This window comes from Lithobates pipiens, unplaced genomic scaffold (assembly GCF_037356315.1).
Source record: "Lithobates pipiens isolate NorthernLeopardFrog02 unplaced genomic scaffold, aLitPip1_a1.2 Scaffold_13, whole genome shotgun sequence".
Lineage (NCBI taxonomy): Eukaryota > Metazoa > Chordata > Amphibia > Anura > Ranidae > Lithobates > Lithobates pipiens.
This window is the reverse complement of record NW_027507718.1, coordinates 53,320,534-53,464,712: the sequence shown is the minus strand read 5'-3', so window position 1 is coordinate 53,464,712 and position 144,179 is coordinate 53,320,534. Positions and strand designations below refer to the sequence as shown.

Below are 144,179 nucleotides of genomic sequence, written 5' to 3'. Positions count from 1 at the left end.
ATTGTCTGGCATATCAATGGCCCCCCTACCCACAAAGTAGTCCATGTATTGTGTTCTAACCTCACGGGCGCTTTGGGGGGGCAAGCCAGGATGAGCATGTTCAAGGCCCGTGAGGTTATCTTCATTTTCCAGCAAGTCTGCTTCTTGTTGGCCAACTGAGACCGCATAGTTCACAGAAACTTTTTTCATAAAATTGTGCAGAACACAGCACGCCAGCACTATGTGATTGAGTTTGTATTCTGCCATGTGAATAGGCGTAAGAAAAAGGCAGAACCGGCTGGCCAGTATACCAAAAGTGTTCTCCACCACTCTTCGGGCTCTGGACAGGCGGTCTGGGGGGAGGGTCCTCATGGGGAAAGGCCGCATCAGATGGTTCGCCAGGGCAAACGCCTCATCCGCGACAAAGACGAACGGGAGTCCTTCCTGATTCTCCTCTGGGGTGGCAAGCCCAGACTGCCACTCTGGTGATGCCACTCTGGAGATGCCAGTAGAACTCCGTCTGTGCGAAGACTCCACCATCCGACATCCGTCCATTTTGCTCCACGTCCACATACAAAAAGTCATATGTCGCAGACACCACCGCCAACATCACGATACTATGAAACCCCTTATAATTATAATAGTACGACCCTGAGTTGGGTGGTGGGATGATGCGGACGTGCTTCCCATCTATTGCTTCTCCACAATTGGGAAAGTCCCAACGACTGGCAAAGTGGGAGGCCACAGTCTGCCATTCCTGTGGCGTTGAAGGACACTGTGGAGTGAAACAAGAACAAAAATTAGTAATTTGACAAATCAACATTGCAAGCAGATTAGACACCAACATTTTTGGTCAAAATTAGTATAACATTTTGGGAACTGAGTATTTAAAGCCTAAAGTCTAATGTCCCCTTATGAGAGTCATCACCCCCCATCCCCCATATCCCCCATCTGATGGGCCCTTGCTCAAAAATGAGGGGGGGGGGGGTGTTTAGGACAGGTAACCCTCTCCACTTGATTGAGAGCTGAATAGCTAAATAATGTGTGCTACTTTGGGAAGCCCCTCCTTAGTTACACTATTGGCAGCCCACCGGACAGGTAAGAAGTGTCATAATAACAAAAAGAAACCAAAATGTAAGCACTTTTTGACATTCTGCTATTACATATCCAGATAATTAATAGGTTAAAAACATTTGAAAGTATTGAGGCAGGCCCTTGCACTACATGCTTTGGTGAATTCATCCATAAATGTGAGCATCAAAAAGGTAGGTAGAGTGTGTATTGGGTTTGGTAAAGTCAGCAGAGGATTGCTATCAGCTGAGCTAGCAGTTGGGGGGAGGGGGGTTCTTAATGAGTTTGGCCCCCAAAAAAAATGTCACTCTGCATGAATTGAAGCATACATATCACATTTGTAGACATTATAGGGGGTGTTTAGGGGAAAGCAATACTATGAAGCGGACAAAAGACATTGGTAAGTGACTAGACTATAGTTTTATGGGCTAAGAAGAGCATGGTGGGGAAGTTAGTGAGGCAAATATGCCTGAGGACAAAGGGTCAGAGTATATGAATTTGAGCATTTGAGCAATGATGGTAATTAGGGAATGAGGCAAGAAATACAAGACATTAGCAATCATGAAATACATAGAATGTGATGTTAAAGGATAAAACTTACCTTCATATAGTCCTTCTGCAGGACCTGAATGATGGCAGAACAGGTCTCTGGAATAATGATCCCCAGAGCCTGGGGGGAGATGCCTGTAGAGAACTTGAGGTCCTGAAGGCTTCTCCCAGTCGCCAAGTAGCGCAACGTGGCGATGAGCCTCTGCTCCGGAGTGATGGCTTGCCGCATGCAGGTATCCTGCCTGGTAATATAAGGGGTCAGCAAAGCCAGCAGACGGTGAAAAACGGGGTCCGTCACCTGGAGATAATTCCTGAAATCATCAGGATTATTCTCGCGGATCTCACAGAGCAAAGGCATGTGCGAGAACTGGTCACGCTGTTGCAACCAATTCTTGGTCCACAAACGCCTCCCCTCCCTGTTCATGGACTGGGCTTGTGTCAAAGTAAGAACCCCAACACGAAGCCCCTGCACAGCACAAACTCTACGATGAGTACATAGACGAAACATGGTTTGAAAACGGTCGGCTCGTCAGAACGGACACCAGAAAGCACCAATAAACAGCAAGGCCTGAAAGAACGACCTGAATATCAGAAGCAAGCAGACAATAAAAAATGCCTTTCAAAGCGTACTATACCAAGATATAGTCCACAATGATCAACAAATACTTACTGACTGCACGCACTGATTATCAGATATGCAAAGACAAGCACAAACCGAAGAGCAGTAGCGATCTCAATCACAAATCTAAAAAGCACGAATCGTCTCTCACCAAACTTCTACTAACACGAGATCAGCAGAAGGAGCCCAAAGGGTGCCGGACATGGTGCTGAACTTCCCTTTTCTAGTCCCGCCGTACATGGCTTACGTCACCGCGTTCTTGGCAACCGCAAAATCCAACAACTTGGTCCGATCGCGTGTATTCAACAGTTTCGGACACAATCCGTCGGACAAAACCCGACGGATTTGGTTGGCAGAATGTCCGACCGTGTGTACAAGGGCTAAAAGTGATCAAGCAGCTGTAAGGACACCCAGGTCACTTTATTTTTTTTATTTTTTTTATTTGGTTTTACATAGAAAAGGTTACAGAAGATAGCTGTACAGTATATAAGCATACAGATACAAACACTGGTGTAGCAAGTAGAAAAGAACCGATGGCAGTAAAGCCCCAGGTTTGGTATGAACGGACCCAAGTGGGTCCCAATAGCCTATATAATCCGAATATACCAGACATATGGGTAAAATCAGTAGCCTTAGGGTCACAATCTCTAGAACGGAGAAAAGACGATGGAACGCTCAGTCTTGATGAGAAATGTACATCTTAGGGTCAGAATGTCAAGGTGGCCTAAAGGCCGCAGGATCTCTCCGGGTAGACAGTTTGAGCCTACCCAAAGAGCCAGCAAGATTTCTTTGGAGATACCAAGCCGTAAATCGGAATGGATGCATTGCCGCCTGAATGTCGGAGTGAGTTAACGTGACCTCCATATAGTTGCGCCATCTCACGAAGAAACGGTGTGTAGGACGAGGAGTCCTGGTGATGGCATCCAACCTTTCCATATAGAAAAGTGATTCGATAGCCTTTTGCACCGCCAGCAATGTAGGGGGATGCTTGGATATCCAAGATTGCAGAATCGTCCTACGAGCAACAAGAAGTGCCAATTGTGCCCAGTGAGAAACAGACGTCAGATGCCCGTCTCTCGTTGGGGGAGTTTGAGGTGCCCATCCAAATATACAAAGCAGAACATCCTTCGGAATCCGCTGTTTGGAAATAGATTCAACATAGGTAGTTACTGCGTCCCAGTAGCTTGTTATGGCAGGGCAGTCCCACAGACGATGGAGTAAAGTGGGGCGAGGTGTAGAGCACCATGGACATATTTTCGAGTCCATATTACTTTTATCATTGTAAATGGGGTAGTAGGCTCTGTGAATTATCCTAAATTGTGTTTCACGCCACGTTTCGGAGAGTGTGAGTTTACGTATTTGCCGGTTTCCATCCATAATTTTAGTAGGGAGAGTTTCATCCCCTAGGAGGGTTGCCCATTTCTGGAAAGGTGTGAGATGGTATTTATCCGATTGGTATTGAATGAGGTAAGAGTAAAGGTTGGTAATTGAGTAGTCCCCCGAGTTCAACACAGTGTCGATGAAGGACTGCTGGAAAGGATTCGTCTGGGGCCCATATTGCGAGCTCAAGTAGTCGATTAGCTGGCTATAGTAAAAAACATGGGTCGGAGGTAGTGAGAATTCCTGAGACAAGGTCTCAAACGACTTAAACTTACGATGGTCTGCTTGATATAAAGCTTTCGTGGAGGCGAGACCCTTGAGTTTCCATTGTGAGTATGTGGCGTGTAAGGTGGAAGGGAGGAACATAGGGTTTCCTTGAATGGGCAGAAAACTCGAGATGGTTGTTGGTAGTCCCAATAATTTGCGTATTTCTCTCCATGCAATGTTGGTGTCTCTGATAAGCAAATTAGATTTGAGATGAGGTGGCAGAGCATACAGGTTGGAGTGAAGGACTGCTGCCAACGTGTAAGGAGAAGCCATAGCCCCTTCCAGATGTACATTACAATATCTAGAATTCCCCGAAAGCCAGTCCAGACCCTGCCTTAACAAACATGCAAGGTTATAAAAATGGACATTGGGTAAACCCGCACCCCCCTCAGTCTTCGGGAGGCATAATTTAGGTAAAGCTATGCGCGCTCTCTTACCCGACCATATAAAGGTAGACAGTGCCCTGTACAGTTTCTGGATATCTGCGTGTTTTAGCAGGAGGGGTATCTTCTGCAAGGGGTACAATAGTCTGGCAAAAGATATCATTTTAAACAAATGGCATCTCCCGAAGAGTGAGATAGGCAGGGTCGCCCATAGGTCCAATTCCTTAATAATCCTAGACAAAAGTGGGGGGTAGTTAAGCCCATACAATGAGGCCGGTTCACGACCTATGTGTATCCCTAGATACGTGATATGGCGTTTGGCCAATGTAAATGGAGATCGGTGTATCCATTTGGGAACCATTCTAGGATTCAAAGACAGAATCTCACTTTTGTCAAAGTTTATCCGGAAGCCCGAGCAGCCGTGAAAGGTATTAAAAATTTCCTGCAACCTGGTAAAGTCGGACATGGGGTCAGTGGTAAACAACAAAAAGTCGTCTGCAAATAACGCTGACCGTAGAGTCTGCGGTCCTATCGGTAAGCCACTGATCCCATCTTGTGAATTAAGCAGCCTGGAGAGGGGTTCGATCGCCAGGTTGAATAATAAGGGCGAGAGCGGGCATCCCTGTCTAGTCCCTTTAGATAGGGGTATCGATTCTGATATAAAATCAGGGGTGACCAAGCGAGCTGTGGGAGATAGGTACATCTGTTTGAGAAATTGTAGAAAGGAGCCTTGAAAGCCAAACTGTGCTAATACTCTAAACAACCAAGGTAAATTCACATTATCGAAGGCTTTTTCCTGCGTCTAAGGAAATTATTGCTACATCCTGAGCGGGGTGGGTTTTGGCGTAGTGAAGGGCTAGGAGTACTTTACGTATATTAAGTGTAGCTGAGCGCCCAGTGACAAAGCCTGATTGTGCGGGGTGGAGTAGGGAGGGGAGTATAGTGGCCAATCTAGAAGCAATTATTTTAGATAAAATTTTAGAGTCCACATTTATTAGGGAGATAGGGCGATAGGAACCCGGCATAGTGGGGTCCTTACCTTTCTTTGAAATGAGTTTTATGAAGGCCTGTGAACCTGTGGGCATATAAGGTCCCCCCTGCCACATGTCTGCATAAACTAGTTGAAGAGTGTCAGGTATATAATCTATGGTGGATTTATAGAATTCCGCAGTATAGCCATTCGGCCCTGGCGCTTTGGAGGTGGACAACATTGAAATAGTACGTTTAACATCTTCTAGGGTAATGGGGGCATTAAGCATTGCAAGTTGTTCCTCCCGTAGCGTAGGTAGTTTCATTCTGGACAAGAAAGTGTCCGCCTTAGTCATGTCAGTGGGGTCAGCGTCGTATAGAGTCGTATAATAAGTGGTTAGAATGGCATTGATTTTGTCTTTGTCAGAAGTCACGGATCCATCCGAGTCTCTCATGGTAAGAATGCGAGTGGGTCGTCTAGGCCCAGCGCATAGTTTAGCCAATAGTTTGCCCGCTTTATTCCCGAACCTATGGAAATATAACTTAGAATGAGCCAGTTGTGCCGTTTCTTGTTGCTCTGCCCAGAGGTCAAATGCCCTCTTTGCTTGAGTCCAGCTTCGGATGTTCTCGGGTGTACGACGCACAAGCAGACGCTCGTGGGCCATACGAAGCGTATTGCTAGCATTATTATATTGGCTCCTATGGTGTTTTTTCAGTTGTGTAGTATAGGAAATAATCTTTCCCCTCAGAAAGGCTTTACCCGTTTCCCAAAACAAGGAAGGGTTAGAGATATGTGCATTATTCGTGATGGCGTAGTCAGTCCAGGCAGTTCGCAGCATGTCTTGAAAGTCAGGGTTGTCAGCTAGGTAAGAAGGAAATCTCCATGTCTTTGGTACAGACGGGGACGTTGTCCGCGATAGATGTATCACTATGGGGCTGTGATCCGAGATCCTAGCGTCTAGAATTTCTGAGTCTTGCAGGGAGGGTATCAGGGAGGGGGAAGCAAAAAAGTAATCTATACGTGAAAATGATTGATGTGGCGGGGAGAAAAAGGTGTATTCCTGGCATGTCGGGTGTTGTAATCTCCACACATCAGTAAAATGAATAGATGACATGGCTTGAGCCAGTTGGGTGGGTTTGGGGGTTGTGTTATCGAGGGGGGATGTGCGGTGGGAACTAGTCTTCGAACGATCAGTCACGGTGGACATTACAGAGTTAAAGTCCCCCCCGACCAGGTGTCCAGTTTCAGGGGCTGCGAGTATCCAACGGACTACATCTTGGAAGAAGGGGGTACCCGGTGGATTGGGGGCATAAACGTTAGTGATGGCCATGGGGTTAGAGTCTACCAACCTTCTGTATAGTCACCATACGGCCCTCAGTGTCAGCTTTTACCGCTGTAACTTCATGGTGTAAGGTTTTATGTAATAATATGGCAACTCCAGCCTTGCGCCCAACTGCTGGGGAGCCATATACCGCACCCACCCATAATTTACGCAGTCTTAGCAGATCATCCGCTGTAAGGTGTGTCTCCTGCAACAGAGCTACATCTGCTCGGAGGCGTTTCAGGTGTCTCAGGACAGCCATACGTTTACACGGCGATCCAAGCCCCTTGACATTCCAGGAGATAACGTTTAGGTGACGCCCACTACCTGCAGATGCCATGTAAGAATTAGACATATGAAAACCATCGTGGGTGTGTCAGGGGTGATCCTGCTGTAAAGCGGGGTTCCCATGTATCGATGCCCCTTAATAGAGACTGCAATCCCCAAGAGTGTTACAACTACTATACTTAATAATAACAGTAACAGGCATATGGTCATATAGGCTAAAAATCTGAACATGAATAAAAAGCAAATCATAAGAAACAATATGTCCACAGATAGGGACTTCCCTTTTTTCCACATGAGGCACAGACTTCAGTCTCGGCTATCAGCCTTGTCCCGCTCCTCCCCTGATGGCTGATGGAGGGCCAGAGGGGGAGGTATATAAAAAAGAAAAAGAGAATATGTGTGGACCGGTAAAACCAGGTATCCCATCGAGGAGATAGTAATGGAACCAATAGGGGGATGATTGATAGCATCCCCGGCTCCAGACAGGTCCTATGTAATTGTGGTTGACGTCTACAATGGTAGGAAAACATATAGGGTATGAAAGCCGAGTTGAAGGCCGAAGCCAATATAGTTTTAACCTCAAATAACAGACAACAAAGAACTAATGTGAAAACCGTTTGGAACAGGAAAGAGCTACAGAGATTGCCAGAAGGGTAGGCCCAACATTCTATAACAGGACATGTAGGGTCAATCTATCAGCAATCAGCAGTACCCATGTTAGGCCATCCGACCCCAGGAGAGCTTCAGGGAGAAGGAGGAAAAACCAAAAGAACATGAAAACCTCCGTTCCTCACTCCCTGACAAACTATAAAAAGGCATGTGCACCATGACGTGTCAGCGGTGTCCTGAACAATCATCCTTAGGCGTAACTCTGATGCGTTTAGATGGAGGGTTAGTGGGGCTGCGTTGATGTTTAGGAGGCACAGCAGCTCTGTTTGCAGACTGAGGAGATGTGCTGTCAGCCGTGGCAGAGTGTTCCATGTCAGTGCCCATGGAATCAACAAATCTTTCTGCTTCCTCTGGTGTAGTAAATGTAAGTTGTTCCCCCGCCGGTGTTTGGAGTCGCAGTGTGGCCGGATAGGACAAGGAGAATTTGATGTGATGATTGTAGAGCGCTGTACAAACTGGAGAGAAGGCTTTGCATCGGTTCATTACCTCCACCGAGTAGCCAGCAAATAGCAGTAACTTTGCCCCGTCCACTGTCAGGGAGCGAGAGCTGCGGTATTTCTGCATAATGGCTGTTTTGTCAGCATAGTTTAAGTATTTAACTATGACATGGCGAGGCTTAGCACGTGTATCAGACGGTTGGCCGATACGATGAGCCCTTTCGATCGTGCATGGGATGCGAAGGCCTAATTGTTCAGGGATTAGTTTGGCACAGATAGTGGGGAGTTGGGCGGAATGAACCGATTCCGGGAGACCAATGATACGAACATTGTTCCTTCTCGACTGATTTTCCAAATCGTCGATCTTTTCCCACATCTCTTTATGTGTGTGGAGAATCCTAGCAATCATTGCCGAAGCACCGGCCGCTTCAACCTCAAGCGCTGAGATACATTCTTCTGTATGTTGCAGCCTTTGTCCCTGGGCTCGCACTTCTAAATGAAGCTGTTCCAGCCCTCTGTGTACCGCTGCATCTACAGTAGCTGTGAGCGTGGGTCCCAACAAGAGAACCACGGCTTGTGCTATCCCCTCCGGGGATGTAGGGTCAGCTTGGGTAGGCGCCGGCTGAGTCAGGGAGCCCTGAAGCTGCGAGGCCTGCTCGTGTGAGGGCGGCCCGGCCGCCATGTTGGCCGCGTGTGTCTCTCCCACGGGAGGGATGCCCGCCGAAGCCGCCTTTGCGTACGATCGCTCCACGTAGCGATCCATAATGGCTCACCCGTCCGCCGAGGTTGTGCTGAGTCTCCCCGAGGCCAGAGCCGGTGTTCTAGGCAGATTTGGCGAGGAAGGACGCGGGAGCTAATGGCGATCACCTCCTCCTCATGTGGCGCCGGAACCGGAAGTCCACCCAGGTCACTTTAACTAACATCTGATTTCTAGCTGGAAAGAACAGCACCAGGATACTGGTATAACCACTTGATGTGCAGGACATTTATATACCGGTACATACACTGGATGGCAAGTAGTTAAGGACACCGTAATTCATAGGGTGCTTTTTGGGAAAAGTAAGTAAAAGTGAACTAATCCTTTACCATATTCGTTTCTGAATTTACAAAATACAAGTTTGAATGTAAACTGATCTGAAACATCACTAGAGATTAAGGGACGCAAAGATTTATTTGTTTGATACTGTTTATTTGAATGTATTTTTGAGTAAGGGTTTCAGCTGGACGTCCCTAAATCGGAACCCTACAGATTATGCCAAAAAAGAACACTTGAATATGAAAGAGCATTCAGAGATAGGATGATCAGTCTTATCCAGATTTGCAATAGGGGTGACCAAAACAACAAAGGCCCTTTAATCACCCTAAAAGCAAATATTATCTTGCTTTGAAAGGTTAATTTGCCTCTTATAACGTTTCCAAGACAAGTTTATTCTTTAAGAGGTGGGAATGAAAAAAACGGTGACAAACCCTGTGATGGTAATTTGCAATGTAAAAGGCTCCACCAGCAAGAGGTAGGAATTGAGATTTAAATATCTGCATGTACAATGAGAGATACACAGCCTGCAAATCTGTGTCCCGTGTCACAATAGTAAGTGGCACTTGGTTGAGCCAAATTAGCAGGTAATAAAAATGAATCCCTTTAAAGTAAGATCCAAATAATGACAAACGTATTTAGCTCAGATCAACATGACAATAATTAGCAGTAATCATCACACTGTTTTGAAGCAAATGGCTGCCAACCTAATTGTTGATTGAAATTTCCAATTGAATCAAGCGGTGTGTGGATTACAAATCCTGGCACTGAGCTAGCAATTATTGTCAAAGGCAGCCTCAGAAATAGGTGTTTCTTTTTATCTTGCTGACAGCATTTGTGAGGCTATAGTTAAAGCTTCAAGTCTTTTCTTCACATAAACAAGATATTTAAAATGTTGTCAGCCAGGATTTTTAGGATAAAAAGGTTTAGCTTGTAAAATGTTTTTTCAACTTCTCAGGGTGTTGTCTTCTATTGTTATTTCTTTTGTGAAACCTTTTTTTTCTTGTGGTCCCAGATTAAAAAAACAAACAAAAAAAAAACGTATTTCCCTGGGCCTGTTACCTGCGGTTGCCTCACATAATGTATATCATTGCTTCGTAATGCACTGGAACAGAAAATGCTTATTACTAAAACTGCCAATAGAATGGACATTTATTAGTGATCTGATTTTTATACAAATGCAGGAACTTGCCTGAATGACAGTGATTAGTATTTTGAAATCCATAACTGGTGTTTAGTCTTATCACACTGCTAAAGTGTTGCAGGATGTAACTAAGAGTGAATCTAAACAGGCCTATTACTGTAAGTAATGCTCCTGAATCCAGCGTCAACTTGCTGACAATCTGGCTAGAAGCTGCAGCAAACAGGATTTCTTAAAAACATAGCACATCGAAATACATAAATGCAGGGCTTTTTTCTCAGAGAACAGGTGCAGGAACTCAACTATGGCCTCCCCAAAACAACCCCCCTCCCCTCAACATGCACACCTGCCAAGCGACATCAAAGAGTAGATGTGGGCACATTTTATTAACAGTCGGAGGTTCTTAAAGGTACATTAAATACCAGGAGTGTATCATGTCCAGAGTGAAGAGTTCAGGGTTGCACTACACACAGAGTACAGAATTCAGGAGTGGACTACACACAGAGTGCAGAGTTCAGGGTTGCACTACACAGAGTACAGAATTCAGGAGTGGACTACACACAGAATGCAGAGTTCAGGGTTGCACTACACACAGAGTACAGAATTCAGGAGTGGACTACACACAGAGTGCAGAGTTCAGGGGTGCAATACACACAGAGGGCAAAGTTCACGGGTGCCCTACACGCAGAGTGCAGAATTCAGGAGTGGACTACACACAGAGTGCAGAGTTCAGGGGTGCAATACACACAGAGGGCAAAGTTCACGGGTGCCCTACACGCAGAGTGCAGAATTCAGGGGTGCACTACATGCAGAGTGCACAATTCAGAGGTGTGCTATGCACAGAGTACAGCATTCAGGGGTGTGCTAAGTACAGAGTGCAGAGTTTAGGACTGCATTACAAATAGAGTGCAGAGCTTAGGGGCGCACTATGTACAGAGTGCAGAGTTCATGGGTTCGCTACACACATAGTCTAGAGTTCATGGGTGCTCTACATACAGAGTGTAGAGTTCAAAACTCTTCCACAGCTGCTTACTTCTGCATCCACATTAACATCTCACTTTTTATGCCTCTTCAGCTCTGACCTCTGCACAGAACCCCCCCCCCCCCCCCCTCCATTGGCCTCATCTTTTCTCCAACTCCTTAAAAGCTCCACCATCTTTCACGTATCTTATTTTTGTTGCCGTATTAAGCAGAAGCACCCAGTTGGCTCTAGTAGCTCCCCACACACTGTAGGTGGCTCACTTTCAGAGAGATCATCCAGTTGGGGTATCAGCATCTGGCACCAGGGGGAAAAAAAGGAGATCACAGAGGGTGCAGCCTACCATGCTATGCCTCCTGCCTATGATTGCACTGCACCCTGGGCACCTACATCTCCCTTGTTCCTGTCCTGCACTCAGGGGGATCTTCTCAGGAGATCCAATCTGTGGGATAGTGGTGAGCAGGGAGCAGAGGGTCTGAACCAGAGGTGGAGGAACTGAGTCCAGCTCGCCCGCAGGTCCAGCAGACTCGATGTCCACCGGCCACCTGAGATCGTGGTAAAGAGAGGCAGAACGGGGTTTTGCCTATGTAAACAAGGCGGGTCCCTGTTCTGACAGGGGAGGAGAGAGAGATCAGATGTTCCTAGTGATCAGGAACAGCAATCTCTCTCTACTCCTAGTAAGCCCATCCACCTGACAGTTAGAGGGAACACTTAACCCTTTTATCACCACTAGTGTTAACCCGTTCCCTGACAGTGCCATTTATACAGTGATCAGTGCATTTTTTTAGCACTGATCACTGTATTGGTGTCAATGGTCATCAAAAAGTGTCACTTAGTTTCAGATTTGTCTGCCGCAATGCTGCAGTCCTGCTAAAAATTGCAGATCGCTGCCATTATTAGTAAAAACAATAAAAATAAATTCCCTAAATTTTTCCCCTATTTTTTAGACGCTATAACTTTTGCACAAACCAATCAATATAGGCCTTTTGAGATGTTTTTACCAAAAATATGTAGCAGAATACATATTGGTCTAAACTGATGAATACATTTTTTTTATTTTTGTTTTATTTTTTTGGCTATGTATTATAGCAGAAAGTAAAAAAAATATATATTTTTTTCAAAATTGTCAGTCTTTTTTTTGTTTATAGCGCAAAAAATAAAAAACGCAGAAGTTATCAAATACCACCAAAAGAAAACTCTATTTGTTGGAAAACAAATCACATCAATTTTGTTTGGGTACAACGTGGCATGACTGCGCAATTGCCAGTTAAAGCTATGCAGTGCCGTATCGCAAAAAATGGCCTGGTCATTAATGGGGTAAATCCTACTGGGGCTGAAGTGGTTAAATTCTGGAGGCTTGTAAACACGCATAACTTGTTTAGGCGCATCGATTGTTTGGCCGTTAATTCATTTAATTGGTCAGTAATGATTTATTCAAGCCATTGAAATGAATTGTCTCTTAATTGCTAAAAGCACCTATCGTAAACGCATTTTTACATGAATTTACATGCATTTACACATGTCATGTTTCTTTTTTGTGCCAAAATGCAGCTGCTCCTGAATGCGCTGGCAGTGGGGTTTTTTTCTGCTTCTAAACGCCTCTTTCTCTAAACTCCACTAACCGCTTGTGTGCATGAGCACATAGGCTAACATGCAGGGGCACCAGATTCCCCTAGGAGCAACATTATAAACATCCACTGTGCATGAGGCCTAATAGTTCATGTTTTATATTTTTTGTACTGTCTAAATTGTTTCTTCATTTAAAACCTCCAATGAATTGAGTCCAATCAAGTGGACATGTGAAGAACTCCTTGGAAAATTTATAAAAAACATAAAACTAAAGTTAAAAAATCCTTACTGTGACTTTTTATAATTCATGCATGAAATGGTTAAGGAAACAGAAGTCTGCCATGGTGAATATTAAAAGCTAACCACCATTGTTTTATCCAGTGCAAGGCCAATGCATGGGACTGTACAACCCACAAACAACCACCCTAATTCCACCCACCCCATAACTATCTGACCAATCATGATAATAAATAAAACCAGGAAACCGAAGTGTGGAAACTTATGGCAGAGGCCCTTTTATTTGGGTTTTAAAACAGAATATGAATGATAACCTTGAACCTTTCATTTTACCAGACCGTTAACACTAAACACACACAGACCAATACCACAGTTTCACCAAACCTCTTATGCAGGCCATACACGGTCGAATTTCGAACAAATTTTCTTTTCAAAATCAGAAAATTCTTTTTTTTTGTGATCCGATGATGCCACCATTGATTTTCGAAATTCGGCCGACCAAGCCTTCAATTTCACCTCATGTTGCTACAGAAAATAATTTTCTTGGCCGGGAATCTTCTTTTCTCTCCGTAAATTTTCTTTTATCTCCGTACATTTTCTTTTCTTATGACATTTCTCGCACGATTCTCCCATCATTGATTAGAATATCGTTCGTTTTCAAAAAATTTCCAACATGTCCGATTCCTCAAATTTTATTTCCGCACGAAATTCGGCTGTTGCTGTAGCCCACTAATGGTGCGAAATTCATACGAAAATTCTTAGATACGATTTTCGAAAGAAAATTCTTTCGAAATTCGAACCATGTATGGCCGGCATTAGTCTTTCAGGACTTGAGCACCCCTCATATTCTTTACGAACAACCAGGTACCACCATAAACATTGTCCACCCTTCTCCTGTGGGGTGACATTACCCCGCTCAGTCTTTTAGCCCTTGTACACACGGTCGGACATTCCGACAACAAAATCCGTCTGATTTTTTCAGACGGATTTTGTCCGAAACTGGTGTTGCATAGACACGGTCGGACAAGGTTGTCAGAAAATCTGATCGTTCGGAACGTAATGACGTTCGTTCGTTAGGACGGGACTATGTTCAGGCTAGTAGCCAATAGCTTTGGTCTCGTAATTTGATCAGAGCATGCGTGACACTTTGTCCGATCGGATCATGTTGTCGGAAAATTTTATATCCAGCTCTCAAACTTTGTTGGTTGGACATTCCGACGGAAAAAGTCCGATGGAGCCCACACACGGTTGGATTATCCGACAACACGGTCCGATCGGACATTTTCCGTCGGAATTTCTGACTGTGTGTACAAGGGCAAAGAGCTCAAGCACCAAATAACCACCACCAGAAACTGTATCTGTCCACACCTGTGGGACGACAGTACCCCAATATAGTTAGAGCTGCGACAAGGGGAGGGAGGGGAGATGACAGTTTGGAGATTCAGACTGTTGTACCAGACCACAAATGTTGGCGCCTATAAAAGGAACAAACTTTGTCCGCATTGGTTGCTTGCTTTACTTTCAAATTTCAATGTAAGGAATTTTTTTTTAAGGATCAAAGCAGAGATGATCTTTTGGCAATAGCTGTCTTCTGTGTCTTCTTATCAGTGACCAGGATGTGAGGTTGGGGGAAAGGAAAAGAAGAAATGGTTGTAGGGAATGACAAGTCCCTTGGGGACACTTGGTTAACCCCATGTCCCTAGCAGGAGATGTTTTACAGTTGTGCTCCCACCTTCCTCTGGGAACAAACATGAATGGATGGATAATCTGTCAAAAAATAAATAAAGATATCAGCATTTTCAACCATCCAATATCTAAAGCTAGCTTTAACCACTTAAGGACCAGGCCTCTTTTTCAGACTCAGTGTTTACATGTTTAAAACATTTTTTTTTGCTAGAAAATTACTTAGAACCCCCAAACATTTTATATTGTTTTTTTCTAACACCCTAGAGAATAAAATGGAGGTCATTGCAATACTTTTTTTCACAACATATTTGCACAGCGGTCTTACAAGTGCACTTTTTTTTGGAAAAAATTACTTTTTTGAATAAAAAAATAAGACAACAGTAAAATTAGCCCAATTTTTTTTTATATTGTGAAAGATAATGTTACGCCGAGTAAATTGATACCCAACATGTCACGCTTCAAAATGGAAATGCTCGTGGAATGGAGTCAAACTTTCAGCCTCAAAAATCTCCATAAGCGACATTAAAAAAATTCTATAGGTTGCATTTTTTGGGTTAAAGAGGAGGTCTAGGGCTAGAATTATTGCTCTCGCTCTACCGATCGTGGTGATACCTCACATGTGTGGTTTGACTACCATTTTCATATGCGGGCGCTACTCACGTATATACGCTCGCTTCTGTGCACGAGCTCGTCGTGATGGGGTGTTTTTAAAAAACTTTTTTTTTATTTTTTCTTATTTATTTTAATTTATTTTATTTATTTTTACACTGTTTTAAAAAAAATAAAAAATGGATTACTTTTATTCCTATTACAAGGAATGCACACACCCCTTGTAATAGAAAAAAGCATAACAGGTCCTCGTAAATATGAGATCTGGGGTCAAAAAGTCCTCAGATCTCATATTTGGACTTAAATGCAATTAAAAAAAAATGTCACTTGTACACACGGTCGGACATTCCGACGGAAAATGTCTGATTGGACAGTGTTGTCGGATAATCCGACTGTGTGTGGGCTCCATCGGACTGTTTCCATCGGAATATCCGATGGACAAAGTTTTAGAGCTGGGCTCTAAAACTTTCCGACAACATGATCCGATCGGACGATCAGACAAAGTGCCACACATGCTCAGATCAAATTCCTAGACCAAAGTTATTGGCTACTAGCCTGAACGTAGTCCAGTCGTAACGAAATAACGTCATCAGGTTACGAACGATCAGATTTTCCGACAACTTTGTCAGACCGTGTGTATGCAACACAAGTTTCGGACAAAATCCGACGGATTTTGGTGTCGAAATGTCCGACCGTTTGTACAAGGACTAAGAGGTATGGGCGAAAGTGAAGTTTTGATGTCGCTTCCTCCCTCTTATGGTATAGAGACGAGTGGGGGCCATCTTAGCCTCACTCGTCTCTATACCCAGCCATCAATAGGACCCAATCGCCTCCGCCGCTACCGACAGGTCCGGTAAGCGGCGGAGGGTGCGGGAGAGCAGCAGGAGGGGGGGTGGCACCTCTCCTGGCGCCAATAGCGGTGATCTCGTGGCGAACCCGCCACAGAGACCACCGTTATTGCACGACCGGCGCCTGAAGAGATGGATATCTCGGTTGTGGCAGCAGCTACTAAGAGATATCCCTCTTCGAAAATAGGACGTATATCGGCGTGCGCTGGTCGTTAAGTGGTTAAAAGACAACTGAAGTTTAACCCTTTCATGACTAAGCCTATTTTTGGCATTTGGTGTTTACAAGTTAAAATCCATATTTTTTGCTAGAAAATTACTTGGAACCCCCAAACATTATATATATTTTTTTAGCAGAGACTCTAGAGAATAAAATGGCGATTGTTGCAATATTTTATGTCACACGGTATTTGCGCAGCGGTGTTTTAAACGCAACTTTTTGGGAAAAGGGACACTTTCATGAATTAAAAAAAAAAAACGGTAAAATTAGCCCAATTTTTTTTATTTATTTTATTTATTTTAAAATGACCAAATTGTTTTTAAAAAAAAATAAAAAATTTGATCACTTTTATTGCTGTCACAAGGAATGTAAACATCCCTTGTGACAGTAATAGGTGGTGACAGGTACTCTTTATGGAGGGATCGGGGGTCTAAAAGACCCCCCACCCCTCCTTTACACTTCAATGTATTCAGATCGCCGAAAACGGCGATTCTGAATACCATATATTTTTTTTAAACCGGCGCCATTGGCAGCCGAGTAAACGGGAAGTGATGTCTTGACATCGCTTCCACGTTTACTATGAGGAGACTGGAACGAAGCCGATTACGGCTTCGTTCCAGTTCCTCCCCAGTGGCCGGAGGCAGCGGACACGGAATCGGTGCTCCCGATCGAGCGGGAGCACCGGTAACAGCGGCGGGAGGCGGCGGGAGGGGGGGACGTCCCCTCCCACTCCTCCGGCATAACAGCCGAGCGGCTTTTAGCCGCATCGGTTGTTATGCCTGGATAGCCAATCGCCTGCTGAAGAAAACGGTACCGGGATGATGCCTGCAGGTGCGGGCATCATCCCGGTATACCTCCCGGAAGCCGAGTACGCAGATCTGCGTACGCTCGGCGGGAAGGGGTTAAATTATTCTGCTGCAATATAGCTCAACTTTCTCATTAATAAAAATATAAAACCTAGGATGCCAGTCGCAGGGCATGTAGCACTTCCTGCCTTTTTTGTGCTTGGGACCCCTTCAAGCTGGCACTATGCAGACCCTAGCAACTGCGACAGCCTGAATGTTGAATCTGCTACATACTAGTTTTCTACTTCCCACTTGATGAGGAGGGCAATGTAGATCATATAGAAGTAGCCTAATAAAAATAACTACAATTATCCTTAACCTATTCATTGATCTAAACATTTAGACCTAGCCCTAATACGCATCAAGATTTCCTAGACTTGTCAGTAAATAGTAAAACATTTGCCATTAAAGGACAGGCTTCAAGACAAATATCTACTAAGATCATTTTCACACATTTCCATTAACATAGAAAAGGATTGAATTAACATAAATATATCAAAGGGCCAAGATTTTAGCACTAATATCAAAGGCCTGAGATTGTAGCACTAAAATAATCAGTGGTGTGATAACTAGATCATGTGCTCTAGATCTTTAAAACTAGACAGCCCATCACAAATTGCTTGTGATACTTGCATTCCAACATGTGGCTCCAGATTTTCCGTCTCATCATTATATTCTGCACTACAGTTAAAGCTGTAGGAAAAGAACTGAATGCTGATCAAAGAGCTAAAAATAACTCTGTTCCTACTCATCATCACTCCACAAAAAATATAGAAGGTCGTCTGAATTTTGTAATTCATGATTTCTTTGCAAATAAGGAACATGTCAATTTAGAAGCAAGGGAAAGAAATCAAGAAGAAAACAGAGTGGCTAAATTTAATATTTTACCAAGAGAAGCTCAAGAAGAAAAAACCCATAGCCAGGTGGGACTTGGAAATTTCAACCGGAGAGGCAAAAAAAAGAACTTTATTCCTCAAAGATTCACTGAAAAAAAGGCGAAAATACCCGAAGAGCAGAATGCCAAGAAATTCTGGAATTACTTTGTATATAAACTTAATGCAGCCCCAGTGGGTTTCCCTCGTCCTGTTAAAACACAAGAAATACAGCAGGAAGTCTGCAAGACTATTCCATTTTCTCAGGTGAGTAACTGTCTACTGATCTCTTTTATATTTTGACCTTCAACCTAAAATATGTTATTGGATATCATTAAGATTCAAGTGACAAGTATTGGGCTTTATTTAAAACTGGAGAGTGAAGAATCTGGTGCACTTTGCAAAGAAACCAATCAGATTCAGGTTTTTTTTTTCGTCAAAGCTTAATTGAACAAGCTGAAGTTAGAAGCAGATCGGCTGCACAGCTTCAACAGATTTTGCACGCTCCAGTTTTAGTAAATCAAGCACAATGCTTGTCACTTGAATCCTAATGATATTAAATAACATATTTTAGGTTGAAGAACAATATAATAGAATAGCCACTAATTAGCTTGTATACTAAGGGAAAACTATGTTCAATTCCATAATGTGTGCTGTAAAATTGATAAAGCTATTATAAGGTCTTAGAACACTCTATGTGAGACTGAGATTGTGCTATTCTAAACTTCACAGCGCACAGGTTCTGTTTAGGTAAGAATGTGTAACTTTTGTGAAATGGAGAACAGCTAGGGCTTAGTTCTATTTCAACTCTTAAACTACCAAGGGCAACAAAGAAGAAGCAAGCTACATACTACCCAAAAATGTAACATGCCTGATCTATATCATCTAAAGTATAATGCATGCTTTAGAATAATGTTTTTCATAGATTCATATTATATGCAGTGAAATGATAAATGTTTTTTACTTTTAAAATATAGATTTTGTTACAATACATCATTCACTAAAATAGTTTGCCAGATTATTAGGAGAATGCTGCCTTTCTAAATGGGGTAAAAGTTGGCATTGCTCTATAGTAATATTCAGGAGACCCATACACTTTAGAGGGTAATCTACCATGTGGGTGCATTCCAACTGTCCAAACAGTAAACTGTTGAGCCATCCAAAAAGCTGTACACCTGGCATTGCTAAGAGTACAAGTTTATGTTAATGGAGAGAGTAACAGTAAAACTGTCAAGTGATCCATAAAGCTGTACACATGGCATTGCGAAGAGTACATGTTTATGCCAATGGAGAGAGCATCAGTAAACTATTGAGCGATCCATAAAGCTGTACACCTGGAATTGCTAAGAGTAAACCTTTATGCCAATGGAGAGAGTATCAGTAAACTATTAAGAGATCCATAAAGCTGTACACCTGGCATTGCTAAGAGTACATTTTTATGCCAATGGAGAGAGTATCAGTAAACTATTGAGCGATCCATAAAGCTGTACACCTGGCATTAATAAGAGTACAGGTTTATGTCAATGGAGAGAGTAACAGTAAACTGTTGAGCAATCCAAAAAACTGTACACCTATCATTACTAAGAACACAGGTTTATGTCAATGTAGAGAGTAGAGGGTAGAAGGAGGAAAGAGAGGGCATGAATACTAGCCAATGCAATGAACTCTTAACCTAGAAAGTTAGCCAGTGTTGTCTCCACAGTCACTCATACACACAAGTAGGGATGAGCCGAACACCCCCCTGTTCGGTTCGCACCAGAACCTGCGAACAGACCTAAACTTTGTGTGAACTTTAGAACCCTATTAAAGTCTATGGGACTCGAACGTTCACAATCTAAAGTGCTCATTTTAAAGGGTAATATGCAAGTTACTGTCCTAAAAAGTGTTTGGGGACCCGGGTCCTGCCCCAGGGGACATGGATCAATGCAAAAAAAAGTTTTAAAAACGGCCGTTTTTTCAGGAGCAGTGATTTTAATAATGATTAAAGTGAAACAATAAAAGTGTAATATTCCTTTAAATTTCGTATCTGGGGGGTATCTATAGTATGCCTGTGAAGGGGCGCATATTTCTGGTGCTTAGAACTGTCCCTGCACAAAGTGTCATTTGTGCAGAAAAAAAAGTCTTTTAACCACTTGAGATCCACGCTATAGCCAAATGGCGGCTACAGCGCGGATCTCCTTTTCCGGGACGACGTCAATAGACGCCCCCATGAGACTCGCCTGATCGCCGATCCGTGCAAGGGGTCGATCCCGACCCCTTATCACGTGATCAGCTGTCAGCCAATGACAGCTGATCATGTGATATAACGGAGCCGGTAATCGGCTATTATTCCTCCTCGCGCTGATAGCGCGAGGAGAAAAAAAAAAAGCCGATCACCGGCGGCCGTGATCGGGACATCAGTCCCGATCACGGCCAGCAATGCAAGCGCCCACCTGCCCCCTGCCAGTGCCCACCTGCCCCCTGCAGTGCCACACTTATTAAAAGTAAGTGCCCCCCGTCAGTGCCACCCAGCAGTGCCCATAGTGCCACCCAGCAGTGCCCACAGTGCCACCCAGCAGTGCCCAGTGCCACCCAGCAGTGCCACCCACAGTGCCACCCAGCAGTGCCCACAATCTGCCTCAAAGGTGCTGCACCCCAGTGCCACATATCCGTGCCCAGCAGTGCTGCCCAGCAATGCCGCCCATCAGTGCCCAGCAGTGCCACCTATCAGAGCCACCTATCAGTGCCACCTATCAGTGCCATCTATCAGTGGTACCTATCAGTGCCCATCCGTGCCACCCATCCGTGCCACCCATCCGTTCCATCTTATCTGTGCCCATCTTTGCCCATCAGTGCCGCCTTATCTGTGCCCATCGGTGCCGCCTTATCTGTGCCTATTAGTGCCGCCTTAACTATGCCTATCAGTGCCCACCAGTGCAGCCTATCAGTGCCCACCAATGCAGCCTATCAGTGCCCACCAATGCAGCCCATCAGTGCCCACCAATGCAGCCTATCAGTGCCGCCTAATCAGCGCACTTCAATGAAGGAGAAAAATGACCCGTTTTCAAAATTTTATAACAAACTATTAAAACATTATTTTTTTTTTTTTTGCATCTTTTTTTGTTTGTTTAGCAAAAAATAAAACTCCGAGCTGTAACTAAATACCACCAAAAGAAAGCTCTATTTGTGGGAAAAAAATGATAAAAATTTCATTTGGGTACAGTGTTGTATGCCCGCGCAATTGTCATTCAAAGTGCATCAGCGCTGAAAGCTGAAAATTGGTCTGGGACTGAGGGGGGTTTAAGTGCCCAGTAAGCAAGTGGTTAAAATCACTTGCGGCTATATTGTCGGCTCCCCGTAATACAGAGAACACTCAATGAGTATTCTCTGTATTAGCCGACAATTCATTCATTCATTGATAAAAAAAAAAAAAAAAAAGCGTGGGGTTCCCCTAAATTCAATTACCAGGCCCTTCAGGTCTGACATGGATATTAAGGGGAACCCCGTGTCAAATTAAAAAAAAAGTTGACGTGGGGGTCCCCCTAAAAATCCATACCAGACCCTTTATCCGAGCACGCAACCTGGCAGGCCGCAGAAAAAGAGGGGGGATGAGAGAGCGGCCCCCCCTCCCTCCTGAACCGTACCAGGCCACATACCCTCAACATTGGGAGGATGCTTTGGGGGTCTGTGACCCCTCAAAGCACCTTGTCCCCATGTTGATGAGGACAAGGGCCTCATCCTCACAACCCTGGCCGGTGGTTGTGAGGGTCTGCAGGCGGGGGGCTTATCAGAATCTGGAAGCCCCCTTTAACAAGGGGACCCCCAGATCTCGGCCCCCCCTGTTTGAAATGGTAAGGGGTTACAAAAGTACCCCTACCATTTCACAAAGAAAGTGTAAAAATGGTTAAATAAGACAAACACACTTTTGAAAAATTCCTTTATTAAAAATAAAAAAAAATAAAAAAAAGATTCCAGCGGTGCTAATCCACTCTTGCTATCCAGCGACGAATCTCCGGGGTCCAGCGATGGATGATCATATCCAGCGACGGGGGATCTCTCAGTCCAGCGCTGTCCATACATCCGTCTTCTGTCTCCACTGCGGAGACACTGCGGAGATCCCAGCGCTGACGTTTCTTATATTAGGAGGGCGAGGCCACCCGTCACCTGACCCCACCCCCTCTGACGCTGGTGAAGGGAGCCAGGGGTTCCCCAGTGACGTATGGGTGACCCCGCCCCCTCTGATGTAATGGAAACCTGCGTTACATCAGAGGGGGCGGGGTCACCCATACGTCACTGGGGAACCCTTGGCTTCCTTCTCCAGCGTCAGAGGGGCGGGGTCAGGTGACGGGTGGCCTCGCCCTCCTAATATAAGAAACGTCAGCGCTGGGATCTCCGCAGTGTCTCCGCAGTGGAGACAGAAGACGGATGTATGGACAGCGCTGGACTGAGAGATCCCCCGTCGCTGGATATGATCATCCATCGCTGGACCCCGGAGATTCGTCGCTGGATAGCAAGAGTGGATTAGCACCGCTAGAATCTTTTTTTTATTTTTTTTTATTTTTAATAAAGGAATTTTTCAAAAGTGTGTTTGTCTTATTTAACCATTTTTATACTTTCTTTGTGAAATGGTAGGGTACCCCCTTACCATTTCAAACAGGGGGGGGGCGGGATCTGGGGGTCCCCTTGTTAAAGGGGGCTTCCAGATTCTGATAAGCCCCCCGCCCGCAGACCCTCACAACCACCGGCCAGGGTTGTGAGGATGAGGCCCTTGTCCTCATCAACATGTGGACAAGGTGCTTTGTGGGGTCACAGACCCCCAAAGCATCCTCCCAATGTTGAGGGTATGTGGCCTGGTACGGTTCAGGAGGGAGGGGGGGCGCTCTCTCATCCCCCCCTCTTTTCCTGCGGCCTGCCAGGTTGCGTGCTCGGATAAAGGGTCTGGTATGGATTTTTAGGGGGACCCCCACGTCAATTTTTTTTTTTATTTGATGCGGCGTTCCCCTTAATATCCATATCAGACCTGAAGGGTTTGGTATGGATATTTAGGGGGACCCCCACGTCAATTTTTTTTTACATTTTACACGGGGTTCACCTTAATATCCATGTCAGACCTGAAGGGCCTGGTAATTGAATTTAGGGGAACCCCCACGCTTTTTTTTATTTTTTATCAATGAATGAATGAATTGTCGGCTAATACAGAGAACACTCATTGAGTGTTCTCTGTATTACGGGGAGCCGGCAATATAACCGCAAGTGATTTTAAAAGACTTTTTTTCCTGCACAAATGACACTTTGTGCAGGGACAGTTCTAAGCACCAGAAACATGCACCCCTTCACAGGCATACTATAGATACCCCCCAGCCACGAAATTTAAAGGAATATTACACTTTTATTGTTTCACTTTAATCATTATTAAAATCACTGTTCCTCAAAAAATGTCAGTTTTTAAAACTTTTTTTTGCATTGATCCATGTCCCCTGGGGCAGGACCCGGGTCCCCAAACACTTTTTAGGACAGTAACCTGCATATTACCCTTTAAAATTAGCACTTTAGATTTCTCCCATAGACTTGTATAGGGTGTTCCGGCTTTCCGAATTTGCTGCGAACAGCCCAAATTGTTCACTGTTCGCTGAACAGGCGAACAGGCAATGTTCGAGTCGAACATGAGTTCGACTCGAACTCGAAGCTCATCCCTACACACAAGGCTATAGTCCAACCTGGCGGATAACAGCCAGATAAGGCAACTGCCATCTCATATCTCTGGAACCCATAAGGTACCAATGTAGAGGCATTTTTGGAAGCTTATCAATGACCTTTCCATCAGAAAATATTTATTTTCGCCTAACACATTCAAACACTGTAAAGCACATATACATAACTCTTCAGTGAAGTAGTAAAAAGTCGAGTAATAATGTATAAAGTAAAATAACCTATAGTACCCTTCTAAACTAAACTGATTTGAGTACTGTAAACCTAAATATATTTGGATACTATGGGTTATCTTTATTAACCTTTGCACTATCCTATTAAACAACAACTTGAACAAACTTGTCTTTTAAATCATTCATGAAACTCCCATACAGCAAGACAGGTTTTGACACTATAATTTTCTGACTCATGGCTACAAAAGTACTGGGGAAGTAAAGCTAAAGCTTTTCAGCTGTATTGCGAGTGATAGCACTGCCCCAGAAAGGTATGTAAATGGTGGCATTAGGTAATGGCAGCTTCAATCACAGGTTTCTCATACAGGTATTTTGCATTGTTATGAATTTTCTTTAAAATAAGTAAAATGCTATTGCGTAAGGCTGAACATATATTGCCAATGTAACAAACTATGGAATTTCTGTTTGATATGTACATATATCTTTTTCTTCACAGAATATAACGCATGAGAATTGCGACGAGGTGATGATACAAAATAATCTGTGCTTTGGCAAATGCAACTCTCTACATGTACCGAACCAAACAGAAGAACTCAACATATGTTCTCTTTGTCGACCATTTAAATTCAGGATGAACACCTTTAGGCTGAACTGCATGGGATCCAGCAGTGTACTAAAAGTTGTTATGATGGTTGAAGAATGCAAGTGCACGGTTCATAGACACAACAACCATGGAATGAGGAGCTCTTATGAACATTAATAAAACATAATGACAAGCTTGAAATCCTCATCTGCTAATGTAACTTGGTCTAATGACCAAACCTATTTACTCAAAGAGCTGATAGGCCATTTCCTTTATTGCAATATGGTCCTTAGGTAATTAGAGGGGAGGAGAATGTGTCTAAAGAAAACTTGTACTTGCAGAAACACACAGGTTGCCATTGCTGATCTCCTTCTGGAAATGTTGGCTCCCTCGCTGTGTCTGGCTTCAATACTTTTTAGTCAATGAGACTTCACAAGCATCTAGCCAGTGACGTAACAACTCCTGATCTACATACTTCATGTAAGGAATTGAATCAACTCACATTTCCAGAAGGGTCAGAATGGTGTATTTCTCTCAGTTCAGGGTGCCTCCATAGGAGGCATCCATATGTGGTTCTCCTTGGGTCTATAGTTGATAGATTTTTTTTATTTTTTATTTTTTTTTTACCTTAGTGTCAGTGTGTCAGATTATGTTAGAACATGGGGGGGGGGGGGGGGGGGGGGCACTCATACAAGAGGTTAAATAGAGAAAGATGTTTTAATTTGGTATGTCCTAATTAAAGACAATCTCAATTTTCTTACAAAAACAATAAAACATGTAATTACTGCATATTCCATTTTGTTGTTTAATATTATTAAAAATTATATTTGCATTTAATTTTGTAGTCAGCCATGTTTTTTATTCCAGGAAAAGAACAAATATTGTCGTGTTAAGCTGCCAGCTCCTGATTCCTACCCTCACATTTACAACATGGGGAGGGGGGGTTTGTAGTTCATAAAGGTGAGATGGTCAGGGCTGATAACACTACGTGGGATTTCAGTACAACTCAAATTGGGAATTTACAAGCTCACAAGGTTTATGACAGGATTTTTTCATAATTGCAATATGTTTAAACTGTCCTTTCTTCTGTATCATTCCCTTATATAAATTAGAAATCCAGGCAAACAACTAAACACACATATGAAACAGAACGGGGGTCAGTAACCCATAGATCACAGCCTACCTGTTGACCGCGGTCCTCCTCTCTCGATCCCCTACTGCCTACTGCCTGTCATTAGTGAACAGCAGAGAGTGAGAGGTAGCACAGGACAGAGGTCAGGTGGAGGAGCTGGCCAAGTTAACTTTTCTAGTTAACCCACTCCTTAACCCTGCATTCCGAGGGTAACGCACTCCTGATCCCTGCATTCTGAGCACAACACATTCCTGATCCCTGCATTCTGAGCGCAACACACTTCTGAACCCTACATTGTGAGCGTAACGCACTCTTGAACCCTGCATTCTGAGCATAGCGCTCTCCTAAAACCTAAAACCTGCACTCTCTTGTAATACTTTTTTTTATGTCCACTACATTTGTGATCTACATTTAGGTTACCAATCACCCACAGTAAGATCACAAAGGCAGTTCATTGTGAACACGGTGCAGGAAACATACATGTAACATGCCTTTCTGGCATTGCATTCTGGTGTGAACCAGCCCTAACAACAGGACATTGTGCCCGGTGGTCTTTGACTTCACCAGTGTTGTTTAAAGAGGAGCTGCACAAAAAAAAAAAAAATATTAAAAGCCAGCAGCTACTAATATTGCAGCTGCTGACTTTTAATAATATCACACTTACCTGTCCCAGGTTCCAGCGATGTCGGCGGCAGATGACGAGCGATCGCTCGTCTCGCTGCAGCCATCGCCGCCATCCTCTGTCAGGGAATCGGGAAGTGAAGCAAGAGGGCTTCACTGCCCGGTTCCCTACTGCGCATGCGCGAGTCGCGCTGCGCTGGTTCCCCGCTGTGTCTCTGGGAACTGTGTGTTTCCCAGAACACAACGGGGGGGGGGGGGCGGAGCCATGCGGCGGTGGGCGGAGCCATGCGGCGGTCTGGCCGGAAGTGGGTGCAGTTACCTGGATTATCCAGGTAACTGCACCCCCCTCCCCCCCGAAAGGTGCCGATTGTGGCACCGGAGGGGGGGAGGGATAATACTAGCGGAACTTCCCCTTTAGGGTGAAGAACCGCTTTAAGTAGATCTCCATCTCTCTAAGATTGCCTACCCTTGAAATACATACTGTATATGAGAGCTGTTGTAACTTGCAAAGTATTTGTGTTTCTGTTCATCCAGTTCTAAGATTTACACACCCCTCTAGACAGCTTAGCTAGGCAGACATCAGCACTTTCTCTGCAATAGGTATAGGCAACAGAAAGAATAAAGTGATATTCGATTCCTCCCCCAGTGAAAGAGCAGTAGCAGACTGATGAGGTCATATGTCTACTCATTCAGCTCTCTCCTAATAGCATGTTACGTCAGAACCTTTGTATGCAGTGTATCAGACTAGTTTCATTTAAAATATACCTTTAATAATTAATTAATACCTAGCTGCCTTAATTTGTGCCTTTTATATCTGCATGAAGTTCAGATTTCAAAGACAGTAAACTCCTGTACTTTCTGTAGACTACAAAGATTGTCGGGTCTTCAACCTTCTGTAGCATTTCTTTAGGTTTTAGTTAGGAAACTAAATTAGATGAGATTAGGAAACTAAATTTCTTCACTGTCTGTATCTTTCCTTTACAGACTAATAGACTATAAAATCCTAAAGTGACATTAAAGGATCGGATTAGAAAAAAAAGAAAGAACAAACTTTTTATACTCGCCTGCTTGTGTAATGGTTTTGCACAGAGCAGACCGATCCTCCTTTTCTCGGGTCCCCTGCTGGCGCTTCTATCTTCACCCTTTTGACCAGAGCTCCCATAGCAAGCAGCTTGCTATGGGGGCACTGATGTGAGCTTGCTGCCGAGCCTGGCTCAGCCCTGCCTCCTGCACTTTCCTCATTGGCTCACCGGCTGTGATTGACAGCAGTGGATGCCAATGGTGCCCACTGCTGCGTCAGCCAATGAGGAGAGGGAGTCCCGGGACAGCCGAGTCTCTCATGCACATCACTGGATCGAGAGGGGACTTAGGTGAGTATTAGGGGGCTGTGGGGGGCAGCACACAGAAAGTTGTTTGGCTTCATGCATAGAATGCATGAAGGTGAAAAACCTCACTTTAAGGCAGCCATACATGGATCAAAGTTCAGCTGGTTCAGCAGGGACTGGCCGAATTTTAACCACTTCAATACCAAGCACTTTTACCCCCTTTCTGCCAAAGGTCAATTTTCAGCTTTCAGGGCTGTCACATTTTGAATGACAATTGTGCGGTAAAGAAATGCTGTACCCATAAGACATTTTTATAATTTTTTTTCACACAAATAGAGTTTTCTTTTGGTGGTATTTAATCACCACAAGGTTTTTAATGTTTTGGTAAATGAAACTTGTTTTTCTTTGCTGCTGTTATAAAATTTTGCAAATAAATGATCTGTCTTCATAAATTTAGGTCGAATGTATTCTGCTACACTTCCTTGGTGAAAATAACCCAAATCAGTGTTTATTATTGTCTGTAGGAAAGTTAGAGAGTCCACAAACAATGGTATATATATATATATATATATATATATATATATAAATATATATATATATATATATATATATATATACACATACACACACACACACACACACACACACAGTATCTCACAAATGTGAGAACACCTCTCCCATTTTTGTAATTTTTTTATTATATCTTTTCATGTGACAACACTGAAGAAATTACACAATTACACTTTGCTACAATGTAAAGTAGTGAGTGAAGAGCTTATATAACAGTGTAAATTCACTGTTATATAAGCAACAACAACTCAACACACAGCCATTAATGTCTAAACTGCTGGCAAAAAAAATGAGGACACCCCTAAGTGAAAATGTCCAAATTTGGCACAATTAGCCATTTTCCCTCTCCGGTGTCATGTGATTCGTTAGTGTTACAAGGTCTCAGGTGTGAATGGGGAGCAGGTGTTGTTAAATTTGGTGTTATCGCTCTCACTCTCTCATACTGATCACTGGAAGTTCAACATGGCACCTCATGGCAAATAACTCTCAGAAGATCAGAAACATTTATTTTTGCTCTACATAAAGATGGCCTAGGCTATAAGAAGATTGACAAGACCTTGAAACTGAACTGAAGTACGGTGGCCAAGACCATACAGCAGTTTAACAAGACAAGTTCCACTCAGAACAGGTATCACCATGGTCGACCAAAGTTGTTAAGTGCACATGCTCAATGTCATATCCAGAAGTTATCTTTGGGAAAAAATATATGTATGAGTGCTGCCAGCATTGCTACAGAGGTTAAAGAGGTGGGGGGGTCAGCCTGTCAGTGCTCAGACCATATGTCGCACACTGCAACAAATTCGTCTGCATGGCTGTCATCCCAGAAGGAAGACTCTTCTAAAGATGATGCACAAGAAAGCCCGCAAACAGTTTGCTGAAGACAAGCAGACTAAGGACATGGATTACTGGAATCATGTCCTGTGGTCTGATGAGACCAAGATAAACATATTGGGTTCAGATGGTGTCAGGCGTGTGTGGCGGCAACCAGGGGAGGAGTACAAAGACAAGTGTGTCTTGCCTACAGTCAAGCATGGAGGTGGGAGGGAGTGTCATGGTCTGGGGCTGCCAGCACTGGAGAGCTACAGTGTCAGGTCACCTTGAGGCGAGGTGACAGATGCACACCGTAGGGATCAGGAGTGCACCGCAAGGTTGTGGACCCTATGGCTGACTGCTGCAGACGGGGGACAGATCTCACTGGGGTTAGAGCATAATATTCCCTGGGGCGCGGAGTCTAAGAGCCAGCAGGTGTTCACCAGAGCCTCGAGTGGTGAGGATGGACTTGGCTGCAACTGGCTCCGGGTCGCGACCCCCAGGGTCCCCCAGCTCACACCCACAGTAGGCAACAGGAGGATAGGGATGGTGAGGGACAAAGCCAAGGTCGGGGCCACAAGCAGACAAGAATAGTCGGGGACACGCCAAAAGGTCAGGATCACAGGCAAACAGGGATAGTCAAGACACGCCAAAGTCGGTAACGGAAAACAGTAGAAGAGCACACGGCAGGTAACAGGAAGCTAACACACAAAGGAATACACAATGGTTGATCAGCACTGATGGCCTGCAGTGCACAGGTTAATATAGGGCTCCCTGATAGGGCCTGGGGTGGAGCCATGCTTAGAGGAGAGGTTATAAAAACCACCAGGTGGTAGTGGCTGGCCTCTTAGTCTGAACACATGAGGGGAGGTAAGCAAACACAGGAAGATCACTGCATAACCATGACAGTACCCTCCCTCTTACAAGGCCTCCCCCTCCCCTGCCTGGGTTCAAGCTTAAAGGGGAACTCCAGATGGAACCTCCTTAACAGACAGGGAGCAAAGACCTCAGATGCAGTGATCCAAGACCTCTCCTCAGGATCCAACCCTTTCCAAAGTATGAGGTACTGAAGAATGCCTTTACAGAGCCGGGAATCCAAAACTTGACTAACCTCATATTTTAGATTATCCTCAGAGACCGAAACAGAGGTAGGGAGAGGACGAGAGGACTTGAGGACTAAAGGCTTTTTAGGAATGGGTAAGGGCATGAGAAGATTAGGAGTCTGAGCAGGGTCCCCCACACCCTTAAAGATGAGCTGGGCATCCATAACAGGACCACCAGACTGGGCAGAGGTCAGTGGATCCCTGAGGTCAGGTTGGTTAGAAAGTGACATGTCACAAGAGTCACGCTGGATAGCTGCAACACAAACAGAATGCAGAGAACCCTGAGAAAAAGATTGAAAACCCCTCCTGGCCGAATGAGGTATTCTATCCAAAGGATGGATTGAGCCTCTTAAACGGGTTTGAACGGACATAGTAGCAGTAGGGCGAGGCCAGGTCACCGAAGGTGCTGAACAAGAAGCAGCTGGCTCATTGGGCATGGGCTGGACTGGCATAACTGGTGCAGAGGTCGACTGAATAGTATTGTCAGGTGTAGCGACCATCTTAATCGCATCACAGGGCATAGCAACTGTAGAACTTGCAGACAAGTTAGCCTGGCTGTGCATCCAAGGGAGATTAGGGACAGACAAAGGTAAATGGTTATGCGAACTGGAATGAATGATCGACTCAGGTTCATAGGTGGGCCCCTCATCCAGAGTACCACATGACCTAGAGAGTGCATCAATCTGACTATTGCAGGACACATGGCAGAGATCGCTATATACAGCGGGAAGAGCAGAAGATACTGGGATGGTGGTAACAGGAAGTTTCTCCTTTGGGGTACCCTTGAGTAGGCAGGAAGAGGAACAGGAGGAACCCCAAGCCAGGATCTGTCCAGCAGACCACTCAACGTGTGGAGAATGGAGCCGTAACCAAGGAAGACCTAATATGATAGGAGATGAAGCCTTAGGTAAGACAAGGAAGGATATCCACTCCTGGTGAAGTTTCCCTACTGACATCTTAACAGGAAGAGTCTGAAAGCGGATAGGGCCCCCTGGGAGAACCGTGCCATCAATCGCCAAGACCACCAATGGTGTTGTAAGGGGCAAAAGGGCAAGTCTCATGGAGGATGCAGTTTCCCAATCCATGAAATTGGCAGCGGCTCCGGAATCCAGATGTGCTGAGACCGAACGAGAGGAAGCACCGACATGAAGCAACACAGAAAGGAGAAGACGAGAAGGTGAAGGTGATATTTCAGGGTCTAATACTCCACCTTCCAGATGTATTAGCCCTGAGCGTTTTTCCGGACGAAGAGAACAAGTGTCAAGGAAATGACCTTTGGCCCCACAATAGAGGCATAGGTCCAGAGTTCTGCGCCTAGCACGTTCTTCGGGAGATAATTTAGTCCAGCCCAACTGCATAGGTTCCTCAGTAGGCAGGGGGTGTTCCTCGGATCGAAGAGAAGGGACTGGGGGCTCAGGCTGCCTAAAGAACGGGGAGTGATGGCGTCTTTTTTCCAGGGCCCTCTCCTGAAAGCGAATATCGATCTGGTTACACAAGGTGATGACACTGTCCAGATCAGCAGGAAGGGATCTTCCTACTAATTCATCCTTCACTCTATCAGAGAGGCCATGTAAAAAGGTTGCAACTAGGGCCTCATTATTCCAGCTCAATTCAGCTGTGAGGATACGGAACTGAAGAGCATACTGTCCCACAGACGCAGGCTCTTGACGGAGACGTAAAAGAGCGCTAGCCGCTGAGGAGACACGACCCGGTTCCTCGAAGATATTCCGAAAAAGTTTCAAGAAATCAGACAGGCTAGAAACCACTGGATCATTCAGTTCCCCCAGAGGGGCGGCCCAAGCTATCGCCTCGCCGGACAGGAGGGATATGATATATGCGACTTTTGCCCGATCGGACAGGAAGTTTTGGGGCTGAAGTTCAAAATGAATTGTGCACTGGCTAAGGAACCCCCTGCAAGCCTTGGAGTCCCCAGAGAAACGGACCAGAGCTGGTAGTTGTAATGAATGTGTGGCTGCGACTGATGCAATAGGTGCAGCGGCAGATAGCGGTTGAGGTTGTTGAACCGGGGGTCCTAATGAGGCCTGAACCTGTTCAACACGCGATGCCAAATCCTGAAGGAATCACATCACCTGGGTCTGATGCGATTCTTGGGTCTCAAGTCTGCGAACTAAGCTCTGCACTGGATCATCTGCAGGAAGCGGCACGTCAGCCGGGTCCATGGCTGATCAAACTGTCAGGTCACCTTGAGGCGAGGTGACAGATGCACACCGTAGGGATCAGGAGTGCACCGCAAGGTTATGGTCCCTACGGCTGACTGCTGCAGATGGGGGACAGATCCCACTGGGGTTAGAGCGTAAGATTCCCTGGGGCGCAGAGTCTAAGAGCTAGCAGGTGTTCACCAGAGCCTCGAGTGGTGAGGATGGACTTGGCTGCAACTGGCTCCGGGTCGCGACCCCCAGGGTCCCCCAGCTCACACCCACAGTAGGCAACAGGAGGATAGGGATGGTGAGGGACAAAGCCAAGGTCGGGGCCACAAGCAGACAAGAATAGTCGGGGACACGCCAAAAGGTCAGGATCACAGGCAAACAGGGATAGTCAAGACACGCCAAAGTCGGTAACGGAAAACAGTAGAAGAGCACACGGCAGGTAACAGGAAGCTAACACACAAAGGAATACACAATGGTTGATCAGCACTGATGGCCTGCAGTGCACAGGTTAATATAGGGCTCCCTGATAGGGCCTGGGGTGTAGCCATGCTTAGAGGAGAGGTTATAAAAACCACCAGGTGGTAGTGGCTGGCCTCTTAGTCTGAACACATGAGGGGAGGTAAGCAAACAGAGGAAGATCACTGCATAACCATGACATACAGTTCATTAAGGGAACCATGAATGTGACATACTGAAGCAGAGCATGATCCCCTCCCTCCGGAAACTGGGCCACAGGGCAGTATTCCAACATGATAATGACCCCAAACACACCTACAAGATGACCACTGCCTTGCTAAAGATGCTGAGGGTAAAGGTGATGGACCGGCTAAGCATGTCTCCAGACCTAAACCCTATTGAGCATCTGTGGGGGGATCCTCAAACGGAGGGTGGAGGAGCGCGAGGTCTCTAACATCCACCAGCTCTGTGATGTCGTCATGGAGGAGTGGAAGAGGACTCCAGTGGCAACCTGTGAAGCTCTGGTGAATTCCATGCCCAAGAGGGTAAAGGCAGTGCTGGAAAATAATGGTGGCCACACAAAATATTGACACTTTGGGTCAAGCGATGTCGGCGGCAGATGACGAGCAATCGCTCGTCTCTCCGCTGCCCCCGCCGCCATCCTCTGTCAGAGAATCAGGAAATGAAGCATTGCGGCTTCACTGCCCGGTTCCCTACTGCGCATGCGCTAGTCGCCGCTGCGTGTCTCCACTGGTCCCCGCTGTGTCCTGGGAACTGTGTGTTTCCCAGAACACAACAGGGGGGGCAGGGCATCTGCGGCTAGCTTGTCCCGGAAGTGGGTGAAGATACCTGGATTATCCAGGTATCTGCACCCCCCTTCCCCCTGAAAGGTGCCAATTGTGGCACCGGAGGGGAGGAGGGATCAGATGAGCGGAACTTCCACTTCAGGGTGGAGGTCCGCTTTAATATCACTTTAACTTGTTGGGCACCAAGTTATTGGTCACATGTGAGGCCTACCTCACGTGGGTTATTCTGGGCTATGTTGAGCACATTGTCACAGGGTCACTTTAAACACACACACCGGTTACCTTTATTTGTGCCGTCTTCACCAATGCCTAAGGACAAGGCCAAGACTGTTGTGGGGGAAGACTTGAACTTAAGGCTGGCCTCTACTCTTAGAGAGGAACATACACCATGCACAATGGCACCACAACTGTTCTCCAGTTTACTTCCAGTTGCCCATGATAATGTACACCTTCACAGTAACTTGAATTTTGGAGGGACATTGAGGGGATTGAGCCTTGTCCACAACCACCTGTCCAGCATTTTTTACTACTCCTCTCAAGTAGGGTAGTGGGCCTGGCCATGCACTCATTTAACTCCACTTCCTTACTTCGGTACAGGATGAGGAACTTCTGTGGTGCAATCTGCTCCTGTTGTTTTGGGAGACCAACCAAGTGCGAAAGGAGTACCAACAACATCTGCCTTGATACTAGAGGCCCTGTAACAGGTACACGCTATTGACAGGCTGCTTGTTACACGTCAGTTACTGTTGGTAAGCACTTTTATCTTCACATTACTCTACTCCATACTAATGTCTTCATAGTCAATGTGTTTGAAATGGGAAAAAGACACTCTTATTTTGATTTTGGGATATTGAAGGCAACCAAAAAATGTATAACCATTTATATATAAAAACACTTTTTATTACAAACTCTAAAAATACATAGCCTTGTTGAAAACATGCATGGCCATATTTAGGCCAAGATCCATTGTACAGTTGATACTTTGGCAATGTTACTTATCTCTTTGGAGGGTTTGATTAGCAGATAGTTTTCTTGGGCATCATACTTCCCAAGTGTTTCTAGATTTATTAATTGATCTCTTCCTTGGGGATGATTGGATGCCTTTCAATTTATCATAAAATATTACCACTTGTCATGATAATTGCCCATATCAACCTTTACTTGCTTGTAAGCAGGGGTGAATTCATTCAATGATCATAAAGATTCCCATACTATGGAAAAGGGACTTGTAAAAATTTCACAAGGCCCAATTTTCACTGCTGTTCACCCAAACCAAGTTGTACAGGTCTGCTCCTTAGCACATCTCATATGATTGTGTCCAATGTAGCCAATGTGTTAAGCCCCACTTGGTGAACTATGTGTGTGCCAGTTATTTGCGTACAGCTTTTTAGTAACTTTGGACCAGGCAAGGACAACGTTTCAATACTTTACTAGGCAAAAGTTCAAAAATACACATTTCACAGTCCAACAGGCAAGACATTATATTCCTACATCCCTACTCCTAACTACATGCTTGTGTGCTGTCCCGGCATACCTGCTTTAATCTATAGTCTGTCAGAGACATTTCTCCAGCACTGGTCTTCAGGACAAACCCCAAGTTAAAAGTCTCTGTTGCAGGCCATGACAAGACACCTTCCCCTACTCCCACAGATCTCTTCTTCCGTCTCCAACCCCTACGGTTCTCACAACCCAAGGCTGTGGGGTGCTCACTGGTTTTCTCACATGGATTCACACAGAACAGGACCACTGTCCCAATTTATATTCACAGGGCAAGTAGGCCAGCCCCAGACAGGAACCCGCCAAAAAAAAGAGAGAGTGTCCAAAAGATTAACCCCAACTCTCCCAGATGGGACAGCATCTACTGACTGCATTAGCTTGCTTACAATTCCTGGCACACGCAGCCTTTAATTACAGCCCCCTGCTGTACAGGCTCACCCACTCCTGGCCTGATATGTGTTCTCTTAACACCCCAGGCTCTTTCACTCCTCTTAGACTTACAGATTCCCTCAGTCCCCTGGACTTGCCTACTTCTGCTGACTTTCTCAGTCTCCCAGACTCACGTACCTGCCTCAATTAGACATGGGATCTTACCAATGTGCTGTCTCTTGAGTAGAGCACCTGTCTCCTGACCTGTCTTTAAACAGGAGCATACCTCCCTCTTGGCTGGAGTCCTAAACTTTACCCCAGCCTTGTTTATATTGACTTTGTACATATGTACACTCACACAGCCTCCAGGTCTCCAATAAGATCTAGACATAGGATTGAAGGCTTTGTCCCACCCAGGACACTTTGAAGCTTCAGATTTCAATGTGGGATTACAAAACCCAGAGAAAACTTTATACCCTATTTTCTCCACTCAGAGACACTACTCCAGAGCCCTGCATTCTGCAGTAGTGTAAACCCTGTTTTGCTTTTCCCTACAGTCACACAGAAGCAGGGCATAGCACTGACACAATATGAGTATGTAGTAATTATGTGTATAAAGTACATACTATGTATGTTACCCACCCGGACCCCTGCACTATGTATGTTACCCATCTTGTACCTCTGGACCATGTCATTACCTACCCTGGACCCCTGCACTAAGTATGTGGCCCACCTTAGACCCTTGCACTATGTACGTTACCCACCTTGTACCCCATGTACATTACTGTATGTTCTCCTGGCCCCTGCACTCTGTGCGCACTCAAGTTTTTTAGCCCCTTCTACTGTGAGTACATTTCGTCACACCGACCATATTTGTTCTGCCCACCACTCAGTCCCCATTCTCAGGATTTACAAATGTTCCTAGGTATGACAGAAATGCGCTATGATGCTACAAACATTCAACATATGATCTAACAACACCACTTTGCTACCTTTTAACCCCCTGAGGAAGGATTTGGATATGCCACCGATTTTGTCTTGTGGTTGTATTCTCCAAAACATGTCAGGATTTGTTGTGACTATCACTCACATCTGACTTGATGTCGGATAGATTTGTGTACCCTAACACTTTGGTAGCTACTAGATTTTTGTGTTTTACTGCATGTTCTATGATTTTGGATGTGTATGTAATTATTTTTCTCCTATGTGTTATTTAATATTTCAATAAAAAAAATCATTATTTTTTATATATTGCATATAAACTATTACTTTTTTGGAAGCCTACAATTTTCTACCTGTAAAATCCCTGGGGTAGACTCTTTTTGGGATGTGGTAGAAGCTGCTAGGATTCCTCATGGGTTTGTATTCTCTTTTCTTCTCTAATTTTTTTCAAATGCGATATGATGCGTTGCCGTGCATGTGCGTTGCCTTAGCATATTGGGGCTGTTTAAAATGAATGGAATTGCAATGTTTCAGCAAGTCATCTTCACCTAGGGTTGCCACCTGTCCAGGATTCACCCGGACAGTTCGGGTTTGGAATCATGCGTCCGGGTTTCAGACTGCCTGAAACCCGGACACATTATTTAGACTGGACTATGGCTTCCCAGCAGGGTTGCTGGCTGCAGTTGTCTAAGCTGAGAGTGTCTGTTACACTTTTTCACACTGCCCAAAGTCAGCACTAACAGTTCCTCCAGCCACACACACAGAGACGAGAGAGAGGAGAGAGGACTCGATCTACACTTCTTTCCCCCACCCCTCTGTGTCTGCCCACACTCCAATCTCCAAGTCCTCTCCATACATCAGAGTTCTCAGTGTTCCCACTTAAATCAGGGTTCCCAGAGTTCTCCCTTACATCAGAGTCTGCAGAGTCCCCCTTTACAGTGAAAGGGAACTCTGCGAGTTCAGATTTAAAAGGGGAACTCTGTGGACTCTGATGTAAAGGGGGACTCTTGTTATTAACTTCTTATGATTAAAAATGTTATTTAACCACTTCCCGACCGCGATGTACGTCGACAGAATGGCACGGGCAGGCATATTGGCGTACATGTACGTCCCTGCCTTCCCGCGGGTCGGGGGCCCGATCGGGCCCCCGCCCGGTGCCTGCGGCGGTCGGTATTCGTTCGGGAGCGATCCCGGACGAGGGGGCGGCCATTCATTCATGGCCACCCCCTCACGATCGCTCCCGACGAATAGAAATCCTTCGTGACATCACTTCCTCTCCTGTAATGTAAACACAGGGGAGGAAGTGATGTATTCTCTCCTCCGTGTCGGTATTTTTCGTTCCGACACCGAGGAGAGAGGATCGGTGAGTTGCACCAACACTCTACACACACAGTAGAACATGCCAGGCACACTCACACCCCCCCGATCACCCCCCCAATTACCCCTGCCCCCCCCCCCCAGTCACAGTGACACCAATGTCATTTTTATTTTTTTTTGCATTGGTGTCATTTGTGACTGTAATAACTGTTAGGGCAGTTAGGGTTAGCCCCCTTTAGTTCTAATGTACCCCCCTAACCCCCCCAATAAAGGTTTAACCCCGTGATCACCCCCCCCGTCGCCAGTGTCACTAAGGCTGGGTTCACATTGCAGCGGTTTATGAGAACGAATGTGATTCGCACCGCACTGCAGTGCAAATCACATCCGCTCTCTGTGCGATTCGAGTTCAGCCATACAGATAGTATGGCTGAATTCGCATCGCACCTGCCGCACCCGCCGCAAATTCGCATGGGACCCTTTTTTTGGCCCGCAGCAGAATCGGATCGCATGGGTGTTCACACCATGCGATCCGAGTTTGCAGATCGCACTGCGATATACGAACTGATCTGGGGGTGTCATTAACATTTCACTGACACTCCCAGCAGTTCGCATAGGGCAGTGTGAACTGCCGCCGGGAGGCATGCGATGCGGGAACCCGCCGCGGATTCGTGGCGTTCCCGCATCGCTCCAGTGTGAACCCAGCCTAATAAGCGATCATTTTTCTGATCGCTGTATTAGTGTCACAGGTGACGCTAGTTAGGCAGGTAGGTATTTAGGTTCGCCGCAGCTTTTTATAGCGCCAGGGACCCCCATATACTACCGCATAAAGCCTCCTGATTGCCCCCTAGTTAACCCTTTCACCAGTGATCACCATATAACTGTTACAGGTGACGCTGGTTGGTTAGTTATTTTTTTATAGTTTCAGGGCACCCGCCATTTATTACCTAGTCTCACTAGTGTACCCCTAAATTTAGGGGTGTCTACTTTCCAAAATGGGGTCATTTGGGGGGGGGGTTTGTGCCATCTTGGCATTTTATGGCCTTCAAAACTGTAACGCCCTTAGAAAGCCTGAAGGCGGTGCTTGGTTTTCGGGGCCCCGTACGCGGCTAGGCTCCCAAAAAGTCCCACATATGTGGTATCCCCGTACTCAGGAGAAGCAGCAGAATTTATTTTGGGGTGTCATTTCACATATGCCCATGGCATGCGTGAGCAATATATCATTTAGTGACAACTTTGTGAAAAAAAAAAAAAAAAAAAGTTTGTAATTTTCCCGCAACTTGTGGCAAAATATAAAATATTCCATGGACTCAACATGCCTCTCAGCAAATAGCTTGGGGTGTCTACTTTCTAAAATGGGGTCATTTGTGGGGGTTTTGTGCCATCTTGGCATTTTATGGCCTTCAAAACTGTAATAGGTAGTGAGAAGTGAACTCAAAAATTTACGCCCTTAGAAAGCCTGAAGGCGGTGCTTGGTTTTCGGGGCCCCGTACGCGGCTAGGCTCCCAAAAAGTCCCACATATGTGGTATCCCCGTACTCAGGAGAAGCAGCAGAATTTATTTTGGGGTGTCATTTCACATATGCCCATGGCATGCGTGAGCAATATATCATTTAGTGACAACTTTGTGAAAAAAAAAAAAAAAAAAGTTTGTAATTTTCCCGCAACTTGTGGCAAAATATAAAATATTCCATGGACTCAACATGCCTCTCAGCAAATAGCTTGGGGTGTCTAGTTTCTAAAATGGGGTCATTTGTGGGGGTTTTGTGCCATCTTGGCATTTTATGGCCTTCAAAACTGTAATAGGTAGTGAGAAGTGAACTCAAAAATTTACGCCCTTAGAAAGCCTGAAGGCGGTGCTTGGTTTTCGGGGCCCCGTACGCGGCTAGGCTCCCAAAAAGTCCCACATATGTGGTATCCCCGTACTCAGGAGAAGCAGCAGAATTTATTTTGGGGTGTCATTTCACATATGCCCATGGCATGCGTGAGCAATATATCATTTAGTGACAACTTTGTGAAAAAAAAAAAAAAAAAGTTTGTAATTTTCCCGCAACTTGTGGCAAAATATAAAATATTCCATGGACTCAACATGCCTCTCAGCAAATAGCTTGGGGTGTCTACTTTCTAAAATGGGGTCATTTGTGGGGGTTTTGTGCCATCTTGGCATTTTATGGCCTTCAAAACTGTAATAGGTAGTGAGAAGTGAACTCAAAAATTTACGCCCTTAGAAAGCCTGAAGGCGGTGCTTGGTTTTCGGGGCCCCGTACGCGGCTAGGCTCCCAAAAAGTCCCACATATGTGGTATCCCCGTACTCAGGAGAAGCAGCAGAATTTATTTTGGGGTGTCATTTCACATATGCCCATGGCATGCGTGAGCAATATATCATTTAGTGACAACTTTGTGAAAAAAAAAAAAAAAAAAGTTTGTAATTTTCCCGCAACTTGTGGCAAAATATAAAATATTCCATGGACTCAACATGCCTCTCAGCAAATAGCTTGGGGTGTCTAGTTTCTAAAATGGGGTCATTTGTGGGGGTTTTGTGCCATCTTGGCATTTTATGGCCTTCAAAACTGTAATAGGTAGTGAGAAGTGAACTCAAAAATTTACGCCCTTAGAAAGCCTGAAGGCGGTGCTTGGCTTTCGGGGCCCCGTACGCGGCTAGGCTCCCAAAAAATCCCACATATGTGGTATCCCCGTACTCAGGAGAAGCAGCAGAATTTATTTTGGGGTGTCATTTCACATATGCCCATGGCATGCGTGAGCAATATATCATTTAGTGACAACTTTGTGAAAAAAAAAAAAAAAAAAGTTTGTAATTTTCCCGCAACTTGTGGCAAAATATAAAATATTCCATGGACTCAACATGCCTCTCAGCAAATAGCTTGGGGTGTCTACTTTCTAAAATGGGGTCATTTGTGGGGGTTTTGTGCCATCTTGGCATTTTATGGCCTTCAAAACTGTAATAGGTAGTGAGAAGTGAACTCAAAAATTTACGCCCTTAGAAAGCCTGAAGGCGGTGCTTGGTTTTCGGGGCCCCGTACGCGGCTAGGCTCCCAAAAAGTCCCACATATGTGGTATCCCCGTACTCAGGAGAAGCAGCAGAATTTATTTTGGGGTGTCATTTCACATATGCCCATGGCATGCGTGAGCAATATATCATTTAGTGACAACTTTGTGAAAAAAAAAAAAAAAAAAGTTTGTAATTTTCCCGCAACTTGTGGCAAAATATAAAATATTCCATGGACTCAACATGCCTCTCAGCAAATAGCTTGGGGTGTCTACTTTCTAAAATGGGGTCATTTGTGGGGGTTTTGTGCCATCTTGGCATTTTATGGCCTTCAAAACTGTAATAGGTAGTGAGAAGTGAACTCAAAAATTTACGCCCTTAGAAAGCCTGAAGGCGGTGCTTGGTTTTCGGGGCCCCGTACGCGGCTAGGCTCCCAAAAAGTCCCACATATGTGGTATCCCCGTACTCAGGAGAAGCAGCAGAATTTATTTTGGGGTGTCATTTCACATATGCCCATGGCATGCGTGAGCAATATATCATTTAGTGACAACTTTGTGAAAAAAAAAAAAAAAAAAGTTTGTAATTTTCCCGCAACTTGTGGCAAAATATAAAATATTCCATGGACTCAACATGCCTCTCAGCAAATAGCTTGGGGTGTCTAGTTTCTAAAATGGGGTCATTTGTGGGGGTTTTGTGCCATCTTGGCATTTTATGGCCTTCAAAACTGTAATAGGTAGTGAGAAGTGAACTCAAAAATTTACGCCCTTAGAAAGCCTGAAGGCGGTGCTTGGCTTTCGGGGCCCCGTACGCGGCTAGGCTCCCAAAAAATCCCACATATGTGGTATCCCCGTACTCAGGAGAAGCAGCAGAATTTATTTTGGGGTGTCATTTCACATATGCCCATGGCATGCGTGAGCAATATATCATTTAGTGACAACTTTGTGAAAAAAAAAAAAAAAAAGTTTGTAATTTTCCCGCAACTTGTGGCAAAATATAAAATATTCCATGGACTCAACATGCCTCTCAGCAAATAGCTTGGGGTGTCTAGTTTCTAAAATGGGGTCATTTGTGGGGGTTTTGTGCCATCTTGGCATTTTATGGCCTTCAAAACTGTAATAGGTAGTGAGAAGTGAACTCAAAAATTTACGCCCTTAGAAAGCCTGAAGGCGGTGCTTGGTTTTCGGGGCCCCGTACGCGGCTAGGCTCCCAAAAAGTCCCACATATGTGGTATCCCCGTACTCAGGAGAAGCAGCAGAATTTATTTTGGGGTGTCATTTCACATATGCCCATGGCATGCGTGAGCAATATATCATTTAGTGACAACTTTGTGAAAAAAAAAAAAAAAAAAGTTTGTAATTTTCCCGCAACTTGTGGCAAAATATAAAATATTCCATGGACTCAACATGCCTCTCAGCAAATAGCTTGGGGTGTCTAGTTTCTAAAATGGGGTCATTTGTGGGGGTTTTGTGCCATCTTGGCATTTTATGGCCTTCAAAACTGTAATAGGTAGTGAGAAGTGAACTCAAAAATTTACGCCCTTAGAAAGCCTGAAGGCGGTGCTTGGCTTTCGGGGCCCCGTACGCGGCTAGGCTCCCAAAAAATCCCACATATGTGGTATCCCCGTACTCAGGAGAAGCAGCAGAATTAATTTTGGGGTGTCATTTCACATATGCCCATGGCATGCGTGAGCAATATATCATTTAGTGACAACTTTGTGAAAAAAAAAAAAAAAAGTTTGTAATTTTCCCGCAACTTGTGGCAAAATATAAAATATTCCATGGACTCAACATGCCTCTCAGCAAATAGCTTGGGGTGTCTAGTTTCTAAAATGGGGTCATTTGTGGGGGTTTTGTGCCATCTTGGCATTTTATGGCCTTCAAAACTGTAATAGGTAGTGAGAAGTGAACTCAAAAATTTACGCCCTTAGAAAGCCTGAAGGCGGTGCTTGGTTTTCGGGGCCCCGTACGCGGCTAGGCTCCCAAAAAGTCCCACATATGTGGTATCCTCGTACTCAGGAGAAGCAGCAGAATTTATTTTGGGGTGTCATTTCACATATACCCATAGCATGTGTGAGCAATATATCATTTAGTGACAACTTTGTGTAAAAAAAAAAAAATTTTTTTTTTTTGTCATTATTCAATCGCTTGAGGCAAAAAAAAAAAATATTCAATGGGCTCAACATGCCACTTATCAATTTCCTTAGGGGGTCTACTTTCCAAAATGGGGTCATTTGGGGGGGTTTTGTACTGCCCTGCCATTTTAGCACCTCAAGAAATGAGATAGGCAGTCGTAAACTAAAAGCTGCGTAAATTCCAGAAAACGTACCTTAGTTTGTAGATGTGACAACTTTTGCGCAAACCAATAAATATACAATTATTGACTTTTTTTTTACCAAAGACATGTGGCTGAATACATTTTGGCCTAAATGTATGACTAAAATTGAGTTTATTGGATTTTTCTAATAACAAAAAGTAGAAAATATCATTTTTTTTTCAAAATTTGCGGTCTTTTTACGTTTATATCGCAAAAAATAAAAATGGCAGAGGCAATCAAATACCATCAAAAGAAAGCTCTATTTGTGGGAAGAAAAGGACGCAAATTTTGTTTGGGTACAACATTGCATGACCGCGCAATTACCAGTTAAAGCAGCACAGTGCCAAATTGTAAAAAGACCTCTGGTCATTGACCAGCAAAATGGTCCGGTCTGAAAGTGGTTAATAGCAAAATATATGTATAGTTTATACAATAAAAAAAATTACTGTGCGCCGCTAAAGTGTTCGGGTTTGACTTGAAGAAAAGGTGGCAACCCTATCTTCACCACGTCTAGATGCCTAAATGCATTGAGTTGCTGTCATGTAATTGGCTGATAAGCAATTTGTGTTACCAAGCAAACAGGTGTACCTAATAAAGTGGCTGGTAAGTGTATGTAGTGCTGGAATAGCCTCCAATGGGGGCACTGGTTTTGGTGACACCCTGGCATTCTTTCAATTTAGAGTGATTTGTTCTTACTTCCTGTTTAGGCTATGGGACATGAAGTGAAGGAAAATCTCCCCAATACGACACAGATGACAAACATGAACATTACAAGGGTCATGACCCTCCCTTACTCTATTCAAGATGAGAAAACAAGTTTTGCCTATAGTTCTACTTTAAAGCAGAAGTTCCACCCAAAGTGCAAGCTCTACTTATCTGCTTCCTCCTCCCGTCCGGTGCCACATTTCGGGGGGCAACAGATATCTGTCAAAAACAGGTACTCACTCCCACTTCAGTGTAAGGGTACCATGGCGACCTATGTCATTTATGGCCCCTCCTCCTTCTTCTGGGAGACACACACAGGTCCCAGAAGACAGCAGGACCATTCATAAAAGTGCAGAGTGACTGGTGCATGCGCAGTAGGAAACAGGCTGTGAAGCCGCAAATGTTCAACTCTTGTTTCCCTTAGTAAGAATGCCGGTGTCCGTAGCCAATGGATGGTTTGGTCAATGGTGAGGTAAGGTCCCTTTTACACTGCAGTGACTTTAAAGTAGCGCGATTTTGCCGCAATTTCAGGGAATGCCTGTGTAAACTTGCATCAAAATTGGACCAAAGTAGTGCAGGGACTACTTTGAAGCCACTGCGACTTGAAATCGCACAGATATGAACAGTACTCATTGGAAATCATGGGGTACAACTTGTCATGCGACTTTGCAGTCCCAAGTCTCATGACAAGTCGCACTAGTGGAAACGTAGCCTAAAAGTCAGCAGCTAGAGTATTTGTAGCTCCTGACTTTTATTTATTTTTAACACTGGATGGAACTCCGCTTTAACCAGTGTGTTCTAGCAAGGAACAGATGAAAGGTTAGGTTTTCACTATTGCGACTCCAATGTCGTGCGATTTACTGTGCAATTTTTGATGTGATATCATGCAACCGGTGAGAACAAGTCACACCGAACAAAGTAGTGCAAAAACCTTTTTTGGAGTCGCTGCGACTTGAATCGCACCAATTGGAACGGGGACCATTAAATACATGGATTTTGACTTGCCATGCGACTTCACGTGTCAAGTCGCACAATTTGCAGTAGTGGAAACAGAGCCTTAGAGGCCCCTGCGACTTTACATGCCACTGTGAAGCCATGCTTGTATTTTAGTGTGTGGAAAAGGTGCCATAACAAGGAAGCATGGAATAATTATTGTAGCAGCAACACACAGCACAACACAGCGTGTTGCTATAGTGAGCGCGTTATGCTAGTGAACTAGGAAAGCAGCTCATGACGTCAGCTGAGGGAAAGCAGAGACAGAGCTCCCATTGGCCGGGTTCGGCAGGAAGAGGAAGTGTCCCTCCTGTGTGTAGTAGAGGACGCCTGGTGATGTGTGTTGTGGGGCGGGGCGTGTGTGGTACAGGAAGCAGTGGGTGGATGACAATGGGGAAGTGAGCCGGTGATTGAACACACTCAGAGAGCACAGTGTGACCGTGGGTCGCTGTTTATACGGTGAGTTTCTGCGTAGAGCATTGTGAATAGAAGAGGCACGTGTTGTGCCTGCTGTGGGGGAGAGGGGCTCTCATTACTGACAGCATTGAAGTGCTGGTCTTCCTGCAGCTCCAGCTATGGGTGCTGTTAGTGACAGTGTGTGCTATGGAGCTGCTCTGTCTCTGGATGAGGGGACACCTTTTTGCTGATGGTAACCCTTCCCTGTCTTTTTATGCCATCACCTAACATGGCATAGGGAACTCATCTCTCTTTAGTATAAAATAACACATTTTTAAAGGCTATGTAACCCCCAATCACCAACATTTCATTGATCTCTAACCTATTAATATAAATTGAAACAGTGTTTTCAATATTTTCATATCTGCAGCTATCCTCAAAAGAATATTTGATCCTGCCAAAAGGTCTTTGTTTCAGGCATTTTCTGTAGCAGGTGACAATGCTCTGACTTGTCATTGTGCTCCTATGTTGTCACCCAGTTAAATGGGCTTTTGATGGAGACATCCTGTTATGCAAATGTGCTTTACAATAACCATCAGGAAATCCACCTTGTGAAATGTCCTGCAGACATCACCAATGAAGTCATGTAGACAGGATGTGACTGGAAAGACGTTAAACGTACCAAGATGCAACCAAAGATGAAATAAAGGGGACAACCAAATATTTTATTTGGAATCAAAATGAAAGCTTTATAAGATGTACAGTGCATTTCCAAACAGAATGTCATTCAATTCAAGTTTGCATACACTTTTTTTTTTTTTAACAATCCTAAAGTAATCCTCCTCTTCTGGGGTCCCTCACCAGTGCTCCTAATCCCTGCTGAGTGCCCCCACAGCAAGCAGCTTGTTATGGGGCCACCTGAGCCGCTGCCCTGTGTTGTCCATTCAGACATGAAGGCTCTGTCCCACCCCCTCTCTATATTTATTTGTTCACTAATTTTGACAGCAGCGGGTGCCAATGGTGCCCACTGCTGTGTCTCAGCAATTAAAGGGGTTGTATAGGTAAATGTTTTTTCACCTTAATGCATTCTATGCATTAAGGTGAAAAAAACATCTGACAGTCCCGGTGCCCCCAGCCCCCCCGTTTTACTTACCTGACCCCCTCGAAAGTCCCGCGCTCGTCCCCCGACGTCCTTTCCACCATTCAGCCTGGCCGCTGATTGGCTGCAGTGGATGAATGGAAAGCAGCACAGCCATTGGCTCGCGCTGCTGTCAATCATATCCACTGATGCGGAGCGCCTGGGCCGTGTGATACAGCGAGTGGCTATAGCCGCCGGCTGTATCACGGGAGCGTGCCCCCAGATGCTTCTCACCATGCGAGGGAGCTCGCATTAACGTGAGAAGCACCTGTGGGAGGAAATTCTGCATGGAGATCATGAGGGGGGTTGAATCAAGATCACAATTTTTTTTTTTAAAGATTAATTGTGCAGCTCTAGATCTAGGTACTGACAAATCTTTGACCAACTTGTATATCCATTGACAAAAACTTTGTTTTGCATAGAGTATGGAAGAGCTGGAACCTAAGGGTTGACCGATTTATCAGAGAGGCTGATTATCGGGGGTCGATATTCAAATTATTCCAATTATCGGCATTGTTCAGAAATGTACTGATATTGGTCAAACCTCCTCCCCCTGTCCCTGCACGGTGCTCGCTGCAGTCTCTGCCAATCTCTGTCAGTGGTGTGGCGGGCAGCAGAAAGATGACATCATCTCTCATCGCCCACCTCTATGTGGAAGTTTACTCGCTCAGACGCCACTGCCAGAAGTAGTATAAGTAATGACAAGCTGCATATGGGTGGTTGGTGACATTGGCAAATGACACGCTGCATCTGGTAGGAAGTGAAACACTGCGGCTGGGTGACAGTGAGAAGTGACACACTGTATCTGGGTGGCAAATGACATGCTGCATCTAGGTGGCAGGTGACAGTGTCAAGCTGCATCTGTGTGGCAGGTGACGGCGATAAGTTGCATATGGGTGACAGTGACATGCTGTATCTGGATGGAAGGTGATGTTGGTAAGTGACATGCTGCAGTTGGGTGGCAAGTGACTGTGGCAAATGACATGCTGTATCTGGGTGGCAGGTGACAGAGGCAAGTGCCAGGCTGCATCTGGGTGGCAGGTGACGGTGTCAAGCTGCATCTGGGTGGCAGGTGATGTTTGCAAGTGAAACACTGCATCTGATGGCAAATGACACGATGCAACTGGGTGACAGTGGCAAGTCACACGCTGTATTTGGATGGCAGGTGACAGTGGCAAGTGACAATCATGCTGTATCTGGATGGCAGGTGACAGTGGCAAGTAACAGGTTGCATCTGGGAGGCAGGTGACAGTGGCAAGTGACACACTGTATCTGGAAGGCAGGTGACAGTGGCAAGTAACAGGTTGCATCTGGGTGGCAGGTGACAGTGGCAAGTGATACGCTGCATCTGATAGTAAGTTACATGCTGCAAATGGGTGACAGTAGCAGACAGTGGCAAGTGACACGCTGTATCTGGATGACAGGTGACAGTGGCAAGTGACAGCCTGTATCTGGGTGACAGTGGCAAGTGACACGCTGTATCTGGGTGGCAGGTGACAGTGGCCCTAAAAAAAGCATTGAAAAGTTATTTACAAATGAAATAAAATATATATATATTTTTTTACATATAGTGCTTTTTTAATGTGAAACATGTTGGTGTATGTTAAAGGTGTAAAAATATTAACAAACAAAAAACATTTTTTAATTATTAATAGCTTATAAAATAGTAGTTATAATAGTAGTAATAATTAAATGGAGGAGAATAAGGAGTTAAGGCGGATTAGAGTAAATTAAGGGTTGATAAGGGATTAAACAGTAGAGCATTTAATAAAAAATACACAAGATTTTTTACTTGACAGGTTTCTGACTTCATCTGCAGAAGGTCATTCCTTTTTAAGGATATGTAAAGGTTTGTTTTTTAAAAAACAAACATGTCGTACTTACCTCCTCTGTGCAGATGGTTTTGCACAGAGTGGCCCTGATCCTCCTTCTGGCGCTCCTGGCTCCTCCTTCTATTCTCAAGGGCCCTGTTGGAGAGTCGCTCTCCATTGGGGCACTCGTGTGGGCACACTCCCGTGTTCTGCTACTGCGTCCATTGGCACAGACGGCAGGATTTGACCCTGCTCCCGCATCATTGGATTTGATTGATAGCAGTGGCAGCCAATGGTTCCTGCTGCTATCCATATAGCCAATGAGGACCAGAGACACCGGCTGGTGACACACACACACACACACACACACAGTGAAACACACACACACACACACACATGCCCACCTGTCCCCAGTGCCACCTGTCCCCAGTGGCACGTATTAGTGCCCTTTATCATCAGTGCCATGTATCAGTGCCATCTGTCATCAGTGTCACGTGTCATTGTCCTGGTTCTCCAGAGCCTTCAAAAGTGTAATAGGTAGTGAACAAGTTAGATGTGTAGTTTATGCTATGTGACGACGCTCACTGCATGCTGGGCCTCTAAGTGGCCAGGCTGTGACCAAGTCCCACACACTTGGTATTGTTATACTCAGGAGGGGTAGCAGAATGTATTTTGGGGTGTGATTTGTGGTATACACATGCCATGTGAGATAAATAACCTATTACAATAACAATTTTGTGGGGAAAAAAATAAAAAAAATCTTCATTTTGCAAAGAATTGTGGGAAAAAATGACAACATCAAAAACCTCACAATGCCTGTTACTAAATACCTTGGAATGTCTACTTTCAAAAAAGGGGGGTTTTTATACTTTCCTGGCTTGGTCGGGTTGCATGAAATGACATCACCAATACATAAGATTTGATAATTTTTTTATGATTCGCACCACAGCTTGTAGACTCTCTAACTTTCACAAAGACCAAATAATATCCACTAATTTGGGTTATTTTTACCAAAGATATGTAGCAGTATAAAGTGTGGCCAAAATTCATGAAAAGATATTAATAATTTGCAAAATTTTATCACAGAAACAAAGAAAAATTTTTTTTTTTTTTTTTAAATTTTCGGTCTTTTTTCATTTATAGCGCAAAAAATAAAAACCCCAGAGGTGATCAAATACCACCAAAAGAAAGCTCTATTTGTGATAAAAAAAAAAAGGACAAAAAATTCATTTGGGTACAGTGTTGCATGACTGGGTAATTGTCATTCAAATTGTGAGAGCACCAAAAGCTGAAAATTGGTCTGGGTAGGAGGGGGGTTTAAGTGCCCAGTAGGCAAGTGGTTTAAGTATCTGGAGATGCCTGTGGATAGATTATTATAATCTATCCACAGGCATCTCCAGATACTTTAAAAATGTTTACAGGTTATCTGTTTAGAGTTACAGAGGAGGTCTAGCACTAGAATTATTGCTCTTGCTATAACTTTCTTGGCGATACCTCACGTGTAGTGCAAACGCTGTTTACATATGCGTGCACAACTTGCGCATGCTTTTGCTTCTGCATGCAACCACGGTGGGATGGGTGCGCTTACATTTTTTTTTTCCTATTGTAAATCATCCCTTGTAATAAAATAAGGGATGATGGGTCCTTTTTTATGGAGGGATCTGGGGTCCAGAAGACCTCCAAATCTCTCCTCTACCTTTTTGCTTTAAAAACAAAAAAAAACCCCCCAAAACATTGATCTAGCAGAGAAACAGCAGTACAGTGTGCAGGGGGGAATGTTAACACAAGTCTGACTATTGAATGGATGTGCTCTCATGCCTAGCATGGTCAGTTTAAAATAGCAAAGCAGCTGGGCTGGCAGGATCACTAGGTATTTCACACAAAGGAAGCAATAGAAAGAGAACATAAGTACATGGTAACACAGGCATATATCAGGAATATAAAATGTTAGGGTACCATTAAATACTAATGGTTTATTGTTACTTAAATGCGGTATTTCTGATGTCATAGGATAATATGGAAAGCCTCCAGCAGCCAGAAGTTACTCCATTACCCACCTGCTGTTCCTATCATCTACCTAGAAACTCTTTGCAAACATTTATTTTCCTTAGTGTATTAATGTGCTTCCATTGTCATTTGTGCTTTCCACTTGCCTGTGACTCAATGTTTCTGTGTGCATTTGGAAAGCATTAGCCTATGTAATCTGATCGTACAATGGACACTCCCTTAAGTTATCGATTGTAATGTGATACATAAGCAGTGAAAATGATGTTTAAATGTCAAAAGGTACTTCTGGCGCTCCCATTATAGCGAGAAAAAAATCCTTTTACATGTTTGAGTTTTGAGAGAGATGAATTTTGCCGTTTGCTAAATGTTGAAAGCACTCCATTTTGCTAACACATTTGTGCTCATTTCTGCAGATTTGTGCCAAGACAGTTTCTTCGCTTAGACGTGTTGAGACTATGAAGAATGGGGCTGCCTATACACTTTGTTGCTGACCCACAGGGATGGTGCTGTGTTGGGGTTATTTTCTTCATCTGGCTGTACAACACACTGTTTATTCCACAGCTCATCCTCTTCCCCCGCTTTGAAGACGGACACATCCCAGCTGCTGCCATATGGGGTATGTAACGTGCATCCTCCTCATATTTACACATTTTGTGTATCTAAGACAGAAAACTAAATGAAACCCATTGCGGAAACTGAGAGAAGAATTCTAGTAATCTACACATCTATAGACCTTTAATACGGTATATAGTCATTTTAGGTGGAAAGGATTTGTTTCTTTCTGTAAGATCTACATGGAAAAGGCTGTAGGTTTCTTCCTCCCATGCAGTAAAACAAATTGGGGGGAATACGATCTCACAACATTGGTTGGTTTGCAGACATGGGGACTTTGCAACCAAAAGCAGCCTATGATCTTCCCTAATATTGCACAGTTGTGACACTGTATATGGTCAGTCACAGCAATATGTATTTTTTTTTTTTGTATTGCTACAGACTCTAATGGTTACAGGCAGTTTTCAGCAACTAAAACATAGAATATAGCTGCGCATAAAGTTAAGCTAAAATAATGTAATAATATATGACATTAAATGACACCAAAAAAATCACCATAATAAATATAAAATCATACCCATGAATGAACATGTGATTAAATAAATGTGTAATACATGATAAATACGTGATAACAATAATAAATCCTAAAATAAAATAAATAAAGTAATTATATCAAAAGTCCAGTGATTGAAGTGAAAATGGTGACTTATGCCGCATACACACGATCAAACAATCGGGTGGAAAAGTCCGGCAAACTCAAGTCCGCCGGACAATCCCCCCATGTGTAGCCTCCATCGTACTTTCGGGTCAAAAAAGTCTGCCGGACTTAGAAAGTAGTTTTGCACTCCAATCTTCCCACCGGACTTGCATTTCGGCGGACAATCCGGCCGTGTGTGTGCCAGTCCCCCGTACTTTTGAAATGAACGGACTTTTCCCGCCCGGAGAAAAGTCCGCCCATTTCGAGCAGGTCTCCAGGTAGGCGGGGCCCGCGAAGGAGACGTCGCTGGCCCCGCCACCTGGTATGGACTTGAAGGGGAACCCCAACGCTGAAAAAAATCGGCGTGGGGTCCCCCCAGGTCCACATCAGACCCTTGTCCGAGCACGCTACCCGGCCGGCCAGGAAAGGGGGGGGATGAGCGAGCGCCCCCCCCCCCTTCTGAGCTGTACCAGGCCGCGTGCCCTCAACATGGGGACAAGGTGCTTTGGGGAGGCACCCCCCATGTTGAGGGCATGAGGACAAGGGCCTCTTCCCGACAACCCTGGCCGTTGGTTGTCGGGGTCTGCGGGCGAGGGGCTTATCGGAATCCGGGAGCCCCCTTTTAATAAGGGGGCCCCCGAATACCGACCCCCCCACCCTATGTGATTGAGTATGGGGTACAATGTACCCCTACCCGTTCACCTGTGAAAAAAGTACAAAAAAAAACACAACACAGGGTAAAAATAGTTTATTGCACAGCTCCGTGGGTCTTCCGTCTTCGGGGGGTCTTCTCGCCGGACTCCTCCGCTATCTTCTTCTAGCTCTTTTGCTAGCGGAGGAGCCCGGCTTTCTTCCTCGCCGCCGCCCTTCTTCCGACTTCGGGGGTCTTGTTCCCCTCTTCGGTTCTTCTGCCGGGCCACCGCGCCTTCTTATAGCTCTTCTGCCGGGCTCACCGCCGCCTTCTGTTCTTCTGTTCTCTTCTGATCTTAACTCATAGCTCCCTCCGCTCACAATGGCTCCGACACGATGCGCAGCGACTTATATAGGGACATCACCGGATGATGTCCCCGCCCATTATGGTGTCACAGTCCCAGAGGATGCTGAGGGCACGCGGCCTGGTACGGCTCGGGGGGGGGGCGCTCGCTTTCCTGGCCGGCCGGGTAGCGTGCTCGGACAAGGGTCTGATGTGGACCTGGGGGGACCCCCACGCTGATTTTTTTCGGCTTTGGGGTTCCCCTTTAAGTCCATACCAGGTGGCGGGGCCAGCGACGTCTCCTTCGCGAGCCCCGCCTACCTGGAGAGGCGCTCGAAATGAGGGGACTTTCCTCCGGGTGTGTGGGCGAGTCCGTTCATTTCAAAAGTACGGCGGATAGTACGGCGGACTTAGTACGCCGTATTAGTCCGCTGAAAAAGTGCCGTGTGTGGGCAAGTAGCCTGTTTGGAAAGTCCGACGGACAGTCTGGCGGGAAGTCTGCCAGACTAAGTCCGCCGGATAGTCGGCTACGTGTGTACGCGGCATTAATCAAATTCTTCTGTGCAAATAGAAACACCAGTGCTTGTGAACCTCCACCACACAACATATGCGCTTACCAAAGGGTAAGCGATACAGGGCCAGTAGTATTAAATCTGTGGCGTCAAATCAACCTCCAGACATCCATGGCAGGAATCCGCTGTGGTTAGAATGAGAACAAGCTAAACGATCCAAACTCAAAGAGCAGACCAGTAAGCAGCAATCACGATCCCAATGAAAAAGGAAAACTCACCATAGTGTAAGTCCATAAAACACAGTTTATTTTATAAGCAAAAATATTGCACTTACATTTTTAGAAATATTAAAAGCTGGCACACACCCTTCCTAGACAGCGATGATGTCAGCACGCCACCCTCCCGATGTCCGTTTCGTCAAAGAGTGACTTAGTCACGGGGAACATTCCTATATTTTTAGTGATTTATTTATTTTGTTTTTAGCAAGGTATCTAACCCTTTAGTTTTCAGCAACTGACTGCTCTTTTAAAAGCATTCTTTATTCACACACCTGGCGTTATTAAAAAAAAAATTCACTTTTATTTATCTGTACTCCCTCACCCACCCCACTTGCTTCAGTTGTCAACAATTCCTTTTTATTTATTTTTTTGGGGGGGGGGGTCTTTTCTTGCAGGGCGCAGTCTGCACTTCCGCATTTCTCACCTAGACGAGAGCAACTCCCCGATCCCTTCTGGCCCGAAGCCTGCTTGAATCCGAGGAAGCTTTGCGGCTGAAAAAACTTGCTATGCATGTTCAGTGAGCGTCAAAAGTAGATGGTGGTGCAGGACCCCCGAAGTGCAGCAGCTTTTGGCGGGTCACAGCGAGACAGCGCTGGATTTCCTGGGTGTTTGAATATGCTAGCTTAATCCACCATACCAGGTAGCAAGGAGTTAATAATATAATTAAATCTGGGGAGTGAAGTTCCTCTTTAAGAATTGCAAGGGGAGGAACAAAACTAGAGTTTTTGATAAGTGAGCACATAGAGCCTATAATATATGGGATCTGCTGACATTCTTCTCAGCAAATCCTCTCAAGCTCAGTCAGGTTGGATTGGGACTGGCGGTGGACAGCCATTTTCAGATCTCTCTGCAGATGTTCAACAGGGTTCAAATCAGGGCTCTGGGCCACTCACAGAGTTGTTCCTAAGCCACTTCAGCTGGTTGAACAAAAAAAACAAAAAAAAATGACCCATCTATGGCCAGCCTGAGAGGGCTCGCTGAGGCCAAACAAAAATGTAAATGCCTTCTCAGAGGTTTGCACAGCAGTACCAAGTGGAAGTGGCCTAGCACACAGGGTGGAAAGTGCCTTTGGTGAATCTGACCTGAACAAATCTCTTCTGGTTTGGCCTGTCAGTCTTCAAAGACCCATTAAGCAAAAAATTAGAGTCCCTCTTCTTTTCTGTCGAGCTTGGCCATGCAAAGAATATTGATGTTTATAGACTTTTGCCAAACTCTGGCAGTCTGGACCAAGCGAATGGCGCACAAACCCGGATTAATCCTTATGGATCCCTCAGTACTTCCAGTACTTCATTAATTTGAGTTCCTCTCGGTTGCTTTGTGCTACTGTGTAGACGATTAGGTGGATTCCCTGCACCAAGATTCTCTCCTGGCTCCCATGTCTGTACAAATGCACAGGATCCTCTGGCTGCAGAGTTGATCCAGTTTGGAAGAGATGCTTAGAAAGGGTTTTGTTTGATGGATGATAATTGAGTAATTAGATGTCCTAACAAAGCGCTCTTACCAATTAAGAAAGCTAAGGTGCCTACAAAAACCAATTCGCTAATTTCCATTGCAAGTCCTGGAAGCCCAAGTCATTCTCTGGGTGCAGTCGTTTTTTTTTTTTTAAAAACGCAACTTTAATAACACAATAAGATCAACTCCCATTTGAATGAAGGTAACAAGCATGGTATCAATATGTCAGGATGATGCTCCCAAGTCCTGTGCCATATGCGTTCCTTGCAGAAAACGGTAGCAATATCTCTTCCAACAAATGTAAAAGCCAGCTCTGGAAGGCCGCCTCAGAACAAGGCTTGGAACACAAGGGACAGTTGGCTGTTGAGAAAGGCATGCGACTTGCAGTACATCCAAGTGTGCACACTCTCGAAACGCATCCTCCTCCTGCAGCCAGCTGTCCCTTGTGTTCCACGCCTCGTTCTGAGGCCACCTTCCGGAGCCGGCTTTTACAGAGGTGCCTCTCCACTTGTGTTTTTTGCAGCCCCAGGAATATGGTTTCTATTCCATTATGATGACAGCCCTGCTTGCTTCCTTTGAACGTTTTTTTTATTTTTTTTTACCACCTCTAGCACCACCACACAGACTTTATCAGCCTGTGTATGCTGGAATTTCACTGCTGCCTCTCCGTTTTGTCCCCTCCAACCTTCACACCCTATCGATGAGATTTCAGGCCTTCCAGACTGTCTTACAGAAACTTCACTCTTTTGGAATGATTGTGCCACTTCCCTCCAAGGAATAGTTTCAGGGCATTAAAAAAAAACAAAAAAAAACTGTTTACGGAAGCCCAATGGTGGCATTTGCCCCTTCCGAGACTTGAAGGTTCTCAGCACCTTCTTGTGGGTCTAAAAGTTCTGGGTGGATTCAGCTTGGTCTGTGATTGCATTGCTAAAACAAGAGGAATTCTCGGCATCAATGAACATCAAGCCTGCATATTTACATATCCACACATGTCCATGATTTTCCACCACATTAGTGGTTTCTCCACTTTGTGGTGGGTGAGCTGCACTTCTAAGTTTGTGGGTCTTTCCTGTGGCCTGTCCAGAGCCCCTCTGGTATTTACAAGTGTTTTTGCCCCTTTCCTGCTGTGCTGTCAGGGAATCCACAAGGAATCTGATATCTAGATAACCTTCTCTTAAAGGATCACCTTGGCAAACAATGTACGGTGGTCAATATAAACACTTTCGAGTTTTGGGTGGCTTCTTGATCTACAGAAGACTGCGTTAGATTCCGCCCACTGCCTGTATTATCTAGGACTAGTCTTGGACACTGCCCAAGCCTGGATGTTTCGAGTGTTGGCCCTCTAAGCTCATGTCTGGATCCTGCAATCCAAAAAGCATCCTGTGGTCTGTTAGGGTACTGGGTCTCATGGTGGTCTCATTCCAGGCAGTGATGTTTTCCCAATTTAACTCTGGGTCTTTGCAGCTGAATGAATAGACTATGATATGAACTCCTTCAGTCTCTGAGCAGGCCCATTCTCCTAAATCTTAAGGCCAGGATATCTCTGACAGGAGGTTGCTTGTCGGGATTGGTAAGCATGTCTAGTGGACTGAGCGAGTTGAGAACAACTCGTGTTTGGGCAACTATTTTATGTTGGACTTTAATTTCATTTTTCCTGGTGACCATTGTCACCTGATAAATTAAAGGAAATTTTTAATTATCATCAGAACAGGAATATCTGGGAAATATCTAATTGGTGATACGTGTTCTGGTCACAGTTTAGAGCGGAAGACAACTTGGGGCTAATTCACAGTAGTGTGTTGATCTGCGTTTAGTGCAGCTATAAAAATGCAAATCAACACAAGGACACCTAAAAAAAACAATTATGCCCTGTTCACACTACAGTACTGCGTTGACTTGTGTTGCCTTGTGTTAATATGCAACATGTATGCATTTTTATCGCAAAGCAGATCAGAGTAATGCAACTCAAGTAAAGGGGGAAAAAAAAGTTTGCTTTGTAGTGCTACCAAATCAGTGGCCATGTTTGAGGGACTGGAGAGTAAGGAAAAGAGGAGTAGGGTTGTTGTGCTAGTAGCCTGTTTACCAAAAACTTTGCAAAAATCTCCAAAACACAACAAATATATCTAAAATGCATCAATGTGTGTCAATGCACGTGAAATATACATCCATTTTACAGCAAGCCAGTGTGAATTCGGCCTTAAAGCGGATTTCCATTAACTTTTTACAACTCCCCCCCCCTCATTTTCTGTTGCATATCTGGGACAGAAAGTGAAGGGAAATCTCCTCAAGGGGGGACAATACTTTTGAGTCTTGAGGCTCAAACAATCATGTAACCACTAAAGTCAAGATGCATGCTACTTAAAGGTCGGTAAGTCAAAGTATTGAAGCCAGTGTATTTGCCAGCTAGTTGGGCAGGTCTGTAATGCAGACCTCCCATATTTTTCCCAGAAAATGTTAAAACAATGTTAATATGCTTCATTATTAACTGAATAAATAATAGACAGTGCCTGCTCCACCTTTTGATTTTACTAAATACCTGTGTAATCATTATCAGTGTCATATATCAACTTATAGTGAATGAATCTATTACAAATAAAATAAACCCATATTAATATCTGTGTAGACCAAATTCCAATACTGGTAAAGACTTTCTCTTGTGGAAAAAGTGCTGTTGTGCTCTTTGTCCACTTGCTGTCAACACCTTGTGGGGGCTGTGAATACTCCGCACTCACCAGATGTGTTGGACTTCCTTACCTTATAGCAGTGATGGCGAACCTTGGCACCCCAGATGTTTTGGAACTACATTTCCCATGATGCTCAACTACACTGCAGAGTGCATGAGCATCATGGGAAATGTAGTTCCAAAACACCTGGGGTGCCAAGGTTCGCCATCACTGCCTTATAGCAAGAGGAGTCGACTGCTTGTAGGTCATTTAATGGGAACCAATCCCACTACGATATCCTCTGGTTGCTCCCGCTGTAATGGTTTACCTCCAATGGTGACTCCGGGGCTCCAGGATCAAAATGTGCAGATATGCGGTATATAGAAAGGAAAAACTCCTCGGTGTAATATCATCAGGCAGTTTATTAAAAAAAAAAGGGCATTATACATAATAAAATTAATTAATGGTATGGCTAAAACTATCAAAAATGGCCATACTGGATATCACTAAGACAGAAAAAAGGCCCTACACGTTTGTGAGTAGTGGTCGCTGCTTAGGGCATAGCATGCGTTCCACTCTTTGGGCCGGTGGTGATGTATGGGAGATTCAGCTTAACATGTTTCAGCATCTATGTGCGACGTTATCAAAAGCTTCACAAGCACAGTAGACTACTCGCACGCGTGAAGGGCTGTTTTTCTGTCTTAGTGACGTCCAGTATGGTAATTTTTGATAGCCATACCATTAATGGATTTTATGATGCTGTTTTTCAATAAACTGCCTATAGATTTTGCACTATAGTTTTTCTTTCTATTTACCATATGCCTGCACATTTTTGATCCTGGAACCATTATTGGAGGTAAACCATTACAGCGGGAGCAATCCTACCTACTTGCCTACTACTCTTGTTATAAGGTAAGGGAGTCTAACACATCTGAGTGCGGAGTATTCACAGCCCCACCATGAGGTGTATGGATTGACACCAAGGGGACAAAGTGCTCAACAGTAATTTTTCTACAAGGAAAATACTTTGTTTTGCACAGCCAACACTATATGCACTTTAATTGTCACTGTAAAGTTTTCATGAATTTCCATTGATTTCTTTGATGAATTTACCAGTATTATACTTTGGTCTACACAGATATTAATGTATGCACTTTATATGTTTATTTTATTTGTAATAGATTAGTTCACTAAGTTGTTATCTAACACTGATAATCATTACACCGGTATTTAGTATAATCAATAGGTGGAGCAGGCTCTGTCTATTATTCATTCATTCTTTTTGACCCACTAGTGGAGACAGTATTGACAGCAGTGGCCCCAAATATATTGTCATCTATCACCAAGGAGTGGGTGCTTTTTAATACATCATTATTAACTGTGTTTTGACTGTTGCACTGATTTAATGCTGTAGATCTATTTCCTAAACTATGACAATGTAACCTATACCCATTCACGTTAAGTATATTAATTTTCCCCATTAGTTCCAACAGTGAATTCTAAATAATATTAATTTGCTTGTTTTATTTCCAGTTTTCTTCAGTGTGTTTCAGACATATATATTTTCTAGATTTCTTTGGAAAATGGCACAAAGCTGTAAAGACATTTCCCTTTCAGAATACAGAGCTGCTCTATGCCACTGCACAATTAGGCCACTGCCATGTCACTTTTCAGTTTCTTTAGATTGTTATGATTGATTCCCAGAATTACTTGAACAGGGACAGGTTTAATCATGCAACGTCTGTTTTAAAGCAGAATTGACCAGTCTGTTTCTAGTTGTTCTTTGGAGCAGGATTATCCACAGAACAAAAAATAGAATAATCAGTGCAGCACAACAACTATTGTTTGTGATACTTGATCAATTCATACAAAAAAAAAAAAAATTGCCCAGAGGGCTGAGAAATTTGCTTCTTCAAGTGACTTGCACTTCCACCAAATGGGTGAAAAACCTGCTTACCTTAAACGCACAGAAATAAGCTCACCTGTTTCAGCCAAGTGGCATTAAGACACACTATACAATTTTCTGTAGATTTTTTTTTTTCTTTTTAGATTCACCAAAACCATATAATATGAGGTCAAACCTAAACCCTTTAAATTTATATGCAATCAAGCAGGCCCTTGCACTACATGGTTGAAGGTAAATCTAAAGGAAATCGAGCAAAAGTTGTAAAGTGTGTATCCAGCTTAAATTGCAGGACAACGCTCCACATGTGGGGCAGACTGAATTTCTCCTCATTAACACAACATACTAAAATTAAAGCCTCAAGATCTGTAACCCTTTTGTTAGGACAGTGTTCAAATCTAGTTTACAACTGATTATGAGCTTTATCACTATAGTACAGATAGGGTTAATTAGGGTAAACATGACTTTCCAGTCCCCTCTTCTAAAGGATAAGTTTACTTTTGGGAACGTGTTACTTGCTCCACCAGTTTTTTAGGGTGGAACATGTAACCTGTTCCCGCTCCTACAGCCCCCCCCCCCAACAATGACAGTGGGCCGGGCATCTTCTCCACACACTTGCTGCCACAATTTTAAAAGAGTTTGGGCGTTTGATGTGGCTGTCAATCATTTATAATTCTGTGAATGAATGCCTACAAATTCTGTCAGCCTTGTAGTAATCTTGCCGGTGATTCTTGTAGCCCTAGCATGGTCCAGAAGGTCCTGGTATGCTGAAATTGTAAAGATGGTGATAGGGGACCCATGGACCCTTCCACCATGTCTAGACCTACTCTCGCAGGGGCCAATATTCCATACTACATAACAACAAACAAAGTTTAACAGCTTGGCTATTGAAGCCCACATTCTGAAGAAGCGTGGGCTCTCCGGATCAGTTTCTACCTTGATTAATGCAAGGAAGCCAGCTTCCAGAATCATATTATAGAGTGTGGAGGGCTTATGTTTCCTGGTGTGAATCCAAGGGTTGGCACCCTCGGAAATATAGCATAGGTAAGAACCATATTTATATATTCACAAGGACAAGGTGGTGTTATGTCCTCATCCAAGTTTTCTGCCTAAAGTGGTGTCAGGTTTTCACCTGAAGAAAGCTATTGTCCTACCGTCATTTTTTTTCCCAGAACCCTGTTCTAGGGAAGAGAAGTCACTACATTGTCTTGATGTAGTGAGAGTGGTCAAGGTCTATTTAAAGATGACTGCTCAGATACGAAAGACTGATGTCTTGTTTGTGCTGACAGAAGGTCCTAGGAAAGGACAGGCCTATGGTTTAAAAGGTAAGATTCCACCTTGTCAAGGCACACTCTACCAGAGCAGTTAGTGCTTCTTGGGCAGTGCATCACCAAGCCTCCATGGCTCAGATCTGTAAGGCCGCAACTTGGTCTTCAGTCCATACATTCACTAGATTCTATCAGGTGGCTGTAGAAAGGCATGAGGATATAGCCTTTGGGTACAGTGTGCTGCAGGCAGCAGTATAGGTCCTCAAGTCTGTTGGTGCCCTGCTTGTTGTGTCTCCCTCCCCTCAAATAGCATTGCTCTGGGACGTCCCACATAGTTATTACTATGCTGCTCTGTGTCCTGTGATCTACGATAAAGAAAATAGGATTTTTATAGCAGTTTACCTGTAAAATCCTTTTCTTGGAGTACATCACGAGACACAGAGGTCCCTCCCCTCTTTCTGGGATTTATGTGTATTACTTTGCTACAAAAACTGAGGTGCTCCTGGTATGGGAGGGGCTATATAGAGAGTGAACTTCCTGTCTTGGGTATGCCAGTGTCCATCACCTGAAGGTGGCCTATATACCCACATAGTTATTACTATGCTCCTCTGTGTCCCTTGATGTACTCCAAGAAAAGGATTTTACAGGTAAGCTGTTAGCATCATCTAAAAAATTGGATTTTTATATGTGAATGGGAACATTTGACAAATATAAAGTAGATATTATCTCTATTTGGCTGCAAAAGTGAAAATACACTTAAATGATGTGTCCCATATATTTTGTATGTTCTACCTTACCTCTTATGTCTGTAAGCATCATCTGTGTGCACACTGATGTGCAGCTTGGTTGGCCTTTTCCAGCCCATGATTGGACAGCAAGAGTAAGAATAGCATACTGATGTGCAGCACCAATTAAATGAGAATGCCCATACTTCCTCTTCTAGTGCAAGTACTGCTGATCAAAGGGTTTTCAAGCTTCCAATATCGAAATAGATAAAGGTTCTTGTGGCAGTTGTATGTAAAATGTATTATTTTTTTTTGGTTGGTTTCACTTTTTATTTGTCTTCTATTTTATCAGAAAAAATAGAGGTTTTACGTAGTATGCCAGAACAGTCAAGATTATAATCATTGTTTTCCCTATAAAAGTCTGCAGTACGTTGAACCTGCGGCAATGTCTGGTTTCTACCTCCTGTACAGTCCAGTCAATGAAGAGCAGGAGGAATCCATGAACTACGAGGATGCCTGCCAGTGCCCTTGCAGTTCATTGAGAAATAAAAGCCATCTGCCACAGTGGCAGACAGGACTTGTAGTTCATTCAGTCACTGAAATCCGAGTGGCAGAGCCTGCACAGCCATGCGATTTTTAAATTGTGACAGTGGCTGCAAGGAGAGGGTCCAGTGCCCGCTATCACAATTGGGGGGGGGGGGGGGGGGGTTGCTGTTTTAGTAACATGTTACACTCTGAATATGGGTGTAACATGTTACTAATGGTTAACTTATCCTTTTACCAGACCTCTTCGTTCACCTAGTATGATAGTATAGGAAAACGGTGAATACTCTGGTATTTTATGTTTAATAATGAATGATGTGACTAATTTATAATTTTTCGTTTTCAGCTTACTATGGTGCCTCCTTATTTTGCGTGGTCTCACTTTTAAGAGCATCCACTGCAGACCCTGGCAAATTGCAAGATAGTCCAAAAATCCCCATCACAGGTAAGCGGTATGAGCTGAATTCTTGCTGTGAGCTGGGAAAATAGCCTTCATATGGTACAACAGCACCAGGCAAAATGAACACTACAGTTTAATGTAGCCTCCTTGTTTGTTCTTATTTTTTATTTTTTTTCAAACCCATATCCCTTTAAAAAAAAAAAAGGCATTGAATGCAGAGTATTTCAATAGTTTTTCACTGTCGGGCTGTAAGGATGTGGAACTCCCTTCCACAATCGGTGCTGTCAATGGGAAGTATTGATAGTTTAAAAAACCTCCTAGATGGGCATCTTAGCGAGCACATTATACAGGGATATGGGACATGATTTTTGATGTGAGCGCACACACACCCCCACACAGGTTGAACTGGATGGACTATTTATTCAACCTTACCAATTATGTACATATGTAATTACAGGTACCCTCTGTAGCGAGTCCCCTTATCTCATATACCCCTTTATTCAATCATTTGGTGTATACTGTACATGTTTCCTAGACAATTCATACGGTTTTATAGAACTGAAAATACTTACAGACATTGATCACTTATTGTTTATTAATCGCTAAAGCATTAAACTGTTTTGTTGAATTTATGTAGCTTAACCACTTAAGCCCCGGACCATTTTGCAGGCCAAAGACCAGACCACTTTTTGCGATTCGCCACTGCGTCTCGACAATTGCGCGGTCGTGCGACATGGCTCCCAAACAAAATTGACGTCCTTTTTTATTTATTTATTTTTTCACAAATAGAGCTGTCTTTTGGTGGTATTTGATCACCCCTGCATTTTTTATTTTTTGCGCTATAAACAGAAAAAGAGCGACATCGTTATTTTTTACATTTTCCTATAATAAATATCCCCCAAAAATATACAAAAAAATGTTTTTGATCAGTTTAGGCCAATACGTATTCTTCTACATATTTTTGGTAAAAGAAATCGCGATAAGCGATTATTGATGGTTTGCGCAAATGTTATAGCGTTTACAAAATAGGGGATAGTTTTATGGCATTTTTATAAAAAAAAAATGTTTTTTTAATAGTAATGGCGGCGATCCATGATTTTTAGCGTGACTGCATCATTATGGCGGACACATCGGACATTTGACACATTTTTGGGACCATTGTCATTTATACAGCAATCAGTGCTATACAAATGCACTGATTTCTGTGTAAATTACACTGGCAGTGAAGGGGTTAACCACTAGGTGGCAGTGCAGGGATTAAGTTTGTCCTAGGGGCTTGTTTCTAACTGGGGGGGGGGGGGGTGTGGCTGTCTATGACCCGTCACTGATCTCTGCTCTGATTACACAGATCAGAGATCAATGACACTGTTACTAGGCAGAACGGGGAGATGCTTGTTTACTTTACCCACGATCGGACTCGCGCGATGGCACGGTGGCAAATTTAAAGGAACATACCTGTACGCCCATTTGCCTGTCCGTGCCATTCCGGCAACGTACATCGCCGTGCGCCGGTCAGCAAATGTTTCAAGCACATGTAAATTCAGGTCAATCGCAGTACATTTTAATGTAGGAAATTTATACGTATAAACCATAATCAAATGTAGCTGTGTGAAAGATAAATGTTTCGTACCTTTTTTTTTTTTTTTTTTTTTTTTATTATTATGAGGTTTTATCCTGTGATCACGTGACTGCACAGTCCTCCTTCAGCTCTCTCTCAATCTCTCGAGGGCGTGTGTCCCACTAGTAAGGTTTTTCATTTTAGGGTTACAAACACTTTAAAGCGGAGGTCCACCCTAAAGTGACCTTCCGCTCATTGGAACCTGTACAGTACAGGTATCTGCACCCACTTCCGGCATTGATATCTGCAGAAGCTACGCCCCTTTCCGCAGAATCTACGCCCCTTTCCGAAAGTCCCCGCTATCTGCTGGGAAACACACGGATCCCAGAGACAGCGGGGACCATCCTTATTGCGCAGCGCGACTCGCGCATGCGCAGTAGAGAACCGGGAAATTAAGCCGCAAGGCTCCACTTCCTGATTCCCATACCCAAGATGGCGGCGGCAGCACCCGAGAGACGATCAAGAGATCGGCTTCGGGTGCCGACATCGCGGGCGCGCTGGGCGGGTAAGTGTCATTATTTTAAAAGTCAGCAGCTGCAGTATTTGTAGCTACTGGCCTTTAAAAAAAAAAAAAAAAAAAACGACGGATAAATATACTCAGCAGAAATGCCCTCTATTGTACAATAAACGTTAGCTGAGAATCTACTATGTATCTGATACGCCTCTTAAATCCCCAAGTGTGATGTTTGGGACCTGTGATCATCTTGTCATTCTGATGCGAGAGAGGTCTCCATCCGCTTCTATGGCAACACATTTTGGAGTCAGGGGTAGGCTAAGGGATAAAGTCAAAGGATAGGCCCATAGGATTTGGATGTCACTTAGATCAGGTCAGTAATTCAGGTTCATGCAGGACATGGTAGGTAACATGGTGGATTTCATCTAGGGTGAGGCTGCCCAGACACTTGTAGATCAAGACAACTGAGGCATCTCCGTTTCAGACATCCATGGTGTTGGCCAGATCTGACATGTATGGTTTGTTGTGGTAGGTTCTACCTGCTCATATCTTATAGGGATGTTAACTGCTTTATCCCATAGTGCCTGTGATTTGGACAAAGCTAGCTAGTACATGAACATAAAAAAAAAAAGAAAAACTGCAAATGAGTGATCTCAAGCTAATTTTGCATTCATCTGTTTTTGGCCTTACTTTGGCCCCTGCTCCATGTGGTATCATCCCCAAGATTGTAAGAGTAATTCAAGGCAATTGCTGGGAGCTCTGTTCCTATTAACCTAGGTTCTCTCCCCAGAACCACATCTCCCAATGTGCAGGTAGGTTTTTGGGAGCCAAGGCGGCAGCAGCATTGTTTTCATGGTAATGGGGGGAAAAAAAGGTATACATGTGAAGAGAGACCAAGTCCAGCAGTAGAAAACTTGGACAGGGCTGATGACAGTGCTTGGGTTTTCAGTGCAGCAGATAGAGTTGTCAGCCCATAACAGGAAATTAGTAACTCGCTGAATTTCTGGCACATCAACAGGTACTTTTCTGTACTTGCTGCATTTTTAAAGAAATAAAAAGGGGGGGAATGTGCATATATTGCAGAGATGTACTGAATATTTATATTTAGTTTGGCCTGATATACACTTAAATTGGAATGTTTAATTTATGTTGTCTAGCATGTATGTATATGTGTTTTTATATAAAATATTTATTTTTTTGTTTTTATTATATATTTTTTTTATTATGAGATGTTAAATGAAGCATTACCTGAGAATATGAGGGTAAGAATTGTGCCTCTTTTAGTATAGCACAGACGCAGTGCTTCTAGCCTTCATTTCCTCTCCCTTGCTACATTACCTGAATAGTGAGCTGTTCTTTATTGCTTATACAATAATGTAATATGCTATGAACATGTTCACATTCCTAGGAACTAAAAAACAAGCAAGCAGATCGGATAGAAGTGGGTGTTCTGCTGTGTTTGATCAATTTTATCACCATAGCAACTGTTGGGTTTGACTCTGTTATTATGCTCAATACAACTGTATAATTATCAAAATAATGTTCGACAATAGATTCAAAACATTCCATAGAACAAGGAAATGCTGTACTTTCTATTTGTCTTTAATATGCAGTACACCGTTTAATATGCAAGTAAGGTTTTCATTCTACTGCCAAGTTGTGGAAAATTTAGTTTTTAACCAATCTGCTTGTTAAATCAAGTTTCCTATTCCTATCCTTGTATAAAAGACATTGACAGCCAGCCAGACTTTTTTTACTTTTTTTTTTTTTTTTTTCCCCCCCAAGAACCACCTAATGGTTAAGCTGTTTTGAGTTTTTTTTGTTGTATGCTCTTTTTAATCTTATGCTACTGAACAATTTAAGCACTTGTTAGAAGCCATCTCTCTAGCAGCACCCTTATTTCCAGCATGCTGCAGATTAGGTGACTTGACAACCAGTGGTTACATTGCCAAGTAGCATGTAAATTGTAGTATAACTGTTTTTTTCATATCCATGTTCATTAGACCTAACTCAATACAGTTTACTTAATTCTTACAATAAAGAGTACCAGAAGAGCAGAGCCAGACACCTTTTTTCTGGTACTTATAGGTGCATACTGACATTAGATGGCAGCTTGTCATGCATGAATGACCTGACCATTGAATAATGCCTTTCTAAAAACAACTCTGTAACCTTGGGACTATGGGGAATAAATTCCTGTTTGCGTTTCTTGAAATTGTATTTAGACTTTAACCATTTCTTTTTTTTAAACCTGTTTTTACAATTGTAACTTGATTTTGTTTTCTAGAAAAAGAATTTTGGGAATTATGCAACAAATGCAACATGATGAGACCAAAACGCTCTCACCACTGCAGTCGATGTGGGCACTGTGTCAGAAAGATGGATCACCACTGTCCCTGGTAATGTCCTCACTTTATTCTAAGATTAAAGTCTGTGTAATCAAGAGTCACCCTTTCTTGATTAGTTTGTAAAGGTTATGGGGAAAAACACAGCTACAATGCCATCATAAATGTGTACTAGTTATGAATCTTAGTATCTTAACCAGTAGCCAGACCTGTAAAATAATAATCTCATCCAGTTAGAGGATAAATGAATAATAAGCAGCTTGACAGGGGAACCCACCTGAAGACAGGGACCTGAAAATGCTACCAAAAGGCACAACTATGAGTAGACCTTTACAGGAAACCTCTGTGAGAATTATAGAGAATGCTGCTGCTTTCCTGGATGTATTGCTGACCATCAGGCATCATTAATTGTTGACCCATTAGCCATTATCAAGCTAGTAGGTTAAAAGTCCTGACCTTTTAAAAGAGTCTGGGATTTTTTCTTTTTTTTCAACCATACCTACCTAGTGGTCCCCTGTTGGCTCTAACACTGAGAACTGAGCAGTCTAACGCCACCGATCACTCGGTTCTCACAGCTCCCTGAGCAGAGAGCTGGTGACTATCAGTCACCAGCTCTCTGCTGAGGGAGCTGTGGGAACCAAGCTTGCTGTCTGTTGAAAACGGGTCACAGGAGTGCAGAACGTACTGCACTCCTGGGATCCATAGGAGCCAAATGAACTTTGGCTGCACTCCTTTTTAAGCTGCCTTCACTAGTTGCAAATCTGTTCATTCTTCTGTTATTTGCATGAGTCACTTCTAACAAGTTTTCCTGACCCCAAGAGAAAAATGATGACGGGAGGGAGCTCCAGCTAATTGACACCCTTAGCTCTGTTCCTGGGTGCTGTGTGCCCCTTCCCTCCAGTCAGCTCTCAGAGCTCTCCTTGCTGAACCCTGTAGAGTGTAACTTCAGCTCTCCACACCCTTTTTTCTGAAAGACAAGCTTTATATATTCTGCACTTTGAACAGATGTAGAAACGGGTAAACAGGTACAACTTGTGTAGGAGGAAATGTTTCCTCACTGTATATCACCTGAGGCCTAAGCACTTTGCAGGGTAAATGTAAGGGTTTACAACCATTTTAATTTAGAAAGTCATTTGCAGAAAGCAGACAGAAATGGTAACTCTGCATTTCTTTCAGCATTGCAATAAAGGGAATGTTTAGTCTCTGCTTCTCCTGGGACCCTGAGACCAGAAAAAGACAAATTAATTCCTCCATCTCTCCTGTACAGTATTAACATGTACGTGTTCAGCTCTGAGCACATCTGGGTTTAGAGTCATCAGTTCCTGGCTTGGAGAGCCAGATTAAGCTTCTGATTGAGGATGCAGTGCCCATGAGACTTGCCTAAGTGCAGGGTCTAGAAGATCCCTGATTTCTACATGAGGAGTACCTGTTATTTAAAAGTGCTATCACACAGTGGGCTTTATTGGGCCTTTCTCACTTAACAATAAAGTGAGAAAAATAAATATATTAAAAGAAATATAAATCTTTCTCCCCTTATACGCATGCACACACGCGCGTATATGGAGCATACAGTGCCTTGCAAAAGTATTCACCCCCTTGACATTTTTCGTGTCTTGTTGCCTCACAACCTGGAATTAACATGGATTGTTTGAGGATTGGCATCATTTAATTTACAGAATATGCGCACAACTTTGAAGATATTTGTTTGTTCGCTTCACAATAATAAAAAAAAAGGACAAAATAGTAGAAAATTTCAATGTGCATAACTATTCACCCCCCTAATTTCAATACCTTGTAGAGCCACCTTTTGCGGCTATCACAGCTCACTTTGGGCTTGCCACATCTTACCACTGGGATTTTTGCCCATTCCAACTTGCAAAACTGCTCCAGCTCCTTCAAGTTGGGTGGTTTGCGCCTGTGAACAGCAATCTTTAAGTCTGAGCACAGATTTTCTATTGGATTGAAGTCTGGGCTTTGACTAGGCCATTCCAACACATTTAAACCAGGGCTGGGCAAAATCCGGGCACCAGGTCGCATTTGCGACTAGAATTAGTGACCTGGGGCAGCACAGCTGGGGGTATCCTGTCTCCGTGGACCCCCCCGGCATGATCGCGTCAGGCCGTGCCGCCGGCGGCAGGTAATTGAGGCCGCGGCTTTGAGGCCTTCTGCGGTTGTGGTGGCCGTTGGTATGACAACCAGCAATGCTAATGGTGCTTCCCCTGCCTGTGTCACTGCCAGCCTATCTCCTTTCCTTTACTTAGAACCCCTAAACATTATATATATATTTTTTATTCTAACATCCTAGAGCAGGGATCTGCAATTAACGGACCTCCAGCTGTTGCAAAACTACAAGTTCCATCATGCCTCTGCCTCTGGGTGTCATGCTTGTGGCTGTCGGAGTCTTGCTATGCCTCATGGGATTTGTAGTTCTGGAACAGCCGGAGGTCCGCTAATTGCATATCCCTGCCCTAGAGAATAAAATGGAGGTTGTTACAATACTGCCTGTCACACCGTATTTGCGCAGCTGACTTTTTGGGGGAAAAATAATAAGACAACAGTTTGCGCCTGCCCATGGAATGGCAACAAACTTTTACCTTTTAAAATCTCCATAGGCGACGTTTAAAAAATTCTACAGGTTGCACATTTTGAGTTACAGAGGAGGTCTAGGGCTAGAATTATTTCTCTCACTCTACCGATCACGGGGATACCTCACATGTGTGGTTTGAACACCGCTTTCATATGCGGGCACTACTCACATATGCGTTCGCTTCTGCATGCAAGCTTGGCGGGACAGGGCGCGTTTAATTTTTATTTTTTTCTAATTTTAACTTCTATTTTTATTTTTTTCACTGTTTTAAAAAAAAAAATTGTGTCACTTTTATTCCTATTACAAGGAATGTTAAAATCCCTTGTAATAGAAAAAAGCATGACAGGTCCTCTTAAATATGAGATCTGGGGTCAGAGAGACCTCACATCTCATATTTACACTAAAATGCAATTTAAAAAAAAAAATTGTCATTTGAAAAAAATAATAATAATAAAATGTCCCTCTAAGAGCTATGGGCAATGACGTGGAGACAGGTGGGGGGGGGTCGTCGCGCGTGCTATCTTCCCCTCACTCGTCTCCATGTCATGCCAGGGACAGGTCCGGATCGACGTCACGGACCTGGCTCCTAACTTTTTTAGCTGGCTCCTAGATTCCAAGCAAATTTGTTAGACCCTGCCTTAAACCACTCAAGTGTTGCTTTAGCAGTGTGTTTGGGGTCATTGTCCTGCTGGAAGGTGAAACTCTGTCCTAGCCTCAAATCACACACAGAGTGGTACAGGTTTTGCTCAAGAACATTCCTGTATTTAGCACCATCCATCTTTCTCTCAACTCTGACCAGTTTCCCAGTCCTGACTGTTGAAAAACATCCCCACAGCATGATGCTGCCACCACCATGTTTCACTGTGGGAATGGTTTTCTTGGGGTGGGTGATGTGATGTGTTGGGTTTGCCCCAGACATAGCGTTTTCTTTGGCCAAAAAGCTCAATCTTGGTCTCATCAGACCAGAGCACCTTCCTCCATACAATTTAGCAGTCTCCCACATGCCTTTTCACAAACTCAAAACGTGCCATTTAGTTTTTTTCTGAACGTAATGGTTTTCTTCTTGCCACTCTGCTGTGAAGCTGAACTCTATGGAGCGTACGGCTTATTGTCATCTGATGTACAGATACTCCAGTCTCTGCTGTGGAACTCTGTAGCTCCTCCAGGGTTACCTTAGGTCTCTGTGCTGCCTCTCTGATTAATGCCCTCCTTGCCCGGTCCGTGAGTTTTGGTGTGTGGCTGTCTCTTGGCAAGTTTGCTGTTGTGCCATGTTTTTTACATTTGGTTATGATAGATTTGATGGTGCTCCTAGGGATCATCAAAGATTTGGATTTTTTTTTTTTTTTTTATAACCTAACCCTGACTTGTACTTCTCAACAACATTGTCCCTTACTTGTTTGGAGAGTTCCTTGGTCTTCATGGCAGTGTTTGATTAGTGGTGCCTCTTGCTTAGGTGTTGCAGCCTCTGGGGCCTTTCCAAAAATGGTGTGTATATGTAATGACAGATCATGTAACACTTAGATTGCACACAGGTGGACATCATTTCACCAATTATGTGACTTCTGAAGGGAATTGGTTACACCAGAGCTTTTTATGGGCTTCATAACAAAGGGGGTGAATACATACGCACATGGCAATTATAATTTTTTTTCTGTTTTATGTATATATTTTTCTAATTTCATTTTCACTAACACAGACTATTGTGTTCTGATCCATCACATATAATTCAGATTAAAAAAACATTGAACCAAAGGCTGCAATGTAACAAAATGGGTAAAAAGCCAAGGGGGTGAATACTTTTGCAAGGCACTTTATGTGTATTTAAACAACAATATATGCCTAGGAATAATTCCAAGGCCTTTGTTTAAATAGTTGATGACTTATGTTAGACAATTTTGCGTACTGATTGTTACCATGTCCCAGGTCCAGGTTTTAGTTTTGACTTATTATTTTATTTTTATTTTTTTTAAATAAAACATTTTGCTAATATGCGAGATAAAAAACATTGAGTAAAGGGCTGTTTTTTCCCGCATGGGATGCACAGATGTTCTATTCATTTGTGTGCATGCAGTTCCATTCATGTTTGTTGAGATGCAGCAGCTGCACAGACACAGCAGCTGGTCATAATTTGACAGTCATACAGATGCGAGTACATGTCCCCAAACACACGCTGTCTGCATTCGGGGACATGCACCTGTTTGGCTGTCAAATTGGGACCAGCGGCTATGTTAATGCAGTCGCTGCATCCCTATATACATGAATAGGACTGCCTGCTTGTGGATGCATGGGGACACCTGTGCATCCTGTATGGGCAAAAAAGGCCCTTTACACCGATATACACGTAGTTCGTCTGTGTGAAGCAGGCCTAAATCCAGGAAAATCGCATCAAGAAACTTTTACTTTATGTAATGTTTTCCTGTTTTACCTTCATCATTTTTCTTATGAGAATTAAAATGGATAGTTTCACAAGCAATTTTTATTATGAGACTGTGTGTTATAAAATATATTTCCAGAAGTTATTTCATGTGTTTTCCACAGGATAAACAACTGTGTTGGGGAAGACAATCACTGGCTGTTCCTACAGCTCTGCTTTTACACTCAGCTCCTTAGTGGTTACACTCTTATTCTGGATTTCTGCCACTACTACTATTTCATTCCTTTGAAAACCATCAACTGGGTAGGAAACCTTTCCATATCATACTACCGGTACTTATAAATGTAGAATGTTGTTCTTTCTAGCACTAAGTCAAATGAATACACTGCTTGGATCTGCTGACAAGCACATCTCCACTCCACTAGTCATGCTTATCTGCCTGTTTGTGCATTACCATACACTCCTCCCTGCTAGCTCTCTGCCACCAGAAATCTCGGTTGCATGTTTTTGCAAATATCTGAAGCCACACTCAACTGCAAGGTGCATTCACAAAGTGTGATCTTGTTCAAGTATAAAAATGAAGTTTAAAAAAAGAAAATCTGCTTTAGTCACATCACTTACCTGTAATGAAGGATGTCCTATGACATGCAGGCAGCTGGAACCTGGAGAAATCTTCATTGCAGGGATGTCTGTCCTCTTCCTGGCTCTAAACACCCAGCTCTGCAATAGACAACAGATTGGGGTATTCAGGTAGAACAGAAGTACAGATGGTCCGATGAGGATATACCCTCTCTTGTTCTTTAACCAATTACCTGCTTGTGATGCAATCTATGAATTGGAGCTTGATCAGTCACAGGATTCTCACCCCATTCACAGATTGTGATTTATACTACTTGTAGCAAAGATGAGCGATGCTGAAAGTGTATTCTTAGGCACAAAATGATATTTGATTTATCTCTGCAATATGGTCAAATTTTTCATTTGAAACATTTTCTTTGTCTTTTAAATATGCTGCAGTTGAAGAAAAGTAATTGTTGAAATCCTAGCTAATATGAGCTGACAATGCTACCTCTGCTACACGGATGTCCCAAGTAGTGTCATCAGACCCTGTCTGATTTCTCCCTGCTGGACAACAGAATACCTCTACATTATGTTTATGGAGAGAGGGAGATACTTTGTAGTTAAGTTATAGATTCCCTAGCTAGGGCTAATTGCACTGCTTAGAATTTCAGTGCAACAAGAACGGTTTTGTTTGCTCAGAGAAAGTTAAAGGGTGCATTGGATTTCTGCCAGATCACCAGGTATGTTTCTGTACTTGCATTTTAAAAGGATAAACATGAGGTAATGTGCATGCATTGTATTGTAGAGATGAATTGTGTGTGTGTGTGTACGTAGGTGTGTTCCTTGTTAAAGTAAATACAACAGCTGTGGGATATAAAAAAAAATGGACCATCTGACACATTGTTTATGAACACTGTTCAGATGTGAGATGGGGCTTGTTTACACAGGGCGCTGTAAAAATCCCATACATAATAAAAATTGCAGCGCTAAATAAATGAAGTTCAAAGTAAATCATTAATAAATAGTACATATAGTGCTTGAACACTAAAGTGCATAGACAGATGAAAAAAAGTTAATTGAAGTAATATCCAAAGAAATGTGATTGTTTGGTTGAATATCAACCTGGTGCACCTCCACCGCGATAATAAACAGGATGTGAGCTTACCAGATCTCTAGACTCCACGTTTATAGGAGTCTAGACAAGCGTTTAAATAACGATCGGTTTACACTATGTGTTCTTCTTCTTCTTCCTCTTCTTCCTCTTCTTCCTCTTCTTCTTCCTCTTCTTCCTCTTCTTCCTCTTCTTCCTCTTCTTCCTCTTCTTCCTCTTCTTCCTCTTCTTCCTCTTCTTCCTCTTCTTCCTCTTCTTCCTCTTCTTCTTCTTCTTCCTCTTCCATGTTACCTTCTTTTCTGATCTAACCACTGAGGGATTCGCTTTGAGTCCTGTACGTCAGTCCGTCAGAGTGTGCCAGCAGGTCCCGCGGACTCTGTCGGCCGCCTGCGATCATGGTGTGGAGAGGCAGAACAGGAAACTGTCTAATGGAAACAAGGCATTTCCCTGTTCTGCCTAGTAACATGAAAGGGATCTACTGTTCCCTGTCATGGGGAACATCAATCTCTGTCATGTTGGTGGTAGCCTATCTCCCCCCCCCCCCCCTACAGTTAGAGCACGCTGACGGAACACACTAAACCCCTTGATCACTCCCTAGTGTTTAACCCTAGAAAAAATTAATAAAAATTCCATAAATCTATCTCCTATTTTGTAGACTCTATAAATTTTGCACAAACCAATTTTTTTTTTATTTTTTATTGTGGCTCTTTTTTTGTTTATAGCGCATGAAATAAAAACCACAGAGGTGCTCAAATGCCACCAAAAGAAAGCTCTATTTGTGGGAAAAAAAGACGCATATTGCATGTGGGTATAGCGTTGCACGACCGCGCGATTGTCTGTCAGTTAAAGCGACGCAGTGCCAAATTGTAAAAGTGCTCTGGTCAGGAAGGGGGTAAAATCTTCTGGGGCTGAAGTGGTTAAATGGTTGTCTAGACTCCTATATCAAGGAGTCTAGAGATCTGGTAAATTCAGATCCTGTTTATTATCGCGGTGGAGGTGCACCAGGTGGCTATTCATCCAATCACATTTCTTTGGATATTACTTCAATGAACTTTTTTTTACCCATCTGTCACTATGCACTTTAGTGTTCAAGCACTTTATGTACTATTTATTAATGATTCGCAGTGTTTGGCTCAAGTTCCACAGTGTAGCTCACTCTCCAGAGTATGGTTAGGTCAGTAATGACCAATATGCTACATGAGTATCCACATAAAATCAAAATGGAGGATTCCACATAGTGTAAATCTGGCTAAAACTTTAATTAGACTGCATAGTACAAAATGTATTCACATAGTAAAAACAGTTGCTTTAAGAATACACAGTCTAGGGCTGCATAGCAAAGACTTCAGATAACACTTCATCAAAATTTCAGGTCCAAAGAGGCGTGGCAACATCTTGTGCGTTATCTCCACCCCACATGTTTCATCATATGTGATGACGTCGGTGCTCCCAACGACTTTGCATTTGATGAAACGCATTGGGATGAGCTAACACACGTGACGTTGCCACGCCTCTTTGGACCTGAAATTTTGATGCAGTGTTATCTAAAGTTTTTGCTTTGCAGCATGAAATTGTATTTTTGTTTTTACCATGTGATGAGTAGATTGTGTACTATGTAGTCTAATTAATTAAAGTTTTAGCCAGATTTACACTATGTAGATTCCTCCGCTTTTTGATTTTATGTGCATACTTGTGTACCATATGGTCATTGCTGATCTTGCCATACTCTGGAGAGTGAGCTGCACTGTAAACCCGACCATTTCTTGAGGGGATTGTTTACAACAGACTGACTGGACTCTACAGTGGTGTCATTCCGTACTGGTAAGTGCCCATTTCTTTTAGTTGGTGATGGCTAACGTGGTGGTCACAGAAATGGATTAAGCACATTTCCTTTGTCAAGTGTCACAGCAGTGTTCTTTGTAGATTTATTTTGGACTGTGAATACATATTTTGTTCATGTTTTTTTACTTTATTTATATCAATTCAGATTTTACATTATAATATTTAACTTGTATTATCACATTAACGCTTTTTAGCGTGGCAATATATATGAAACCATATCACCTTATTTAGCACTTAACTTAGCAGTTAACCCTTGTAGTGAGGAGGTGGATCCACTGCAAGGTTAAATGTGTTTATTTTTATTTTATTTTTCTCTTTAGTTTAGTTTAGCTTTAAAGGTGCAGGTTCTTGGGGCACATATTTTTTCTACAAGACACTCTTCCACAAAGTGTAAAGAAACAGGATGAAAGCCGCTGTGCTTTCAGCAACCAGTAGCCAATGGTAGCTACTATGTTTCTGCCCCATGTTTTTTTGATCCTTATACGTTTTGTAAGCTGTGGTTTAGTGTCCCTTTTCATATTGTGTTATTCATGTAGTTTCCAGAGTGAAAAGTGAACAGCAGAGGGCGATATTGTATTATCTGTCCCAGTAATTTTACCCATGGTGATATCTCCTATGTAAAACAATGTAGACTTTTGCAGGTTCAGATTTTATTTCTGTTGTGTGCAGTAGATTTAATATAAGGAATACCATACGTTTTTATTTGCCTCTTTTTTTCGATTGCTGACAGATCATTTTGATTTGAGAACATATGTTTTTGAAGAGGGCTTGTGTGAACAATTCATCCAGTGCCAGTAATTGTTTCCTGTTAATGTATATTTAAAGCCAAAACTTTGCAAAATGAGGCAAACAGTTTAACCCCCACCCCTATGAAATATTTGTATTCTTGATCCAGTTACAGCTCAAAATTTCAGATTTCACCTGATATTCTGTCCCATGAAATATAGAGGATAAATCTCCCTAGTAGCAGCAAAAACGGTCAGTCAGAGGTTCTGAACCCTCTCCTACTCTATCAAAATGAAAAAAATGTTGATTTTAGATGCGGATTAACGCATATTGAGCTTTCAGTAACAGAAAAATTATTTGGTGTAAGGAAAATGCTGATTCTAAAGCTAACGTATACGTTAGATGTGTAAATAAATAATAATTTCAAGGATGACATTTCCCTAATGGTGCATCTTGCCACTGCATAAGGCTGTCAAGTTCAGAAATGCCCTTGGTGCTACCTATCTTGGAGAAGCAGCATCAAATGGTTGGGATAGTCCTACCTAGCCTGCCGTTGCTTCCTTATTCCATAACTGATCAGCATGGTGCCCCGCTTCATAACTGAATGCTCCTTACCTTTAAAAACTGCAGTTACTGCAGAATCTGATAATATCCGTCAAATGTTTATGGGTACCCTTACCAGCTCTGGTATTGATCACCAATAAATGATAAATCAGTCTGTTGCATGGGATTTGGAAATTCTATATTCGCTTAATTGTTAAACTGGGAGATTATATTAAATACACAGCAGCTGCCAGTCAGTATACGCTTAAGCCCTTTCAGTGTAGGTCTATTAGATAAGCAGCCCAACGATCAACTGAAGGCGCGTGCACAGCAGTCTGACAGCTAGTTGTGAGGCTGTAGCTTCGCGTTGTCACAGCAGTAACAGCATTGTCACCTGCAGCAGGAAGTGCTGTTATTGGCAGGATACCCAGGAAACTTGGGCAACAGATTCACAAAAAAATTTTTTGCTCTAAAGCCTGGTACACGCTTTTGTTTTTTTTTTGTTTTTTCGTTCAACTCAACAGGCTAAACAAAAAAACAAAAAACTGAGGAGCTTGGGAGGCGATCTCTATACCAATTATGCAATGTTAGTACAGCCCCTCCCTGCCAGAACACATTGGTCAGTGCTCACAGCCATTGGCTGTCGGCACTATTTTGATGCCCATTGGATGCTTGTTTTCCAGCATGCCCGTTCGACAGAAGCAGGCTGTTCGGCCGGCTGATGTACAAATGGGCTGATACCGGACGATATTCGACCCGTGTGTACCAGGCACGAGAAAGCAGTATACAGTGGGATATGATCCCAAATATACTAAAAAAGTAGATTAGGGTTACATTCACACAGCTGCACAGGGGTGGCCAAGGGTAGCCACCTGTAAGAATTACTAAACTTCTGGCGGTTCTAAATGCTGCCTGCCAACAGTGTGCTAACAGCGGCAGTTGTCAGATCTGTACAAGTCAAAGACCATTACTGTTCACATGTAACCACTCTTCCAAATAGAGCCTCCACTCAACCCTGGACACAGCCAGTGTGTAGAAAGGGTTGGCATTTCTGTGGAGTTCTGGCCACAGCTAATCAGTTTGTATGCTGCCATAGCATAGAGTGTTGCTCCATCAAGAGGCCGCGTTTAGCCATCTCTAAATGCAGTAAATGATGCATCCCTGCCAGCATGAGCTGCCAAGGCTTCTAGAATGCCACATTTAAATGCACACAGCGTATAGTTTTTTGTATGTTTCTAAGCGCAGAACTATAAGAATCAATATGGCCATACACACAGCTGCATCTACAGATGAAAATATGCCCAGTTTTTAGCAGCGTACAATAAAAGTAGAACACAGCTGCGTTTGGGAACGTATATATCTGCGAGTGTTCTGCTTGTACATGTGTAAATGCGTATATGCATACATGCATAAAGTCTTTACGCAATTAAACAAATCTAAACGCTAATTCTTTAGGGTGAATATCTTAGACAGGATCCTCTGCTACCTCTGCCAGCAAGAACATGTTCTGTGCAGAAAATATGCCTATGCGAATGAGCCCTTAGGATTTACAGTTAAACTTTTATATTGATTGTGATCTTATTGACTTTTATGGCAAACCTTAAGGCTCGTATTAGGACATTTTGGTGTGCAAACCTATCTCCTTGAAATCATTGTATAAAATTTGTATATTCTAACCACCAGAGAGGATGGGAGTGACTTCATCTCCCTGTATATTTGGATATCATAAGAAAGTCTGCTCAACACAGGTAATTGGTTGCTTTACCCATACATGCCTGGCTCCTACCATCTGGGAGAATTTCTCCTGCCTTGTCCCGAGTTCTGCCAAGATTGTGGTATGAGTGCTTTTCTCATACATTTTGCTGCAGTTTCCAGCAAAGGCAAAAAGATGGCACACAACTACATACAGCATTTTTTTTTTCAAAGATGCTTTTGCAGTAGTGAGCCCTTGAACTTGGTTTGTGTTAAGATGATATTCATTTGTTTAAAGAGTTGTATTTGCCTGCCAATTTAATGATATAAAGTGTATATTTACTGGAATCCTCATGGCATTCAGTTCTGTGTATTTTCTGTGTGCTTCTGCATCTGGCATGTTATCATTTAACATACAAGGAATAAAAGAATACAATGTAATCAGCTTACAAAGATAGCAAGCCAGCACTGGAGCTGTCCACGCGTGCCATCAAAGCTTCATTTCACACATTTACCTGACACACAGACATCTTCGTCACACAGTTGGCAAGTGTGTTGACCCTTTTCTGGCAAAGTAAATTGGGTAGAGATCAACTGTACAGTGCACTTCTATAAGCGTTGCAGATGATTACACACCATTTTCCTTTTAATGTATGTGATATGTTTTATTAGGGCAGAACTTGGACCAAATTTACTTCATAAAAAAGTAAAATCTATATAACAGGAATGTAATGTTTAGTTTAAATATGGTCAGTCATATTCACATTCTAGACTCCTGTGTGTGTCTGTGCACATCCACTTTTTCGGATGCACCATTTCCAAAAAGCTGCCATATATCTATGATGTAGCTGCAGACGCAGCTTTTATTCCCTTTGCCTCTACAGCATTGCACATGTGTAAATTGTTTTGATTATTGATGCAAAAACAGATGTGTAAGGCTGTCCATACATGATACAATTTTCTTCTAACGTTATCCTTTAGATTTACCAAAACTTTATATTATGAGGTCAAATCTAAACACTTTAAATTTCTGTGCAATCAGGCAGACCCTTGTACTACATAGTTGAAGGTAAATCTAAAGGAAATTGAATAAAAAAATTGTACAATGTATGGCCAGCTTAAGAGTCCCCGATTATGCAGAAAAACCCACCCTACTTTTTCTTGGATAGCATAGTCCCCTAACTGTTATTTTATTCTTCCATATTGTGTCACACTTCTCCATCTGCTCTGAGGCTCGCCTCTTTCCTAATCCTGGCCACAGGCCTTTTACCCAAAATAAATGAATTTCTGGTCCAGTTGCATTTCAAAGCTGACTTCCATGTTTCATGTCACTTTAGTGCTCCAAATGAACAATTTCCTTTGCTAACTGCTGCAGTGGCTCTCAGCACTGTATGTAGCTTCAGCTACATACAGTACACAGAGCTGGGTCCTGGGGCTGTGAGAAAAGGACTTTCCATCTTACACCCAGAACAAGAGTCTGGCTGAGCAATGCTCAGGTCAGAGGCACAGCACTACATCCTCTAAATCAGGGGTACTCCCATACCCCTACTCCCCTGGGCCCAACCCATAGCTGGCATATAACTCCACTCATGCACACTGGGCAAAAAAAAAATGTTGCTTATACAGGCTTTTTTTTGTTTTTTATATTCAGCCTGTATAAGCAACTTTATGTTCGCTTATTTGACCCTGCAGTTTTAGCTGATTTACATGCAGAGGAGCACTTTCAGGCTGAACCCCCCCCCCCCCCAGAGGAGCTTTCGGCAGAAACAAATGATTTACTTGCGTAAATGCTGTGCTTGGGCACATTCAACGTTTTCAAATGTATATTATAGTGAAAAATGAGCAGAGGGGAATGTTGTGAGAAAAAAACGCTTATAAAAGAAATTGCCCATAAATGTTCATAAACGCTTGTGCAATACAAGCCCCAATGAGTGCTTTTTCTGCCAATTTCTGGCATTTTTTCGGCCGCATAGTGTGCGTGGACCCTAGAGAAGGGGCCACAATTTTGGAGCACTAACACCTACCAACAGACAGTTTGACTAAATCCTGCTTTCCCATATATCTTCTCCCCTATCTCATATCACATTGTAATAAATACCCACCTCTGCATCTCTTATAATTGCTGGCTCAAAAATTATCCCTGTCCTGTTCTTCTCTACTGTCTGTTATTCATTTTTGCCCCTCGCACACAAACGCAGTGCATTGGTGTGAACTGGGCCTATGGGAAACCATGGTCTAGTTGTGTTGGGTGTTACATTGAGCAACACAGCCCAGCATGTATGGTATGAATTGAAAAACTGCTCGAGGGCTGGTATGCACATAGTCGGGAAGCCAATGTGCATCCTTGTTTCTTTAACAAGGTATCCTCAATACGCCTGTGGATGCTTTGGGGCTAAAAGGCCTATAACCTAATGCTTCACTGCCTCCTTAGCCCAGACCTGAGTTATAACAGGATCTTCCTTCTCTCTGGTAAACCGTTCGAGAACTGGCATTTATATGGTGAATATACTGTACATGCCGGTCTCAGAAGGTAAATTAGTCTATCCGGATCCCCTTAAATTTAAGGGTTCATAGGACTCAATGTTGTGTTAAAATAGAAAAATTAGATACAGGAAACATTATTTGCAGGCAGTAGAGGTCCCTTAGTTTGATAAATTTAAATCAGATATTGGATTATATACATTTATGGAAAAGGCATGGTTTTAGATTTACACAGGGCAGATAAGTTGGGGGGGGGGGGGGGGGGGGGGTACGACAGCATCTTGGTAAATGGTCATATGTATGTTTTTTAAAAGCAAAAGTGCTATGCAGCTGTGTATTGTGTTAATGAGTTGTTCTGTATTTGCAGGATGTATTTGTGTTTAGACATGAGCTAGCAATGCTCAGAATATCAACGTTTATGGGTATTGTCATGTTTGGAGGCATGTGCAGCCTTTTCTACACACAGATTGTTGGTATACTAACAGTAAGTAATCGTCTGTATTCATATTATATTTACTGATACATAAAGCCACTTTATATTTTTGAATTGTACATTGCAGTGTTCCCCCATTTGCACAAGCAAATGGCTAAATAATGCTTAAAAAGCAAAACATTTATGACACCTAACAGCACCTTACAAGGCAGTAATAAAATGTAAAGTCTCCAAAAACTTTTTAATGTTCTTATTCAGCAACGCTGCATATTACACATTTTATATTTGTTTACTTTTCATTTCAATCGTTTTTATTAATGTTTAAACAGGAAACACGAAAAGCAGACGTTGATTGTTTAACAGTATGCTATGTTGACAGGGCTCTTCTATTAAGTGCATATGACAGGGTAGATAAATCAAGCATAATGAGCAATAAATGAACAATAAACTGCAGAGTTACTACTTGGTTCTGAGGATAAGTATATAGTAGTGGGTATTGTTCTCACCCCTGGGCACCCCATTGAGGACAAACTGTGCTCTGGGTGGGAGACAACACTATCTTCTGTAGTACTCCTTTAACCATATATATTAACTATGAGTGAGTGAGTGGTTGCCACGCTTATAAAACAGTAAGTTGGGGGAGGGTAGAAAAAGAAGTTAGGCATATAACAGGAGTGATCAAGTCTACTGCATATACCCAGTTTGATGGAGAAATAAAGCTAATTACTATAAACTATAAGTGGTGGTCAATTAAGGAAAGTTGAAAGAGTTCTGCTGAAACCATTCCAGCCATTGAGACCATTTAACCTGAATTTAGGTATTTATTTATTTTTTATCATGCAACAGTATATTAGATTAGGTGATGAATAAAATGATGACATATGTTACCAGCCACTGGAGCATCATGGAATACACCTATCTACAGTATGTTATGTGAGGCACCATCAGTTTGTCATATCCCGTGACAGTAAATTATATTTGTCAGCTGTGTATTTATATTAGACAGCAGCAGCATCTGATCTCATTAGGCAATAAGTTTATAATTTCTCCTGATATGATCTTATATGACTTGGCAACTAATGTATTCTACCTATCAAAGGCATAGTGCCATAATGCAACAGTATAATTATACTGATGATTAACTTTATTATGCTGGTCAATGGCATTTCGGCCCTCTCCTCTCCTGAAATCCGTTAAAAGAATCTATTTTTTTTTTTAAATCATGCTTACCTAGGTGGATGCAGCATCAGTCCCCCGCCGGTTCTTAGACTGAGAATCGAGCAATCACTGATCACTTGGTTCTCAGAGCTCAGTGAGCAGAGAGCTGGTGACTGTCACTGCTCTCTGCTCTTCCCCAGGGCCGTCTTTAAGGCAGAGCAAAAGGGGCAGCTGCCCTGGGCCCTGTCATTGTTGTGTTGCCCAAAGCAGCTGCCTCATACTTGCTAACTATCCCAGTTTAAATTCCCTTGGCCCTTGAAGTTTTAGTCCCTTGCTTTGTCCTGATATCTCAGTGTGAAGTGCTGCTATTAATGCTGCCCAGCTCTGCCTTATTGTTGTGTACAGATGACTCTCCTGCAGACCATGTGTTTACATGTAAATAACCGGCATTCATATGTAAATAGCAGCATCCGGCGGCATAGATATGTAAATAAAGGCGGCATTCATATGTATATCATGCCCACTGCAGTGAGGAGATGATGTGCTGTAACCTCAATAATAATCTCTAGCAACCAATCAACAAGCAGAAATCATATGCTTTAACATCTAGCAACTAATCAGTGAGCCGTAATGTGTGATGTAACCTCTAGCAACCAGTCAGTAAAGGTAATGATGCACTGTAAACTCTGGCAACCAATCACAATCGCTTCCTGATCTGATACAGCAAACTGCTTTTAAGTCTAGCTGCTATTTATTGTATGTCTCAGAGCAGGTGGATAGCGAAACTGTATGGGGTGCCCCAAGAAAACGTTTGCCCAGGGTCCAATCACTATTAAAGATGGCCCTGCTCTTCCCCCTGGGCTCACTGCAGATTAAAATGCACTTGTGTGATCCACAGGAGAAGTACAGCTAAACGAGCCCTGACTGTACTTCTCCTTTTAAACGATACCCCCTCTCAGTCAGAGCTTTATCTGCTTTCCTTGCAGTAACTGACCTCTCACAGTCTCATGTCTTCTTTACCTCTTTTTGAAGACCCGTACATGTCCCAGTAGTGCTGAGTAATCTGTTGTATAAATCCTTTCTCTGATTGGTTGATTCTTCATCCAGAGGGTGGAGCCCCGTACTGTTTTGGCTCACGAGCAGAGCTAATACAGACATGTGGCTTCTGCTTCAGGTTTACCTGCTTTATTCAGGGGTCAAACCATCTCACTGGTTGGTGATCAAGGAACAAGACCTTTTGAAGAACTACAGTTACCAAACCGATCTATGCACCTACCTCCCCCCAAACATAGATCGGTGTGCTGTAAAAAAAACAAAAACATTTTCACTAGATTAACTGTTTCATTGAAACTTTTTGTCACGTCACCACCAGGGGCAGACTGACCATTGGGCCACTCGGGCACTGCCCGAGGGCCCCATGCCACTAGGGGGCCCCATCAGGGTTGCCAGCCTCAGTGAACCAGGGACAGTATGTAAAAATTTGTGTTTTTTTTTTTTTTTTTTTTTTTTTTACATCTGTCTCTGTAATGTCCCTTACCGACATCATTTTGGTTTAAAAATCCTGAGATTATAGCTGCCCCACTTCTCCAGTACCTTCTCAGCCAATAAAAACATGTCTGTGTCATACTGTGTGATTGTATACTGTGTGTGTGTGTGTGTTTGTGTCTACTGTGTGGCCCCATAGTCTGATTGCCTGGGGGCCCCATAATCTCCTATTGCCCGGGGGCCCCATGAGTTTTCAGTCCGCCCCTGGTCACCACTCCATTCACATCACTGTGGTGGGCAGGGAGCTATAATGTGCACTGAGGTGTGCATCCACTCAGGGACTACATTTCTCATTAGGCTTAGTATGGGTACTAATAGATATACACTGTTTCACCTATCTTAGTTTATTTTTTATTTTTTTTTATAAACCTGGCCTGCCAAAAATCACTAAGATCAGCAAATGTCCAAACGCAGACTTTTACATTTTACAATTTAGTCGTGTTCCAAAATTGTGAACGGAAGCAATACGCTTTAACACATGCTTATATTTGCAGTTCACTTTATATGCTGTCCGGTGATTTATAGATCCCTCCAGGTAGGCCTTGAATAATTAATGGGCCATAAGTCTAGTCCTAGTCTCATTTATATTAATCATGTTGATAAATGAAATCTGTGGCGGGTTTGGACATTCTGCCTCAAATGTTAAGTGACTTAATATGAAAAATGTGACACTGCTGTTCCATGTTTTATATGAAAGTACAATGTATGTAATATAAACTGTATCTTCAGAATTGCAGAAAAAAATTACAAATTTTGTGCTCTGTATGTTTTTCATGTCTTCTGATTATTTTGTTTATTATAAAGGAGTTGCTTAAGGGTCCCTATGATACCTACACACATTAGATTAAGATGACTCCACCAACGTTTTAGATGTTTTCACAGATGTGTAAGACAGTATCCACTTCATATATATGCTCAGATTGTTTTTTGCCAACACGATGGAAAGAAATTATAAAGGCGATTATGACCAGGAAATGTTTGCAATTCATAACACCTCCCAAGATCCTAATCCCATGCAGAAACCTTTTTGGTTAGAATCCTAGGTCATGTGCAGTCTTACCATTTAATGCGGCACTTTTTCCTCCTACTATAAGCATCAAGTAATCCATCTCTAAATGTACCATGCACTACTGTGCAGGATTTCATATGCCAATGGTTGGCCGTATTGCATGCGCTCCCTGTGCAGGGTGACTGGTCCAGTATCCAATGCCTTGTAGTTTTAAACTTGGCACCACCTGTAGTAAGCAGATCTGCAGTTTTCATCCTCCCTGGTCTTTACCCACATATGCATGCCTGCATAACATGACTGATTTGCATATTCATTAGGAAGCTGACTGCCTCTGCACCTTTCAGAGAGTAATAGACTGACAGGTGTAGGTAGACCTGGGGAAGGAAGAATGCAAGCAACATAGTACATTTATCCCTGACCAAAAAATGCCCGTATATCTTCTCTGATAATGAATGGGTGGGAATCGTGGAAGATGTAGTTTCCCAGCAGGCACATGTTAATAGAAAGTAGCAGTATGAATATGAGACCTTCTCTCTATTCACATGCTATCCTCAAGGTGATAGCTCTCTTTACACAATCAGTAGAAGTAAAGAAACGGTGGTGTATCAATGTGAGCAGGCATCACTTGTGATGGCTACATTTTGTATAGGTAACACATTAGGAATGTAGTGTTGGCTGAAAACTGGAGAAAGGTGCTCATGTTCTTTCTGGATGATGCAGTCCACGTTATTGTGGTGTGATTTTTGCTATTGTTGGTTAGTATTATAGCAAGGTATATTCTTGTGACTGTTTATATAATTTGGTGTTGCAGTACAGTGTGGAATGTTAAGGTGGCATTACATATTGGGTTCAATTTACCAACATACTGTAGTTTTTTATTTATTTTTTTAGCAGATTTTATTTAAAGTATTTTTAGTTGGTCAAATACAAACAATATAGAATTTTTAACTTTATTCATAGTTTTCTTATAAAAATGTTTATTACCATTTTTTGCATACAATTGCTTTGGTAGTTAGTGCAGTTGACATTTGAGCAGGGCAGTAATGTATAATACAGAGAAAGCCAGGACAACATTGCTAACCTTCTTCTGAAAGTGTTAGGCTGGGTTCACAATATTGCGAATTGGATACAGATTTATCTGCAAATATTTCTCATGTCAGGCGATTATGACCGGCTCTCAATGGAGCCGGTTCACACATCTCCGGTGCGGATTGCACAGGAGTCCTATAAGTCTTCTGGTCCGTTTTCAGGTCTGAATTCAGCCAAAAACTCAGACTGAAATCGGACCTGAAACGGTGAACAGGGATGCACCAGACTCCTGCAGTGAGCTGCTCCATGCTGCAGTTTGAACCCAGCCTTAGAGTCTGAATTACTGACCTGTGACAACTATACAGATTAATACAAACTAGAGCTGCACAATTAATCGTCAAGAATCGTTATGGCGATCTTGACTAAAGTGTTTCACAATTCTTTTCATACAAAGAATTCTCTCTGCTCTTCTGAAGCCACAGCCTTCAAAAGAAAGAAGGGAAAAAACTGGGCAGTCTGCCAAGAATCAAAACATTCTTTATCCATGGAACTTAACCACTTTCAGACCGGACCATTTTGCTGGTAAATGACCAGAGGTCTTTTTACACTTTGGCACTGCGCTGCTTTAACTGGTAATTGCGCGGTCATGCAATGTTGTACCCAAACAAAATTTGCGTCCTTTTCTTCCCACAAATAGAGCTTTCTTTTGATGGTATTTGATTGCCTCTGCGATTTTTATTTTTTGCGATATAAACGTAAAAAGACCGCAAATTTTGAAAAAAAATGATATTTTCTACTTTTTGTTATTAGAAAAATCCAATAAACTCAATTTTAGTCATACATTTAGGCCAAAATGTATTCAGCCACATGTCTTTGGTAAAAAAAAAGTCAATAATTGTATATTTATTGGTTTGCGCAAAAGTTGTCACATCTACAAACTAAGGTACGTTTTCTGGAATTTACGCAGCTTTTAGTTTACGACTGCCTATCTCATTTCTTGAGGTGCTAAAATGACAGGGCAGTACAAAACCCCCCCAAATGACCCCATTTTGGAAAGTAGACCCCCTAAGGAAATTGATAAGAGGCATGTTGAGCCCATTGAATATTTTATTTTTTTGCCTCAAGCGATTGAATAATGACAAAAAAAAAATTTTTTTTTTTTTTTTACACAAAGTTGTCACTAAATGATATATTGCTCACACATGCTATGGGCGTATGTGAAATGACACCCCAAAATAAATTCTGCTGCTTCTCCTGAGTACGGGGATACCACATATGTGGGACTTTTTGGGAGCCTAGCCGCGTACAGGGCCCCGAAAACCAAGCACCGCCTTCAGGCTTTCTAAGGGCGTCAATTTTTGATTTCACGCCTCACTACCTATTACAGTTTTGAAGGCCATAAAATGCCAAGATGGCACAAAACCCCCACAAATGACCCCATTTTAGAAAGTAGACACCCCAAGCTATTTGCTGAGAGGCATGTTGAGTCCATGGAATATTTTATATTTTGCCACAAGTTGCGGGAAAATTACAAACTTTTTTTTTTTTTTTTTTTTTTTCACAAAGTTGTCACTAAATGATATATTGCTCATGCATGCCATGGGCATATGTGAAATGACACCCCAAAATAAATTCTGCTGCTTCTCCTGAGTACGGGGATACCACATATGTGGGACTTTTTGGGAGCCTAGCCGCGTACGGGGCCCCGAAAACCAAGCACCGCCTTCAGGCTTTCTAAGGGCGTAATTTTTTGAGTTCACTTCTCACTACCTATTACAGTTTTGAAGGCCATAAAATGCCAAGATGGCACAAAACCCCCACAAATGACCCCATTTTAGAAAGTAGACACCCCAAGCTATTTGCTGAGAGGCATGTTGAGTCCATGGAATATTTTATATTTTGCCACAAGTTGCGGGAAAATTACAAACTTTTTTTTTTTTTTTTTTTTTTTCACAAAGTTGTCACTAAATGATATATTGCTCATGCATGCCATGGGCATATGTGAAATGACACCCCAAAATAAATTCTGCTGCTTCTCCTGAGTACGGGGATACCACATATGTGGGACTTTTTGGGAGCCTAGCCGCGTACGGGGCCCCGAAAACCAAGCACCGCCTTCAGGCTTTCTAAGGGCGTAATTTTTTGAGTTCACTTCTCACTACCTATTACAGTTTTGAAGGCCATAAAATGCCAAGATGGCACAAAACCCCCACAAATGACCCCATTTTAGAAAGTAGACACCCCAAGCTATTTGCTGAGAGGCATGTTGAGTCCATGGAATATTTTATATTTTGCCACAAGTTGCGGGAAAATTACAAACTTTTTTTTTTTTTCACAAAGTTGTCACTAAATGATATATTGCTCACGCATGCCATGGGCATATGTGAAATGACACCCCAAAATAAATTCTGCTGCTTCTCCTGAGTACGGGGATACCACATATGTGGGACTTTTTGGGAGCCTAGCCGCGTACGGGGCCCCAAAAACCAAGCACCGCCTTCAGGCTTTCTAAGGGCGTTACAGTTTTGAAGGCCATAAAATGCCAAGATGGCACAAACCCCCCCCCCCCAAATGACCCCATTTTAGAAAGTAGACACCCCTAAATTTAGGGGTACACTAGTGAGACTAGGTAATAAATGGCGGGTGCCCTGAAACTATAAAAAAATAACTAACCAACCAGCGTCACCTGTAACAGTTATATGGTGATCACTGGTGAAAGGGTTAACTAGGGGGCAATCAGGGGGCTTTATGCGGTAGTATATGGGGGTCCCTGGCGCTATAAAAAGCTGCGGCGAACCTAAATACCTACCTGCCTAACTAGCGTCACCTGTGACACTAATACAGCGATCAGAAAAACGATCGCTTATTAGGCTGGGTTCACACTGGAGCGATGCGGGAACGCCACGAATGCGCGGCGGGTTCCCGCATCGCATGCCTCCCGGCGGCAGTTCACACTGCCCTATGCGAACTGCTGGGAGTGTCAGTGAAATGTTAATGACACCCCCAGATCAGTTCGCATATCGCAGTGCGATCTGCAAACTTGGATCGCATGGTGTGAACACCCATGCGATCCGATTCTGCTGCGGACCAAAAAAAGGGTCCCGTGCGAGTTTGCGGCGGGTGCGACACGAATTCAGCCATACTATCTGTATAGCTGAACTCGAATCGCACAGAGATCGGATGTGATTTGCACTGCAGTGCGGTGCGAATCACATCCGTTCTCATAAACCGCTGCAATGTGAACCCAGCCTTAGTGACACTGGCGACGGGGGGTGATCACGGGGTTAAACCTTTATTGGGGGGGTTAGGGGGGTACCTTAGAACTAAAGGGGGCTAACCCTAACTGCCCTAACAGTTATTAGTCACAAATGACACCTGCCGGGTGATCAGGGGGTTAAACCTTTATTAGGTAATAAATGGCGGGTGCCCTGAAACTATAAAAAAATAACTAACCAACCAGCGTCACCTGTAACAGTTATATGGTGATCACTGGTGAAAGGGTTAACTAGGGGGCAATCAGGGGGCTTTATGCGGTAGTATATGGGGGTCCCTAGCGCTATAAAAAGCTGCGGCGAACCTAAATACCTACCTGCTTAACTAGCGTCACCTGTGACACTAATACGGCGATCAGAAAAATGATCGCTTATTAGGCTGGGTTCACACTGGAGCGATGCGGAAACGCCGCGAATCCGCGGCGGGTTCCCGCATCGCATGCCTCCCGGCGGCAGTTCACACTGCCCTATGCGAACTGCTGGGAGTGTCAGTGAAATGTTACTGACACCCCCAGATCAGTTCGCATATCGCAGTGCGATCTGCAAACTCGGATCGCATGGTGTGAACACCCATGCGATCCGATTCTGCTGCGGGCCAAAAAAAGGGTCCCGTGCGAATTTGCGGCGGGTGCGGCGGGTGTGGCGGGTGCGGCGAATGGCTGAACTCGAATCGCACAGAGATCGGATGTGATTTGCACTGCAGTGCGGTGCGAATCACATTCGTTCTCATAAACCGCTGCAATGTGAACCCAGCCTTAGTGACACTGGCGACGGGGGGTGATCACGGGGTTAAACCTTTATTGGGGGGGTTAGGGGGGTACATTAGAACTAAAGGGGGCTAACCCTAACTGCCCTAACAGTTATTACAGTCACAAATGACACCAATGCAAAAAAAAAAAAAAAAAAAAAAAATGACATTGGTGTCACTGTGACTGGGGGGCAGGGGTAATTGGGGGGGTGATCGGGGGGTAAAGGGGGGGTGTGAGTGTGCCTGGCATGTTCTACTGTGTGTGGGATGTGTTGGTGCAACTCACTGATCCGCTCTCCTCCGTGTCGGAACGAAAAATACCGACACGGAGGAGAGAATACATCACTTCCTCTCCTGTGTTTACATTACAGGAGAGGAAGTGATGTCACCGGGGATTTCCATTCGTCGGGAGCGATCGCGAGGGGGTGGCCATGAATGAATGGCCGTCCCCTCGTCCGGGATCGCTCCCGAACGAAAACCGACCGCCGCAGGCACCGGGCGGGGGCCCGATCGGGCCCCCGACCCGCGGGAGGCAAAGGACGTACATGTATGTGCTTATGCCTGCCCGTGCCATTCTGATGACGTACATCGGCGTGCGGCGGTCGGCAAGTGGTTAAGTATACACATTGTAATAATTTGTCAATGGAATAGACTAATGCCCCGTACGCACGATAAGAAAATCGTACGGAAAATACCGCTTTCTAAGCAATTGTACGATAATCGGATTGTTCATACAGAGAGCCGATCTGGACAGTTGATCCGATATTATTCTATCGGACATGCATGGAAATTTTTTTTTTTTTTGGACGATGCCAGATCGTACGATTTTCGTTTAATCAGCACAGCTATCGTTCGAAAATGCAATACAAATGCATTACAACACATGACATCACTTCCGAATTTTTTTTCTGTCGTGCGGGAATTTTCGTAACTTTAGTAAACTCATGAGATTCAATCTGAGATTAGCATGCAATATAAAACGGACGATCATTTGTCCGATAATCTCATCGTGTGTATGGGGCATTAGTGTGTAAGTGAAAAAAGTTTAACCACTTAAACACTAAACCTTTTTCCTACATTTGTTGTTTTCAAGTTACAATCATTTTTATTTATTTTTTTGCTAGAAAATTATTTATATATATTTTTTTTAGTAGATACCCTAGAAAATAAAATTGTTGTTGCAATATTTTATGTCACACTCTATTTGGTCAGCAGCCTTTAAAATGCAATTTTTTTATTTTATTTTTTGAAAAAAATACTTTAATGGATTAAAAAAAAAAAAAAATAACCAGTAAAGTTAGCCCATTTTTTTTTTTTTGTGTGTAATGTGAAAGATTTTACATTGCGAGAATCATGATCTTTTTATTCTAAGCAAAAAAATTAGTGATTCTCATTTTAGCCAGAATTGTGCAGCTCTAATACAAACTCTCTTAAATTGCAAGTTCAGAACATTGCATGTGTGCACACTTGTAAAGTGATCTTATGTCTAGGAGGTCTCGCAGCTGTTGTGCAGGAGCTGGGGTTCTCTCTGACCTCATAGTTGAACGTTGCAAATTTCACAGCCCAGCGGTCATAGGCTTTCCACATCTCTCTCTTAGTATGTCATCATTCTTCTACATTTTATATATTGGGCAGAAACCATCACTGCACACAAAAATGTTCTCTCAGTACTGTCCTGTGTTCTTTTTTTGTTTGTTTGATGTTTTTTTAAATGAAAAAAAAGAGCAGGAGAGATGGAGGATTGGGTAATATTGGGATTGGCTAACTGCCATAATATGTCTTTGATTAATTCACTACCTCAAATGGTAGCACTGCCCTCATCATCTATCTCTAAGGCCTCATTCACACGAGGTGGATCCGCTCAGTGTTCAATTCCGTGTAATGTGCAATTTCAAAGTGTTTTATAAAAAAATAAGACCCTTTAATTCTGCTTTAACATGCTCATGCATCAAATGTGCAAGCCCTACTCTTCTATTTTACCTGAATATTTTAAAAATCTACAGGGTATATATGACTCTTCTCAGTGGGTGATTTTGTGACTGTATGAAAGATCCCTTCCCCTCGAATGCTGCTGTGCACAGCACGCACAGGCAGATTATATGTGACCCAGATAAAATAATTAGACTTTACCCAGACACTTGTATAGAATGAATAGATCTGGTAATCTTATTTTGTAAAAGTTAAAAATGTCCTTCGTCTCTCTTAACATGACCAGATGTTTTCAGTTTGACTACATCCTTCAAACAGACTAATCTGTAGCCTAATTTTAAAGGATTATCATGATTTGTTTCTGTTATGTAAATGACATCATTGCATTAGTTGGTTTGCTTGGGAAATATATGTGTGAGATGTGCCCTTCTTTTGATGCTATTTATTTAAATGAAATATTTCTTTCTAATTGTATCCAATCCAGCTTGCGCTCATGTATTCTTAAAGTATACTGTAGGTTATCAAATTAAAATAAAAAATCCCTAGAAAACAGATTCCTAGCATGGCTGGATTTAGGGAGGTGCTGGGGTGGGCTGCGCACCCCTAGATTTCAGTTGTCCCCCCCCCCCCCATGCCAAGGAATAGCCTGTTTGTTCCACCCACTGCCATCAGTGCTACAGTACTAGATATATCCATATGTAAATTCAAGTATAACTGATGTTGGTCAGTCCCAGCGACCAACCCACGTAATTGCTCTGCCCCCCAACAGTCAGTGGAGGACAGAACTTCCTCAGCTGGACCTGCTGCCAGTATTCTGCCTCCCAGCTTTCCCATAGCTCAGGGGTTGACAAATTTGCTTGGAATCTAGGAGCCAGCTTAAAAAGTTAGGAGCCAGGTCCGTGACGGCGATCCGGACCTGTCCCTGGCCTGACATGGAGACGAGTGAGGGGAAGATAGCAGTGCCGTCGCCGCCCCCCCGTCTCCAAGTCATTGCCCATAGCTCTTAGAGGGACATTTTATTTATTTTTTTCAAATGACAATTTTTTTTTCAATTGCATTTTAGTGTAAATATGAGATCCGAGGTCTCTCTGACCCCAGATCTCATATTTAAGAGGACCTGTCATGCTTTTTCTATTACAAGGGATTTTTACATTCCTTGTAATAAGAATAAAAGTGACACAACATTTTTTTTTAAAAGAACAGTGGAAAAAAAAAAAAAAAAGTTAAAATAAGAAGAAAAAATAATAATTTTTAAACGCGCCCTGTCCTGCCCGCATATAAAATCGGTGTTCGAACCACACATAGGAGGTAGCGCCGTGATCGGTAGAGCGAGAGCAATAATTCTAGCCCCAGACCTCCTCTGTAACTCAAAATGTGCAACCTGTAGAATTTTTTAAACGTCGCCTATGGAGATTTTAAAGGGTAAAAGTTTGTCGCCATTCCATGAGCGGGTGCAATTTTGAAGCGTGACATGTTGGGTATTAATTTACTCGGCGTAACATTATCTTTCACAATATAAAAAATAATTGGGCTAACTTTACTGTTGTCTTATTTTTTTATTAACTAAATTATTTTTCCCAACAAAAGTGCGCTTGTAAGTCCGCTGCACAAATACGGTGTGACAGACAGTATTGCAACAACCACCATTTTATTCTCTAGGGTGTTAGAATAAAAAATATATATAATGTTTAGGGGGTTCTAAATAAAGGGAAGAAGAGGCAGGTAATATAAAACAGAGGAATCTTCATTAGCATTGCTGGTTTGTCATACCAACGGCGACCACAAGAGGGCACCAGATTCCATAAGGAATCATAGGACCACAGAAGGCCTCAAAGCCGCGGCCTAAATTTTCGGCCGCCGGCGGAACGGCCCGACGCGATCACGCTGGGGGGGTCCACAGAGGCAGGATACCCCCAGCTGTGCTGCCCCAGGCGCGAGGTCGCTATTTCTAGTCGCCAATGCGACCTGGCGCCCGGGTTTTGTCGAGCCCTGCCATAGCTGCTTGCTGCACTCTGATGGAATGGACTGGAATGATGCAAAGGGAGTAAGGAAACTTTTGAGACCCTGATCTAATATTAGGGCTGAGGGAACAGCTCTGGGGGCCCTGATGTCAGGAAGGGGGTCTCTGGGAACTCTGATGTAAGGAAGGCGGGCTTTGGGGGACCCTGATGTAAGGAAGGGGGGCTTTGAGGGACCCTGATGTAAGGTAGGGGGGCTTTGGGGGACCCTGATGGAAGGGGCCCTGATGGAAAGGAGGCAGGCTCTGGAAATCCTGATGTAAGGAAGGGGGGCTCTGGGGTCCAAGATGGGAGGTGGGGCCCTGATGTAAAGAGTGACTCTGGGACTGCAGTCTAAGGAGGGAGAACTCTGAAGTAAGGAGGAAGAATCCTGGGGACCCTGATGTTGGGAGGGCTTTGGGGTCTCTGATAAATGGTAAAACCAGGGACTATGGAAACCCTGATGTAAGTGGGGACTTTAGGAACCTGGAAGTAAGCAGAGGACTCCAGGGATCCTGATGTAAAGGACCCTAATGTAAGGGGGGTTCTGGGGACCTGATGTGACTAGTGATACTGTGGGACCCTCCTTTTTAAGAGCGTGACTCTATGTAGGGACCCTGATATAAGGAGGGGGCCTTTGGGGACCCTGATGTAAGCAAGGGTGACTCTGCAGAGCCTGACATAAGGGGGATAACTCTAGGGATACGCATGCTAAGGGGGACTATGGGGACCCTGATGTAAGGGGGGTGACTCTGGGGACTTTGATTTAAAGAGGAAACAGTATGTGTGCAGTGTACACACAGATTCTGTTTAATCATTCATTCTTTAAGTCCTTCACACTGTTAGGCAAAATGTTTCCTCTGTGTCACTTACTACTGGACTCTGAACCCTGCCTCCCTTACTACTGGCCCCTGTCCTCCACCCTGCTGATCCCTGTACCCTGCCCTGCTGAACTTCCATCCTCTGCCCCGCTGACTGCGCCCCCACATCGGACAGGCTAGATCCAGCCCTGATCCCTAGCCAGTGTTACAAGCAAACCCCTTCCTACCTCCTGCACATTTCTATTGGACAATGAAGCATCCCGTGGGCCAGGAGGACTACAAGGAGGGGGTAACTGCAACACAGAAAGTTTTTTTCTTAATGCATAGAATGCATTAAAGTGGTTATAAACCCTTACAAACCACTTTGACCTACAGGTAAGCCTAGATTAACCACTTGAGACCCGCACTACGTCTATATACGTCATGGGGTTTCGCTGGTTATATCTAAATGATGCCTGAGTCCACAGACATCATTCAGATATTGCCGTTTTCAGCCGGCGATTCCCTACACCGTAAGAATGATCATAGCGGCTGTTCCACCGCTTGATCGTTCTTACGGGCGGCGGGAGGGGACGCCTCCCGCCGCCCTCCGGTGCTTCTACCGACTCACCGTTTCCATCGGTGAGTCGGTCACAGGATCCGCCGGCCCCAGCATGTGATCATAGAGATTTCCGGCGGACTAGATTGTCCCCGGAGTCTCTATGATCGTTCGGAGGCCGGGCGCGATGTTATGACGTCACGCACGGCCTCGGTATTCAAATTAACGGCGGCGATCTGGCTAGGAAGCCATGATCGTTTGTTTTTTTTTTGTTTTTTTTATTCTTCCCAGCCTAGAGGTGAGATATGGGGTCTTATTGACCCCATATTTCACTGTAAATAGGTCCGATCGTGCCATATTCCTATTACAAGGGATGTTTACATTCCTTGTAATAGGAATAAAAGTCATAAATTTTTTTTTATTTTTTTTTTAAGTGTAAAAATAAAATTGACAATAAAAAAATAAAATAAAAATGTAAGCGCCCCTGTCCCCGTGAGCTCGCACACAGAAGCGAACGCATGCGTAAGTCCCGCCCACATATGAAAACGGTGTTCAAACCACACATGTGAGGTATCGCCGCGAACGTTAGAGCGAGAGCAATAATTCTAGCCCTAGACCTCCTCTGTAACTCAAAACATGTAACCAGTAAAAAAAATTTAAGCGTTGCCTATGGGGATTTTTAAATACCAAAGTTTGGCGCCATTCCACGAGCGCGTGCAATTTTGAAGCGTGACATGTTGGGTATCTATTTACTCGGCGAATCGTCCTCTTTCACATTATGCAAAAAAATTGGGCTAACTTTACTGTTTTTTTTTTTTTTTTTTTTTTAAGCATGAAACTGTTTTTTTTCTGAAAAAAACGCGTTCTAAAAATTGCTGCGCAAATACCGTGCGAGATAAAAAGTTGCAATGACCGCCATTGTATTCTCTAGGGTCTTTTCTAAAAAAACATATATAATGTTTGGGGGTTCTATGTAATTTTCTAGCAAAAAAATTTGGAATTTTACATGTAGGAGAGAAATGTCAGAATTGGCATGGGTCTGAAGTGGTTAAGGCTTACCTGTAGGTCCAAGAAATATTTCCCAAACCTATACGGTTTAGGAGATATTTGCACCGCTGTCTACGGCCCATGCGCACTGAGCGTGGCATCCTCGATGACGAAGATGCCGCGCGTCTCGGCTCCCGTGCGCATGCACGAGAGTGACTTCATCGCGGCTTCGCCGAATTACAGCGGCGGAGCTGCGAGACCCCACCGAGAAGATGGATGCGCCGAACTACAGGGGACAGCGGTGACTTCGCTGGCTCCTGTGTCAGGTAAGTGCCACATAATGGACTACTATGCGATGCATAGTAGTCCATTATGCTTTGCCTTTGCAGGGAATGAAAGAGGAAGTAAACTCATCAGGGTTTACTTCCTCTTTAAGTAAGATAAAAAAAAAAACTGCCTTTACAACCACTTTAACTGTAGAAGATTTATATCTTTAGGCTAGGTTCACACTATTGCGATGCGGGAACGCCGCGAATCCGCGGCGTTTTCCCGCATCGCTCACCTCCCGCCGGCAGTTCACACTGCCCTATGCGGACGGCTGGGAGTGTCAATGATATGTTAATGACACCCCCAGATCCGTCGGCATATCGCAGTGCGATCTGCCGACTCGCACAGGAATCGGATCGCATGGTGTGAACCCCCATGCGATCCGATTCCGTTGCGGACCCAAAAAAGGGTCCTGTGCGAGTTTGCTGCGGGACAGCTGCGAGTTCAGCCATACTATCTGTATGGCTGAACTCGCAGTGCTACGGAGATCGGATGTGATTTGCTGTGCGAATCACATCCGGATCTCCCCCCGCAGCAGTGTGAACCCAGCCTTAGGGTCCTTTCACACGGGGCGGATCAGTTCTGATCCGCCCCGTGGATGTCCGTTTGCTCAGCGGGGATCACTCCGCCGATCCCCGCTGAGCAGGGAGATGACAGGTCTGTCTCCGCACACTGTGCAGGGACGGACCTGTCACAGCGCCGCTCTCCCCTATGGGAGATCGGATGACGACGGACCGCAGTGCCCGTCGTCACCCGATCCGATCCGCAGACGGATGGAAAAATAGCTTTTTCCTCCGTCACACTTTTTCGGATCGGAGCGGGTCGGATGTCAGCGGACATGTCACCGCTGACATCCGACACTCCATAGAGCTCTATGGAGCACCCATTCAGGTCCGCCTGAAAAACTGACAGGCGGGCCTGAACGGCACGTTGGTGTGAAAGGGGCCTTACTTTGCATTCATTTTTTTACTTTCAATATTTGCAATATACGAATCTGTAACAATTTTATTTTATTTGTTTATATTATTTAACAGTTTTGTGACGGTTGATCTCTGTTCTGTTTCTATTCCGCCAAAACAAAAATGACACTTATGACAAATTAATGCTTGTTGTAGCTTACATAAATGTCACCTACCTGACATCACATACTGCACACCCAGAGACATTGGTTCGTTGTGAGGTTAGTTGACATGGCAGCAACTGTGTTGATAGAGCTAGACTAGTGATTAAATCCCTCTAAACAATTTAACTTTATTTTGCTGTCACCTCAATTGCAGTTCACTGCAATCATTGTGTCAGGCATTCTGTCCAATTGCAGGGTAAAGCATAAATTCATCATAACTTAGCCTGAGCTTTTAGAAATGTTGAAAGACATATGACCAAGTATAGTAAAGGAAGGGGGAGGGGAGACATGCTTCCTTGCCTTACAGGCTGCATGTCTGAATAAGGGTCTGGTAAGAAGAGGAATACCCACACCATTTTTTTATTATCCTTTTTAGAAAACCTACATTGTACTTTTCTGTAACACTGCATACAGGTTTAAAGGGTTAAGTATAGGTTTAAATTAAGGATTAGGTTGGGCAACGGTTTTCCCTGTGCACACGATCGGACATTCTCATAAAAAAATCCCATGTTTATTTTCCGATGGATGTTGGCTCAAACTTGTCTGGCATACACACGGTCACACAAAGTTGGTCAGAAATTCAGAGTGTCAAGAATGCCGTGACGTACAACATTTACGACGAGCCGAGAAAAACTAGGTTCCATAGCCAGTGCGGCTCTTCTGCTTGATTCAGAGCATGTGTGGCACTTTGTGCGTTTGGAATTGTGTATACACTATCGGAATTTGCGCAAACGGATTTTGTTGTTGGAAAATTTGAAAACCAGATCTCAAATTTTGTGCAACAGAAATTCCGAAGGAAACTATCCGGTGGAGCCTACACACAGTCGAAATTTCCGGCAACAAGCTCCCAACACACATTTTCCATCGGAAAGTCCGACTGTGTGTACAGGGCATTAGTCTTAACTATCTTGTCTTTGAAAAAATTGTCTGTTTAAAATATATGCCAAATATTTGTGGGTAACATTGACATTTTATTTCTTTTACATATATTGAAATGCATAGTACCAATACTGCCAAAGAAACCATATCTATATGTAAAAGCTCAAAATCAATGTAGGTGTGCATGGTTTGATGTCCTGTATTATGTTGCAGCTGAATGCAACATTAGATTGATTATTTACTATGAAAAGCATAATTTTACATGTACAGTACAATAATTCATGTAAATACATTAACAAGCATGGGGGAAAAAAACACATTCTTCTGCATACTGAGGAAAACCTCTCTAGTGTGAATAAGCTCTTGATAGTATAAGACTCTTGTCTGATTTAATTGGGTCTTTATTGACTAAGTAAATGTAATGTGCCATTAATGTGATTAGCAGAAATCACAGGTAGAATGAGTTATCTTGTTAGAAGTGGATGAGAGTTAAATAGATTTTCTACATTACTTATAATTTGCTCTAAGCAGCCTTGTGTGTTAAACTTCAAGCATTGCTTGACCTCCTGCAGTGCATGACTGGCTGCCTTCCATTTTATCTGTAGCCACATGTTGGGGGTGCTGTTGGACAGATCTTGTATGTTGCTGAGCTTGTGCTAATCCTGATGTAATGAGCAACAGCCTTTTAGTCTTCTGAACATTTTTTTTTTTTTTTTATACGTCTTAAGCATTTATTAATTTACATTCTACCTATCAAGTGATTTTGTAATTGTTGGTATTGCTATATGATGACCTAAATAAGTTGATTAATATTTTCTTAAAACACAAGAATACAGTATGCAAATTTCACAGATTTTTTTCTTTTAAGATGGTCCTTTACAGTTTTTCACCAAAATTCACATCAGCGTGTAGCTCTGTACACTTATGTGAAATCGCCTAACATACATTTCTTTCAAATTGAAATTTTTGCTTTTACCTATGCTTTGATGTTTCCACGTCTCAGTTTCCCTGAGGCACTCGTGACATAGCTAGGGCCTTGTGGATGCCCCCAGGGTAGGCAATGCCACCTGAGTGACTTTAGGGAAATCTTGTTCCTAAACTGCAAAGTCTTGCAGTATTGCCATAAAGCGCATGACCTCGGGCATCTCATCTAGTGCATATTACAGGAGGCACAGTGGTGTAGTGGTTAGCACTCTCGCCTAGCAGTAAAAAGGGTCGCTGGATCGAATCCCAACCACAACACCAGCCTGAAGTTTGCATGTTCTCCATGTGCCTGTGTGGGTTTCCTCCGGGTACTCCGGTTTCTTCCCACACTCCGAAGACATGCTGGTAGGTTAATTTTTAGATTAAGGCTTACCTGTAGGTCCAAGAAATATCTCCTAAACCTATACGGTTTAGGAGATATTTACCTGAAGACAGCCACCGCGCCGTAGACAAAGGTGCGCAGGCGCACTGGGTAAGCCGCAGATCGCAGCGATATGCAGCGAGTGTAGGCTCCCGTGCGCATGCGTGGGAGTGACGTCATCGCTGCTCCAGCACTGTGATTCGCACGGACCCACGGAGACCCACCAAGAAGATGGATGCTCGGAACTACAGGGGACAGCGGTGACTTCGCTGGCTCCTGTGTCAGGTAAGTGACACATAATGGACTACTATGCGATGCATAGTAGTCCATTATGCTTTACCTTTGCAGGGAATCAAAGAGGAAGAAAGAAAAGGGCACTTAGACATATACAGTATTTAAGTTTGTTTAGTTACACACTTGTGTAGTGTTGGCATTTTTTAAAGAGGTGTGGGCAAGTCTTTCCCCCTGTATACATATTTCTGTGACTGAACAATAATGTGGATATAAAAATGGTAAATTATACCAGAACATCAATTAGATTGGCCTCTGGGTTTCCAGACAGAAGGAAATCATGGCATGTTTACCACAGCTGTAGGAGCTTGATTATATGGGCTTTTTCCAAGTCTGTGTTTTGCATTTGAACGCTGTGTTGCTCAGATGTATGCTTTCAAAGACGCAATGCATACAAAGGCGTTTTATCTTGCATTGCCTGGAATCAAAACTTATGTCATTAGGACTTGTTGCTTCTAAAGAAATGCACAGCAGGTCAAACGGCATCAGAACTGTCAATGAAGTATAGGGAGTTTGCTGACCCACATTTTGAAATCTGTGCCGATCTACACAAGCATCAATGTTTTCCTGCATAGCTGATTCACCAAAACACTTCTGAGCATCTCTCAATTGATGGGACAAATTAAAAGTAACAGTCAGTGGCACGGTGTGGCACCTCATAAACACAGTGGGGTTGATTTACTGAAGGAAAATAGACTGTTCACTTTGCAGATGAAGTGAAGCTCTGGAAAAAATGAGGGCCGCACTGCTGACTTTCATCATCCAATCATGTGCAAGCAAATTGCATTTTTTTGTTTCTTTTCTTGGCATGTGATTTGGCTTTTCTTTACAAAGTGAAGTTTCACCACATTCACTAAACTCTGTGGAAAATATCACGCAAACTGAAACTTCACTTGCAAATTGATCAGTGTACACTATACTATGTATTTTAGTATTGTGCAGTTATCAATAATATAGTATTGTACAATCCAAAATGGATATCCAAAATATGTTTTCTATGGAATGAATAAGAAAATCTGTCAGTTGCGTTTATTTATGAATGCAGTCTCAAGAATAATGACGTGCCAAAAAAAAAACGATTTTTATTGCAATGGTATCATTCAAAATATGAATTAAGATTTGTTGAAACTGCATTTAGTTAGGTGTGCTTATTTTTTTACAGTTTGTAGTGCTTTTTATTCATATAGACTTGAGACAAATATATATTTTCTGTTCCATTTAGACCCCTTTCACACGGAGGAGCTTTACAGGTATTTTAGCGCTAAAAATAGTGCCTGTAAAGAGCCTCTCCCGTCTCCTGTGTGAAAGCCCAAGTGGTTTCACACTGCAGCGGTGCGCTGACAGGACGCTAAAAAAAGTTCTGCTAGCAGCATCTCTGGAGCGGTGAAGGAACAGTGTATACACTGCTCCTGCCCATTGAACTGATTGGGCACTGCTGCAGCGGAGCTTTGCGAGTTTTTAACCCTTTTTCGGCCGCTAGTGGGGGCGGTTTTAACCCCCACAAAAACGGCAGTAAAGCGCCACTAAAAATAGTGGTGCTTTACCACCGACGCCTTAGTGACTTTAGAATAATTTTGAATCAACTACCAATTCTGTTTACCTTTTAAAAACCACCAATTTACCATATAAGCTGTAAGACACGTGTACCACCCACACCAATGTTGATGTTCATTCTTCTTTTTTTTTTTTTTTTTTTTTTCTTTTAATTTAGGATATGACCACTATAGAAAAAATGTCCAACTGCTGTGATGAAATGTAAGTAATAGAATTCTCTCTCTCTCTATCTATCTATCTATCTATCTATCTATCTATCTATATATATATATATATATATATATATATATATATATATATATATATATATATATATATATTATAATCTATATCTTATTCCTCTGTGTTGAACAGGTTATTTTACCTGACAAATGACAGGTGAAACTTTTATGTTTGTTTTGCCCATGCATTGCAAAGCTTCAGGTTCACTTAAATTCCATTTTCCTGGAATTGACACATGACAAAAGAAATATCAGTTTTTTCCAGGGGCGGACTGACAACACTCGGGGCCCCCAGACCAAATAAAGCAAGGGCCCCCTTGGGTGTTTCACTGTGGGTGGCTAGCTGCTTTACTGCTTTAATAAATTTAAATTCTGCATGTACTGTTCTATCTGGAACACAAGTTCAATTTATCCAAGGTCTAGTATCCCCAGTATCAAACAACCTTGCACACCCAGATTCCCCATCTCCTATTTCTCATATCTTCAGAGGTGTTGTTTTTGTCAGTTCTGGTTAGCAGTATCAAACATAGCTTCTAACTTTGGTAAATAGAGAATAGAAATATTGCAGAACTTCGTATTCTGGCAGATGGTGATTATATTGCAGGTTACCTACAATATACGTAGCATTCTACTTCTTTTGTCACAGAGACAGCCATTTTGAGTACAGGCTGTATGGCAGTCCCTTGCATTCTCTTCTTTGTAACTCAAACACTGTTTTGTAAACTGGGGGGGTTGTCAAAAGACACTGCAATAAAGAACCTGTAGCTGCCGTTAAATCATAAGTTCACCTTTTTAAAAAATAATAATAAATGCACTTTTTTGCAGGTAAAAGAAAAGGGGAATTCATTTTTTTTTCTAAGGAGCTTGCAGAGCATTGCACCCCCAATAGGCAGATCATGGGTGCAAGTTCAGGTTCCTATAGACTCTAAGCATAGCTGTCCATTTGTATCTTGTACAGGCAGGCAGTTACCTGAGAGCAGGAATTGTGATAGTGGTTGCATGACGAAGATCTTTTGACTGCTTTCACAGGGAAGGGGATATGCCCATGTGGTGTTCAGATGCTAGAACATGTTCCATGTTCTATGTTCCATCCTAAAAACAGGTGGAACATGTTACAGGTAAACTTATCCTTTAAACCTGCGTGGAATGTCACAGCTTGTCATGAAACAAAGAGGCTAATTGATCAGTAGCCTACTAACCAGCATAGTGAAGATTTACAGTTTTGAAAAAAATTATGTTTTAAAAAAATTCTAAAGGAAAAAAAAACACATAAAAGACATAACATGTTTGCTTGTTAATGTACAAATCCCAATATGCTGTAGAGCAGGGGTCTCAAACGCAATTTCATTGTGGGCTGCATCAGAAGTATGGTTGCCCTCAAAGGATCGCTTGTTTCTGACATACACTATGTACAGACTGCAGAGTTTAGGATTATGTTATGTTGTTGGCAGGGCCAACATCGGGGGGGGGGGGGGGGGGGGTATAGCCCATACACTTGTAAGGGGCTCCAGTGTCTGGACAGGCCTGGCTGATTGGCAGGGGTGGCGCAGAGGAGCTCAGTGTGCGTAGGGGGGGGGTCTGAGAGAGTAAAGGTGTGAGGGGGGGTCTGAGAGCGTACAGGTGTGAGGGGGGGGGGGTCTGAGAGCGTACAGGTGTGAGGGGGGCCTGAGAGCGTACAGGTGTGGGGAGGGGGCTGAGAGCGTACAAGTGTGAGAGGGGGGTCTGAGAGCGTACAGGTGTGGGGGGGGGGGTCTGAGAGCGTACAGGTGTGGAGGGGGGGTCTGAGAGCGTACAGGTGTGGGGGGGGGTCTGAGAGCCTACAGGTGTGGGGGGGGTCTGAGAGCCTACAGGTGTGAGGGGGGGGTCTGAGAGCCTACAGGTGTGAGGGGGGGGTCTGAGAGCCTACAGGTGTGAGGGGGGGTCTGAGAGCCTACAGGTGTGAGGGGGGGGGCTGAGAGCCTACAGGTGTGAGGGGGGGGCTGAGAGCCTACAGGTGTGAGGGGGGGTGGGCTGGGAGCGTACAGGTGTGAGGGTAGGGGGGTCTGAGAGCGTACAGGTGTGAGGGTGGGTCAGAGAGCGTACAGGTGTGTGTGGGGGGGTCTGAGAGCGTACAGGTGTGTGTGGGGGGGGTCTGAGAGCGTACAGGTGTGTGTGGGGGGGGCTGAGAGCGTACAGGTGTGTGTGGGGGGGCTGAGAGCGTACAGGTGTGTGGGGGGGCTGAGAGCGTACAGGTGTGTGGGTGGGTGGGCTGAGAGCGTACAGGTGTGAGGGTGGGTGGGCTGAGAGCGTACAGGTGTGAGGGTGGGGGGGCTGAGAGCGTACAGGTGTGAGGGTGGGTGGGCTGAGAGCGTACAGGTGTGAGGGTGGGTGGGCTGAGAGCGTACAGGTGTGAGGGTGGGTGGGCTGAGAGCGTACAGGTGTGAGGGTGGGTGGGCTGAGAGCGTACAGGTGTGAGGGTGGGTGGGCTGAGAGCGTACAGGTGTGAGGGTGGGTGGGCTGAGAGCGTAAAGGTGTGTGGGGGGGGCTGAGAGCGTACAGGTGTGTGGGGGGGGGCTGAGAGCGTACAGGTGTGTGGGGGGGTCTGAGAGCGTACAGGTGTGTGTGGGGGGGGGTCTGAGAGCGTACAGGTGTGTGTGGGGGGGGGTCTGAGAGCGTACAGGTGTGTGGGTGGGTGGGCTGAGAGCGTACAGGTGTGAGGGTGGGTGGGCTGAGAGCGTAAAGGTGTGTGGGGGGGGGCTGAGAGCGTACAGGTGTGTGGGGGGGGGGGGGCTGAGAGCGTACAGGTGTGTGGGGGGGGGGGGCTGAGAGCGTACAGGTGTGTGGGGGGGGGGGGGGCTGAGAGCGTACAGGTGTGTGGGGGGGGCTGAGAGCGTACAGGTGTGTGTGGGGGGGTCTGAGAGCGTACAGGTGTGTGTGGGGGGGTCTGAGAGCGTACAGGTGTGTGTGGGGGGGTCTGAGAGCGTACAGGTGTGTGTGGGGGGCTGAGAGCGTACAGGTGTGTGTGGGGGGGCTGAGAGCGTACAGGTGTGTGGGGGGGCTGAGAGCGTACAGGTGTGAGGGTGGGTGGGCTGAGAGCGTACAGGTGTGAGGGTGGGTGGGCTGAGAGCGTACAGGTGTGTGGGGGGGGCTGAGAGCGTACAGGTGTGTGGGGGGGGCTGAGAGCGTACAGGTGTGTGGGGGGGGGCTGAGAGCGTACAGGTGTGTGTGGGGGGGGTCTGAGAGCGTACAGGTGAGAGGGTGGGTGGGCTGAGAGCGTACAGGTGTGGGGTCTGAGAGCGTGCAGGTGTGAGGGTGGGGGGTCTGAGAGCGTACAGGTGTGTGTGGGGGGGCTGAGAGCGTACAGGTGTGTGGGGGGGGGGGGCAGAGACCATACAGGTGAGGTGGCTAGTGGGCAGATTTGGTGGGACGGCCAGTGAACAGGACCCTTGGGAAAGTTGGTGGTCAGGCTCGGGGGGGGGCAGGCCTAAAGCTATATAAAGGTCCAGACAATTTCTGATGGCTGCACTGGTTGTTGGTCCCATAAAATGACAAGAGCAGATGGTGACGTGTCAAATCCAGTAAAAGGGCAGAAAGTCAATAGTACTCCAGTAGAGTTCTTTTCATTTTTTTTTTTTTTTTTTTTTTTTTTATGTGAAAGAATTATCACTGCAAAGTCCCAAAAGTGACTGACCATGTAGCTCAAAACACTGGTTGTTTTCTTGTGTGGCGATTCTTTGACAATAAAGCTGTAAAAAGAACATCATTGGAGTGCATGCTTTTTACTGATGTGGGGGTGAGGTGAACTTGCCATTGACTTTTTTTTTTTTTTTTGGCAATTGATGGCCATGGCAAAATATGTTTTTATTACTTGTTGATGGCTTGTGAATGAAGCGGTAAAAATATTGAAGCCTTTGCATTTGTACCCCATAAAGATATGACCAAGTGTGTGAACAGCCTTGTGGCGCTTCTACAAAGTCCATTAAGATATTCCAGGCAGATGTCAAGGAAAATTGAGGTTCTATGGGGAGTTTCATTTAAACCACAGCTGATAACATGGCTGATGATAGAATAGATACCATTTCCAAAGCCTATGAAAACCATATTGCAGAGAAATGGCTGCTGGCTATGCAGCTTGATGTATGTTTACTTAAATTTTCCATTATTCCGAGTTCTTGTCAGCAAAATTGCATAGGTTTTCAAAGTGCTGGCAGCCCTGTCTCTACTAATTTCCTGCGGGGAGCTCTTCTGATAGGAACTGGAAGCAGCGTTTTCATCTTTTAGGTTTTTGCTTTTGTCCTTATGAGGGGAGTTTTCGATAAGACAAAATGGTATTTCCAGGGTTCAAAGAAGAATGAAAGGACTTGCCACTGTTTAGCTGACATGAATTCTTGTCATCCCTGGATTGTCTACAACTTCAGAAGTTGCCCTCTGTTGATTGACAATAAAGTTTCAGCCCCTGCTAGGTGGTGTTAAATCGCAGCTGCATGTCACAATGAAAGCAAAGCTGCATTTGTGATGCTAGGGAACACAATTCATTTAAGCCTTCTAATAGATCCCCAGCCAACCCTGTATTGTCTACACTGACTGAAATGCACCATGGGAATGCTGTCTTTCACTAATAATGCTGTCTTCTGTAGATCGAGAGCTCGAAAACCATGGCAGCAGACCTTCTCAGAAGTTTTTGGCACTCGCTGGAAGATCCTGTGGTTTATTCCTTTCAGGCAGAGACGACCACTGGGAGTCTCCTACTACTTTGCCAATCATGTCTAAACAGATGGATGGTGGGCACAGATGGATCCGCCACGCTGGAAGCAAGTTGCAGGTTTTATCTTAACAGTGCTATGACAGTCTTCAAGTCAATTATAATCCACCCACCAATCTTAGATATCACAAAGTGCCCCAGGCTTTGTTTTAATAGTGATCTCAATGCAGTTGTGGGAACAGTACAAGATATGTATTTATTTGCTGAACATTGTCTCCTTTCAAGATGTCCTATTCCCCCTCAGGACATATTGAACTCCCTCAGGCTACAAACTAAAACCATGAATTAAGATTTTTTTGTTGAAGTTGTGTTTTTTTTTTTTTTAAACTTTTTTTTTTTCTTTTTTTTATAATTGCACTGACAATACCGGATACATGGATTCCGTTTTGAATGATTTTTTTTTGTTTTTGTTTTTAAGCTTCCTAACCAAATAGTAATTATTTTTGTATAATGTATAAAAAAACTGTTGTATTTTACAAACCATTTGTTTTTAACTTGCTCCGTTTTTTTTGGACTACTGCTGCATACAGTGCATCACAAACTAATATACTGGAAATTTTAACTTGAATGACCAGATTTTATAACCACTGTACAAACTTTTATTTATACTGTATCATTTTTATCAATTTTTTTTCTGTTCAACTTATCTTTTAATATCATGTGGCTGGCTGTTAAAATTAATTATACTTATGCCTGTCATGCAGTGTAGTAATATCATATATTTGTAGATTTGTGCTATACCTACAATAAGTGCAAATGTTGGCTGCTTTTTTTTTTTTTTTTTTTGTGTGGTGTACAGTTGCTATATGCTGAATCTCTAAAATATTCCACTGTTCATATGGTGTGTTTGCATATATAGATTTTAAGAAGTAGAACTGGTTTAGAGCTATAGATATATGATTATTTTATAAATGGCGCCAATATATACTGTATTACACAACACTATACAGAGTGTATATATATTTTCTTAAGGATTCAGATTGGGCATTCAGCTGGTTTGTACAATCACTTATGAATACACTGTATTCTGGCAAATGGATGTCAGTGCCAGTTCACACTGGGGCGGCTTCAAAGTCGTCCGACTCTGAAGCTGCCCCACGCATTGCGACCTCAGCGTGGCTTGCAAACTACTTCTTTAACGGACATCAATGAAAGCTGCTCCGAAGTCGCTCCCAAGTAGTACTGGAACCTTTTTCTAAGTCGAAGTGACTTGAGTAACCCCCTTTTAGAACAGTTCCATTGCACTGCCGGGGACGCAACTTGTCAGGTGGCTAAGTCACCTGACAGGTCGCCCCAGTGTGGACTGGCACTACTACATACGATATGTTGGCTACAATACCTAAGGTGCATTCAAAGCTTTATTTGTTTTAAAGGTGTGTTGGGTATAATAAACTGTGTAGATCAAATACTAAGAAGTTCCAAGTTATATTTAAATGTCAAATGTAGACTGTTCCTATTAAATGTGCTACAAATATACCCTTTTTCCTTAAAATGTCTGATGGTATTTTCCATTATTTATGTATCAATATTGCCACAGCCACCTATCCATTTATAATACTACAACATCTGGGGAACATTATTTCATATATTTCAGTGTATGTAAGATTGTGTGACCTGAAATAAACTTTGAATCTTTTGCTATCATGGGGGAACAGGGAACTTAGGAGGGAAGTTTTTTTTCCCCCAAAAAACATGTTGTGGATACTCCTAAAGACCATTTGGAGTGTCACATCTGTCGTCTCTTTATGGCCCTGTACCTCGCATGTTATGATTTTGGAAGTGATTTCTGCTTGAACATGCCTGGGGACAAAAACTTTTGCTGTCAATGAAAAAGATGCCTCCTATCCTCTCCTCCTCTGCCCTGGCATTCCTGTGAAACAGCTGCACCTCTTACCACAACTGTCCTCCCCAGATTTGTATTGCAGGAAGTGGAGGCCAGCTCTGTTAATGAGAGCTAATTGCAGAGAGCACTGGGTCTAGCCCCTGGTTAATTTTGTATTTATTCTCACTCTGCATCACTGCTGTAACTTAAAAAACAGCAACTGCTGTAACTTAAAAAGCTGGCCATACATGACTCGAAATTCAGCGGGTTCAGCAGGGAACAGTCAAATTTCAATCCATATATGGACTCCCCTAGTTGTACAAAAGTCGATCTACCAATCGACTGTGGTCATTTTAAATGGCATTCCAACACATCTTCCCCAATTCACCTGCACTGTAGCACCATGCAACACAGAGAATTGCTTAACCAAAGATGAGTTCTATATGATTTTGGGCATGTCGGGGTATGTTGGTAGCCCATTCAAAATACATAGGGCTGCCTCAACACAACACATACAAATGTACATTGTAAATGGGCCGTCAATCTCTTCCTTTACTGAAAATGTGTCTGAATACCAAATAGTAAAGAGAGTTTAGCTTGGTAGCATAGCAGTGAATAGCCCCAAATCGCATATACCTTACACTAGATATCCCAAGTTTGCATCACCTTCCAACACTGGCATCAGTGGCTTTTTGTTAACCTATCCTCACCCAAGTCACATCATAAACCAGTCTTGTGTGACAGTGAAGCTACATATCTGTTAATCACAAAGGGCACAAAAATGTGTTTTTAAAATGATGGTTTAATGCAGCTTTAGTTCTACATTTTTAATATTCTTTTTTTTTTCCCAAGTGTTGTAGTTGAATGGTCATCTTTAAATCATGCACATATTATTTACTTTTCTGCCACTTAAAATGTTTGTGCTCCTGTTAAAACGTTTTCAACCAAATCATTTCAGTGAATGATTAATAATATATTTTTGGGGAAAAATTACAATATGTTTACAAAATGGCAAAATTAGTTTGTATAATGCTGATATAGCTATCATCCACTAACCTGGTACATGTGAACTGTCTTTTTTTGTATCCTTAATTTTTCAGTACTGCTTCTGTTCTGTAGCTATTGACATAAGTCATGTGAGTGCCTGCTGTAATCACATGATCAGTTTTAGTGTTTTAAGAAACATTCAACATCTCTATAGGCGTGCAGCATCCTTGGCAAGCATCAAAGACAAAAATCATTTGTTGCATTGATGTTTAGGACATTGTGAGGCATGTATTCAGTATTACTATAAGCTCTATGTGCAGAACTCTGGGAAATTCGATGAAACGGTCACAAAAACTGTGCCTGAGAATTCTTGAAAGACCTACCCATAAGACTGGCCATACATTGTGCAATTGCACAATTTTCCTTTAGATTTACCAAAAGCATTTAATATAAGGTCAAACCTAAACACTTTAAATTTTTTTTTTTTTTGCTTTAGAATGTCGTAGCCGACTGTCAATCTAAGTGGAAAGTAATTTTGATAGCATTGAAGAATCCTTCTCCAATTTTTGATAGATGTTACAGTCCACTTAGCAGTTTGTTATATCTGTCAGGATTAGTGGTGATCTATCTGACCTGACCATTATTTGGTGGCCATGAATTCTTCATTATTCTTTTGGTTATGAAGGATTCTGCAAGAGGTGTGAACCACCCGAAAACTCCAAGGTGAGCAGAAACTGAGCCATGATTTTATGGGTAGAGGTAGCATGTAGTGCCCTAGAAATAAACTAAACCACGAGGTGGCTCTGCTTACTACTTTTTTCGACTTGGTGTGAAGCATTTATTTGTTTTGTTAGTTGCCTTTGTGTGGTGACTTTAAGAGCTCTTTCACACTGGGGCACGGTCACTCGGGCTTACACACTGGAGCGCGGTCACTTGGGCTTACACACTGGAGCGCGGTCACTTGGGCTTACACACTGGAGCGCGGTCACTCGGGCTTTCACACTGGAGCGCGGTCACTCTGGCTTTCACACTGGGGAGTATTGAGAGATGCTTTAAAGGTGCTATTTTTAGTGCTAAAATGCCTGAAAAGCGCCTTCAGAGTGAAAGAAGTCTAAAAGAAAACCATTGCTGAAAAAATATGTAGGTTTCCTACTTGGTTGGATGAATGTCCATTATATAGCCCAGTAGATCAAGCCTGACAACCAGGACTATTTTCTCCTTTTAAAAATGTTTACATTTTAGTTTTTGGAGCGTTGATGTAATTAGTCATCTTTGAGACAAGCACTGTGCCATCAGACATTCCGTTTATGCCCCAGTTTTATAGAAAATGTGTTGGTGATTTCTGGTAACACTGGTGCAAAATAACACATTTTATATGATAAGGGTTCCAATTAAGTTGCTTCCTCAACAGAACCAACATGTATGTATGTATATGTGTATAATATATATATATATATATATATATATATGACTGTAGTTTGGGGCAGCATTAATCAGTGGTACCAGAATACTGCTGTTACTTATGGGGGACAATGCTAAGTGGGATGTCCTCTATGTTGCTTTAGAAATAAGAAGACCAATAATTATTTGCCTATGCATAGTGGTAACCCAGTATTTGGATTGGATCATATGTGGCAGATATTAGTGGCTTAGCGGAAGTGACATTCCTTACAATGAAGGTACATTGGATGAAACATTTGTCAGACCATTTATTTTGGCTGTCTCAATTCCATACTGCTTTTTATTAAACTCCCCTGCTAGGCAGAGGGATACTCAGTCACTTGTTAATGTTAACTCTTGCTTTGGCGGGCCAGACTTTGGTAATTGTGAGTAGAAACTGTTCTGGCATCAGTAGGAGTAAACCATGCAAACCATTTCTCCCCCTAGTACATGTGCTTAAAGTGAACCTGTTGCTTTGCCTTGCATTTTCAGAAACAGGTTCATGTTAAAGTTGCAAACTTGTGCATAGGGCCTGCGTGAGCTGTTTATTGCCTCTTCTCCCCTGTAACAGCTTTCCAGAATGTATGGAATCATATGACAAGTGAAATATTATTATTTTATATGAAAGCTGTTTACATATATGCATTGCGAATCCGATGCGTCCTTAAAAAGGGTCCTGTGCGAATTTAGTGCAGTGTGGTGCAATTTTCAGCTCTATAGACTTGAATAAAAACTGTATGCACTTAGCTGGTCTAAAGTAACAAAATTCCAGTACATTTTCTACAAGGCTTTTGCTTTATTCTCCGGCTTCAATCCCTGAACCATGTGCTATGGAGCGAGATCACAGCTGTATACAAATCGCTTGAAAAACACTACAGAATCTCATCTGCCCAGCATCAACTCGCACTGCAGTTGCTCCTTGCAATTGCACTGGAAAAGGGATTCAATTTCGCACTGCATCAGTGTGAACCTAGGCTAACTAGCAGCTGTGAACTGTGTGTAAAAATCCACTTTACCTTCAAGCATCCAATATCCATACCTGGAAAAAGAAGCCTACCCGGATATGACATCATCGTTCCTATCTAAATTTTTTTGTTCTTGTTTTTTTATTTTATTTTTTTCTTCTTTTGGCTGACAGCACTGCTATCTGAAGGTTGTAAAAGACCTGTGGCATAGGGGGTACAATAAAGAACTTGCAACAGTAGAAATGCACAGGTACCATTGAGATAAAGCATGTTTTGTGCACATAGGCAAAATAAGATACATTTGAATGGGAAGGTAATTGCTGCTGGATGCTTTTGCATCTTCTGAATTTGGGAGATAAAAAGAATGCTTTTATATTTTGAGAAATCGGTATAAAATGTATGGTACAGTAATATGCCAGTGATTCAGAATAGCCTTTTAGAGACCTTGTGTACCATTTTAAATGAATAGTTTGTAAATGCTTCTTTAGACAGACCTCCGTATAGGGCAGATTGTTAATTACATTATTTAAAGCACCGTATTGCTTCATTAAATGAGCGGATTAAGTAGTTTTAACATCCTTGATCCACTCATTCTACATTGTACAGCTTGTACTGTTTCATTGGGGGATTTATAATATCCTGCTGCATCTGATCTCCGATGTTGGTGGTCATTCTTGATGAGCTGGTTACCAAAGGTGCACCTTTCCTGTAGGGAGTGAAGCAAATTATGTAACTAGGAAGTCTGAGTCAGATCTGATGTTGGTCTAAAACTGGCCATACACTAGACTTGCCAAATTCCTGGTTCTGAGCAATCAGGCCTTTAAACCATTTCTAATGTATAGTTCATAAATATTCTTATTCTTATTGAGCATGCCAACTAAAATCCTTATAAGTGGCTATGTTGCAAGTTCCCAAAATGTAATTCAGAGAACTGGTAGAGCTTTGGCTAAAATCTTTCAAAACAACATATTCTATATGGCTGTCCTGTGTATGACTGGCTTTTTATTCGACTAAAAGAACAGATCAGTAATAAGCTCATACTGATAATTTCTACATGTTTGATATATGTAACAGACAACAGTAGCAGCACTTCTGTTCTGTCCTGTTTAGCTGTAGACATCCATTGGCATTCTACAAAAGATCTTTCAAGGACAGCAAAAATATTGGCAAAACATTTTACATCTATATCTATCTATTCATAGGTTGTAGGACAGTTCTTCTTTTTTTTTTTTTTTTTTTTTTATGAATAACTGCACTAATTGCATTGTGTAGTTTTCAATAGCACTGTTACATAACATGTTGGTTTAATCTATGGATTAACATGGTACAATACCTTGCTGCTAGCAATTGAATGATTGCTCAGATTATCAAAAAATTAAAAAGATCCTTCCATGAGCATACACAATCATTTTTGTGCACTGGACAAACACATGGTTTTATGGCCATATATCGGTAATTGATACAATTGAGTCCAGTAAATGTATTTGAATTCCTCTTGCCCTTGTTAAGCAGAAGCTGCAGTGTGTCCAGAGCTACAGCAGTTTCCCAGATTTGTAGATTATTATTATCAGATGATCAGCTCATGTCTAGGATAAATTGATATCACTTGCATGTATTCTACAAGCTATTACTTTCTAACAAGACAGCCATTGATGATCTTTTAATATTAATCACTCAGCATACAATTTTACTTATTGATAATATTTTGAAACATAAATTACATGCTTTAGAATATGCCATGAAGTATTACTTTACTTATATCTATTAAAGTGAACGATTAACTGGTATCTCGATGCTTGATCACTTCAGAGATACTGTTATGCTTTTTAAGTCATTGTCTATTGTTGGCCAAATACATGGATAGAAGACGGTTCACACTAAGGCTGGATTCACACCTATTCAGTTTTAGTGCTTTTTGCATTTTGCAGATTTGAACTACAAAAAGTGTTCCATAGGAAACCATGTTAAATTGACTGTAGTGCTAATCTCAAAAATGCAAAAAGCACTAAAACTGCATAGGTGTGAATCCAGCCTAAAGCCTCATACACACTAGTAGTTGGTTTTACGTTTTTTCATTCAACCCAGCAGGATTGAATGAAAAATTAAGAAAACTGACAGCTCAGGAGGAGCAGCTGTACTAACTATCCGTTAGTACAGTGATCTCCCCTGCTGTTCTATTGTGTTCTGACAGGGGGACGTGAGCCGTTCAGCAGACCTTTTTTGGCCATGGTCGGCAGTTTGGCCGACTTCTGTCTGCTCCAGACAGTACACGCGGGCCGACTGTCAGCCAGTTTCTATAGAACTGGCCGATGCCGCCCAACATTCAGCCCATGTGTACTAGGCTTAAGGTTTTGAATTTAGCTACATTTTCCAAAATGTCATGCATGCTGTAATATTGGTGTGCTGATTTTATTTTTTTCTTTCAAGAAAATAGAATGGGATACAAAAAAAATCACAACATGTAATACCTGCTTTATCAAGTGCTGCTGTGTTTGTACATCATAAAGCATGAACTAACCATGATATGCTGTCATGCAAGTACAGGTAAATATATGGTGAAATCCTAATACATGTACTTTTTTTTTTTTTTGTAAATGGTCTTAATGTGTTTTGGAGGTACGGGCAGACAACTATCCTGAGTGTGCAGGAGCCTGACATTGCACCCATGATTACAGGTGCAATGCTCTGAAGGCTTCGTAGAAAAAGAAATATTAAATGCACATTTTTATTTTTTTATTTTTTATTTTACCTAAAAAAAATTTATAAAAAATAGTGCATTTATTTAATTTTTTTTCTAAAGATGAACTTATCCTTTTTAAAGTTCTTTTTTAAATCTTTTTACAGTTTTTCCTTTTTTTGAGAGACTTACCATCACTTCCTGTTTCTATGACTCCCGTTCAAGGGGAAATCTCCCTAAGGCCACACTCACATTTCGCCTTGTGTTAACACAATGTGGTACTCCATGTTAAAACCGCCTAACTATTTTGGAAGGGCAGGCTGTGCATCATACATGTTCACGCAAACAAAAATGGATGTGACATTCAGAGAATCCCATTCAGGGGGTTATTTGTAAAATACTTTTAACAAAGGTTCACCTTTCTCCTTCTGTACTCTTTGTGCTTGTCTGCAAAAGTTGTGCCTTTTTTGTAGAATTTTTTTGCTAATTAATTTTATTTTTATATGGATACATTTATTGTGAATGAATAGTGTGCTCAGCTGTAACCCATTTTATGCTAGTGTTCATAATAAACTGCATTGACTGGGAAAAGTCACGTAAACATATTTAGAGTATCTGCAATTAATACAGGACAAACAAACTGTATTATCTTTTAATAACTGTTTGAAGATATTGAGGCTTATTCAAAAAATCAGCAGTATGCCATGAAAAAATACTCTGCCCAGTAATGTGCTTTAAAAATGTATTCCACTGGTTTCAGCCCTATCAGCAGGGCTATGGAAGGAGGACGTGACATTTTGCGGCTTATGTTTCCTTTCTATGGAAACACTGATGCTTGGTAGAAAACGTCACTTACGTAAATATTAGAACCTGACTCTACAAATTATATATAATATCAACTGAGATTTTTGAAATGGGGAAAAAATAAAGCATGGAGGAGAGCCCAATCATATGCCTTTGACTAGTCGAAGTCCCTGGCCCCCCTCCAATCGCAAAGCTCTCTCTGTTCCATTGGCTTTGCTGACTACACACAGTGGCCTGTTTTTGTGTGTCAAGAAATGCAGTATAATGGAAAGTAGTAGCAGTATCCCACGGTCTGTTTATAAATAAGCCCTTTCGTCTTTATTTGAGGAGTTTTTGTGTGCTAAATATGTGACGAGGGTTTCAAAGCAAAGGAAAATTGTAATGTTGGCCATAGTCAGCTGGAAAATACCATTGTATGTAATATGAATGTTATATTTTCATATCTTCTGTTTGGTAAAAATCAGAGGTGAAGAAATAAAGGTTTGCATCTTACAACAATTGCCAATAACTAAATTTGACGCGATGTATGACCAACAAATAAAAGGAATAGTGCTACTTTTCTCCTGACTGATGATGTTTGTGCTTTAATATATACTTTTCTTGGGAGGGATTTTCTCAAGCTTGCTTGCAAACCATCTGTTCACTCTTAAGGTCTAAACGACACCGGCGATTTTCCATTGTGCCTCTGTGATTGAAAGTCAATGCTACTGTCTGATCACTGGCCGTGCAATAAATTCAAGCAGGTGTGACTAGCAAAGCAGGTCGTGAGGACTGGTGTTCAGTCCTAAACACAATGCTGTTGATATTTGCAATTGAAAGTTGCCAGTGTGTTTATGCCTTATACAGCAATAATTTATTCTCGGTGAAGTCTCCAAGGGATTTCTTTAATAAAATGTATTATTTTATTACTTCATTGTTATGTCATTTTGTTTCATGTTCGTTTTTTTGTTTTTTCTTTGGCGTTTACAGGGATTTAATTTTTTAATTATGATTGGATTTACTGTTAGCACTACATGATTTTAATATACTACATTATGCTATTCCATTTACCTTCTTAGCATACATTAGATTTTACCCTGTTTTGTCTATTGCTGTTTTTTTCACTGTTTGCCATACTACTTTAAAATGTATGTGTTTAAACAAATAATAAAATTTATTTAAAAAGGTGTTTTGCGCTCATTAAATTTGTCACTCTTACCCTCTTTGTCTATTTCATATCTTTTGTGCAACCCATATATTCTTTTTATGGTTTTTTTTTTTTTTTTTTTTGGGGCCTGCCTTTAAAGGGCCAGTGAAAAATGTGAAAAAAGTTTATCGAAAAATGGAATAGGCAGTCACTAAAAAATATGCAAGTGTTTTAATGTATAACAGCTAATTCTGTATTTCAGATGAGGCAGTAATCCACATTAACCTCTTCTTCATGCTAACAGTATGCATATAAGCGGCCTCTAGGCGGGTGGGCCTTAACGCTGAGCGGTCAACATATGTGTGTACAAGAATATAAACAAAGCCCACGCACTCCCAGCACGGTTATCATCGGCTAATGGAAAGCTCCCGATCTCTACTTGCGATGAGGAGGTTTCTGATCATGTGACCGCTGTGACAGCCAATCATGGCGATCACATAATCATAAACCCCCAGCATCAGAAACCTCTGAAAGGGCCAGGAGGCACCAGTGGAAGGGGTTGAGGTTTAATTTTTTTTCTTACATAATTGACTTGAGCACATCCAGCATGGAAGTATGTGTCTTTACTTTAGTTTCTATCTAGTTTCACTGATCCTTTAAATGTTTTGAAACCATTTGTGGACCTTACTTCTGGTGGTTGTTTTAAAGGGGTTTTCCAGTCAATTACAAGTCAATGTAAAATGTAGGGCAGCAGCACTAAACAAGCGTGGGTATCTAAAGGCATAATGTACATTCCTTCCAGACTCCAGGGGGGCCCATATGAATGCTAAAAACTAACAAAACCCTGCACTTTAGTGCTGTTTTATAATAAATACATCAGTTGCAACTTTGCAATTATTTTCAAGACCAGCAGCATTAGTATATTTCTTGATAAAGGATTGCTTTAAAGCCTATTTCCACTTATAAGTTACATTTAGGAAACCTCACTATATGTTTGTTTTCCTATTAACACAGCATGGCATTTTTATTTTTTATATTTCTTACCTTTTTATCCAGTTAAGGACCACCTCACGCCGATATACGTCTGCAGAATGGCACGGCTGGGCACAATCACGTACCGGTACGTGATTCTTTAAGTGCCCAGCCGTGGGTCGGGAGCATGCCACCCGGTCCTGTGCTCCATGACCGTGGCCGCAGGACCTGCGGACCCAATCGCCGCTGGTGTCCTGAGATCGGGTCACAGAGCTGAAGAACGAGGAGAGGTCTGTGTAAACAAACCTCTCCCCGTGCTTCCCTGTGTGGCTGTCACCAATCGTCTCTTCCCTTTTATAAGGAAGGACGATCAGTGATGTCAGATGTCAGGCCACTCCCCCTACAATAAAAAAAAAACACATAACATCATACATAACACTACACTGCCCCATAGTGGTTAACTCCTTCACAGCCAGTGTCATTTACACAGGAATCAATGCATTTAAATAGCATTGATTGCTGTATAAATGACAATGGTCCCAAAAATATGTCAAAAATGTCCGATGTGTCCACCATAATGTCGCAGTCACAATAAAAATTGCTGATCGCCACCATTACTAGAAAAAAAATAATAATAAAAATGCTATAAAACTATCCCCTATTTTGTAAATGCTATAACTTTTGCGCAAACCAATCAATAATCGCTAATTGCGTTTTTTTTTTTTTTTTTTACCAAAAATTTGTAGAAGAATACGTATCGGCCTAAACTAAGGAAAAAAAATGTTTTTTATATATTTTTTGGGGATATTTATTATAGCAAAAAGTAAAAGATATTGCATTTTTTCCAAAATTGTAGCTCTATTTTTGTTTATAGCGCAAAAAATAAAAACCGCAGAGGTGATCACATACCGCCAAAAGAAAGCTCTATTTGTGGGAAAAAACTGGACAGAACTAAGTGAGCGGTAGAAATGATATCCCCAGTAAAGCCTGAATGCATATAACCTTTGTTAAGCAGCCATCCACTGGGGAGTGCACAAGGTGGAAACGGTGATGGTGTAGGAGATCAGAACTGTTACCCTCACAAACTTTGGTGGATTGAATACTACTCATAATAAATTTCTTCATACTTCCTCTGCATATATGGACAGTGATATATAATTTTTACAGCATTTTTAAAATGACTCTTTGAATATAGGTGCTATCTTATAGATCTAAATGCAAGTATAAGGACATGGTTTTTATCTGTGTATAAATTACTTGATTTAACATAAATTTTTTTCGGAGTAATACATAGTGGTATAAGATAGAAACATATCTATTTGTTGTTATGAAAAAGAGCAACGTTATTTACAGGTAGCGCTGTTAGTGTTTGGTTTTTAATAGTTTTGATGTGTATTGATAACAGCTGCTGTATGGTAAGTCAAGTTCATTTGAGCGCTGGGATCAAATAATAAGCGATTGATTGGTTTGCACAAAAGTTATAGCGTTTACAAAATAGGGGATAGTTTTATGGCATTTTTATGATTTTCATTTTTTTTAAATGGCGGCGATCAGCGATTTTTGTCATGACTGCGACATTATGGCGGACACATCGGACATTTTTGGGACCATTGTCATTTATACAGCAATCAGTGCTATACAAATGCACTGATTACTGTGTAAACACTGGCAGTGAAAGGGTTAACCACTAGGTGGCAGTGTAGGGGTTAAGTGAGCCCTGGGGAGTGTTGCGAACTGTGGGGGGGGGATGTGGCTGTTTATGACATGTCACTGATCTCTGCTCTGATCAAAGGGAGCAGAGATCAATGACACTGTCACTAGACAGGGTCTGGGGATTCATATACACGGAGGGACGCATAAACCTCTACAGGCTAGACAATGGCACCCTAACTGCCATTAGGTATCGGGATGAAATCTTTGGGCCCATTGTCAGACTCTGCTGGTGCATTGGGTCCTGGGTTTCTTCTGTGCATGACAATGCCCGGCCTCATGTGGCGAAAGTATGCAGCCAGTTCCAGAAGCATATAGGAATTGATACCAGTGAATGGCCCCCATGCTCGCCTGACCTGAATCCAATAGAACATCTCTGGGACATTATGTTTCGGTCCATCTGACACCAGCAGGTTGCACCTCAGTTTGTTCAGGAGTTCAGTGATGCCCTGGTCTGGATCTGGGGGGAAATACCCCAGGATCCCATCTATTGTCTCATTAGGAGCATGCCCCGACATTGTCAGGCATGCATACAAGCACATGGTGACCATACAAACTACTGAGTACCATTTTGAGTTGCTGCAATGAAAGTTCAGCAAAATGGCCTAGCCTGCTGCATCATTTTTTCAATTTGGTTTTTGGGGTGTCTTTGAATTCGGTCCTCTGTAGGTTTGAAAGTTTTATAATTTCCATAAAACAATGTGACATCATTTCATTCCTAACACATTACCCAGTCCATATCAGTATAGCTATCCAGCATTATATATTTTTTTTCCCATTGAGATCTGATGTGTTTTCAAAGTGTTCCTTTAATTTTTTTTGAGCAGTATAAATAAATGCTTAAGCTGCAGAGCCTTATCAGAGCACCCCAATATTATCTGCGGTCCTAACTCTAAATTGTTTGAGTGCCTCCATAGTGGAAGCACATGCATTATAATGAACGGGGCAGAAGGCAGGTGAGCCTGGAGGGAGGAGCCCACCCCTCCTAAAAGGCACATGGGCACACTGGATACCCAGCACAAACCAATTAATATACAATTATTAGGATTTTTTTTTTCTCAAACTTTTATTTTATTGGATATGTTTTCTAACCGAAAGTAAACCATTCTTCTTTTTTTTTTTCCCCCCTCAATTTTTCAGTCTTTCATTTATAGAATAAAAAATAAAATCCCAGTGGGGATCCAATACCACCAAAAGAAAGCTCTATTGGTGTGAAAAAAAAAGATCTACATTTCATTTGGCTACAGTGTTGCATAAATGCACATTTACCAGTTAAAATAGCATAGTGCTGAATAGCAAAAAATGGCCTGGTCATGAAGGGGGTAAAACTCTTTTGAGGTCAAGTGGTTAAAGTGGAACTTTAGTCAGAAAATGAAGTCCTGCTAGATCACTTCAGGCTGGCCCCTATTGCAGGTATAGCTATGTAAAACATTACAAATAGGTGCCTATACTGTTTAAAATCCAGTAATACATAGTCTCACCCTGCTCTGCACATGCTCAGTTGCTCTCTGTTTTTAGGCACTGTGGATATTTTAGAGGCCAATTTGCTGACAGCCTTAAAGTGGAATTTAATCCTTTTGCAACCAAGGAAGCCACTTCTGTTTGAACTGCAACTGCAATGGTGCTGCACATGTGATCAGGTATGACACCAACCATTTGATGGTTTGGCGTTTTGGTTGAGGGCATAATCAAATCAGTTTTTGAAAACGGTAAATCGATGAGTTTAGTTCAGCTTTATGAGTTATTGTTGGGGCTTAAGCAAAATAGCAGCCTTCAACAAGAAGAAACAGGAACAATGCTGGAGCCAATTTACAGCACATACTAATTTGGTAGCATAATTATTAATGTGGAATGTATGTTCTTTGCTAAACAAGCAAGGGGAAAAGAGCAGCGCCATCTGCGTGCAGTATCAAGTATTTTAATGGCAACAATAGAATATACACACTCACAGTGTAAATAAACGAAAGGTCAGCATTTTGGAGACGCTGTATGGGGTTCATCCGCTCTGGGGGGGGGGGTCTCAGTCTGGTTCCGGATGGTCGCCGTCATGCTGGTGGTTCCCAGCACTTCCAAGTCCATGGGTATAAGCAGAGAAGCGCCGCCAACATCACTTCCGGGTGTAGGTGAATGTCAGATGGAGCTTGGGTGGTGCGCGCGTTGGCAGCATGCGTGCTCCTTCCTCAGGCATAAGGTTCAGCCATCTTAGTGATGGTATAAGTGTACTTCCAAGACTGGTGGGCGGAGATCAACTAAACCCACCAGTCTAGAAAAATAAGCTGACAAAGCACTTAAATAACTGGTTTGAACTTTTTAAAAACAACAACCAACATATGTAAATATAAATTACTATAAATACAGTTTGGATAAGAAGAATGAAAAGGAGGGAGACGGTGAACAGATTGTTAGAAGGGATGGGGTGGGGGGAAAACAGGAAGGAAAGGGGAAAAAATGTAAGTGGGAGTAGAAATAAAAATAAAGTGGAAAATAAAATTAAGAATAAACAGAAAATAAAGAAACAAATAAAAATAAATGTAAATATAATGAAATAAATGTAATATATTAAAATAAAGAAATATAATAATAACAATAATAAAACATATATAAAAAATTATAATAAAAATAAAGAGTTGAAAATAATAGAAAAAATAACACTGATATTAAGGAATAATTAAGAGGGGAAAAAATCATAATGATAATAATAGAAAGGGGAGTGAAAAGAAAATTATTATAGTACAGAGCGGATGATAAAAAAAAAAAAAGAGTATATAAATGGTGAATGAATAACAATGCATGGATAAAAACAGGCAGACATGGTATACTTACTATTATGGAAGGTCAAGGATGAAAATAAAGACCATAAGGGTCCATAGCCTGAAAATAATAGATGGAAAATATTTGAGTGAGAAAACTCAATACCTGAGAGGGCATATATACATACATACATACATATACATATACAAACAGACACAGAAAAAGTATTTGCCCCCTTTCTTATTTTTTAATTTGTCACACTAAAATGACTCAGATCAAACAAATGTTATTACACAAAGATAACCCGAGTAAATACAAAATGCAGTTTTTATATGTTGGTTTCATTGATTCAGGCAAAAAAGCTGTCCAAACCTGACTTTACTTTATGTGAAAAAGTAATTGCCCCCTAAACCTAATAACTGGTTGTGCCACCCTTGGCGGCAAAAACTGCAATTAAGCATTTGCGATAACTGACAATGAGTCTTTCACATTGCTATGGAGCAATTTTGGCCCACTCTTCTTTGCAGAATTGTTTTGATTCAGCCACATTGGAGGGTTTTCCAGCATGAACGACATGTGTAAGGTCATGATACAGCATCTCAATTGGATTTAAGTATGGTCTTTGAATAGGCCACTCCAAAAACCTAAATCTTGCTTTGTTTGAACCATTTGGAGGTGGACTTGCTGTTGTGTTTTGTATCACTGTCCTGCTGCATAACTCAAGTGCGCTTGAGATCATGAACTGATGGCCGGACATTCTTCTTTAGGATTTTCTGGTAGAGCTCAGAATTCATGGTTCCATCAATTAAGGTAAGTCGTCCATGTCCTGAAGCTGCAAAGCAGCCCCAGACCATCACGCTAACACCACCACGCTAACACCACCATGTCTGACTGTTGGTATGATGTTCTTGTTATGAAATGCTGTATTAGTTTTCTGACAGAAGTAACCGGATGCACACCTTCCAAAAAGTAAAATTTTTGTCTCATCAGTCCACAGAATTTTTGCCTAAAAGCCTTGAGTATAATCAAGATGTTTTTGGTAAATGTGAGATGAGCCCTTGTGTTATTTTTGGTGAGCAGTGGCTTGGCCTTGGAACTCTCCCATGGATGCCATTTTTGTCCAGTCTCTTCTTGTTGAATCAAGATACACTGATCTTACCTGAGGCAAGTGAGGCCTGCAGTTCTTTAGATGTTGTTCTGGGTTCTTTTTTGACTTCCTGGATGAGTCAACCTTGTGCTCTTGGGGTCATTTTGGCCGGCCACTCCTGGTAAGGTTCACCTCTGTTCCAGGTTATCTCCATTTGTGGATAATGGCTCTCACCGTGGTTTGCTGGTGTCCCAAAGCCTTAGAAATTTCTTTGTAATGCTTTCCAGACTGATACATGTCAATGACTTTGTTTCTCATCTCTTTTTGAATTCCTTTAGGTCACAGCATGGTGTGTTGCTTTTTGAGATCTTTTTTGGTGTGCTTCACTTTGTCAGACAACTTTTATTTAAGTAACTATTGATTCAACAGGTCTGGCAGTAATCAAGCCTGGGTGTGGCAAGTGAAAATTAACTCGGTTTTCAAAAGAATTGTGGTTAATCACAGTTCATTCATGATTCAGCATGGGAGGAGGAAATTACTTTTTCACAGGGCCAGGCAGGTTTAAACTGCTTTTTTCCCCTAATAAATGAAATAATTTACTCTGGTTATCTTTGTGTAATATTAAAATTAGTTTGATCTGAATCATTTAAGTGTGGGAAATATGCAAAAAAAAAAAAAAATCAGGAAGGGGGCAAATACTTTTTACAGCACTGTATATACATACATACATGCAGGGGGAGAGACAAAACATCTGTATGAGAAGAATGAGAGCGCTCTCATAGGGGCACTGATAACACAAAATCAGGATCGTGCCTGAGACCCATGTGTAAGGAACCAACTGTGAAGAGGCAGTGGTGTGAATTATAGAAGGGGATTACTCTCTAACTTCTCATTCAATCTTCCTGGAGCCAAAGTATCTAACCAATATATCCAGTATGATTCACGGGCACAAAAGCGCTTAAAACGTTCTGCTACAGGAAGATTCTTGGGCATAACTTAAATCACCCAAACTTTCAGTTCTTGGGAAGATTGCTGATGGTGTGTAAGAAAATGTTTGGGTACACTGTGTATATTGGACCCTGCATCTACTAGCTGCCTGTGTTCACCAATTCTTTTTATGTATGGCCCGGATAGTATAATAACATAAAGGAGGCCACAGGCACAGGACATACAATAGACCAAGAATTCTGAAGAACAAGTATAAAAATCATACGTGTTACCTTTTGGAAGAAAACTTTTTGTTCATGGCAAACATGTTGGCATGTGAGGCATAATGCCTTTCTGCACTGATGCATGCCTCTAATGTTAAAAAACTTAAATGGAGCACTGCCTTTGGTGGAGGGCGATTTAATTTTACTGGGCACAATCTGAGATTTTATATTTCTGGCCCGTCTGTATGAGATTAGTGGTCGATCTGAAATGGTGCATGTAGGATGAGGGTCCTCTTGCAGGATGGACCAGTGTTTAAGGAATATGCGTTCTATTTTTCTGAATTGGGAGTGGAAGTTGGTAGTGAATCTAATGCATTGTGCTCTTGGACCTGTTCTGGCCTTTCTATCAACTGGAGCCTCATTGTATTTATAGAATGCGAATGTCTCTTCTACACTTGCCAAAGGGTAACCTTTTTCCAGGAACTTATGCTTTAACAATGACCCATGGGTCTCGTAGTCTGCCACCACCAGCACGGTCGCGACCATCTGGGACCAGACTGAGACCTCCACCTGCCGCAGCACGTCCTCCCCCCCAGAGCAGATGAACCCCATACAGTTTCTCCACAATGCTGACCTTCCTTTATTTACACTGTGAGTGTGTTTATTCTATTGTTGCCTTTAACCACTTTCAGACCGGACCATTTTGCTGGTAAATGACCAGAGGTCTTTTTACAATTTGGCACTGCGCTGCTTTAACTGGTAATTGCGCGGTCATGCAATGTTGTACCCAAACAAAATTTGCGTCCTTTTCTTCCCACAAATAGAGCTTTCTTTTGATGGTATTTGATTGCCTCTGCGATTTTTATTTTTTGCGATATAAATGGAAAAAGACCGCAAATTTTGAAAAAAAATGATATTTTCTACATTTTGTTATTAGAAAAATCCAATAAATTCAATTTTAGTCATACATTTAGGCCAAAATGTATTCAGCCACATGTCTTTGGTAAAAAAAAAGTCAATAACTGTATATTTATTGGTTTGCGCAAAGTTTACGACTGCCTATCTCATTTCTTGAGGTGCTAAAATGGCAGGGCAGTACAAAACCCCCCCAAATTACCCCATTTTGGAAAGTAGACCCCCTAAGGAAATTGATAAGTGGCATGTTGAGCCCATCGAATATTTTATTTTTTTGCCTCAAGCGATTGAATAATGACAAAAAAATAATTTTTTTTTTTTTTATATACAAAGTTGTCACTAAATGATATATTGCTCACACATGCTATGGGCATATGTGAAATGACACCCCAAAATAAATTCTGCTGCTTCTCCTGAGTACGGGGATACCACATATGTGGGACTTTTTGGGAGCCTAGCCACGTACGGGGCCCCGAAAACCAAGAACCGCCTTCAGGTTTTCTAAGGGCGTAAATATTTGACTTCACTCCTCACTACCTATTACAGTTTTGAAGGCCATAAAATGCCAAGATGGCACAAAACCCCCACAAATGACCCCATTTTAGAAAGTAGACACCCCAAGCTATTTGCTGAGAGGCATGTTGAGTCCATGGAATATTTTATATTTTGCCACAAGTTGCGGGAAAATTACAAACTTTTTTTTTTTTTTTTTTCACAAAGTTGTCACTAAATGATATATTGCTCACGCATGCCATGGGCATATGTGAAATGACACCCCAAAATAAATTCTGCTGCTTCTCCTGAGTACGGGGATACCACATATGTGGGACTTTTTGGGAGCCTAGCCGCGTACGGGGCCCCGAAAACCAAGCACCGCCTTCAGGCTTTCTAAGGGTGTTACAGTTTTGAAGGCCATAAAATGCCAAGATGGCACAAACCCCCCCCCAAATGACCCCATTTTGGAAAGTAGACACCCCTAAATTTAGGGGTACACTAGTGAGACTAGGTAATAAATGGCGGGTGCCCTGAAACTATAAAAAAAATAACTAACCAACCAGCGTCACCTGTAACAGTTATATGGTGATCACTGGTGAAAGGGTTAACTAGGGGGCAATCAGGGGGCTTTATGCGGTAGTATATGGGGGTCCCTGGCGCTATAAAAAGCTGCGGCGAACCTAAATACCTACCTGCCTAACTAGCGTCACCTGTGACACTAATACAGTGATCAGAAAAACGATCGCTTATTAGGCTGGGTTCACACTGGAGCGATGTGGGAACGCCACAAATGCGCGGCGGGTTCCCGCATCACATGCCTCCCGGCGGCAGTTCACACTGCCCTATGCGAACTGCTGGGAGTGTCAGTGAAATGTTAATGACACCCCCAGATCAGTTCGCATATCGCAGTGCGATCTGCAAACTCGGATCGCATGGTGTGAACACCCATGCGATCCGATTCTGCTGCGGACCAAAAAAAGGGTCCCGTGCGAGTTTGCGGCAGGTGCGGCGGGTGCGACACGAATTCAGCCATACTATCTGTATGGCTGAACTCGAATCGCACAGAGATCGGATGTGATTTGCACTGCAGTGCGGTGCGAATCACATCCGTTCTCATAAACCGCTGCAATGTGAACCCAGCCTTAGTGACACTGGCGACGGGGGGTGATCACGGGGTTAAACCTTTATTGGGGGGGTTAGGGGGGTACCTTAGAACTAAAGGGGGCTAACCCTAACTGCCCTAACAGTTATTACAGTCACAAATGACAACAATGCAAAAAAAAAAAAAAAAAGCAATTGGTGTCACTGTGACTGGGGGGGCAGGGGTAATTGGGGGGGTGATCGGGGGGTAAAGGGGGGGTGTGAGTGTGCCTGGCATGTTCTACTGTATGTGTGGTGTGTTGGTGCAACTCACCGAACCTCTCTCCTCGGTGCCGGAACGAAAAATACCGACACGGAGGAGAGAATACATCACTTCCTCTCCTGTGTTTACATTACAGGAGAGGAAGTGATGTCACGGAGGATTTCCATTCGTCGAGAGCGATTGCGAGGGGGTGGCCATGAATGAATGGCCGCCCCCTCATCCCGGATCGCTCTCGAAGGAATGCCGACCGCCGCAGGCACCGGGGGGGGGGCCCGATCGGGCCCCCCACCCGCGGGCAGGCAGGGACTTATATATACGCCCATATGCCTGCCCGTGCCATTCTGCCGACGTATATCGTCGTGCGGCGGTCGGCAAGTGGTTAAAATACTTGATATACTGCACTCAGGTGGCGCTGTTTTCTTTCCTTTGCCTGTGTCGGAGGGGGGCGTCTGTGCTGATAATCCTCACATTGATTATCAGCACAGCCTCAATCAAAAGGTGCCCATCAGCTGCCAACCTGTCCCCGTCTATAAAGCCTGTCAGCGTCCATGAAAGTACAGTGCCCAAAAAATGCCAATCAGTACCCCATCAAAGTTCCAATCAGTATCACGCAGTAAAGCCTGTCATTAGCTCCTCATCAGTGCTGCCTATCCAGTGCCACCTATCAGTGCCCATCAGAGCCGTCAGTGCTGCCTATCAGTGCCTATCTTTTTTTTTTTTCAAAATTGTGGCTCTTTTTTTGTTTATAGTGCAAAAATGAAAAACCACAGAGGCGATCAAATACCACCAAAAGAAAGCTCTCTTTGTGGGAAGAAAATAATAAAAAATTTAGTTTGGGTACAGTTTTGCCTGACCGCACAATTGTCATTCATTGTGCAACAGTGTTGAAAGCTAAAAATTGTCCTGGGCAGGAATGGGGGAAAGTGCCTAGTATTGAAGTGGTTAATCTGGCAGGGGCTATGAACTAGAAACAGCCCAGGACCCACAGTTAATTAACCAGTTGCTGACCGCCCCGCAAACATTTACTGCGGGGCGGCGGCCTATCTGCATGAAATCGCATACCTGTATGTGATTCGCACCGGCGATGATCGGATTAGATTCAGAACCGATCAATCATCAGGTCCAGGCCAATGATGGCCTGGACCTGCTGATCAGTTCTGACAAATGGCAGAATGTCCTGTGCCTGTGTAATGTAAACAAAGGCACAGGAAATTATGTAATCTCTCCTGGAGTCCTTTTCGGATCCAGCGTGAGAGAAGAGAACATCTACTCTGCCCTACACTGACACAGAACACATAGTTTGGTGCATTTAAACCCTTAATTGCCCCCTAGTTAACCCTTTCACAGTGTCATTCAGTACAGTGTACAAATATTTTATTTATTTCAGGTACTTATATAGTGCCATCCATTTACGCAGCACTTTACATATATATATATTATACATTCACATCAATCCCTGCCCTCAAGGAGCTTACCATCTAAGTTCCCTAACTCGCATTCATACATAGACATACTAGGGTCAATTTAGATAGGAACCAATCAACCTGCCAGCATGTCTTTGTAGTGTGGGAAGAAATCCATGCAAGCACAGGGAGAACATGCAAACTTCAGACATTGATTGGTGATTGGGATTTGAACCAATGACTCTTGCTACTAGGCAAAAGTGCTAACCACTACACTACCGTGCTGCCCGGTGTTTTACTGATCACTGTATTAGTGTCACTGGTGACGCTATATAGCTTTTCAGCAAATAGTTTGGGGTGTCTACTTTCTGAAAAGGGGTCATGGGGGGGGGGGGGGGGTATTTGCTATCTTGGCATTTCAGGGCCTCCAAAACTGTGATGGGTAGTAAGGAAGTGAAAGGAGCAATATACACCCTTAGAAAGCCTGAGGGCGGTGATTGGTTTTTGGGGTCCTGTACACAGATGGGCTCCCAAAATGGCTCACACATTTGGTATCCCCATACTTAGGAGAAGCAGCAGAATGTATTTTGGGGTGTAATTCCACATATACCCATGGCATGTGTGAGCAATATATAATTTCAGTGATAACTTTGTGTAAAATCTTTCTTTTTATTTTGTAATTTTTCAAACATATGTGACAAAAATAATTAAATATTCAATGGGCTCAACATGCCTCTCAGCAAATTCCTTGGGGTGTCTACTTTCTGAAATGGGGTAACTGGGGGGCGGAGGGGGGGTTGTACTGTCCTGCCTTTCTAGCACCTCAAGAAAGTCAAAAAAAGCTGAGTAAATTCCAGTATATACAATGTTGTAAAAAAGTATTTGCCCCCTTTCTGATTTTTTTTGCATATTTGTCACACTTAAATGACTCAGATCATCAAACAAATTTTATTCTTACACAAAGATAACCTGAGTAAATACAAAATGCAATTTTTAAATGATGATTTAATTTATTAAGGCAAAAAAGCTGTCCACATCTGCCTGGCTTTATGTGAAAAAGTAATTGTCCCCTAAACCTAATAACTGGTTGTGTCACCCTTGGCAGCAACAACTGAAATCAAGCGTTTGCGATAACTGGCAATGAGTTTTTCACATTGCTGTGGAGCAATTTTGGCCCACTCTTCTTTGCAGAATTGTTTTAATTCAGCCACATTGGAGGGTAGGGATGAGCCGAACACCCCCCTGTTCTGCGAACAGACCTAAACTTTGTGTGAACTTTAGAACCCTATTAAAGTCTATGGGACTCGAACGTTCACAATCTAAAGTGCTCATTTTAAAGGGTAATATGCAAGTTACTGTCCTAAAAAGTGTTTGGGGACCTGGGTCCTGCCCCAGGGGACATGGATCAATGCAAAAAAAAGTTTTAAAAACGGCAGTTTTTTCAGGAGCAGTGATTTTAATAATGATTAAAGTGAAACAATAAAAGTGTAATATTCCTTTAAATTTCGTAGCTGGGGGGTATCTATAGTATGCCTGTGAAGGGGCGCATGTTTCTGGTGCTTAGAACTGTCCCTGCACAAAGTGTCATTTGTGCAGGAAAAAATCACTTGCGGCTATATTGTTGGCTCCCCGTAATACAGAGAACACTCAATGAGTATTCTCTGCATTAGCCGACAATTCACTCATTCATTGATAAAAAAAAAAAAAAAAGCGTGGGGGTTCCCCTAAATTCAATTACCAGGCCCTTCAGGTCTGATATGGATATTAAGGGGAACCCCGCATCAAAAAAAAAAAAATTGACGTGGGGGTCCCCCTAAAAATCCATACCAGACCCTTTATCTGAGCACGCAACCTGGCAGGCCGCAGGAAAAGAGGGGGGGACGAGAGAGCGCCCCCCCCTCCCTCCTGAACCGTACCAGGCCACATACCCTCAACATTGGGAGGATGCTTTGGGGGTCTGTGACCCCTAAAAGCACCTTGTCCCCATGTTGATGAGGACAAGGGCCTCATCCTCACAACCCTGGCCGGTGGTTGTGAGGGTCTGCGGGCGGGGGGCTTATCAGAATCTGGAAGCCCCCTTTAACAAGGGGACCCCCAGATCCCGCTCCCCCCTGTTTGAAATGGTAAGGGGGTACGAAAGTACCCCTACCATTTCACAAAGAAAGTGTAAAAATGGTTAAATAAGACAAACACACTTTTGAAAAATTCCTTTATTAAAAAAAAAAAAAAAAAAAGATTCCAGCGGTGCTAATCCACTCTTGCTATCCAGCGACGAATCTCCGGGGTCCAGCGATGGATGATCATATCCAGCGACGGGGGATTTCTCAGTCCAGCGCTGTCCATACATCCGTGTTCTGTCTCCACTGCAGAGACACTGCGGAGATCCCAGCGCTGACGTTTCTTATATTAGGAGGGCGGGGCCACCCGTCACCTGACCCCGCCCCTCTGACACTGGAGAGGGAAGCCAGGGGTTCCCCAGTGACGTATGGGTGACCCCGCCCCCTCTGATGTAACGCAGGTTTCCTTTCTCCCATAGACTTTTATAGGGTGTTCCGGCTTTTCGAATTTGCTGCGAACAGCCCAAATTGTTCACTATTCGCTGAACAGGCGAACAGGCAATGTTCGAGTCGAACATGAGTTTGACTCGAACTCGAAGCTCATCCCTATTGGAGGGTTTTCCAGCATGTGCAGCCTGTGTAAGGTCACGATACAGAATCTCAATTAGATTTAAGTCCGGGCTTTGACTAGGCCATTCCAAAACCAAAATTTTGCTTTGTTTGAACTATTTGGAGGCGGACTTGCTGTTGTGTTTCAGATCACTGTCCTTCTGCATAACCCAAGTGAACTTGAGCTTGAGGTCACAAACTGATGGCCGGACATTCTCCTTTAGGATTTTCTGGTAGAGCTCAGAATTCATGGTTCCATCAAATATGGTAAGTCGTCCATGTCCTGAAGCTGCAGCCCCAGACCATCATGCTACCACCACCATGTCTGACTGTTGGTATGATGTTCTTGTTATGAAATGCTGTATTCGTTTTATGCCAGATGTATCGGGAGGCACACCTTCCAAAAAGTTAAATGTTTGTCTCATCAGTCCACAGAATATTTGCCTAAAAGTCTTGGGGATAATCAATTTTTTTTTGGTAAATGTGAGATGAGTTATGTGTTCTTTTTGGTCAGCAGTGGCTTTGGCCTTGGAACTCTCCCATGGATGCCATTTTTGCCCAATCACTTTCTTATTGTAGAATCATGAACACTGATCTTATCTGAGGCAAGTGAGGCCTGCAGTTCTTTAGATGATGTTCTGGGTTCTTTTATGACCTCCTGGATGAGCTGTGGTTGTGCCCCTGGATTGATTTTGGTAGGCCAGCCACTCCTGGGAAGGTTCACCACTGTTCCAAGCTTTCTCCATTTGTGGATAACTGCTCTCACCATGGTTCACTGGAGCCTTAGAAATTGCTTTGTACTCCTTTCCAGACTGATGTCAGTTACTTTGTTTCTCATCTGTTCTTCACTTTTTCTAGATGGCAGCATATGCTTTTTTTTTCCACTGAGCGGAACAGTTCGGGATGGTACAGTTTGGAAGTATTCGAATGGTCCAATCTATTCAGGTGAGCGTTTCCACTGCAAGTCGGACCACCAGGGGCCATACGGGGTTTAGAAAAAATGCCTTTGACGTGAACATTGACGTTTTTTCTGTCCACCAATCAGTGGAATGTATTGTGTGATGCCAGTAGCTCCGCCCTAACAGTACCGTACCATTTTCTATGGCCCCACATCTGAAGTAGAACCCTATGGTTCGGTTGTATGGGCTGCTTTCATAATGGAAACACTGAAAATAGCGTACCGCACCGAACTAAACCGAACCGATCCGCTCAGCGGAAATGAGGCAATAATGTGCTGCTTTTTGAGATCTTTTAGCTTGCTTCACTTTGTCAAACAGCTTCTATGTAAATGATTTCTTGATTCAACAGGTCTGGCAGTAATATGGCCTGGGTGTGCCATGTGAAATCTAACTCTGCTTTCCAAAAAATGTCATTAATCACAGTTCATTCATGATTTAGCAAAAGGGAAAGAGGGGGCAATTACTTTTTCACACAGGGACAGGCAGGTTTGGACAGCTTTTGCCATTAATAAATTAGATCCTCATTTACATACCGCATTTTGTATTTCCTCGGGTTATCTTTGTGTAATATTAAAATTTGTATGATAATCTGAGTAATTTAAGTGACAAATATGCAAAAAAAAAAAATCATGGCAAATACTTTTCACAGCACTGTATATACCATAGTTTGTAGATGCTATAACTTTTGTGCAAACCAAAAAATATATGCTTATTGGGATTTATTTTTTTACCAAAGACATGTAGCTGAATACATTTTGGGCTAATTGTATGACATAAATTGAGTTTATTGGATATTTTTTTTATAACAAAGTAGAATTTTTTTTTTTTTTACTTTTCCGTCTTGCTTCGTTTATATCGCAAAACATAAAAATCTCAGTAGTAATCAAATCACACCAAAAGAAAGCTCCATTTGTGGGAAAAAAAGGACATATCTTTCGTTTGGGTACAGCGGTGCAGAACCGCACAATTACCAGTTAAAGTAGCGCAGTTCCACATTGCAAAAAATGCTCTGGTCAGGAAGGAGGTAAAACCTTCCAGAGGTCAAGTGGTTAATCCACTGCTTAAAAGGCATCCCAGTAGGCGTCCACTTCCAGGTATGGAAAATAATTTCAGTTGCAGTTGCCCATAGTACCTTTGTGAACTTGAGGAAAATTAAAAGATTCTAGCCATGTGCTGTAGGCAAGACCGTCGCCTTTTTTAATTAATATACACCTGTTTTTATTTTGGGCATGAAGAAAACCTGTCCCAATAACACTATCATTTATGAATATTAAGGTTATTTCATTCATGTTCAAAATGAGTTTTGTCTCCTATCATGAACTTGTTTTTGTAACATAACTTAGCGTAGCTTAGACATCTGGATAGGCTATAACCCTCTTCGATAAAACACTGTTTTCAAGCTGGGCAGAAGGTCACAGATAAAAGTTCATGTTCATTTGCTCATGATAATCTAGCACACAGAAAATGGAACTGAACATCTGGACACTTGGACTGTCACATTGAACTGTAAATAATTTATGGACTGGTTTGTTTTGTATTCTCTGTTTGTACTCACTCTGTAAAATTGGATTTCATGGGAGTCAGATCAATTTCTATGAAGACATCTACTCTTACACCCGATGGGTTTGGTTGGCAAATGTGACTGCAATGAGCTTTGTTGATTACTACACATTTTAAGTGCAGTGGGAGGCACATTTGCTCAGAAAACATCCTGTTAGAGAAGATAAAGAGTCTTCACAGGCTTCAGAATGACAGACAAAATGCTCTATGGTTACATACTTTCTCATCCCATGTACAGTGTATTATCTATAAAACATTCACACTTTGCCCTCCAATGCATTTTGTATACATCCAATTTCTACTGACATATTTATGAGAAGCACTTGCCTGAATTACATAAAGAATATTTAGGTTGTTTTTATATATATGTGTATATAATAATATATATACAGTGTGTGTATATGTATGTATGACTATGTGTGTGTATGTATGTATGTATGTATATATATATATATATATATTCACTTTTTATTAGGGGTTGTAGAAAACCTGTATACGGAATTTGGTGTGTTTTTTTGTTTTCTTGTGAAGGTGAATTTACGCAAACCTTTTTAGTCTTAAACCAATATTTTTTTTTGCACTACTTACTTGTAATAAAGATGATCTGTTGAGGACATGCCTGTCCCTTCTCCCCTGAGAAAAGTTCTTAGGTTTTATTGCCTCTAACATTATCTGTGAATAAGGGAGAGAATAATCCTCTGACTGATCAGGCCCCCTCCCCCCCTCCCGCGAAACCCCCATCATATACTTATCGCAGAGGCAAAGCTTGGGGAGAGGCGCGAGATCTGTAGTACAGACCCAAAAACCACTTGAAGTTCAGCAGCATGAAGAGGACAGGGAAGACCTGAAGTGGAGGTTTCTACAGAACCCTGCAGCCTGCACATCATGTGACATGCAGGCATGTAATGTAAGCTGTGGAGAAAAATTTTTTTTTTAAAACTAAATTTCATCTTTAAAATGTATGAAAACCTCAAATCTAATTTGCACAGTGTTTGCCATCATAACTCGCAATATGCAGTTTTTGCAACCAAAATGATTTTTGTAAACTTGTTACTGAGTTTAGTACCTGGAAAACTGCCAGCAACAGCACTCCTATGGCCACTGCCTTGCAATCATTAGCACTGTCATCCTGCCTGTGCACTACTTTAGTTAGTTGTTGGACTGTCAGTCAGATAAACTGGAGAAGCACAAAAAAAAAAAAAAAAAACACAACAGTTGAGAGTTGTTAAAAGACTCACTATAGGCATACTTTTATTAAAATTATTAATTTTGACCAAACTGGCAAAATCCATTTCCTTTACTAACTGTTGTGGCTGCTGTTAGAGCTGTGTACACTGTTGTGTTCTGGCAGCAGCACGGGTACTTCCCAGCTATTCACACGAAACCTTGTATTTTTTATCAATGAATACAATGCTTCCTCTGACTGGCTGAAGTGGAGAGGCAGACATATGATGTCATGATCTCAGTCAATTGGAGAAAACCTTGTTTTCATTGAATAAAAATTAAAGTCCATCTATGATTTCTCATATGTTTCATTTACTTCAACAGCTGCAGCTCCTTACCATATATCTTGACTCTGATCTTGTCCACTTGACAAAAAAACCAAGCATAAAAGTCTTCAGAATACAGGCCCTGGGAGTTGTAAAAATCTGGCATGTATTTTTAGCTCCCCAGGATCTAGCAAAAAAAGAAAGTAGACTTTTCCTACATGAAGCTATTACTCTAAAAATGTACATTACTATTACTAAGGCAGTGAAACACCTGTGCAGAATAATGGTAGGCCTGCAAACATGACCTGTTGGGCCACCTTGAGGACTGGAGTTGAGAAACACTGTACTAGAGCCTCTAAGACCAAGATGACTGTTTTTCCTAATTGTAAATGGGACACTGGGTGACATACTTCTGATAAATTGAATTATGCTACTGCCTTTAGGAGATTGAACACTGGCAAACCACGCTGTAAGACAGCACAATATAACTTCTCCCACTTCCATCATGCTCCAGTTCCTTGCTAGCATCCTGGGAGAATGGATGTCCTTTCTCCCCTGATAGAAGTAAACCTATTTCTAACTTTTTCTGCTTTTTTTCAAGATTTTCTTTTGTTGTAGCCAGATTCTACAGTTCCTTCAGCGCCAGAGGTGCTACTTTGCAGCTTTCCAAATCAGCTGATTGTTGGCATAGCCACATCATCTGTACTCACACTCTACTTTGAGGAAGAAGTGGGGTCAGCTTGTGTTCTGTAGGCCTGTCGCTCTGCTGAGATGCTCTCTTATGCCGCGTACACACGATCGGAATTCTCGGCGGAAAAAGCTCTGATGGTTTTCCCGATGGAATTCTGACGGAATTCGGCTCAAGCTGTCTTGCCTACACATGGTCACATCAAATTCCGATCATTTATAACGCGGTGACGTACAACACGTACAACGTGACTAGAAAAAGGAAGTTCAATAGCCAGTAGCCAATAGCTTCTGTCTCGTAGTTGACTCTGAGCATGCGTGATTTTTGGCATGGCAGAATTGCATACACACGATCGGAATTACCGATAGAAAGTTTTTCCATCGGGAAAATTGAGAACATGCTATCAATTTTTGGCTGGCAGAAATTCGGACACCTAAATTCCGAAAGAGTATACACACGGTCGCATTTTCCTATGAAAAGCTCTCATCAGTCTTTTTCTGGCCGGAATTCCGATCGTGTGTACGCGGCATAAGAGATGCTGTGTGTAATGAGGGAGTTATCCAAAGAAAGCTTTACAGGTCAAGGGCTGTGGGACACCAGTCTGGTGGAACCATATACCTGAAGACTCCTTTGGGAAATCCAAGAAAGGTATAGAGACATTCACGAGTCTTGAAGGGAAATAGATCACAGCAGCAGTTTATTGTCAACAATTCGATGGAGCTCAGTCTAGCTTTCTCAAGACTCTAGAGGATATGCCCACTGGGAGGGTGAAGGCTGTTTGGGTGGGACACGTCTTGTGGATTCTGCCTGTCTCCAACATGTTTACTTGGTGAAGACCACAGGGCATCTTAGGACTAACACTGTGGTAAGTCCAGGCTTTGTCCAGGAGGAATCCTCTGATATTTACTTCTATTAGGCTCTGGTCAAACCCTTAAGGGGTAAACTTCGGTGCTCCAGTTGCAACACTGTTGGTCGTGGGCCAGTGGTAAATAATTGCTGCACAGTATACCTCTACTCCTTCTGTGTGGGCCTCCCTTTGGGTTGTGACACTGCACATATGCCTGTTATTTTCCAGTGCATGCACAGACCTTTCAGTTGCACCACCACTGCCATGATCCTCAAAGTCTCATTAAGTTGGGCTCCCTGCTGCTTTACAGTAACAACCAGAATTAATGGGCAACTCCTCTTTTGTGGAATAAATATTGCATATAAAAATATAACATATACATTTGATACTCAAGCCATATTGTAATTTAATGTTATTATAATCTCCCTTTCTCTTACATTAATTGATGGGCGCAACTTCTTCTCATTCTCTAGGATTTATGTAGCGCCACCTACAGGAGTAGAACACATCACCACTTATGGGCAGTCCTAGGTGTTATGAATCCCCTTTCTGCAATAACTAGGCCAGCCAGTTATTTCTGGCAAGTGTTCGGGAGTGAGGACCTAGTTTCCTACTGGGACCTGTGGTTCCATGGCCTTTTTTTAACCTGGATCTTTTCTTGTGGAGATCTTCAACCAACAGCAGGGCTGGGCAACAGGCTGGATAATATAGATTTAGTGATCACCCCAGCCTGGCCAATGAGCACATGCAGACCTTTAACTATGCTGCGGGTCAATGGCAAGTGCCCCATCGTGGACTAGGCCAGCTGACAAGTTTAACGTCTCACAGGGGCACATATGACTGGGCACCTGTCATCTGTGTCATAGTTTTACCCTAGCCGACAGCCCCCCACCGCAGTGGGAGGCGGATCTGTCTTGGCCGTGTTAACCACAACCTTCACTGGATCATTAAATAGATTCTCCTCTTCCCTTCCTCGGGGTAATGTGTATAGTCCCCCTCAGGCCTTGGGTCTTCCCTGACAGTCTCAGACCCTCCCTTCCTCTTCTGCCCCTTTCCTTTGCTTGTGAGCCTACCTTGCTGATTTGACTAGTGACACTGAGTGGCTTTGAAATGGGATGCCATGGTCCTGGTGCTCTGTGGAGGCTACAGTCTCTCTGGCTAGATAGCAGCTGCTGCCATGCAGCTCTGGTGCGACCGGCAGCCATTTTCCCAGAGTCACTGTGGTCATTCTTGGTGTGCGTGGCCGGTAGCCATATTGCCATTGTCTGCGGGGTGACCATTTTGGGCTGGTCCCTTCTATGGTCTGGAGTATGTGCATGGGTAACCTCAGAGCTGGTAGGCGGAATTAGTTGCCCGCACTAGCATTACGATTGCTGGCACTGCATTGGGTTTTAGCCACAGCCCTTGAGTTTCAGACGCTTACTGAGTGCACTAAGCTTTTGCGCCAAGGTCTGGATATAGAGCAGCTCTCCGACCCATTTTACAAGGAACTTATGGACCAGTTAGTCCAGGGCCTTAAGTACATGTGTGACGCATCCTTAAATGTGGCCTCATTGCTTTTGAATCTTTCCGCCTCAGTGGTAGTGCTTTGACAAGTTCTTTAGCTCAAGTGTTCGTCTGCAGACCAAATGTCTAAAAAGGCCCATGTGAGCTTTCACTTCTAGGGAGAACTGGTGGGAAGAGTACCTTTCTCCCACAGTCATTGAAGGGGAGGGAACTTTTCCATAAGCATGGTCCTTCTTTCTCTTCGCACAGCCAGATCTTTTGTTCCTCTGCCTCTTTGGACAAAGTATCCAAGCCTTTCAAGGCTTCCACAGGTGGCACAAAGCACTCTTGGCCTCACAAGCCCACAGACAAGTCTTTCTAGCCATGAAGGCTTGCTCCACCAGTTCCCAGGGTGGGAGTAATCTTCATTGATTCACAGACCCCTGGACCTCACTGCTATTCGACAAATGGGCCACAAACTGATTGTGTCCAGCTACAAGATAGAAATTTGCTCCTGTTCACCAGAGAAATTATTTCCTTCCAGTCTTCATCTTTCTACGTCCCATCTTCAGGCTCTTTACAAGGTGGTGCAAGATCTGCTAATCCAGGGTGTGATTACCCTGGTTCTGAGCCTGGAGAGGTTTCAAGAGCTTTACTCCAACTTGTTTACGGTTCTGAAGAAGGAAGGAGTTCATTCAGTCTTGGAGCTCATGACCCTGAATTGCTTTGTGGGGTTGCAAGATTCAAGATGGAATCCATCTGTTTGGTGGTGGCCTCCCTTCATCAGGGGGATGTGTAGCTATCTGTGCTGGGTACCAACACTTTTTACACTTTGCTTCCTTTTGGCCTGGCCTCTGCTCCTTGAGTTTTCACCGAGCTTGGCTATCTGGACGACCTTCTCCTGTGAGCAGAGACTCTGTGCTGATGGACAATGTTATGATCATGATGCTCACTGTGGAAATTTTGCATGGGTCTTGAATCCTAAGAAGTCTGGTGTGCCCCAACCAGGAGGTTGGAGTATCTGGGTCCGATTCTCATCTTGGAGCAGGTCAAACTGTAGTTCGGCTGTTGGTGCAGTTCCACATGTGAGTTATGCAAAAGGAAATCTTGTCCCTGGACAGCCAGATTGGCCTGGATTAATGGGCCTTGGCCTCTATTCTCTAGTGACTCCAATATCCTTCTCTTCAGGCTGGGAAGTCTTTTCTCACTCTCCATTTGTCTGTTTTGGGGAAGTCCTGGTGTTGAGGTTAGCTTAAAGCGCCTGGACGCCAGGGGAGGCTCAATTGCCGATCAGTGTCCTGGAGTTTTGGGGTATCAGGCTAGGTCTTGAGCAGTGGATGTGGCTTCTTCTTTTTGGGCGCCCAGTCAGGTTCCAGTCGGACAATACCAGAGTGGTGGTCTATGTCAACCACCAACGAGGTACAAGGAATGTGACAATTAGGGCTGAAGGCCTCATGCATTTTTTGATGTGCGGTGCTTCACATACTGTCTCTCTCCACAGAGTGCATTCCAGAAAAACTGTCAGGCAAATGCTGGATCAGGGGGAGTGGTCCCTGCACCTGGATGTGTTTCCTCAGATCTGTCTGAAGTGGGACATCCCAGATGTGCATCTTCAGGTGTCCCTTCTCAACAGGAAGGTGTTGAGGTTTGTGACGAGAGCAAGGGATTCCCTGTGTTGGAAGGCAACATGGTTTAATATCATATTTCTGGAGTTTCTCTTTCTGGTTGATACCAGGTCTGGAATGTAACAAGTTGCACATCAAAGCTTTGTAGCATATCTGAAAGAAGAGATCAGGCCTTCATCAAGGCTGAACAAAAGCTTGGCTCCAGACCATCTGGTGTTATAACGCTATGCAAGTAGTTGGCCGATTTATTGTTTTGATTAATCGGTTAATAACCTTAAAAAAAAAGTGTGGTGTATAATTTAGTTAAAATGTAAAGTTTAAAAAAAAGCAATTTATTCTTAAATATCTCTATGCAGTGGTAAATATAAATAACCAACTATATGGTTAGGGAGCAAAATATCTAATCCACTCTGAGAATAACAGACAGAAGAGATATACTGTATATAATATTAGAGGAGATATACTGTATAAACTATTAGAGGAGAGATATACTGTATATGCTATTAGAGGATATATACTATTAAAGGGTGAATATGGTAAATATCATCAGACTCGGAGATCACATTTTTTTTTTATTTAAAAAAAAATTAATGTCTTCCTTCAAAAAAAATTAAATTTTAAGTACGTTCGTTCGATTTTCTAATCGTTAATGGGGTCAAATTGACGTTCATTTTAAACCACGGTGATGGGAAAATTTGAAAGTAATAGAAAACTTCTTGGTCAAAGGAAGATTCAGACAGTGTATGTGGTTTTTGTTCAGAAATTACAATTATTTTAAAAACAGAATATTAAAAACAAGTGAAAATTTCAAACATTCTTTCATTCAGCGAATGTACAAAGATTTTTCATCTGAATAATCTCTTCTGAAAATTGATCCAGCATAAGGCTCAGTACACACCTATGCAGTTTGCTTTTGATCTGTTTCTGCAGTGCTTTTTGCTGTGCGTTTTGATTTTTGCGCACATGATTTTGCAGCAATTTGCATTTTTGTATTTTTTTGGCCAATTTGTTGGGCAAATTAAAAAACCCAAATTGCTGCAAAAACGCATTACATGCTTTTCTGCAGCTTCTCCATTGAAGTATATTGAACCAAAAAAGCACAGTTTGGCGATAAAAAAAGTCCCTGACCCTTTCCAAATACGCAGCGGCTGAAAAAAAGCGTAGATGTGAACGCGTCCCATAGGAAACCATGTAAATTAACTGTAGTGTGTTTCTGCAAAAAGCACCAAAATACACATAGATTTGAACCAGGTCTAAGACGTTTAGTAACATAATGGAGTTAAAAAAACTAAAATTAGCCCTTTATAGTACAAAAAAAGCAGATAATCACTACTGAAAGTGGTTCATTTTTTTACAGTAGAACTGTGAAATTAATATTTACAGTAGCGATTATTTGCTCTTTTTATACTATAAAGGGCTCATTGTAGTTTTGTTTAACCCCATTATGTTACTGGCTAATTAATCGATTATGAAAATAGTAATCAATTAATTTCATAATCAATTAGTTGTTGATTTGATTAATCAATTAGTTGTTTCAGCCCTAGACATGATACATGGACAATGCTGCCTCTAGAGACCAATACAGCAGGATGGACAGTAATATATTGAAGAGGACTGCCCCATAAATACTGTGATTCGTCAAAAGTCTAGATGGGAGGACAATGGGGTTGGGTCTGGATGATGTATGATTGAAGTATAAAAGGGCTGAACAAATCAGAGAGCTCTCTCTCTACCATATTTGAGCTGCATGGCTCTCTCTGTTACCATCTCGAGCCCAGCTGATGATACTGTATTTATAGGACAGCTTTGCGATAAGTATATTTGGTGTTTCTTGTAGTTATATGCTTTATAATATCTTCCTTTAGTATTTTCATGGTAGCATTTTCTTATTTTCTTTGGAAATAAATAAGACATCGTTTTATTAAGCAGTGTGTTTGTTTTCATAGCTTATATTTTTGTGCTATCAACAGTAACTATCAGAGTTTTAATAGATTAGCTAACTATAGGAATAGACAAGTTAATACATATATGGAATAAATAGTGGGAATCCCTAACCACCCTCAGATAATATTTAGTTTAGAACTTATTCCAATTCCAGAAATGATTTCACCCTGGAAGATGCAACTGACTTCCTGATGCAGTCGTGGGGCCATTATCATCTCATTTATGCATTTCCTTCTCAGGCTTCATCCTCATCTACTGCACAGGATAGAGGCCGAAGGGATTCTTGTCATTCCAATCGCTCCGGACTGGCCTACCCTGGTATGCCATTGTGGTGCAGCTGGTCACAGACATTCCATAGCGGCTGCCTCTTCGGGAAGATCTTCTCTCTCAAGATCCGATCTTCCACCCTGCTTTACCATCTCTGGCTTTGATGACCTAGCTATTGAAAGCCAGGTTCTGAGAGACAGGGTTGTCAGGCTCAGTGATCCCTACCATGTTAAAGGTGTGTATGTCTTCTTCTCAGAAGATTTATCATTGCACATAGTGCGAGGCTACTGGTGTCCATCTATGTTCCTTCTCAGTGGCTCGGATTTTGGCCTTTCTCCTTTGAGAATATTAAGAAGATTCCCTTACTCGCCCTCTCTCAGAAGGTTACCTTTTTGTTCGCTCTTACTTTCGCACGCTGCTGGTCAGAGCTGGTGGTCTTGTCCAGTAAGACTCCTTTTTTGGTCTTACACGGGGACAACTTGGTTTTCCATCCGTGTTCCTCCTTTCTTCTAAAGGTGGTGTCTGATTTTCACCTGAATGAGGACATTTTACCTTCACTGTGTCCACACCCTTCACACTCTAAGGCAGTTGCACTGCACTCTTTGAATGTAGTTCAGGTGGTTTGTGTATACCTATCTGCTATGGCTTCCTTCAGGAGCTTGGATTCTCTTTCTTAATGGATCAGGCAGATGGTAATTCAGGCTTATGTCATTAAGGGTTGGTCTCTTCCCTTCCCTGTTATGACTCACTCTACTAGGGCGATTATTGCCTTCTGGGCGTTCTGACATTGGGTATATGTATTTCCAGTTTTCAAGGCAGCCACCTAGTCGTATATGCAAACCTTCACCAAGTTTTCACAAACCCTGTGGGGTTTTTGTCAGGTGGTTTTGCCTGTTTGCTCCTGTTTTTTTCCCACCCTTCATTTAGGCACTGCTTCGGGGCATCTGTATGGTTGAGAATGAGAAGAAGCTGTGTTCATCAATAAGAGAAAACTTCAATTTTTCATACTAACTGTAAAATCCTTTTTTTTTTCTGAGCTCATTGATGTACACACAAAGCATTATTATTGTTATTATTACTAATATTAATAATAAAAAAAATTACATAAACACCCAACCCCCAAAAAATAAATAAAATACTATGAATAATAGTTATATTAATAATTTAATTTGTGTTTGGGTTAAGTTAACCACTTGCCGACCGCCTAACGCCGATCTACGTCATCAGAATGGCACGGGCAGGCATAAGCACGTAGATGTACGTGTTTTGCCTCCCGCGGGTCGGGGGCCCGATCGGGCCCCCGCCCGGTGCCTGCGGCGGTCGGTTTTCGTTCGGGAGCGATCCCGGACGAGGGGACGGCCATTCATTCATGGCCACCCCCTCGCGATCGCTCCCGACGAATGGAAATCCCCGGTGACATCACTTCCTCTCCTGTAATGTAAACACAGGAGAGGAAGTGATGTATTCTCTCCTCCGTGTCGGTATTTTTCGTTCCGACACGGAGGAGAGCGGATCAGTGAGTTGCACCAACACATCCCACACACAGTAGAACATGCCAGGCACACTCACACCCCCCCTTTACCCCCCGATCACCCCCCCAATTACCCCTGCCCCCCAGTCACAGTGACACCAATGTCATTTTTTTTTTTTTTTTTTTTTTTTTTGCATTGGTGTCATTTGTGACTGTAATAACTGTTAGGGCAGTTAGGGTTAGCCCCCTTTAGTTCTAATGTACCCCCCTAACCCCCCCAATAAAGGTTTAACCCCATGATCACCCCCCGTCGCCAGTGTCACTAAGGCTGGGTTCACATTGCAGCGGTTTATGAGAACGAATGTGATTCGCACCGCACTGCAGTGCAAATCACATCCGATCTCTGTGCGATTCGAGTTCAGCCATTCGCCGCACCCGCCGCACCCGCCACACCCGCCGCACCCGCCGCAAATTCGCACGGGACCCTTTTTTTGGCCCGCAGCAGAATCGGATCGCATGGGTGTTCACACCATGCGATCCGAGTTTGCAGATCGCACTGCGATATGCGAACTGATCTGGGGGTGTCAGTAACATTTCACTGACACTCCCAGCAGTTCGCATAGGGCAGTGTGAACTGCCGCCGGGAGGCATGCGATGCGGGAACCCGCCGCGGATTCGCGGCGTTTCCGCATCGCTCCAGTGTGAACCCAGCCTAATAAGCGATCATTTTTCTGATCGCCGTATTAGTGTCACAGGTGACGCTAGTTAGGCAGGTAGGTATTTAGGTTCGCCGCAGCTTTTTATAGCGCTAGGGACCCCCATATACTACCGCATAAAGCCCCCTGATTGCCCCCTAGTTAACCCTTTCACCAGTGATCACCATATAACTGTTACAGGTGACGCTGGTTGGTTAGTTATTTTTTTATAGTTTCAGGGCACCCGCCATTTATTACCTAATAAAGGTTTAACCCCCTGATCACCCGGCAGGTGTCATTTGTGACTAATAACTGTTAGGGCAGTTAGGGTTAGCCCCCTTTAGTTCTAAGGTACCCCCCTAACCCCCCCAATAAAGGTTTAACCCCGTGATCACCCCCCGTCGCCAGTGTCACTAAGGCTGGGTTCACATTGCAGCGGTTTATGAGAACGGATGTGATTCGCACCGCACTGCAGTGCAAATCACATCCGATCTCTGTGCGATTCGAGTTCAGCTATACAGATAGTATGGCTGAATTCGTGTCGCACCCGCCGCACCCGCCGCAAACTCGCACGGGACCCTTTTTTTGGTCCGCAGCAGAATCGGATCGCATGGGTGTTCACACCATGCGATCCAAGTTTGCAGATCGCACTGCGATATGCGAACTGATCTG

At 42.9% G+C, this 144,179-nt stretch overlaps 2 protein-coding genes and 1 long non-coding RNA gene across 3 annotated transcripts; 2 read left to right on the top strand and 1 right to left on the bottom strand.

The window, feature by feature from the left end:
* The first annotated feature begins 17,738 nt into the window (after positions 1-17,738).
* Positions 17,739-25,055, top strand: CER1 (cerberus 1, DAN family BMP antagonist). The gene is made up of 2 exons (XM_077478405.1): positions 17,739-18,236; positions 24,327-25,055. The coding sequence occupies exons 1-2, from the start codon at positions 17,739-17,741 to the stop codon at positions 24,588-24,590; spliced, it is 762 nt and encodes a 253-aa protein (XP_077334531.1). The 3' UTR covers positions 24,591-25,055.
* Positions 25,056-44,865: 19,810 nt separating this feature from the next.
* Positions 44,866-107,638, top strand: ZDHHC21 (zDHHC palmitoyltransferase 21). Its single transcript, XM_077475117.1, has 8 exons — positions 44,866-45,002; positions 50,309-50,511; positions 61,808-61,906; positions 66,221-66,332; positions 71,404-71,542; positions 80,563-80,679; positions 101,338-101,381; positions 106,018-107,638. The coding sequence occupies exons 2-8, from the start codon at positions 50,358-50,360 to the stop codon at positions 106,148-106,150; spliced, it is 798 nt and encodes a 265-aa protein (XP_077331243.1). The 5' UTR covers positions 44,866-45,002; positions 50,309-50,357; the 3' UTR covers positions 106,151-107,638.
* A 12,905-nt stretch (positions 107,639-120,543) lies between these two features.
* LOC143976010 (uncharacterized) lies at positions 120,544-133,074 on the bottom strand. The gene is made up of 3 exons (XR_013272446.1): positions 132,991-133,074; positions 121,469-121,516; positions 120,544-120,991 (listed from the first exon to the last, which is right to left on the bottom strand). It is a non-coding gene; the product is annotated as an uncharacterized LOC143976010 (long non-coding RNA).
* Between the last annotated feature and the right edge of the window lie 11,105 nt (positions 133,075-144,179).

Bases quoted from the DNA above. Each gene is read 5' to 3' on its own strand.
- ZDHHC21 (XM_077475117.1), top strand. From the start codon at position 50,358: ATGGGGCTGCCTATACACTTTGTTGCTGACCCACAGGGATGGTGCTGT. The intron at 66,333-71,403 runs GTAATGTCCTCA...TGTTTTCCACAG, and splicing joins ATGGATCACCACTGTCCCTG to GATAAACAACTGTGTTGGGG. The intron at 71,543-80,562 runs GTAGGAAACCTT...CTGTATTTGCAG, and splicing joins CTTTGAAAACCATCAACTGG to GATGTATTTGTGTTTAGACA.
- CER1 (XM_077478405.1), top strand. From the start codon at position 17,739: ATGTGGCTCCAGATTTTCCGTCTCATCATTATATTCTGCACTACAGTT. The intron at 18,237-24,326 runs GTGAGTAACTGT...TTTTCTTCACAG, and splicing joins AGACTATTCCATTTTCTCAG to AATATAACGCATGAGAATTG.